At 47.9% G+C, this 140,404-nt stretch overlaps 4 protein-coding genes and 2 long non-coding RNA genes across 12 annotated transcripts in view; 5 read left to right on the forward strand and 1 right to left on the reverse strand.

The window, feature by feature from the left end:
• Tamalin (trafficking regulator and scaffold protein tamalin) overlaps window position 1 on the forward strand; it is an 8,522-nt gene extending 8,521 nt beyond the window's left edge. Inside the window, exon 8 of the mRNA XM_090355867.1 lies at window position 1. This exon is cut by the window's left edge and continues 991 nt beyond it. The gene's annotated coding sequence lies outside the window, so the exon portion shown is untranslated.
• A 21,182-nt stretch (window positions 2-21,183) lies between these two features.
• Window positions 21,184-45,232, forward strand: Nr4a1 (nuclear receptor subfamily 4 group A member 1). 3 transcript variants are annotated; one of them, XM_090326017.1, is made up of 8 exons: window positions 21,184-21,296; window positions 26,115-26,235; window positions 38,958-39,829; window positions 40,611-40,740; window positions 41,023-41,174; window positions 41,473-41,675; window positions 41,769-41,947; window positions 44,413-45,232. In XM_090326017.1, exons 3-8 carry the CDS (start codon window positions 38,960-38,962, stop codon window positions 44,667-44,669), a joined length of 1,791 nt encoding a protein of 596 aa, XP_090182143.1. In that variant the 5' UTR covers window positions 21,184-21,296; window positions 26,115-26,235; window positions 38,958-38,959; the 3' UTR covers window positions 44,670-45,232. The 3 variants fall into 3 exon arrangements, with proteins under 3 accessions (XP_090182143.1, XP_090182151.1, XP_090182137.1); XM_090326025.1 differs by lacking the exons at window positions 21,184-21,296; window positions 26,115-26,235 and adding an exon at window positions 29,093-29,193; XM_090326011.1 differs by lacking the exons at window positions 21,184-21,296; window positions 26,115-26,235 and adding an exon at window positions 36,129-36,263.
• A 10,796-nt stretch (window positions 45,233-56,028) lies between these two features.
• Atg101 (autophagy related 101) lies at window positions 56,029-65,197 on the forward strand. 2 transcript variants are annotated; one of them, XM_090326036.1, is made up of 3 exons: window positions 56,029-56,321; window positions 60,779-61,104; window positions 64,493-65,197. In XM_090326036.1, the coding sequence occupies exons 2-3, from the start codon at window positions 60,853-60,855 to the stop codon at window positions 64,895-64,897; spliced, it is 657 nt and encodes a 218-aa protein (XP_090182162.1). In that variant the 5' UTR covers window positions 56,029-56,321; window positions 60,779-60,852; the 3' UTR covers window positions 64,898-65,197. The 2 variants fall into 2 exon arrangements, with proteins under 2 accessions (XP_090182162.1, XP_090182168.1); XM_090326042.1 differs by having other exon boundaries at window positions 56,242-56,431.
• A 2,942-nt stretch (window positions 65,198-68,139) lies between these two features.
• Smim41 (small integral membrane protein 41) lies at window positions 68,140-71,796 on the forward strand. The gene is made up of 2 exons (XM_090355880.1): window positions 68,140-68,409; window positions 71,027-71,796. Exons 1-2 carry the CDS (start codon window positions 68,148-68,150, stop codon window positions 71,164-71,166), a joined length of 402 nt encoding a protein of 133 aa, XP_090212006.1. The 5' UTR covers window positions 68,140-68,147; the 3' UTR covers window positions 71,167-71,796.
• A 7,045-nt stretch (window positions 71,797-78,841) lies between these two features.
• On the reverse strand, window positions 78,842-118,501 carry LOC150066856 (uncharacterized). Its single transcript, XR_016539308.1, has 3 exons — window positions 118,345-118,501; window positions 108,271-108,428; window positions 78,842-78,916 (listed from the first exon to the last, which is right to left on the reverse strand). It is a non-coding gene; the product is annotated as an uncharacterized LOC150066856 (long non-coding RNA).
• Window positions 95,047-121,503, forward strand: LOC150066857 (uncharacterized). Of its 4 annotated transcripts, none has more exons than XR_016539305.1 (6): window positions 95,047-95,117; window positions 102,736-102,811; window positions 117,917-118,003; window positions 118,321-118,474; window positions 120,418-120,549; window positions 121,420-121,503. It is a non-coding gene; the product is annotated as an uncharacterized LOC150066857 (long non-coding RNA). The 4 variants fall into 4 exon arrangements; XR_016539303.1 differs by lacking the exon at window positions 95,047-95,117 and adding an exon at window positions 96,038-96,258; XR_016539304.1 differs by lacking the exon at window positions 95,047-95,117 and adding an exon at window positions 96,038-96,258 and having other exon boundaries at window positions 120,418-120,524.
• Window positions 121,504-140,404: the final 18,901 nt, after the last annotated feature.

Raw genomic sequence — 140,404 nt, forward strand, 5'->3', positions numbered from 1 at the left:
ACACACACACACACACACACACACACACACACACACACACACACACACACACACACACACACACACATTGGGTGCCAGCAGGCCCGGATGGGACAAGGTGCTGGTCCTCCTCCCTCTGGCCTTGACCTGTAAGGGCTTGGCCCCCTCCCAAGGGCCTGTAATTTATGTGGGGTCCTGCCAGGCAGGGGTCCTGGGTTCTGTGACCCCTTGGGGAAAGGGCCAGGCATGTTCAAGTGGGATGGGCCAGCACAAACTGTTCCACTATTTTGCCTATGTTGCTTCTGAACCACAAAGTGTATAAAATTGAAGGTTGTTTTTTCTTTTTCTTTTTCTTTTTTTTCTTTTTTTTTTTTGCAACTGTGTCAGTGTGGTTACTGCCTGTGGGGAGGACTGGGCTCGGGCAAGCTATGACTCCACACACACCCCCCCCAAACACACACATCCCCTCCAAACACACACACACACTATATTTTACTTTTTTTTCTTCTTTTCTCACAGCCTGAGGTCAGGGAAATTGTCTGGGAGATTTTCAGGGGCATGAACAGGCCTGAACGAAGGCCCCACACCCTCTTAGAACTTGGGCCTTTTGTCTGAAGATGCATCTTTAGCTTTAGCTTTCCACCACAAGTACCCACAATGCCTGGTGGGGGCCATGTCTGAGTCCTTAACCATGTTTCTACAGATGCTTGGCACCTCTGTCTTGCCAATATCTAAGGGCTGCATCCAGGCCAGAAGCCAGATCTACCTGGGACTCGGCCACTGTTCCCCTACTTGGTAGACCTCCATCACCTGACTTTTTCCCACTACTCTTGGGATTCTGCCTGCCTTCTTTTCCGTACTGGTTCCTCCCAAAGGAGTTGTTGTTTGGTGCTGGGATTTGAACTTAGAGCCTGGGAGCTATTCCTTATGTTTTTTACTCAAGGCCACATCATGAGCCATAGCTCCACTCTGGCTTTTTGCTGATTTAACTGGAGCTAAGAATCTCATATTCATTTCTTTCCAAGCTGGTCTGGAACCATAATCCTCAGATCTCAGCCTCTAGAGTGGTTAGGATTGCCACCCAGATGAACGTCCCATCGTGTCCCATCTGTCACAGCCCTGCTTAACTTCCACCTCAAATGCATCGCTATCTGAAATTGCCTCCACTTTTCTGGGTTTGGGTTTTTGTCTGCCTTCCTCCTCCCAGCCTCCTCACAGAAGGCCTTAAGGTCCCTTTCCATCTCATTCAAGGCTTTATTCTTACTCCCTGGAGGTGGCCCAACAAATGACCCAGGCCCACGCAGCAAGTGAGCAGAGCTGGGCCTGGAGCTTAAGTGTCCTGCTCCAATATGCCTCACCCCTTCCTGGTCAGGCCACCACCTTGCCCACTGTATTTGCCTCTTGGGTGACACTCCTGCATTCCCTTTCTCCTTAGCCATTTTCTATTCAGCTGTCAGGCTGATCTTCTCAAAAAGGGCCCTGAACCAGGTACGTGGCTCATTCCTGTAATCTAAGCTACTCAGGAGGCTGAGATCTGAAGATCACAGTTCAAAGCCAGCCTGGGCAGGAAAGTCGGTGAGACTCTAATCTCCAATTAACTACCAGAAAACCAGAAGTGGTGATGTGACTCAACAGAGTAGAGCACTAGCCTTGAGCTGAAGAACTCAGGGACAAAGCTTGGACCCAGAGTTCAAGGCCCACTACTGACATGTCCTTCTGAGCATGAATTACCAAAAGATACCCTCCCCCATTCTCGGGGCCCAACAGCCACCCCACTGCTCCTTTGTTCAGTGCCCAACTCCTGTGACTACTGGAGGGCCCTGCATGAGCTTCTCTCAGGCCTTTCTGCCTTTCCCTAGGTCTAACTGTTTCCATGTCCCATATTTAAGCCACACTCACTCATTCTGTTCCTACTTCGCTCTGCCAGCTCTTCTGCTTTTCCCTCTGCCTAGATTACTCTTCCAGCCTGATTTCCCATCAGGCTTCACATCACCGAGAGTTTCCTTGAACTGAGCAGGCCTCTGTCCCCACCCTTCTTACTCTTGACGACAAGTTTTGCTTGTGTTTTCTTCACAGTACATTTTCTCCCTTTGGTCATTCTGCAGTCTTTCAGCCTGTCTGCCTTTTGTCATTGGGAGAGCAGGGAGCTTCAGCCTTGTTTAAAGTTGCATCTCAGGGCTGGGGTGGAGAACCAAGTGGGGTGAGGGCCTTGCTTCAATTTCCAGTACTGGCAACATTAAATAAGTAAATACACAAAAGCCAACATGTGAATCATCAAGAGAGCTTCAGCCCTGGAGGGGCCAAATGCGGAACCCGCCCACAGCAGGTGCTTCATTAAGCCCTGCTGAATTGGGAATATCCCTTCCCTTTGGGCCACCCCTGCTTGGTGGGGGGGGAGAGGGGAGCCACTGCAGCCCCGCCCACTACACCTGTGGGATTGGGGGGGGGGCAATACCCCCTCCTCTGCTCCATCTGCACCTGGCATCTGTGGGCTCTTTTGGGGAAGTCCCTGTGGGGCCGGTGGCAGCTGCAATCCTAGGACCTGCACCAGCCCAGTCTTTACTCCCTGCTCTGGAAAAGGGATATTTGGTAAAGATATCCCAAGATGGGTGTTTGAACAGCTGCTCTGCAGTGAGGACAAACACAGGCGGGGAGGGAGGGTGCTGGCGGGTTTGGGGTAGGGCCTCACACCTTGGTTCCCAAAGCCCAGGGCTGCCAGGTGACCAGCAGCCTGGGCACCGCTCAGCAGGGCAGGGGGAAGGGCTCTGGCCTTCTCCTCTCCAGTAGATTCTCGGTCAATCTCTCCACAGCCTGCCCCCATCCCCTCGCCTGGGGATGGTTTGGGGAGTGGTGTCTTACTCCTCACCAAAGTGGATGGGGGCTTCTGGCTCAGAGTCCGTGTACGCTGCGGGGGGGGGGGAGGAGGAGGGGTCCAGGGAGGGGCTGGATCCCACCTCTCAGCTGATGGATGACGGCATCAGCAGCCTCCTGCCGTGTAGGTGGGTGACAGGGAGTGACTAATGTGTGAGCTGCGATGCTAAAAATTAACCCAGGGATCGTGTTTGGTGGAGGGGGTGGGGGGTGGATGGGGGAAAGGAGCTGGGATGGATTTTGTGTGGTCGGTATTCCCTGCCTCCCTCCTGCCTCCCTCTGTCCTTCCCCTCCCACCAGCCTTCTGTGCTTCCCCAGCCTCAGGCCAAAGGGGCCCTCAGCAACTCCAGGCAGGGGTGTGGACTCTACTGTAGGGTAGGGACCCAGGCCCCCACAGAACCCTGCACTGGCCCTCATCTCCCCCACCCCTTGATGTTGGCTTCTTTGCCCAGGCCAAGGGCAATGAGAGAAGCAGAGGCAGCCAGAGCACAGTAACAAACGCAGGCTGTCATCAGCAAACTGGATTTGGGGGGCAGCTGGATTCACGGGTACCTGCTCAGAACACTCCTGAACACCTCCATGCACTCCATATTATGCTAACATCTTCCACATCCCTCCCCCCCGGCCTCACAACAGATATGACTCGTGTATCACAGTACTATTTCGCAGATGAGGAAACACAGCACAAGAGTTGACATAGCTGCCGGTCCCTGGAAGAGCTGGGAGTCTCTCAGCTTGGTCTCTATAGCCTGTGGTGGGGAGAAGTGGAGGAAAAGGGGAATGACAACAGGGTCAAGGAGATGTCAAGGAATAGATTGAGGCTGTACAGCTACTATAAGACTTACTTGTGGAAGCAGAGTGGAGCGGCAAAGGTTTATGAAAGACGGGACTCTAAAACGCAGGATCTGAGATGTGCTAGTTCTCAAAAGGAGGAGATCAGGTCCAGAGAGATCAAGATGCTCTCTCCTGGTATGAGAGCTGATGGGGCTGGGAATATGGCATAGTGATAGAGTGCTTACCTAGCATGCATGAAGGAAGCCTTCGATTTCATTCCTCAGCACCACATATACAGAACAGGCATGAAGTGGCACTGGTATTCAAGTGGTAGAGCGCTATCCTTGAGCACAGAGAGGCTCAGGATAGAGCCCAGGCCCTGAGTTCAAGCCCTACAACTGGAGAAGGAGGAAAGGAGGAAGGGAGGGATGGAGGGAGAGAGGGGGGGGAGAGCACGCAGGCATTCCCATTAAAGCAGGGAAGCGAGGAGGGCTCTTTCAAGTTGACTCCTAAGAGTCACAGAAGGAGCTTGGCTTAGGAAAGGGCTTTGTTGGCACATGTATGAAAGCCTGGTAGAAATGACCTCATGGTTACTCTCCATTTCCCTCCAGACCAGACCACAGAACCTGACTGAACTGAATGACAGCCGGAGGAGAAGAGATGAGACAATAGAAGCGCTTTCTGCTCACCAGACAATGATACCTGAAGCTGGGGAAGGGAGGGAGGTTGTGGGATTTTCCTAGGCCAGGACAGACGTCAGGCTGTCTGGTTTGGGAGGTCACCTGGGCCTGCATGATGGATGAAATTATCTTAAGGAGGAAATGACTTGCTCAGAGAAGAGAGACAGGAAGGCACATGATGTTGGGGACAGGGGACCAAGGAAGGTTCCTCTACAGAAATAAGGGAGAGGGAAATGTGCAGCGTAGAGTAAGGGTGCTGCCCCCTCCTGGTGACCCGAGGACATTGAACCTTTGGTCCTGACCACACTGGGTTTGGTCCCAAATTGCCTTCCCTTCCCCAAGGAAGGGAACAAAATATGTGACCTGAGCTGGCCCTGGGCCTGGCCTGCGTGATGCTTCAGTGATTGAAGGTCAGGTTTATATCCTTATGAAGGAATGAACTATAATCTCAGAATACTGAACTTCAGCCGGGCCCTAGTAACTCAGGTCTATAATCCTAGCTACTCAGGAGGCTGAGGTCTGAGGATCATGGTTCAAAGCCAGCCTGGGGAAGAAAAATTCATGAGACTCTTATCCTCCTATCTCCAGTTAAACACACACACACTCACAGAGAGAGAGAGAGAGAGAGAGAGAGAGAGAGAGAGAGAGAGAGAGAGAGAGAGAGAGAGAGAGAGAGAGAGAGAGAGAGAGAAAGCGCAAGTTGGCAGTGGAACTATGGCTCCAAGTGGTGGAACACTAGCCTTCAGCAAAAGAGCTCAAGGACAGCACCAAGGCCCTGAGTTCAAGTGCTAGTGCTTGCACAAAAACAAGCAAAAAACCCTCAAGTTTGATTTCAACCAACAGACACTCTTCTGTAGACTGGGGTGGGCAGGGGGAGGAAGCCCCTTCTCTTGCTCAACTGCTAGACCCTAAGATTTCCACTGAGGGAGACCTAAACCTCAGCCAACCTTTCCTTTCCAGAAACTAGCCTTTCAGGAGGGAACATGAAAGTGTATACAAAAGGTAAACACCATGCAAATACTTGCCTGTGGCCCTCTGCTCCCCTCCACAATCATTCTTGTTCCTTATAGCTGCTCTCACCTGTGCAGCAACGTGCCCCCCCCCCAATTACGGTCCCCCTAAGTCTCAGCACACAGCACCTTCTGCAATCGCTGATTTCTCTGGGTGAATAAATGCAATCTTTTTTTTTTTTTTTTTGCCAGTCCTGGGCTTGAGCTCAGGGCCTGAACACTGTCCTTGGACTTTCTCAAGGCTAGAGCTCTACCACTTGAGCCTCAGCACCACTTCCGACTTTTTTCTATGTATGTGGTACCGAGGAATCGAACCCGGGTCTTCATGCATGCTAGGCAAGCACTTTAACCACTAGGCCAAACTCCTGGCCCCAATAAATCAATCTTGATGGTTAAACTATAGCAGCAAATGGTCTGGGGAATATTTAACAGCACTGGGACTTTAAGAGTATGATCCAGGAGCTCTGGGTGTAGGCTAGGGCATTACTATTTTTTTTTAAGCTCTCTAAAACTGGGTACTGTGGAGTGTGCCTGTAGTCCCAGCTGCCAAGGGGCAGAGAGTTGCTGGAGTTCAGAGAGTTTAAGGCTAGCTTGAGTAATATAATGAGATCCCATTAAAAAAAAAAAAAAAAAAAAAACCAAACAGCCAGCCAGGCATGATGATACCTGTAGAGGTGGTGGGAGTGGAGAGAGGCTGGAAGGAGGATTTGGAGTGAGGCCAGCCTGGGCTACAAAGGGAGACTCTATTGGGAAAACAAAATAATACAAAAAGACTGGGGATGGTGTGGGGGGGGGGAGGCTCAACACTTGCTTAGCATTTGAAGGTCCTGGGGTGGGGGGAGAAGAGAGAGAAAGAAAGGAGAGGGAGAGGGAGGAGAAGGGGAAGAGGGAGGGGGAGGGAGGGAGAGGCACAGGACTTGAGTGGCTGTCGGCTGGTGATGATTCTAGGACCTTTCCCCACCCACACCTGAGGACTCCATACATACACGGACAGAACTAGACCCCCAGCAGAGGTGTCTCCCTCCGTTCCAGCGCAGGCTCCCACCAGGCAGCCCCCTCCCCCAGCCCCGCAGCTCTAGGAGGCCGGGACGTGATGACACATCGGGGAGGCGGGACCCAGCCTGACTTGGAGGCCTAGCGGCTGTCGGGGTGCTCAGGGGTGGGTGGAGGGGGAGGAGGGGGCTGAGGTCCACAGTACGTCAGGGCTTGCCCACACGGGTGCCATGGGGCGGGAGCCTCGGAAGGCGCCCCACGACCCGCCCTAGTGGCTCGGGGCTCAACTTCGCGCGGGGGAGGGGGCCACGCTCGTGGGGGGCGATGGGCACCGCTCCCCCCCCCCCACGCCGGCAGCAGCAAATGCTTCCTCCCCAGGACGTGCCGGGGTGGGGGGAGGGGCGTGGGCCTCCGCAGCACCTGCGAACCCCCATCCCGCTCGCCGAGTCGGCTCCGGCTCCCCACCCACCCCGGGGCGGCCCGGGGGCGTGGCCAGGGGCGTGGCCAGGGGCGGCTCGCCGAGCGGCGGGGACGAGTCGCCCTCTGCTGGCCAACTCGGGAACTGCTCCGCCCGTACCCGGGCCCCTGGCTGCTGGCCTCCAAGCCTCCCTTGACCTCGCGCTCAGCCGCCGCCACTTCTCTTCTTTCCTTGACCAGATTCTCAAAGGACTCTGAATCGGTGGGCGTGGGCCCTGGTCTCTGAGAGGCTACGGCTGTCTGGGGGAGGGTAATGACCGTCGTAAAATCCAAAGGTAGAGTTCATGGAAACTTTTGTTTGCTTGCTTGCCAGTCCTGGGGCTTGAACTCAGGGCCTGGGCCCCGTTCCTGAGCTCGTCAGCGCAGCCACTTGAGCCACAGCGCCACGGCCGGTTTTCTGGTGGTTAACCGGAGAATCTCACGAACTTTTCTTCCCGGGCTGGCTTTGAACCCTGATTCTCAGATCTCAGCCTCCTGAGTAGCTAGGATGATGGGCGTGAGCCTGGGCACTGTTGTTGAGCTTTCTCAAGGCTCTACCACTTGAGGCACAACACTACCTCTGGCTTCTTCTCCTCCCCCCCCCACCTCCTCCTTCCTCTCCCCTCCCTCTCTCTCTTTCCTTCCTTCCTTCTCCTCCGCCTCTTTCTTTCTTCTTTCTTTCCTTCCTTCCTTCCTTCCTTCTTTCTTTTCTTGGGGTTTGAACTCAGAGTCTGGGCACTGGGCTTTCTCAAGGCTAGCACTCTACCACTTGAGCCACAGCACCTCTTCTGGCTTCTTGTGCATATAGTATCAAGGAATCGAACCTAGGGTATTGTGCATGCTAGGCAAGTATGCTACCGTTAGGCCACAGTCAGGGCCCCACTTCTGGCTTTTTCTGTGTATGTGGTAGCGAGGAATTGAATCCAAACCTAAGGCTTCATGTATGCTAGGCAACAATGGAGACTTTATAAACCAAAAACTACTGTCAAGAGATATGGATAAAGCTGTTAAGTAGGGGCCAGGAGTTTGACCTAGTGGTAGAGTGCTTGTCTAGCATGCACAAACACTAGGTTTGTATTCCTCAGTACCACACATAGTAGAGCACTAGCCTTAAAGAAAGCCCAAGGACAGTGCTCAGGCCCTGACTTCAGTTGCCTTGGAGAGGTGTGTGTGTGTGTGTGTGTGTGTGTGTGTGTGTGTGTGTGTGTGTGTGTGTGTGTGTGTATGTGTATACACGCACACACCCAGGACCAATTTTCTTCCTGCCTCTGGATGACAATGAAAGATGAAACATACTTGATCCCAGGACAAATATTTTGCCCTCCATCTATTTTCTCTTTCTTTCTTTCTTTCTTTCTTTCTTTCTTTCTTTCTTTCTTTCTTCCTTTCTTTCTTTCTTTTTTTGTGGGTCTTGAACACAGCCTAGGTGCTTTTCCTGAGCTGTTCAGCTCAAGGCTACTGCCCTACCCTTGAACCACAGCCTCACTTCTGGTTTTCTAGAGGTTAATTGGGGATAAGAGTCTCAGGTCCTTTTGTGCCCAGGCTGGCTTTAACCTCCATCCTCAGATCTCAGCCTCCTGAGTAGCTAGGATTACAGGCATGTGCCACTGTGCCTGGCCTCAATCTATTTTCTAAGCATATGAATATTTCTACTCTCTCTTTTCTCCCCACCTTCTCTATTTGGTGGTTTTTATGCCTGTACTGGGGCTAGAACTCAGGGCCTCATACTCTCCTTTAGCTTTTGCCTCTCAAGGCTGGTACTCTACCACTGGAGCTACAGCTTCACTTTTTGGCTTTTTAGTGATTAGTTGTAGATAAACCTGCCTGAGCTAGCTTCGAACTGCATTTCTTAGTTCTCAGTCTCCAGAATAGCTAGGATTACCTATGTGAGCCACCAGCACTCAGATGAGCATTTCTATTTTAATATAAGAATAGTTCTAGCTGCACACTAGTGGCTCACACCTGTAATCCTAGCTATCAGAAGGCTGAAATCTGAGGATCGAGGTTTAAAACCAGCCTGGCCATGAAAGTCTGTGCGACTTCTCTCCAATTAACCACCAGAAAACCAGAAGTGGCACTGTGTCTCAAAGTGGTAGAATTCTCGCCTTGAGCTACAGAGCTCAGGAACAGAGAGCCCAGGTCCAGAGTTTAAGCCTTACAACTTTCCCAGAGAGAGATTTATTTTATTTTTATTTTGCCAGTTCTGAGTCTTGAACTCAGAACCTGAACACTGTCCTTGGGTTTTCTCAAGGCTAAAGCTCTATCACTTGAGCACAGCACCACTTCTGGCTTTTTTTTTAATGTATGTGGTACTGAGGAATAAAGCCCAGGTCTTCGTGCATGCTAGGCAAGCACTCTACCACTAAGCCCAACTCCCGGCCCTGAGATTGATTTATTTATTGTCAACTGTGGAGCTGTCCATGAGCTCTTTTGCTCTACCACTTGAGCCACAGCTCCATTTCCACTTTTCTGAGTAGTTTATTGAAATTAACAGTCTCATGGACTTTCCTGCCTGGGTTGGCTTTGAACTGTGATTCTCAGATCTCTCCCTCCTGAGTAGCTAGGGCTACAGGTGTGAGCCACCAATGCCAGAATTATTTCTATTTTAATATAAGGGTAATCAGTTGTCTTAAATGCTTTTTTGTGCCCCACATTTTCTTTTTCTCTTCAAGTACATAATTTAGGGTTAAAAGCCTGGGTCTTGGAATCTGGCAAACTTGGGTTCAAGTTCTTACATCCTGGCTTTGTATTTTTTAACTTTATTTTATTTTATTTTATTGCTGCACTGGTGGTTTGAATTTGAAGCTTTGCTCTTGAACCAAGAGCCTTGCTTTTTTGCTAGTTATTTTGGAGATGGAGTCTCAGATTTTTTTTTGATCAGGCTAAGCTTCAATCATAATCTTCCAGATCTCAGCTTCCAAGTAGCCAGGACTAAGTAGTTGCTCTGAGTAGTCACTGTCTAGCACTCAGCTATCTTTGCATCCTTGAGCAGACCTCATGCCCTCTGCCTCCTTCAGCTGCCCAGTGGTGGTCATGCACAAATACCCACTTCACAAGCTGAGGTGAAAGCCTGGGCACTGTGGGGTATAGGCCAGCCCACATTATTGCTTTGAGCAGGACTTGTACCCAGCTGTGTGATCCTTGGAGCCTGTGTGTGTGCAGTAAGAAAGGAGTTGGAAGTTGCAGCCACTTTGACTTTGTTTTCCAGCACGGCCTTGAACACACAGGCCTAGTTATATGATATTCTCTCATATATGTTTCCATCTGTGGTTTCCTCTTAGAAGGCACTGAGACTTTGGAGATTTTTTGTTTTAACGGCCATGGTTCCTAGATATGGGTCTAGTCTATAGCAAGTCCTTTCTAGAGGTCCCTTCCTAGAGCCAGCAATACCACTTACACACAGCAGAGGGCACCCGCACATAGTGGTTTGGAGCTCTGTGGGCAGGAGCTATTCATTAAACCCATATGCTGAGGTTTCCCAAGGCTGGACTAGAAGCTGACCCCACCTCCACTCCCCCACCCCCCACCCCCCCAACCCCCTCACCCCTCCACCCCCTGCTCTGCACTAATCTTCCTTGGCAGCCTGTAGCCGGCGTGCCCTGGCTGCATCACCAGGCTGGCACTGGTGCCCGAAGTCAGAATACCCTGCCTGATGGCTTGGTCACACCCTTTAGCAGCTGATGCTTCTAGACAGATCACACCCTGTCCCTGGCTCTACAGAAAGAGGCAATGACATAAGTGCATTGCACACTCATGGGTTTGCGCTGAGGTTCAAACAGAAGTGCATGGGAAAGGTTTTGTGAATGTAAACACTAAAGAAATACAATATATATATACACCCTTATTGAACTGATAACCAAAGTGGAGAGATCAGGGTACTTAATCAGAGTTACAAGATTAAATAAGGTGATTGGAGTTTTTGTTTTTGTTGTTGTTGTTTCGTTTTTGGTCATGAGGATTGAACTCAGGTCCCATACACTGTCTCTGAGATTTTTTTGCCCAAAGCTAGTGCTCTACAGCTTTGAGCCACAGTACCACTTCTGGTTTTCTGGTGATTAATTGGAGATGAGATCTCAGGCCTTTCCTGCTTGGGCTGGCTTTGAACTGCAATCCTCAGATCTCTGCCTCCTGAGTAGCTAAGATTACAGGCAGGAGCTTCCAACACCCATATGAGGTGGGTTTATGGAAAGGATTAAGGAAGGGAGGGAGAAGGAAGTTAAAAATAACAAGAACCTTTCACCAAGAGCTTATTATTAGGAGCCAGGACTGAGAAAAGTGATCTGCAAACATTGTCTAATTATAGCCAACACTTATGGGGTGCTGAACTGGGGCCAGGAGCCGTTTAAATGCTCTGTGCATACAGACTTTTCAGTCCTCACAAGACACAAAGTGGAAAGCAGTGCTATGAACACATGAAATTGAGGCATGCAGGACTGAAGAGCTTGTGTGCCACCATATTGACACAGCTGGACAGGCATGGGGTTCAGACCTGAGCTATTTCCCTCTTAGAAGCTATTTCCCTCTTGATCCTTTGTTTAGAGACAGGGCCTTCCTATGTAGGCCAGGCTGGCCTTGAACTCATGATCCTCCCATCTCAGCCTCCTAAAACCTCAGATTACAGATGTGGGCTACTAGGTCTGGCTGAAAGGAATGTTTAAGTCTTAATGGTCACAACCAGGCTGTCTAGGAGATATTCCTCATTTCTGGAGCAGAGACTGAAGCTCAACAAACTTTCAAAGCCCATCAAAAGCTGCATTATGGCTGGGTACCAGTGATTCATATCTGTAATCCTAGCTACTCAGAAGCTGAGATCTGAGGGTCACAGTTCAAAGCCAGCCCAGGTAGGAAAATCTGTGAGGCATTTATGTCGTTAATTACCATAAAAGCCAGAAGTAAAGCTGTGATAAAGTGCCAGCTTTGAGCGTAAACGTTAAGGGACAGCACCCTGGCCTTGGGTTCAAAGCCCTAACACTGGCCTGAACTCACACACAAAGCCATAGCATGAGCTGTGAGTATATCTGAGCATAGCTTGCTTATCCATTAAGCTATTCTTTCCCAGGCCCACCAGAGCAGGGAAGGGAATAGGGAATAGGCACCAGATACCCCCAGAGGAACAATGGCTCTCAACTTCTGATTGGTAGGGACAGAGTTGGGGCAGGGCTGAGGTGTTGAAGAAGATTCTGTCCATTGGAGGTCTGACTCAGGCAAGGGAGGCCAGAGCCATCTTTGGGCTAGGAACTAGCAGGCCTGCTAAGAGGGGGTGTGGCTGTCCACGGTAACCCCATCCAGGGCTATGGGCTCCCTCCCTGCACCTCCTCCTGTCAGGACAGGGGGACGTAGCAGCAGCCCCATCCTTGCTGTAGGCACCCCTTACTCCAGCCCCTGGCTCCCAGTCTGTTACATAAGCTCCTCCTTACTTGGGACTGGAAATAGCTGAGGCTGAGCTGGCCTAGACTGAGAGCATGATGATGAATGGTTCCCAAGAGCATCAGCTGACCACCTGTGCTCCCAAAGTGACCCAAGGGCCAGCCGTAGCTCAGGTTACCCGGGCTTCTCCAGGAGCTTGCCTTCCTGGTAAGGGTTGTTCCAAAGTGGCCGCATGTGGCCATTTATGGCGTGAGTGCCCGAGGCATGGTCCCACTCACAGGTCTGTGTGGCTAAGGTGGCTCACAGCTGTCCTGTACCCAGTGGCTGCCTCCTTCCAGGGAACAAATGCTTTATGATCTTTGCATCCAGCACCTCAGAACCTGGAGCTCTGTTCCTCTGGATCCTTTGCAGCCATCTCCCAAAATGGAGAGGAAACAGAGCCTGAGAAACTGGCTTCCATGCTTGCCTTCTTTCAGCCCTCTTGGTGGCTGTGCTTTTGCTCAAGGCTAGCACTCCACTGCTTGAACCACCATGCCATTTCCGGCTTTTTCTGTTTACGTGGTACTGAGGAATCAAACCCAGAGCTTGATGCAAGCACTCTACCACTAAGCCACATTCCAGCCCTTAGCCAGACTTTGGTAGAGCACTCAGGGTGCAGGAAGGTGAAGGTGTGCAGGAGAGAAGGGTAGGTACATGTCCAGAGTTCCTATTATGGAGTAGCAAACACAGGAAAAGGGAAAGAAGATAAGGCTTTTCATGACCTAGTCATTTCATAATTAGCGAAATGGTCTAATGCATCTCCAACAATTCCTTCAGTGGATGACGACTGGTGAGCAGAGTCCATGGCCCTGGGACCCTGGGACAAGTAGCCTACAACTGGGCAAAGGTGGGACATTGGTTTTTGTGCCAGTCCGGAGGCTTGAACTCGGCCTGGATGCTGTGCCTGAGCTTAAGTCTAGCCCTCTACCACGTGGTCTTGAGCTCTACTTTCACCATGTTTGGTGGTTTATTGGAACTAAAAGTTTCACAGATTTTTCCCTGTCCGGGCTGGCTTTGAATTGTGGTCCTAGATCTGAGCTTCCTGAGTAGCTAGGGTTACAGGTGTGAGCATTAGTACCCAGCTAGTATGGGACATTTTCTAGAAGAACAATGTTTATTATTATTTTTTGCCAGTCCTAGGGCTTGAACTTAGAGCCTGGGCACTGTCTTTGGGCTTTCTCAAGACTAGTACTCTACCGCTTGAGCCACAGCACCACTTCCAGCTTTTTCTATGCATGTGGCACCAAGGAATTGAACCCAGGTCTTCATGCATGCTAGGCAAGCACTCTACCACTAGGCCAAACTCCCACCCCTAGAAGAACAATGTTAAGTGCGTGGGTGACCCTACCTTCCTACCTTCTTGGCCACACCAGTCCTCATGTACTGCTGAGTGAAAACACACACACACACACACACACACACACAAACACACGTGCGTGCACACGCACACCTGCTCTGCTCCCTCTCTATGTTTAGCAGAGGGCAGAACCCCTTCTCTAGCTTTTGTAGCAGCACTCACCATAAGTTCTGTCCATACCCAGGTCTCCACACCCTCCTTGCCTGCCTTGCCCATGGGTCTTGGGGTTCTGAATATAGGGCCGAGGCATATGGGACACAGGTCACAGTGAGCCGAGGAACCACTCACTGCTAGAGATGAAGAAGGACTTGGCCTTCTCTGGCGCCATCCTGCTGTCTGCATGACTCTCCAGGCTCTGTCCTTTGGGAGTTGTCATTGGTAACCAGAGCTGGCTGCTCTGGCAAGAGCAGGAGAAGCAGAGTTTCTTGGCAACAGGGACAGCTGATCTGGCTACACTGCAGCCAGCCAGGCCCCCAAGGCCACCAGGGCAGCCCCTGCTGGCCAATCACCTCTTTCAATCCCAACAAGCCCTAAGATCTAGGATTTAAGGAGGACTTCTGATTTCCTCCATTCTGGTCCTTTCTTCCTTCCCATTTAAATTATTTGCCTCCCCCACCCCTTTTTTGCAAGGGATCAAGCTCTTCACGAGACATATGTTCTACCATTGGTTTACACTCTCCCCACTTCCTGTCTCCCTTCACAGTATGATGGCATGTATGGGGTAAAAATATTCATAAAACTGTTGGAAGAACCAGGTACTGGTGGCTCCCACCTATAATCCTAGCTACTCATTAGGCTGAAATCTGAGGATCGCAGCTCAAAGCCAGCCTGGGCAGGAAAATCTGTGAGACTTTTATCTCCAATTAACTATCAGAAAAGTAGAGCTGTGCCTCACAGTGATTGAGTGCTAGCCTTGAACAAAAGAGCTCAGGGACAGCATTTAGTCCCTGATCCCTGAATTCAAGTCCCACCACCGAGCCACAGCTCCACTATCAGTTTTCTAGTGGTTAATTGGAGATAAGAATATCATGGTCGGGGGCTGGGAGTTTGGCCTAGTGGTTAAAGTGCTTGCCTAGCACGCATGAAGACCTGGGTTCGATTCCTCGGTACCACATACATAGAAAAAAGCCGGAAGTGGTGCTGAGGCTCAAGGGGTAGAGCTCTAGCCTTGAGAAAGTACAAGGACAGTGCTCAGGCCCTGAGCTCAAGCCCAGGACTGGGAAAAAAACTCCAAAACCTCTTCTACATCAGACTTCCTGACTCGGTGGTAACGACCGCCATTGGCTTCGTTCTTTGTTGTGTTTTCCTGGAAAGCGTTGACTAGGTGTTCCCCGGAGCGCGCTCCAGCTTTCCGCACCTCTATCTCTAATTCCTTATTTCTTACTTCTCCTGCATCCAACTGGTCTTCCTTTTTGCACCACTATTTGTTTAGGTCTAGCAAATCTCTAAGCAGCAGGGCTCTAACTGGACGACATCCTAAAACTCGAAGGCAGTCGCCTTTTCATGACTTCATTCTCCGGGAATGATGGAGCAGACCTTCTTGGCCCGTTTCCCCAGCCAGTTCCTTACAACTTCCGGACCCCTGTGGTCCCCTCGTCTGCACCCGCGCAGTGACGTCTATTTGCATACACAGGACCCAAAGGAAGCGTTGGCTCAACAACCGATTTGCATATTCTCTTGCTATTGGTTGGGTGGGAAGCGCGGTAGCCAATGGTTCGCAGCGGTGTTTACTGGGAGCCGCGGCTCCGCGCCCTGGGTGATGTAATGGAATCCTGGCTGGCCCTGCGGGCTCCCTGCGGACCGCCTAGTGACGTAGCGGCTTCCCCGTCCGCACCCCGCTCAGCCCGGCCCGGCGGGGGCAGCTCGGTCCCCTGCAGCGGAGCGCAGCCTAGGCCAGCGCACGCCGCGTTCCTTCCGGCATGGGGAGCCGGTGGCGGGGCCTTTCCGGGAGGGTCTTGGTCCAGATTCAAGCTCCCTCGGTGGGAGAAAAATCTGGAAACAGACACCGGAGAACGACCCAACGCGTACTCCCCTGGGAGTAGGATTACAGATTTCCCACGCAATTCGGGAACGTTTGCATTTGTTTACAACGAGCATTCTTGATTTTACAACAAATTCTTGAGCATTCTTGATTTTGTAACTTTTTTCCTTTTCCCCCTCCCTCCCTCCCTTCCTCCCTCCCTTTCTTCTTCCTTCCCTCCATCCCTCCTTTCCTTCCTTCCTTCCTTCCTTCCTTCCTTCCCTCCTTCCCTCCTTCCTTCCTTCCTTCCCTCCTTCCTTCCTTCCTTCCTTCCCTCCTTCCTTCCTTTCCCCCTTCCTTCCTTCCTTTCCTCCTTCCTTCCTTCCTTTCCTCCTTCCTTCCTTCCTTCCTTCCCTCCTTCCTTCCTTCCTTCCTTCCCTCCTTCCTTCCTTCCCTCCTTCCTTCCTTCCTTCCTTCCTTCCTTCCTTCCTTCCTTCCTTCCCTCTTTCCTTCCTTCCTTCCTTCCCTCCCTCCCTCCCTCCCTCCCTCCCTCCCTCCTTCCTTCCTTCCTTCCTTCCTTCCTTCCTTCCTTCCTTCCTTCTTTTTGTTTGTTTTTCTTTTTGCCAGTCCCAGGGCTTGCACTCAGGGCCTGGGCTCTGTCCCTGAGCTGTTTTTGTTCAAGGCTAGTGTTCTACTACTTGAGCCACCACACCACTTCTGGCTTTTTCTGGTACTGAGGAATGGAACCCAGGGCTTCATGAATGCTTGGCACTCTACCACTAAGCCACATTCCCAGCCCCTCCTTTGTTTTTTGTTTTGTTTTGTGTTTGCCAGTCCTGGGCTTGAGCTCAGGGCCTGAGCACTGTCCTTGGGCTTTCTCAAGGCTAGAGCTCTACCACTTGAGTCAGAGCACCATATCCCGCTTTTTCTATGTGTGTGGTACCAAGGAATTGAACCTGGGTCTTTCTGCATGCTAAGCAAGTACTCAACCACTAGGCCAAACTCCTGGATTCCTTTTTTTTTAAATAGACTCCTGACGTTGATTTAGAGAATTTATCTATTAAAAAAATTTTTTGTGTGTATGAGTTCTTGGCCTTAAACTTAGGGCCTGGGCTCTGTCCCTGAGCTTTTGTGCTCAAGGCTAGCGTGCTACCACTTCAGCCACAGCTCCACTTTCCGCCATTTGTTGGCTAATTGGAAATGTGTCTCATGGACTTTCCTGACCAGTTTGGCTTTAAATGGTGTTCCTCAGGTCTCAGCCTCCTGAGTACCTAGATTACAGGTATGAATCACTGACACCAGCTGTAGAGGAAAATTTAAAAATTCTCATTCTGCGGTTTCTGGCTGGATGACCTTCGTCATTTTCTCATGCTGACCCTGATGGCCTTTCCATGGCAACCAGGGACAGGAAATGCAGAGGCGCTTGGAAAGGGGCCAAGTGGAGCCTCATCTTATGTAATTCTGAGCGTGCAGCTCTCACGGTGGCCTTGGACAGCCCACGTCCCTGGGACAGCTCCATGAAAGCTCTTTGTGACACCACTTTTTTTCTTCTTCTTCTCTTTGACTCTTAGTTTGCTCTTAAACCTAAGAAGATATGGAGGACCTTGGCATGATCTTCACCATGAGAAATAGAACCACGAAGGGAATCCCCTCCACAGTCCCTCTGCTTATGCTGGGCCCCACCTTCGCAGGAGAGCCCCTTCTCCACCGAACAGGCTTAGGGAACCCCCTGGTACTCCCTGTGTGGGCAGTGGAATGGATGGATCCCTGACAGGGTGGAGCTGCAAGGAGGCTGTATGTGTGCAGGTTGGTAGGCTGATACAGGGGCTTGAACTCAAGAACTTGAATCCCTGCTTGGGTTTTTCTGCTCAAGGCTTGCACTCTACCGCTTGAGCCACAGCTCCACTTTCAGCTTTTTGGTGGTTAACTGGAGAAAAGAGTCTCATCACTGGGCACCAGTGGTTCATGCCTGTAATCCTAACTACTCAGGAGACTGAGATCTGAGGATTGCAGTTTGAAGCCAACCTGGGCAGAAAAGTCCTCGTAACACTCTTATCTCTAAGTAACCACTAAAAAACTGGAAGTGAGGACTGGGAGTTTTACCTCGTGGCAGAGTGCTTGCCTAATATTCATGAAGACTCAAGTTCGATTCCTCAGTATCACATACACAGAAAAAGCTGGAAGTGGTACTATGGCTGAAGTGGTAGAACTCTAGCCTTGAGGAGAGCCCAAGGACAGTGTTCAGGCCCTGAGTTCAAGCCCCAAGACTGGACAAAACAAACAAAAACATGGAAGTGTAGCTGTGGCACAAGTGATAGAACACTAGCTTTGAGCACAAAGAGGTTCAGGGACAGCACCCAGGCTCTCAGTTCAAGCCCCACAACCTCCTAGAAAAAAAGAGTCTCACCAATTTTCCCGCCAAGGCTGGATTCAGACTGCAATCCTCAGATTTTAGCCTCCTGAGTAGCTAGGATTGCAGGCATGAGCCACCAGCACCCGGCTGCATGCATGGAGGCCTTCTGCTACTGCATGCTGGAGGACATGTGAGGAAGGCCAATAAGTCTGCTTGGTCCCCCTGGGGCCTGTGACTTACCTTGGTTAACTGCTTCCCATCCTCAGTCAGTACCTCAACTCCTCCAGTGGCCCATACCTAATGGACTTTGGGGGACAGCCTCTCAACTCCATGAAATATCCTCCTTCTCTCTCCCTAACTGGTCTTAGCTCTTCTTTCACATCTGCCTTACATTCTCTTCCTCCAGAGGGGCCTCTGGGATAAGCTCTCTTCATTGCACCCCGTGACCAGCTGGAGGCCACTTGGAAATTCTGGCACCAATCCAAATTTGATTCTCTGACCTGCCTCCTCAACCACACCACAAGCAACCAGCTTTCTATTGAGGACCTTGGTCTCCTCTTATAGGAGTTTTCTAGATTATGAATTAGCATCAGCCAGAGGGAGTCTCATTTATTCCTAGACCCCAAGCCATTTGACAGAGCAGTGAGCCTTCTGTCTGCTTAGCTTTCCTATTTGCCCTAGTTGCCACGAGTGTTTCCTAGGACTTTTGTAAAAAGGAATGCTGTCCTTCATCTCCTGGCTGTCAGATCAGAGCTCAGACACTATTTGGCCACTGACTAGTGAAGGGACCTAAAGCAAGGGGGCCAACCTACTCTGGAGGCTGAGATCTGAGGAGCCCAGTTCAAAGTAAGCCTACGCAGCAAAGTCTGTGAGACTTCAAGCTCCAGTGAACCTGCAACGCAAATCAGAAGTGGAGGTATGGCTCAGGGGGAAGAGTGCCCTCCTTGAGAGAAAAAGCCAAAGGAGAATACAGGGCCCTGAGTTCAAGCCCCAATGCTGGAACCTCCCCAACCTCTCCACACACAACAAAACGAAAGGACCTAACAGTAATAGATTATCTGTAGAAATGACACTAAAGTGGTGACATCAACCTTCACCTGTCCTCCCCGCCTCCACCAACTAAACATGCCAGCTGGCCAAAGGTGTAGAATAGACCCTTTGTTTATATAGCTCTAACACAAGGACCCAGGCCCTGGCTCTCTCTAAGTCCTGCTGTGTGGACATGGCAGATCTATTACTCTGTGCAGTATTACTTGCTGCATGCAGTCAATCTGCTATTAAAGACGCACAGTTCATGACAACCCTGCAAGACTATCAACTTCCTATTTTTGATGGGGAAACCAGTCCCCAGAGATGGCAAGTAACTCCCCTGAGGTCACACAGCTGTTGAGAGTCAGAACCTTGTGGGCTGAGGAAAAGCAAGAACTGAATTTGTGTGCCTGCTGTGTGCAAGGCACCTCCAATGCTGTTCAGTCCTGCGCTAAGCAGTGCCAACCCCATGCCTCTTGGGCCTGTACTCCCTCAACAGCCTCAACTGCCTTGAGCCACACAAGTATGTCTCTTAACTTCATACAAATGAATATCTCTTATTTTCATTATAAGTTAGTATATAATGAAAGCAAGTTCTACTAGGAGTATTTATAGAAAGGAGAGAGACCTCTGTGGGCTGGAAGCTTCCATGGAAAAACTGGTAACTGAGACTTTTTTTTTCCTCCTTCCTGTCTAAATAAATGCATTTCTCCTACACAGGCAAATATTTTAAAATGTATTTCCAAAAAGGTTTCTGGAAAAATAAAGAAGAGGGGGGTGAGGCAGCTGCTTCCTTCTGAGGCCCATTTGGAAGGCATTGCTGGGGCAGGAAGAAGGGGAGATTGGAGGGGAGGGATAACTAAGGAGAAGCCTGTCCCAAGACCCCTGACCCCTGACCCCTGACCTCTGACCCCTGGCCACTGTGAATGGATCTCAGGCTGTCATCTGAGAGAGAATGTCCATCCAGGTGATTTTGAGACAAATCACAGATTCCTGGGATTGGTGGGAAGAACTAGAGAAAGGGGCTTCTCTTCTGCGCTGCCCAAGCAGAGTAGATAAGCAGATCTAGAATAGGATTTCCAGGGATAGGTGTGAGGAGGAAGAGCAATGTGGCCTTCTGGGACCAGGGCTGGTGGGGAGGACTCTTTGGGGGGAGGGTTCTGAATGCAGAAAGGGTTCTTGGGCTGGTATTGGCAGCTGTACAGCTTGCCAGTGTGGCAGAGTATGATGCCATGCCCTCCTGGACAGGTGTTCCTTGGCTGCCCCTGACTTGCAGGACAAGAGCACAACCCGGCTCCATACAGCACCCTGGGCCAGCCCCCCAGTTTCCTTCACTCACAAGGCCATCTGAGTGGGTGGGCTTGCTCAGGATAGAATGGTTCTGTTCTGGAGGCTCCAGTGAGGTGGGAGAAAGCACTAAGTGCCTTCTGTGTACAAGGCTTCTCAGCTCATCAAGACAGGAACGTGGAGTGGATAAGATTGTCATCCTCACTTTACAGAAGAGGTAGCTGAGGCTCCAGGTCACACAGGACTATGGAAGAAGTCACATCATTGATTCCATGTGACCCTGCCTCTGGATGTGCTTCTCTTCAGGAGAAATTCCACCTTCCCAGGAAGTCTTCTTTCTCTGTAATCTTTCATCATCCGTTTAGGCCATGTGCCCTGTCTGCTGGGTTCCTGGCCCTTGCGGTGTCACACACGCCCACAGGTTTGTGCCACCTTGGGGTGCTCACAGGCTTGGAGCCGTGCGCCCTTCACCAGCCTATGTGCTGTGTGACTTTGAGTGGCCGCGGAGCCTCTCTGGGCCTCACTTTTTCCACCTGCAGCTCAGGGGGAAGCCCCAGGCAAATATATCTCCAAGCCGGGGGTGGGGTGGCCGGGCCTTCGGGTGGTGGTGTTAGCAAAGGCCTCACCACCCTCACCTGCCAAAAACCCGGGTCTGGGCGAGGCGCGTTATGTAAGCGGGGACGCGGCTGCCCGCCCCGGCTGGGGGGGGCGCGGGGCGGGGCGCTCGGGGCTATTCTGGGCGCCTCTATTTTTAGCTCCATTGATGAGGTTGCGTCGGCCGCCGCCGCCGCCGCCGGGATTCCGGAGACGTCAATGGGCGCGCGCGTCACGATCCCCGCCCGCCCGCCCTCCGGGGGAGGCGCGCCGGGGCCCGGAGGCCGCGCGGGCGGGCGGGCGGGGGGCGCGGGCGCGGCCGGAACCGCGGGGCGGGGGGCTTCCCGGAGCGGCGGGGGGCGGGGGGCGGGCCGCGCCGGGCGGCTGCGGGAGCGCGAGGCGGCGCCGCCAGCCCGGGACCCTCGTGGTGCCCCGGCCCCAGGCCCGGGCATGGCCTCCCCGGGGCTGCCGAGCAGCTGCCCGCCGCCGGCCTGGGCGCGAACCTGGAGAGCGGGGGTGGAGAGGCGAGTGGAGCCCACCGGGCCAGGTGAGGCGGGACCGAGGTCCCGGGAGAGGCGGAGCTGTGCCCGGGTCGGTGGGGGTGGGGGGGTCGGGAGCCCCTCTTGGAATCGCGATCGCTAGGGGAGCCGGGGATGGGCTGGGGGTTGAGGCTCGATCCCCAGCCGGGATCCGCTGGCCGCGATCAGCTCCGGGGACGACGGCCAGCTCCCTCTCCCCAGCCGGCCAAGGGTGGGGTTTGGCCCTGGAGGGGCGCTGGATGTGGCCAGGCCGGAGGAATTCCTTCCATTTCCCCGCCGGCTGTGGGAACGGGTTCCAGGAGCTCCAGAGCCCGGCTGCCAGCAGACCCAGTCCGCGGGGACCTGCCTGGCGCGGCAGCCCTTCGTGGACTAGGGGAGCATCCTAACCTGGACAGGCTGGCAGGGAGCCCTCGCTGCTGGGATGCCACGCAGACCTCGTCTCTGAGGCGGTGGTCTTCCGAGTGTGTGTGTGTGTGTGTGTGTGTGTGTGTGTGTGTGTGTGTGTGTGTGTGTGTGTGTGTGTTGGGCAGGGCTCAGTTCCTTGGTCTGGACCCTAACCCTTTTTGCACCTTAGGGTCTGATAGGTGGCCCGGGTGAAAGGGAAAGATGCTACACACAGGTAGCTTAAGTGAAGTTTTGGTTCAGGTGGGGCCAAATACTAGGGAAAACGCAAATTAGCTTCGGTAGGCAGCTTCCCAATAGATGGACTCAAAGGGTGCTGAGGTACCAGGGATTGGTCTTGTCTGCTGCTGATGTTCTAGTGGTGACTCCAAGGCTTGATCCTAAACCTTCTCCAAGTGGACCTTAGCTCAGTGACTTAGATGAAGACACAAAAATGAAGGTAGCAGCTAATAGCTCATGCCTGTAATCCTGTCCACTCAGGAGGCTGAGACCTGATGATGGAAGTTCAAAGCCAGGAGGCAAGTCTGTGACTTTTTTTTTTTTTGTGCCAGTCCTGGGGTGTGAATTCAGGGCCTGAGCTCTGTCCTTAGGCTTCCTCAAGGCTAACACTCTACCACTTGAGCCACAGCACCACTTCCGGCTTTTTCTGTATATGTGGTCCCCAGGAATTGAACCCAGGCCTTTGAGCAAGCCCTCTACCACTAGGCCAAATTCTCAGCCCCTGTGAGACTCCTAACTCCAGTTTACAAGCAAAAAGTCAGAAGTAGAGGTATGACTCAAATGGTTAGAGTGCCCAACCTTGAGTGGAAAAAGCTAAGGGATAGCACTTAGGCCCTCAGTTCAAGATCAGTCCTGGCATGAAAGAGAGAAAGAGAGAGGGAGAGAGAGAAAGGAAGGAAGAAAAGAGCAAAAAAGGAGCCAGCTGGCTTGACTCTGCAATGCCCCAGAATTGGGGGAATGACTGTGTACAGAAAAGATAAAATCAAGGCTGCAGATGATAGTTTTAGAGCAGAAGAAACACACTAGATAAATGTGATGGAAAGAAATGTTGGAATCTATGCTGGAGGTAGGACTATCACCTCAGAGTTCAGCTACTGGGCCTGGATTAAAAGCCTTTACCAACCTACGCCCTCAGATTCTACTGACTTCTCAAGCAGGCCTCCATCTGATTGTTCTGTGCAGTCAGGCCTAGCCCATTACACAGGTCAAGGTTGGGGCAGGAGAGTGGCCTGGTCCAGAACTCCCTGGTTGGATGCCTAAGTTCTAATCCCAGCATTGTCAAATTTTCTACTTGTGTGAGTGACCACACTTCTTAACATTATATGATTAAGCTTTATAATATACCCATTTCTGGCTGTTGGGAGGGAAGGCATTGGCCAAGGTAGAACTATCCCCAACAGGCCACTAAATCTACGGAAAGTCTGTTGTCCATGTCTTGTTATAAAGGGGACTTTAGATGTTTCACAGGAAGGACCAGACAGAGATTTCTGCTGGGTTCATGCAAGGGCCTTGAAGGTTTCCTTTTGGAGTCAAGGTTGTGACTCCAGAACAGAACCTCTGTTGGATTGCTCCATAGTAGAAAAGGGACATCTCCCTAGGGCAGTGTTCTTACGGAGCTGAGTCTCCTTCCTGTTGTAATGCAGGTGTGTGGGGGTGGGGGAGGGGTTCTCCCCTCCCTCATCCTCTTCCACTTTCTAGTGGTGAGCTGAATTTGAGACAGGAGGCTGCAATGCTGAGACAGACAGAGGACAGATAACATCCTTGCTTTCTAGTTGGGTAGATAGTGATAAGCTTTCAAAAGAACTGCAGTTCTATGCTGCTAATGTGGGGGTGGGATGGAGGCACTTTGAGGAGATGAGATAGGAAACCTGATGGGTGGAGAGAAGTCAGACAGAGGGACTGGGACCGGGACTTCCCCAGCAAAGGGAGCAGCCAAGGCCAAGGCCATGGGTGGGGACTAACGGGCTTTGTGACTGATTACTGCATTGAAGGGGAGGAGAGGGGAAGTAGAGCCAGGCTCTGAAGAGTTGGCTTGATACCCCATCCCTTTGGGGGCAGCTTTCTCCTCTGAGACTCCAATTAGACCCTGCCTCAGCCCAGGGTTTAGCCCCTGCACAGTGCTGATTAGGACTGAGCTTGCTTATCTCCTTGTATCTGGGCTCCAAGATCTTAGTTTGCCCAGTCCTGTGCTGTTTGTGACAGTATATTCTCAAGAAATGCTGGCCGAGTGATTGTTGGGAGGGAATTTTGATTTGGGACAGAAACCAGGATCAGATACCTATTCCAACGCATCGTGACTCACCTTCTGGGTACCAGCTGGGTGGCAGGCTCTGGCCCTGTTCATGGCCCCAAGTGGGGAAGATCTGGATGAGCTTAACAATGAGGGGGTATTTGGCCCTCCCTGCTTGAAAGGGAGGTTGCAGGATCTCTAGGCCTGTTTTCTGGTGTATGGGAGGATGGTACAGTCACTCTGGGAAGCAGGTGGTGCATAGGCTGTGACAGGCTTTGTCTCCTGCTTTCTGTTTGGGGTTGGAGGTGGTACAGCTGTCCCAGCCACCTTCCCCTTCCTCCTCTTCTGCTGTGGCCCTCACTTCCTGCCCCTTAACCTCCACAGCCTCCCCACCACTCTCCCAAGGCCCATGGATGGGCCATGTGGAGTGCTGGTAGAGCCTGGCTATCATGTACTAGAGGAACTTCCCTTTGCCAAGGGACCTGGGGCAGAGGTCAGGGAGCCAGAGGAAGCCTATGACCTGCCCTTCATGTCTTCCTCTTGGCTGCTCTTTCCACAACCCACCACAGAAACACTGACTTCTCTTTTCCCACACCCCCTCTCAGCCTGAAGCACAGTCCAATAGTAGTCAAGGTCGGTCCAACTCACATCCCCGGCCAGGAGAGGAGACACCCCTGAATGAAGTTGGAGAAGGGAGGGCAGATGTGGGGTACCCTGGCTGAAGGCGTCTTTGGAGAGGCAGGACTGGGGGAAAGAGCTGAGGAGGTGGGGTGTATAGTTGGCTTCTATTCTAAAAAGACAAGCCAGGTGTCCAGAATGGTTTGTAAAGAAACCAGGGTCTGGGACCGGGAGTTTGGCCTAGTTGTAGAGTGCTTGCCTAGCATACACGAAGACACAGGTTCGATTCCTCGGTACCACATACATAGAAAAAAGCTGAAAGTGATGCTTAGGCTCAAGTGGTAGAACTCTAGCCTTGAGAAAGTCCAAGGACAGTGCTCAGGCCCTGAGCTCAATCCCAGGACTGGCAAAAAAGAAAGAAAGAAAGAAACAAACAAACCAGGGTCTGAGTGTTGCTGAGTGGTAGTATGCTTGCCTAGCATGCTCAAAGCCCTGGGTTTGATTCCTTGGTACCACATACACAGAGAAAGCCATAGTCCACTAGTTTTGAGAAAGCTCAAGGGCAGTGCCCAGGCCCTGAGTTCAAGCCTCAGAAACCAAGAGCTGTAGCTTTTTTTTTTTTTTTTTTAATTTGTGCCAGTCCTGGGGCTGAATTCAGGGCCTAGATGCTGCCTCTGAGCTTTGTTGCTCAAGGCTAATGCTCTAGCACTTGAGCCACAGATCTACTTCCAGCCTTTTTGATGCTTAATTGGTATAAGAGTTTCAGGGACTTTCCTGCCTAGGCTGGCTTTGAATTGTGATCCTCAGATCTCAGCCTCCTAAATAGCTAGAATTACAGGTGTGAGCTACTGGGACCTGGCTGGGGTTATCTTTTATATGTCTCATCTGGGCCTCTTCCAAGTATTCACACACTTTAGCTCATTTTAAGTCTCATGATAACCTAGTGGGTGCTAGTTTTTGAGATGTTACTTACAGAATGCCATTTTTTTTTTGTAAATAGGAAACTAGAGGCAGGAGGGATTATGTAATCTACCCAGGGATAAGTGTTAGAGCTAGTATTCAAATCCAGATGGTCTAGTGCTTCCCTCCTCTCTCACCGATGTTCTTTAAGCCCTGAACTCCAGGTCTTCCTCTTTTGGAAAAAGGTTCCTCAGCATCTCTCCTGTTCAGGTTCTCCTTAGAGAGCCTGGCCTTACTTCAGACAGGGTCTGATGCCTTCCCCTCTGGGACACTGAAATATTGGGAGCTGGGTCAGAGCTGATGAGGCCATTCTGCACCTCTTCGTATTAGCTGCCTTTTCTTTGCTGATCAAATGCCTTGTGTGCCCACAGGCTGCAAGCAGGACTGGGATAGGAGACAAATGTTGACATGCTTCTTTGTGCTGAGGTGCCCAGGTGCCACCCAAAGCTCCTGGCCACCTCACACTTCTCATTGCTGGGACATGGACTCCTAGGGAAGGCCTGAGACTGGCTTATCCCCTTGTGGCCCAGTTGCCACTCCTGTTTCCTGGCTGCAATGTCTCCTTGACATGGCCCTGGCCGATTTCTTGTCATTCACACTGACTCTCTCTCCACAGGGCATGGAGGATAGAGGCCAGCCCCTGCTTCTCCCTGGTGTATCCTGGCTTTTCTGCTGAACCCTGAAACTGGAGGGCGTGATATGAGTGTTGATCGAGGCCTGTTGGTTCATCTAAAGTGGTAAGTCCCTGCTGCTGTTCTGTGTGCACCCCAGGGCTTGCAGCATGTGGGGTTGGGGGGCAGAGGTGGGCGTGGAGCTTCAGGAAGTGGATGTGGTTTGGGGGACCAGGGGGGAAGCCCTGCAGAGGTGGCAAGCAGGGTTCTCAGGAGGTCCTCAGCGTGGGAAGACCTGACTTCTAAAAGGGTGCGGGGGTGGGGACGGGGAAGCCTTATTTCCTTAGCAGATTGGGCTGGAGGTGCTGGGCCCTGGTGTCATGGGTAACGCAGCTAGGAAACTGGAGGGGGGTGGGGAAGGGAGGTAGCTGAGGTCTGGGCGTGAGATAGGGTCATAGAGACATGGGAGGAGGGGATTGTTTCTAGGGTGGATACTGCACTTGAAGAGTGCATCTCTTGTCACCATGGCAAATGTGTAGGTCCTGAGGAGTCTGTAGTGTGAAGTGGCCTTTAGGAATGGGAGGCAGGACCAGCTCCTCACTTCATTCAGAATCTCTCTCTTTTTTTGGCCAATCTTGGGGCTTGTACTCAGGGCCTAAGCACTGTCCTTGAGCTTTCTCAAGGCTAGTGCTCTACCACTTGAGCCACAGCTCTACTTCTAGCTTTTTCTGTGTGTGTGGTACTGAGGAATTGAACCCAGGGCTTTATGCATGCTAGGCAAGCATTCTACCACTATGTCAAACTTCTGCCCCACCTTTCTTGAATTCAGGGCCTGAGCACTGTCCTTGGGCATTCTCAAGGCTAGAACTCTACCACTTGAGCCACAGCACCATTTCTGGCTTTTTCTATATATATGGTACCGAGGAATCAAGCCTGGGTCTTTGTGCATGCCAGGCAAGCACTCTTCCACTAGGTGAAACTCCCAGCCCCTGAACACAGGATATCACTTAGCACTTTTTTTTTTTTTGCCCAAGGCTGGTGCTCTGCCACTTGAGTCACACCTTCACTTCTGACTTTCGTAGGTGGCTAACTAGAACTCAGAGTCTCAACAGACTTTTCTGCTCAAGCTGCCTTCAAACCTTGATTCTCAGATTTCAGCTTCCTGAATGGCTAGGATTACAGGATGTACCACTGGTTTCCTGTTCATTCAGGATTTTTTTTCCTTCTTTCTTTCCTTCTTTCTTTCTTTTTGCCAGTCCTAGACCTTAAACTCTGGGCCTGGGCACTGTCCCTAAGCTCCTTTTGTTAAAGGCTAACACTCTACTACTTGAGCCACAGCACTGCTTCTGGCTATTTCTGTGATGAATTGTAGATCAGAGTATCCTGGAATTTACTGCCCAGGCTGGCTTTGAACCACAATCCTCAGATTTCAGCCTCCTGAGTAGCTAGGATTACAGGTGTGAGTCACTGGCACCCAGCTTCATTAAGGATCTTTGAGAAGAAAATCTCAATCTGTGGTCATGGCTAGAGAGGCCCTTGGCCAGCTAGCTTTCCTCAAGGAGAAACCCAGGTACAGAGGGAGAAATGACTTGTGATGGTCCTACCACACAGCACAGAGCCAAGCCTAAAGATGTGGGTTGTGTTGCTGGCAAACCCAGAGGCCAGATGATGTCGGGAGGGTGGTCCGAGGAGGAGACTTATTTTAGGAAGCTTCTAGAAAAATTTACAAGCTGATCTGTGGATGAGTGGAGAGTATTTCCACCAGCCCTTTCCCTGGAGACTTTTTTTTTTTGCCAGTCCTAGGGCTTAAACTCAGGGCCTGAGCACTGTCCTTGGGCTTTCTCAAGGCTAGAGCTCTACCACTTGAGCCATAGCAACACTTCTGTTTTTCTATGTATGTGATACCGAGAAATTGAACCTGGGTCTTTGTACAGGCTAGGCAAGCATTCTACCACTAGACAAAACTCCTGGCCCTTTCCCTGGAGACTTGAGATACTTGGACAGGCCTAAGGGCACCATAGAACTGATTACCATGCTTGAAGGAACTGAACTTGAACTTCTATGTCTTGGACAGGGGCTCTGGGATTCCTTTTCTCTGTTCCTGGGACAGAGCCATCTCTCAGTCACAGCCCCCAGTCTTGGGAGATCACAGCTGAAGTAGAATAGCTGAGTGTCTCTGCTCCACCCCTCCCTCTCCCCTGCCCCCAACTCCTCACTCCCAATCCTGTTACTGTGTGTGGAGCCGGTAAGCAGAGTGCAAAGTCCCTGGGTGGGGAGAGGCTGGGGTTTCCAAGGAGGGGAAGCCATGGGAAGCAGGGCTCCTGGGAGCTGGGCTGAGCATGCATCTGACTTCCTGTTGGCCACAAGCCCCTGCCACTAACCTTGGGCTGGGGACAGGGGAGGAATTACTGTAAATGGAAGGGGCAGGTGTCCCTGGTCAGCTGGAGATCTGGACTTGGTAAGCACGTGAGTCAAGATGACAGCAGTGGTCAGGTGTCTCTTTCTCACTCAGTCCCCACTCCTATCCACAACTCTGACCTGGCTTTCCAAGCACCCAGCCTTGCCTCTGAGTACACAGCAGCATGGTGGCAGAACCCCTCATGTTTACCCCTGTTGTCTGGGTGATGGCTGCAATGGGGTGGAACTCCCATGCCGCACATTTTGCCAAAGCCATCCTGAGGGGCTGCCAGCCGGGGCCCCCGTGAGTGCTAGAGCTGCTGGTCTTGTGACGTGGGCACCTGTCTGCCAGGTCCGGGCATGGGCCCAGGGTCACGCTCATTCCGTCCGGGGCTCCCGTCAGCTGACTATTTCGGGCTCTTGCTGACCTGGGCCAAAGTCAGGCTCTAGCCAAGAGAGCCCTGAGGGCAGCTCCCCCTGTCCCCAGAGGCCAGCTCTGGTTTCTGCTATATAAACAGAGAAGGACATGCTGGCTTGGAGACAGTTCCACATCCAGAGCCTGCTCAGCCGGTGAGGACAGGCTGACTGGGCAGTCACGTCTCCCTGCTGGGCTCCTTGAGGCTGTAGCAGTGCTCTACCAACCCTGGATTCTCTCTTGGTTGAGGAGAATCTGAAGGAGGAGAGCTGGTAAGTCTTGACAATGGGGACACTGAGGCACTGGGGCTGGGCTGTTTGGATTTTTTTTTGTTTAACCCTCTGTGACCATTGTGTCAAATCCTTTGGCTCTGAGAAAAGGGGGCAGAAAAGGAAGCAGAATGGTTAATGACCCTGAGGAATAGTGTAACTTGGTTGGAACTGAGTGATGGAGGTTGGCTTTGGAACATTCTGGAACTGAGAATGGGGAGGCGTGGAAACAGACAGGTGATAGTTCCCTTCTTCCTCAGGGACTGTCCACAGGGTCTTAGCCTCTCTGATCCTCCTGGCCCAGAGGAGGACCTAGTTTGCTTAAGCAGGAGAGGGACTGTGTCCAGGGAATATCTCATGACTGCTCCTTGAATAGAGTCTCAAGCCTCCATAGCTGGCTGAGTCTAAGTGTCTAGGTCAGGGGCTTGACCCCACTGTCCTGAGGTCTCTAGCTTCTCCTTGCCTGGTGCCTTCCCAGCTGGTTTTGGTGCGTAAGAGACAGGGCTGGCCACAAACATGCTGCTTAGGATGTAGGCCAGGGATTTGGGGCCAGACGGAATCAGCAGCAGCCTCTCATGTGGGAGGCTCTGGGCTCTCCTCCTTCTCAGCTCTTAAAAAAAATAAAAGTTTCCCTTTTCAGAACGTGAGTCTCTAAATGAATCCAGAGCTTACACTAAAAATACTTTAACAATAGGAAAGTGAATCAGGCTTTCCGGCTGGGACTTATCAGAGATTTTTGTTTTTTTAATTTTGGAATTTGAAGTTTTGCCCAGGGAAGCTGGGTGGAGATCTTGAACTTAGGGAGATCTTGAATTTAGGGAGTGGGAATGTTTTGCAAGGTGGTGGGGGACCCTCCAAAGGTGGGCAAGGAGGAAGCTGGCTAGGAGTGGAAGAGACTGAGGGGCACCGAGGCAGCTTAAGGAGGGTGCTAATGAGGAACAGGGCAACCTTTCCCAGAGGAACTCTGCGATCTTCTCTGTGCTTTCCAGTTCTGACTGTTTTTCTTGAAGTCTGACCTTACTCTTTTACATTGCATGTTCATTTCTTGTGGTCTGCCAGGGTAGTTAAGGATTGAAGAGTGACTGGACTAGAGTGAGCCTCTGTGTCTCTAGTCTGACCTCCTGAACAAACCAGCTTTCTCCAGAGTGTGAATTGAGCACTTGCTGCATACAGAGTGGAATTTTCCCATGCTAGGAAGAGCCTCACCCCTGCGTATGCTTGTCTTTTCTCTCACTGCCTTGGCGGGGGAGAAGAGGGGATGAGGCTACTGTTTAGTTCTTGGAGAGAGAGAGCTATTAGCTCCCTAGTCTCTGTGACTGTGTGCGTGTGTGTGTGTGTGTGTGTGTGTGTGTGTGTGTGTTGGTGTGTACATCCCCATCTGTCCCCTGTTTGCCTCAGGATTCTGCTTCAGTTTCCTGGAAACCAGGCCCCAGACCATACTCTGTTTCAGTGTTAATTTCTTCTTTCCTTAGTGAACGTAATTCTTGTACCCAGCAGGATTGACGATGTTGGCTGCTTTGGGCAGATGGAGAAACTGTCTTAGAGAAGCTCAGATGTTGGCCACATAACAAGCAGGCTTGTTGGCCACTGGTACAATATACCTCTGATGCCTTTTCCATCTTTAGTCCATGCTGAAGACTGGAAATTGGGACATGCTTAACCTGCCTCATCCTGTGACCTATTTCTAAGGAAACATGTTTGTGGCAAAGTCTGGATGAGGGCCAGAAGATAAGAGTCGGAGGTCTGGGCCTGACCCCTCACTCCTGGCTCCCAGAGCTGTCATGGGAAGCCCCTGGGGCAGCAGGTAGCACTTCCTTGTCCACAGTACAAATCCCCCTGCCCACTGCCAGCCCAGGAAGAGGAAGTGGCTGGGTCAGTCCTGGCAGGAGGTCCTGGGGCTGAGAAGGGGAAGCTCCCTGGGAGGAAGCAAAGCTGGTCAGGTCCCTCTATCTGCCCGCCTGGGGAGAGCATGGAGGCTGTGGGTGGGGATGGGTTTGGTGAAAGTGGGGCAGGTTCCTGCCCTCTGCATAGTAGGGAGGAGCCTAGCCCAGTGGGCCCTTCCCACTCTCTAGCAGAATGGGAGTAGTCACCCAACTCATGTCTACCCACTAGACTGGGGATGATGGCGGACATTGCTCTCAACAAGTTAGGGCTGTTGAGGCACAGAAGATCTTACTGCAGAGGGGCAGAATTTTGCTTTTTTGCTTATTTGTTTGGTCAGTCCCGGGACTTGAACTCAGGGCCTGAGCACTGTCCTTGGGCTTTCTCAAGGCTAACGCTATACCACTTGAGCCACAGCCCCACTTCTGGCTTTTTCTATGTATGTGCTATGAAGGAATTGAATCCAGGTCTTTCTGCATGCTAGACAAACACTCTACCACTAGGCCAAGCTCCCAGCCCCTTTGTTTTTTGATATTGGAGTTTGAACTCAGTGCACTGAGCTTGCTTGCTAGACTGGTGCTCTACTGTTTGAGCCGTACCTCCAGCTCTGCTTTAAAATGCTAGTTGTTTTGGAGATAGAGTCACAGATTTTCCTGCCTTAGTTGGCTTTGAACCTTGATCCTCCAGATCTCAGCTTCCAAAGTAGCCAGGATTACAGGAATGAGCCATTAGAGATTTTTTTTGGCCAGTCCTGGGACTTGAACTCAGGGCCTGGGCTCTGTCCATGGGCTTTTTCTCTACCACTTGGGCCACAGCACCATTTCTTGGCTTCTTCTGTGTATACAGTATGCTGGCAGGGGAGTAAGGGGCCAGGTCTGAGCATGAGCCCCTGGGTCTCAAACACCCTGTATTGACATTGTAGGTACACCTTCCAAATGTCAACTTTGCAGCTGCTCCTGACTCTGTTTTGAGTATTTATCGATAGAACATATGCAAAATGAGAAAGGGCCTCTTTGATTTCCAAAACGTGAATGAATTTGAACTCAGGCAATTCCAGCTACATCTGTGTTCATTTAAATAAATATGACTCCTATTAGACATGGCTGTTTGGAGAATATGCTTTTTTGGGGGGGAAGGGCAGAGGAGTATAACACATACAGAGAAAAGTACACACAACATAGGTAATCTTAGGAGTTTGATGACTTATTGTGATGTAAATAAGTCATCCACCATGAGAACTTGAGTGCTTCTAGTTCCTTCACAGAGCCCCTTGCAGGCACTTTCTATAAGCTTACAAGAATCAAGCTTATGAGGCCAGTAGCCAGTGCCTCTGGAGTTTAGAGTCAAGGCAGTGGGTTGATATGAACTTGGTTTAGAGGACCTGGAATGAACTTGCCTCTGAGCTTCTGTTCCTTTCAAGTTTTAAATGGAAAAAGGTGTATGAGGTGTTCTGGTCCCAGGTCTCACCCTGATTGGCACCCCTTCTCCCCACCAGGGAGAAGTGTTTAGGAAGAATTGGGCTGGTCCAGAAGGGTGGTTTAGGAGCCAAAGACTTGAAGGATTGGCAGGAGTGAGCAGGGAGAAGGAAGAAGGAAGGATTAACTCTAGGACTGTATAGAGGGCTGGGTGATAAAGTTGATTGGCCTATGGCCCGGGGCCTCACTGGGTGGAGCTGGTGTATGCCTGAGACATGACATCTCTTCCTGTCCTTCCTGCATCTCTCCATAACCTGGACTTACTTTCAGGTCCTCATCTCTAGTTTTAGATACTTTTAAAAAATCCTTACCTCTCCTTTTGAGCTGTAAATTTTATTGTTGTTGATGGTGGTGATGTTGTTTGCTTTTTGGTATTGGTCTTAGGGCTTCAACTCAAAGCCTGGTGCTGTTGCTGAACTTTTTTGCTCAAGGCTAGCAATGTACCACTTGAGCCACACCTCCACTTCCAGGTTGTTAGAGGCTAATTGTAAATAAGAATGTCTGAAACTTCCCTGCTGAAGCTGGCTTCAAACCAAGATCCACAGATCTCAGCCTCCTGAGTTGCTACGACTATTGTCATGAGCAGCTGGTGCTCATGTTTGTTGTTTGCTTTTAATATGGTATTGGGGCTCGAACTCAAAACCTGGGTGTTGTCTTTCACTCTATCGCTTGAGCCATACCTCAATTTCTGGTCATCTAATATTTAATTGAACATAAGAGTCTCACAGAGCCCGGTGCGGTGGCTCACGCCTGTAATCCTAGCCACTGAAGAGGTCGAGATCTGATTCAAAGCCAGCGCTGGCACTAAAGATGGTGAGATTCTTTTCTCCAATTAACCACTAGAAAACTGGAAGTGGTGCTGTGGCTCAAAGGGTAGGGCAGTACCCTTGAGTTGAAGAGCTCAGGGACAGGGCCCAGGCCCAGAGTTCAAGCCCCACAACCAACAGAAAAAACAAACAAACAAACAAAAAACCAGTCTCACAGATGTTTTAGCCCCAGCTGGCTTTGAATCAGGATCCTTAGCTCTCAACCTTCTGGGTAGCTAGACATGAACCACCAGCCAAAAACAAAACAAAGCAAAGATTGGTGGCTTTTTCTACAAAAGGATTCCACAAAACTCTAAGCAAATTCTTGTGTTAAAAACCCAAGAAAAGGGCTGGGACTGTGGCCTAGGGGTAGAGTGCTTGCCTAGCATGCACGAAGCCCTGGGTTTGTTTCCTTAGTACCACCTACACAGAGAAAGCCAGAAGTGGTGCTGTGGCTCAATTGGTAGAGCGTTAGCTTTGAGAAAGCCCAAGAAGAGTGCTTAGGCCCTGAGTCCAAGCCCCAGGACTGGGAAGGAAAAACAAACAAACAACAACAACAAAATAAGAGAAAAAGGTCTTTCAGCTGAAATGGGGGTCCTGGATGGGTTCAATTGTCCTTGGCCTAGCTGAACTTCAACTTCATGCAATGACCTTAAGGGCTTTGACAGATGGTTCAGAGAACTGAGTGCTCTTGGACTCATCCATATTACATTGCATGCTGGCTGGGGGAGCCGTGGCAGGTTCTGCCTGTATGACTGGATGAGATCAGTATCATATGAAGGCTGTACCACTTGGGGTGGACAGTAAGGAATTAAAGAGGGGACAGGCTGGTTAAGGATGTTTTCTTTTCTTGTCCTTCTTTCCTTTTCTTAGTACTGGGGCTAGATTACAAGGCTGCAAATACGAGAACTACTCATCTCTGAGCTATTCCCCAGGCCTCAAAGGTGTGACTTTTTCTTTTTGGAGACAGTGTTTTTCTATATGGTATAGGCCAGTCTCTTGCTCAGAATCTTCCTGCCTTAACTTCCCAAGTGTTGGCACTAGAGGCATGTGCCACCATGCCTGCCTCAAGAGAGCTTTCCTCATATACGTGTGTATGGGGGGGCTATCATTGGGTTCACCCATTGAGTGGAGCAGACTTGCTCCACTCAAGAGATGTTCCAAGAGAATTTCAGAAAAAGAAAGGAAAAATTATGTGTGGGTATCTGGACTTGAGATGGGATGGCCAGCCAGGGGATCCAGAGATGATCAGTGTGGTTGGGAACAGATGATGTTTGAGGTGCTTGTGGGGAGTTAGAGACAAGGTGTGGGTAGCTTATGAAGGGAGGTGACAGTGGAGGTGCCACCTGCAGTGCTCAGAGGGAGAAGGAAGTGCCATGAGGTGACCAGATGCGGGGAGAGCTGGCCCAGGAGAAGTAGAAGCTCGATTGTCATTGTCTTGCAGAAGAAAAGCGGAATGGGTGTGGGGGGGTCCCTCTCCTGGCCAGTTAAGCCCTTCTTTCTCCCTTACCTTGCCAGTTAGGTTCTTTAAGAATAGGTCGGGTGGAGGGGTGATAGCTGGACCAGAGAAGTCTACAGGTGGCTGCAGCCTGTTCTGTACCCTGATACAAACCTGGAAGGCCTTTCCCTGTGGTACCCAGCAAGTGGTACTCCTTGATGATGGGCACGACCCAGAGTTTTGGTAGAGTCCCTGGGCATGCAGTGTGGGTGGATTTTGGTTCTACCCCATCACATTTGGTGCCATCACATTACTGTGTGACCTTGAGCAAGTGTCACTGTTTCTCTGAACCTCTTTATGAAATGAGGAAGAGTTGGCACAAAGTTGAAAAGATTTCTCAGGCCCCACCCTGTTCTGAAAGTCGGTAATTTCCCAACTAGAGCACATCCACCCTGTAAGGGGCTCAGGACTAGGACTGGTGAGAAACCAAAAATCAGCACGTGATGCAGCACCCACTGGCCTAGCGGGGAGCTGGCAAACCCCTGCCCTAGGGAAAAGGACTTCGAAGGCCAGGTGCCTATTGCTCACCAAGGCTCTAGCTGATGTTCCCCAGGGTAAGGCCTCAGCCTGTGACTGTACTGGAGAAGGCATGGCGTGACAAGCGCATAGGCAGTGCCTAGGGCTTGGGTTGGGGTGCAGACTCCCCAGGGTGTGCCCTGCCCCATTCCTGCAGCAGAGGACGACACCCAAAAAACCTTCTGGGTGAACTGGGACGGGGCCGAGGAAGGGCGGGGCTGGGGTGGGGGGACCCCTAGGGACCGGGCGAGGGTGGCTCCTGAGACCTGTCACAGTGCGCTGGGATCCAGGTCCGGGGAAAGCCCTGCGGACGCGGCTCTGGAGCGCCCCCATCTTGGGCTCCGGCCTTCCAGGCCAGTTATTTCGGGTGTTGGGGGGTCCCCTCCTCCCCACACCGTGGGTCCCGCGTGGGGAGCCCTTAGTGGAGCTGCTATTTTTAGTCGGCGCTGCGGGGCGCGCGAGGAGCCTATTTATAGATCAAACGCTCCGCGCTCCCTGCGTCAATGGAACCCCGCGTGCGTCACGCGCGCAGACATTCCAGGCCCCCCTCGCCCCGCCCCCTGCGCGCCCCGCCTCCTCGGGCTCTCCGTCCCCGCGCCTCCCTCCCTGGCCGCCTCCCGCCGGAACCGCGCCGCCCCCCGCGCCCTTGTATGGCCAAAGCTCGCCGGGGCCCGCGTGCGTCAGTGGCGCCCCCGCCCCTCCCCGTGCGTCACGGAGTCCTTAAGAGGAGGGTCCGGCTCGCCCCGGGGAGCCCCAGTGGCGGAGGCTGCGAAAGTTGCATTGGGTGCATGAAAAGGAGTGTGCGCGGAGAAGGAGGATCGCCGCGGAGCGCACGCACGCGGGGCCGGATTGCCACTCGGGTGCTGGTCCCGGGTGGGAGAAACGGGAGCTAGCCGGGTAGGTGTCTCCTTTGGGAAAAGTGTGTGTGCAGCTGCATTTTTTTTTAAATTAAAAAAAAAAAAAGGATGTGCACGCGGGAAGAAAGATGTGGTTGTGGTAGGATCAGTTTGCGGGAGGGGTGTGTGTGTGTGTGTGTGTGTGTGTGTGTGTGTGCGTGCGCGCGCGCGCGCAGTTCTGAAGGCTGAGGTGAGGACCCCTGTCAGGACGTGTATGTGGGTCCCCCGGAGCGTTGGAGGGAAGTTAGCTGCAAGGTGGGAAGGTTGGGGTGGTATCCAGAGTGCGTGTGGGCCGGTTCAACAGATGGCTGGCTCTAGCTACCGTCTCTTGAGGCGCCCAAGTGAGGAGATACACCTTGCTGTGTGGATTTGGGTGCTGATGGGGGTGGGGGGCTCAGCACACCGTGGGAGATAGAACCAGTTTCATCTCCCGCGCGGAGCCATCCGACTCCCAACTGGGATTGGACTTCCACAAGGCTCTCCTTCCCAGGCTCCTCAAGCCCCCGTTATTTATGGAGTGGAGCTTTGTTTTTTAGGGATTTCTACCTCCCCCCACTTCTCTGCCTGAACTCTATGGGGACACCTGGAGATTCCTGAAGGAAATGGCTGGGCAGAGGTTTAAAAGTGGAAAGCTAGCTGCTTTACTGTGTGTTAGAGTAAGTTTTCTTAGGGTCAGGGTATCTGGAAGCACAGGGAAGATTGTTTTAACTGTGGCTTGGATCCTGTGTGTGTGTGTGTGCATATTTGTGTAAACCCCCATCCTCTTTCTTGGGAACTCTCCATGGAAGTTGTCCTGTTGGGAGTCTTCTTGCTCCTGTGGTGTTCCTTGGGGAACCCATCCACTATCCCAGAGGCCCCTTCCCACCTCTGTACCCCTTGTGGTCCCCAGTGGATCTTTCAGGTAGGGTGCACCCTGAGGCTTGTTCAAGCCTAACAGGTGCAAACCACATTGTTGCCAGGACCTGCCTGAAGCCGGATTCTCCTACTCCCTCTTTCAACCCCGCCTCTTCCTCCTCCCTGTGGGACCTCCCCCTCCCCCCTATGTAGGTTCATATCTTGTGTTGCCTGTGTACCTGCATGAAGGGAGGGAGGAGGTGGGGAAGGGTTGATCCGGATGTAGGACGTTCAAGTGGAGAAACAGGATTTGAATAAAGCTGGAATGAATGCCCAGTACTGCGTGGCTGCCACCTTTCTTCCTCCACCCCCAACCCATTGCTGTCCAAGTATGTCTGACTGCCGGAAGACTTGGCCCTTTAGATCTCCTGAGAGGGCTTTGTGCCTCTAGGCAGTGCCACTGGGCAGGTGGAGTCAGGGGCTCTATTTGAACGTGTGTCAGGTCAAGGGTGGGGCTTCCCTGTCCAGGATCCCTGGGGATGGGAAATAGCTTCCTTGACTCTTGGCTAGGAGGTGGTGACAGCTTTTGGCCTTGGATTCCTGGTACACACTGCTCCAGCTTTTTTTTTTTTTCTTACGTAGATAGACTGCCTAACTAGGGAGGCTAGAACTGTGCAGACGCCCAGACCTGGAGAGTAGGAGGGAGAGACTGGATCCTGGAGCCTCCTCTGGGAGATTTTTTTTAAACAATCTGTGAATTGAGGGTCTACCTTTGATGCTGTATCTCTGCCTTTTCAGGTGCCTCAGAATTGGGTGTGTGTGACCCCCACTATCAGAGTTCCCTGAATGCTTCGGGGTACAGATGCTACTTTAGAGGAAGAACCAGGCAGGGGCAGGTTGTCTTCTTTGCACCCTCCAGCAGGCTTCTCTGCCCAGCACAATCACTTTTATGTCTTCTGCTACACTCTGAGCATTCTCATGATAACCAGGGGTGGCAGAGGAATTCCTCTTAGGGACTGCCCCTGGCCTTCTTTCAGCATATGGCATTTAAAGGCCTGGAGCCAAGTTACCCAATTGCCCGGGTAACTAGGGACACCAAGGAGGCCTGAGTTCCCTTCTGTTTTGTTTCTGGAAGCATCCTAGGCAGTACAGAGTGGGCGTTCCCCAGATGGCAGGACTAGGGTGCACGTGGGCTCTGTTACCTTTTGCTCAGCATGCGGTGTGGGGGTGGGGACAGGGGATACGTTCCAGACACTTCATTGCTACTCAGGCCACTTCTTGGGCAGCTGGGCCTTCACTCCCAGTCCCTCTTCCATTTCCAGGATGTGTGTCTCCCTGCACACTGTGGGGGGAGATGGAGAAGGGGTATGCAGAAGCTGGGGTGTGCCTGGGAATATTCCCAGGAAGTGCTTGGTTGGAGAAACAAGGAATCTACTCCCGGGGGCTGGGCTTGAGGCTCTGCAGTCTGCTTGCCTCTCCCACCCACCCCCTCCAGTCCCACCCTTGCCTTCTCTGGTGGGGAGGGCAGGGCTGGAGGAACACAGCTTCCCCCTGTTCTAATGGAGAGATGCTGGCTGGCTGCCTTTCCTGGGGTTCCCAGGCCCACTGGGGTGTGGCTGGCTTTCTGACTGAGCCCACTCAGACTGGGTCTCTGCCCATGGGCTTTGTAGCACATAAGACTGAGATAGGGCTTGGGCCAGAGGTCAAGATTCTTGAGTTAGGGGAAGGGTGGAGGGCCCTGGTATCTCTGTCCTGTCTCTGAGCCTACTCTTGCCTGCCCCAGGCCTGTGCTTTGAGGGTGGGCCTCAGGCTTTTCTCATTGACTCCTCTCTCCCTTCCTTTGGATCTCTTCCCTCTCCAGAGATGCCCTGTATCCAAGCCCAATATGGGACACCAGCCCCGAGTCCAGGACCACGAGACCATCTGGCCAGTGACTCCGTGACTCCTGAGCTCAGCAAGCCCACGATGGACCTTGCCAGCCCGGAGGCAGCTCCCACTGCGCCCACTGCCCTGCCCAGCTTCAGCACCTTCATGGACGGCTACACTGGAGAGTTTGACACCTTCCTCTACCAGCTGCCGGGGACAGCCCAGCCATGCTCTTCCACCTCCTCTGCCTCCTCCACATCCTCATCCTCAGCCACCTCGCCCGCCTCTGCTTCCTTCAAGTTGGAGGACTTCCAGGTGTATGGCTGCTACCCTGGCACCTTGACCGGCCCACTCGATGAGACCCTGTCCTCCAGTGGCTCTGACTACTACGGCAGCCCCTGCTCAGCTCCGTCTCCTTCCACCCCCAGCTTCCAGCCACCCCAGCTCTCTCCCTGGGATGGCTCATTTGGCCACTTCTCCTCTAATCAGACTTACGAAGGCCTGCGGGCATGGACAGAGCAGCTGCCCAAAGCTGCTGGGCCCCCACAGCCGGCCTTCTTTTCCTTCAGTCCTCCCACTGGTCCCAGTCCTAGCCTGGCTCAAAGTTCCCTGAAGTTGTTCCCGTCCCAGGCTTCTCACCAGCTGGGAGAAGGGGAGAGCTATTCCATGCCAGCTGCTTTCCCAGGCTTGGTACCCACTTCCCCGCACCTCGACAGCTCTGGGTTGCTGGATGCACCCATGACCTCAGCCAAGGCCCGGAGCGGGGCTCCAGGTGGAAGCGAGGGCCGCTGTGCTGTATGTGGGGACAATGCTTCGTGCCAGCATTACGGGGTCCGCACCTGTGAGGGCTGCAAGGGCTTCTTCAAGGTATCAGGCTCCCTGGGGCACAGCACTGGGCTCTGAGTGGGGACAGCGTGGTCTCATAGCTAGTCCCGTCATACAGGAAGGACATAGGCCTGCCAGGTGGGCTACCTTCCAGGGACTTACAGTCACAGGGGCTGGGACCTTGCATTCACCAGAGCAGGCACCACCTTTCATACCCGAGAGCTGGAGGGAGGCTGAGCTAGGGGCAGAGGTGCAGGCTACAGTGAGAGGTGGGTACCCTCTGGTTCTCTGTCCTGAACCAAGGTCCTGGTGGGAAGGGGCCCCAGGCACTCGTGTTCCTGGCACAAGATGAAAGGATCCAGGCAGGGATTTGGTTCTTGAGGACTGGGGGTGGATTCGGGAACAGGCTGTGTTTGTGTCCCTGTGCTGGGTGCCTGCTTTGCTTCCCGCTCCACCCCCAGCCCCTCAGCCCTCTCTCCTGTCCGCCCCAGGGAGAGGGCAGACAGGTAGTTAAGAAATACAGGTGCTGGGACAGTTGGGTAATCCCTAGACCCTAGTCTTGGGCCATGGGGGGGTCTTTTTCCTGAGGCAGAAATTGCCCTTGGTGTCTTCAAGTGTTTTGTTTTGTTTTGTTTTTTTCTCCCTCCACCCTCCTATCTCTCCCTCCCCTGTCACCCAAATGTTAGAAAAATAGCGATGAACAGAGAGCACTTTTGTCTGCGTCCGAAGCAGGATCTGGACAGTCCCCTCCCCTGGGCTTCCCCCTCCCCACCCCACCCCTCTGACAGCCTGTTCCGTGTCTCCCCCCCTCTCTCCCCCCCAGCGCACAGTACAGAAAAGCGCCAAGTACATCTGCCTGGCGAACAAGGACTGCCCTGTGGACAAGAGGCGGCGGAACCGCTGCCAGTTCTGCCGCTTCCAGAAGTGCCTGGCTGTGGGCATGGTGAAAGAAGGTGGGTGGCAGGCTGGGGCCCAGTGGGGGCAGAAGCAGCCTGTTGGGTCAGGCAGGGTCCCCGGAGAGGGGCATGTTTGCTCCTTGTTTCTATTCCCACCTTGGAGCCCTGAACCCAAGGGCTGGATGCATCTTTCACCTGCTGATACGTTGAAGGGAGGGTGTAGGGAGGACCTTGTAGGGTGCCTGGCTTCTTGGCACTCTGGGCCCTGTGGAGAGTGGGGTGGACAGCATGATTCTCTTCAGATCCCTTCCTTCCTCACCCCTGCTCATCTCTCTGCAGTTGTCCGGACAGACAGCCTGAAAGGGCGGCGGGGCCGGCTACCTTCCAAACCCAAACAGCCCCCAGATACCTCCCCTGTCAATCTACTCACTTCCCTTGTCCGGGCACACCTGGACTCAGGGCCCAGCACTGCCAAACTGGACTACTCCAAGGTGAGGGCCCTCCTCCCTGTTACACCTCTGCCCAACCCTGCCCCTGCTCCAGGAGGGTGCTGTGAGTGTACACAGTGTCTTTGTGCACCATAGGAAAGGCAAGCCCTCTAGGGCAACTGATCAGAAAGAAGAGGGAGTCCCCTTTGGGTTGGTCAGGTGGAGAAAAGCACCTCTAGCCACAGCCCTGGGTGTTGTGGGAATTGACAGGCAAGCCACACGCCCAGTCTCATTTGCACTCCTGGATCTGGCATCCAAGTTGTTGTCCTAATTGTGATGCTCACCTCTGGACTGCTACCAGTTCCAGGAGCTGTTGCTGCCCCGCTTTGGGAAAGAGGATGCTGGTGATGTGCAGCAGTTCTATGACCTGCTTTCAAGTTCCCTGGATGTGATCCGAAAGTGGGCAGAGAAGATCCCAGGCTTTACTGAACTGTCCCCAGGTGACCAGGACTTGCTGCTGGAGTCAGCCTTCTTGGAGCTCTTCATCCTCCGTTTGGCCTACCGGTGAGCTGCCAGCCACTCTCCTCAGCCCTTCCTTGCTGTCCCTGCTTGTAAGCCACCCTGAGTCCTGAATACTGTCTCTATCCCTCCCTGTAGGTCTAAGCCAGGGGAAGGGAAGCTTATCTTCTGCTCTGGCCTGGTGCTGCACCGGCTGCAGTGCGCCCGGGGCTTTGGAGACTGGATTGACAACATCCTAGCCTTCTCACGGTCACTGCACAGCCTGGTTATTGATGTCCCTGCCTTCTCTTGCCTCTCTGCTCTTGTCCTCATCACTGGTGAGTGTCTGTTACCAAGGAATAGGTGTCATGGAACGAAGAATGGTCTTTAGGCTGGATGCTGGCAGCTCATACCTGTAATCTTAGCATCTCAGGAGGCTGAGATCTGAAGATCCAGGTTAAAAGTCGGTGCATGAGACTCTTATCTCCAATTAATCACCAGAAATGTCAGAAATGGAGTTGTGGCTCAAATGCTGGCCTTGAGCAAAAGAAGCTTGAGGATAGTGCCCAGGCCTTGAGTTTAAGCCTGATGACCAGCACAACACACACAGACACAGCCACAGATACATAAGCGTGCGCGCGCGCGCGCGCGCGCGCGCACACACACACACACACACACACACACACACAAAATTCTTAGGGGCACTGCCCTAGGGTGGATGAATTGGCACTTAATACTTCTGAGTTTCTGCCTTGTCCTGTGATTATACCCAGCTGCAAAGTTGGGGGTGACAGGAATTCAGAGGGGTTCAGCTACATCTTTCCTTTTTTCTTTCTTTCTTCCTTTTTTTTTTTGGCCAGTCCTGGGCTTGAGCACTGTCCTTGGACTTTCTCAAGGCTAGAGCTCTACCACTTGAGCCACACACCACTTCCGGCTTTTTTCTATGTATGTGGTACGGAGTCTTCATGCATTCTGGGCAAGCACTCTACCACTAGACCAAACTCCTGGCCTCTTTTTTTCTTTCTTTTGTATGCTGTACTGAGTTTTAACTCAGGCCCCTTGATTTTCTCACTCACAGTTGATGCTCTATAACTTCAGCTGCACCTTTACTTCTGTCTTTTTGTCAGTTAATTAGAGATAATGTTCTCACATTTATCTGCCTGGGCTGGCCTTGAACTTCTGTCATCTGATCTCAGCCTCCTGAGTAGCTAAAATGACAGGCATGAGCCACCAGATCTCAACTTCAAGCCAGCCTTTGAGTGACCCCAAAATGTCTAAGAAATAATCGTAGGTGCTGGTATCAGGCCTGGAGTTTTGGAGTTTGTTTTAAAAAATCTCCTCGACAGTTACGCAGCATGAAGAGAAGTGTACACATGCTCCATCTACACAAATGGGACTGGTGTAACCTGTACCTTGGCTGTGAGCAGCAGCATGACATGTACCACTCAGGCCACCTTACGTTGCCTCCAGTCATTCTTCATTGGAGGCAGCCACCACTGGCTTCTCCTAGTGCAGACTGGACTTTATATGTTAGGCAGGATGTGGTGTGGTATTAAGTGGAGATATTTTCAGATATCTTTGGTTATTTTGCAAAGTTTCAGGATCTGTCCTATCCCTTTTCTCATTTACATTTTACAAAAGATCCACCTATATAGTGAAATCAAAAGAAGCTGTGGCTCAAGAGAGGGCGGGGAAGTCTAAGGCTAGCCCTCATCTGGAGGCAGTCCTAAGACCCTCCTGTTGAACCCAAAGGCTTCTCAGAATAGTCTGGACAAAGCCCTGCCTCCACCACAAAAGCTAGGATAGGGCTTTTATCTATCTATCTATCTATCTATCTATCTATCTATCTATCTATCTATCTATCGCCAGTCCTGGGGCTTGAACTCAGGACCTGGGCACTGTCTTGGACACTTTTTAGTCCAGGCTAGTGCTTTGCCACTTGAGCCACTGAACCACTTCCAGCTTTTTCTGTATATGTGGTACTGAAGAATCTAACCCAGGGCTTTGTGAATGCTAGGCGAGCACTCTACCACTAAGCCATACTCCTAGCCCCTGGGCTAGGGTTTGATTTCACTTTTTCCCCCCCAGTCCTGAGGCTTGAACTCAGGGCCTGAACATTGTCCCTGAACTTTCTCAAGGCTAGAACTCTGCCGCTTGAGCCACAGCACCACTTCCAGCTTTTTCTACGTGTGTGGTACTAAGGAATCAAACCTGGGTCTTCGTGCATGCTAGGCAAGCACTCTACCACTAGGCCAAACTCCCGACCCTTGATTTCACTTTTGCAACTTGGGCAAATCATACAAACCCTCTGGGCCCCCCCATCTGCCCCTCCCTTGGCATATGAGGCCTAAAGCGGATAGTTCTGTGTGCCGGACATTGGTAGCTTACTCCTACGATCTTAGCAGCTCAGGAGACTGAGATTTGAAGATCACATTTAGAAGTCAGCCCAGGCAGAAAAGTTGGTGAGACTTATCTCTAGTTAATCAACAGAAAATAAAAAATGGAACTATGGCTCAAGTGGTAGAACACTTACCTGGAGAGAGCATGAAGTCCTGAATTCAAGTCCCAGTACACACACACACACACACACACACACACACACACACACACACACACACACACAGAGAGACAGACTCACTCACACACACACACACGGACACTCACACGGGCTTCTATGGAAGTGGTACTTTTGCTAAGTGTCAAAGGAATTGAAAAACAGCTGAAGGTGTTGAGGCTGGAGAAGGCTGGGTCCTCTGGGAATCTAGTCTTCAGCTGGGAGGCTAATCCTACATCCTCCCTACAGATCGGCACGGGCTGCAGGAGCCTAGGCGGGTGGAGGAACTACAGAACCGCATTGCCAGCTGCCTGAAGGAGCACATGGCAGCTGTGGTGGGTGAGCCCCAGCCGCCCAGCTGTTTGTCACGTCTGCTGGGTAAACTGCCTGAGCTGCGGACTCTGTGCACCCAGGGTCTGCAGCGCATCTTCTACCTCAAGCTGGAGGACTTGGTGCCCCCTCCACCAATCGTCGACAAGATCTTTATGGACACACTGCCCTTCTGACCCGAGCCCCGAATGTGTGTGCACACATATCCTTACACTCTTCACCACCCCATGTGCCTTGAGCCCACGGACCCCAGAGCATCTCCTAGCCTGGACTGAGCTGCAGACTGTCCCACCTCATCTACTTCAGGAGGTTGGCAGGGAGCTCAAGTTCTGGGGGAGGGGATGCATTCATAGGGGTGACCCCACAATCTGTCTTATTCCCTAGCCCAGTCCTGGCCTTCATGGTTTTTTGTTTATTTGTTTTTTTGTAAGATAAATCGTTTTTACCACATGCCACCCTGCTGTAAATAAGCCAAATGCTGCTGTAAATACGGGAAGGAAGAGGTTGAGGTCGGGTTTGGGAGGAAGGGACGGGGCTCCACCAGCCTGGGCAAGCCTTTCTAGCTTCCTTCCACTCGCTCTCTTCCCAGTCTCCTTCCACTGTACATAGACTGTCACTCAAGGAGGAAGACAAATGACAGATTCTGACATTTATATTTGTGTATTTTTCCTGAATTTATAGTATGTGACTTTTCTGATTAATATATTTAATATATTGAATAAAAAATAGACATGTAGCAGGAATTGGGATGTTTTTTCTCAGACAGTTACCACACACCCTGCTACAGCATTATGTATGAGACAAGAGGACTCTGGATGAATCTTACAAGTTAGTAATATGAGGTGGCCTCAGTTTACTCATTTGTAGAGGAATATCATAATGGCACTTTCTTTACAGAGTTGTTAAACAAAGCAATGGGATTGCCTTTTTTTTTTTTTTTTTTTTGGCCCCTTTCTCTTTCTGGCCCTGCTCGCTCCGGCCCGGCCAGCTCTCGCTTGCTCCTGGCTCTGCTCGCTCCGGCCCCTTCTCGCTCCCGCACGCTCCGGCCCTGCTCGCTCCGGCCACCACTCGGTTGGGCTCTGTTCACTTCAGCTCAGCTTCTTTCGCTCTCTGTCGCCGTCGCAGTCTCGTCTCTGCCACTTTTCCGGTTTGGTTGTGTCTCGTCTCTGCCACTTCCGGCTTGGTTGTGTATGTGGGATACCGAGGAATCGAACCCGGGTCTTTGTGCATGCTAGTCAAGCACTTTAACCGCTAGGCCAAACTCCCGGGCCCCTGCCTTTTTTTTTTTTAAACAGTTTTTGATTATATAGTTCCAGCCAGTTTCACAACCAGCTCTGGTACTAGTTTCTAACACGAGGGGAAGCACCAATCCTGGTTTATGAAGCCCCCAGGGAATGGCACCTGAGATAGAGAGCAGCACTGTGTGGGTAAACCTGGCTTCATGTCTCAGAACTGTCTCTTCCTAACCTGGGAATTCCACCTGGGGGTGAAATTTGCAAGGCCTTTAACATGTGTTTTGCAAATGCAAATGCTGTGCTGTGGATCTATCTGATCTTGCTTTCCACTTTTTCTTTTCTTTCCATCCCTGGGGCTTGAACTCAGGGCCTGAGCACTATCCTTGAGCTTTCTCAAGGCTAGTGCTCTACCACTTGAGCCACAACACCACTTCTGGCTTTTCTGTGTATGTGATACCAAGGAACCAAACTCAGGGCTTCATGCATGCTGGGCAAGTACCACTAGGCCGCCTCCAGCCACTCCACTTTTTTTTTCTTTTTGTGGGTCTTGGATGCTGTCCATGAGCAATTCGGCTCAAGACTACTGCCCTACCCTTGAGCCAAGCCCCGCTTCCTATTTTCTAAAGGTTAATTGGAGATAAGAGTCTCCAGTCCTTTAGTGCCCTGGCTGGCTTTGAACCTTGATCCTCAGATCTCAGCCTCCTGAGTAACTAGGATTCCAGGTGTGAGCCACAGCGCCTGTGGTTGGCCAGGGCTTCTCATTCTTGCTTGCCTTTTTCACTAGCACTCTACCACTTGAGCCATATCTCTATCCTGGCTTTTTGCTGGTTAATTGGAGATAAGAGTCTCATAGACTATTTTTTTTAAGATTTTTATTAACATTGATTTTTTTGCATCATATTTCAAATGTCAAGTTTAACAAATAAGTATTCAAGAATGGGGTCTCTATATGCAATCACTAGGACATAAATTTAAAAACAAAATTAAAATTAAGCTGAGAGTGTATATGTCATAGACTATTTTTGCCAGGGCTAATTTCAAACTAGGATCCTCAGATCTCACCCTACTTAGTAGCTGGGATTACAGGAGTAAGCCATCAGCATCCATCTGCTTTTTTGTAGAACAGGAAGAGAGAAATCAATCTAAGTGAGTTTTAGGATTAGAGCTGTGTACTGGTGTGATGCTTAGCATTGGACTGGGTGTAGTCGAGCCTACCACAGTAGTGCAGATGTTACTCAGTGTCAACCATCCCAAACACAGGAGCTACACAGCTGGAGCCCTGCCTTATTGACAAAAAGGTTCTGAGATTCTTACTGTGCCCAAGTTCCCCACATGCCTTCTCCAACCCCACAGCTCATGGACTGCTTCCTTTACTACCTTAAAATGCACATGTCCAAGTTGGGAGGGTGTAGTTCAGTGGTATGGGGATTGCCTAACATGTGTGAGATCTGGATTCCATCTAGCACCACTAAATAAATAAATAAGTAGATAAAACAGGGCCAGAAGTTTGGCCTAGTGTTAAGAGTGCTTGCCTAGTATGCATTGAGGCCCGGGTTCAATTTCTTGGTTACCACATATACAGAAAAAGCTGGGAGTGGTTCTATGGCTCAAGTGGTAGAGCTCTATCCTTGAGAAAGCCTAAGGACAGTGCTCAGGCCCTGAATTCAAGCCTGGGGACTGGCAATTAAATAAATAAATAAATAAATAAATAAATAAATAAATAAAACAAAAACCCCAGCCATACTCAGTGGGGCAGGCCTGTCATCCCAAGCTACGTGGGAAGCACAAACACAAGTCCAGGTCATTCCAGGCATAAAGTAGAATTCTATCTCAAAAATAACCCAAGCCAGCAGAATGGCTCAAGTGGTTGAGCACCTACCTAGCAAGTTCAAATATCTGAGTTCAAATCTCAGTATTGTCAGAAAGCCAGATATGCCGATGGGTGATTTATAAATCTGTAGTTTACACCGTTACTTGCACTGTGATGCTGGTGGCCTGGAGCACCCTTACAAGAAGCATGTCACTCCCTTTCTGGATTGGCAGTACCTAAAGTCCAAGGCAGGTAGTCACTTGGCAGTGCCCAGCTCTTCCATACTGCTCAGTGCCTGTTGGGCCTAGTAGGAGCCCAGTCTTAGCGGGATCTCATCTGTTCATCACCATCTTTGATCTAGGACCTGAGTCTCCATGGTCCCTTGGAAACATAGCTGCATGAGGCAGTGTCCGAATCGATGGGGCTGACAAAATCATCTCTAGCTCCATACCCTTGCTCAGGTGCATAGTACACCCTCAGGCCTCCTGAAGAGTCCAGTGGCTGGACGGAAGGGTCAATCCTTACTGGTAGCTACCCCTCCCCACCTCAGTACTATGGACTTCCAAACATGCACCCTGGCATGCTCAGCAGGTCCCAAGTGAGCCACTGCAGAAGCACCAGCAGCCGGCAGGGACAGGCAGGAGGTAGCTCCGCAGACTCCACCATGTTGCTCTGCTGTGGGAAAAGCTCCCTTCCTTACTGAGCCCCTCACTGAGCCCTAGTTTCCCCAAGCTCAGAGTAGGAGCAGAACTTGCTGGGAAAACCTCCCCAGCTGTGATTAGACTCTGGGTCTCTCTCTTCCATGAGCCCCTTAGCACAGACAGGTGGGGGACTGGGAAGCCCCTAAGAAAAGCAAAATGCTTGGAGAGAGGGGTGGTGGCACAGGAATATCTCAGTCTGAGATGATGATAACTGTCATGCCCACCACAGCCAGGTTGTTTTCATTCACTATGTGTTGTTTGTAGCCCTTGCTACCACCCAGTGAGGAAAGTATGGTTTTACTCACAGGTGGAAGCAGAGTAGGATGGAAAAAGAAAAGACGTCTGAAGCCAGACTACTGGGATATAAGTCTTGGCTCTAGAGCTGGGGAGTAAGCATTTGCTCAGCATGAATGAGACCCTAGATTTCATGAGGGAATACACATAAATGTTTCAAAATAGTGTCTGGCACATAGTGAACACTCAATACATATTAGCTATTATTTTTCCAGTGGAGGAGCCTCTACTTCAGAGGAAGGAAATGACTCTCCCAAGGTCACTTGGCTTGTAAGTAGCTGACTGGGTGTGTCCAACTAGTTGACCACTCAGCTTCCCAATCTAAAGCCTCCCAAATAAAAGGCCCACTGATAGCAGTTCCTTCCAAGATGTCTGCACTTGGGGTACAGGGTGGGGAGCTGATCCTCCAGTTCTGCCCTGCCCAGTCCATCCCACTCAAGGCTGAAGCCTGGAGGCCAGCTCTTTCCACTCAGCTACTGGAAGAATTGGCCTCCAAGTCTTGCTAGGGGCTGAGAGGGCTAACAAGGGGGGCATTGAGCCTCATGGGGCCTCACAATGGCCACTCTGTCCCTACTGGCCGGGGGCTGGGCCTGTTTCCGAAGGGGACAATAGTCAAAAGGCAGTGACGCCGGCAGGGCCTGGAATCCCGGGCGGGATTTTCCAAGGCCTCAAAGCCTGTTGTTTGTCCTTGCAGGAGACCCAGGAAGCCTGCCTCCCTGTCCCTCTCTCTTCACCCACGCTGGGCCCAGTGCCCAGATGCCCTGGCCCCTTCTCCAGCCCTGAGCTGCCCCTGTAACTGGGAAGGGTGGTCTGACGTCTCAGTTCTGAGGGGGACAGTAACATTCCTGGGACAATGCCTGGTGGCCCTTTCCTAAGGCCTGGGGTGGACAGGGCAGTGCTTGGAAAGGGAGATGGTGAAGGTCAGCCTTTAGGAGGCAAGAAGCTTCTGAAGGCCACAGACAACCACATTACAGGTGCCCAGTGCACTCAGTCATGTGGCAATAGCTCTGGGGAAGTTGAAGTCTGAGAGAGCCAGTGAGGTGGGGGGCGGCGGCGTGGTCCTGGATGGTGAGCAGAGGTGGTCTTTCATGACCACGAGGCAGCTGTGTTAGGCAGGCCAGCATTATGTTCTGGCCAAGGGCAGTGCTGTGAGCTGTCTTCACATGAGACCTTGGTCAGGGACTGCAGGGAGTTTTGGCTTAGAGACCTGGGTGAATCGCAGCCCTTAAAAGGGATGAACTTCCTGCTATACCTCTCTTCCAGTCCTTTCCAGGGCTGGACTGGCATCCCCACGGCTTAATAGGTAGCTGTCCTGTCCCCCCATGAGCAGCCAGCACTGAGTCTCAGATTGAACTCTTCCTCCACTCCTGGCTCCAGTCTACAGTTCCCAGGCTAGGGGTTGCCTGATGAAGGCCTCAGCTGGATAATGGGATTTTGCAACCTCAAGCACCCTGTAGTAAGTGTAGGATGAAGGTAATACAAGATGCAGAAAAGGCCTCTCTACTCCTCAAGTGTTTCCTGTACCTTCTGAGGGTAGGGGCCTATTTCAGTGTCTCCAGCTGAGCTTAAAGGTAGACAGAGGGCCATGGGGTCCTGAAGGCTCTGGCTTTGGCTGTGTTCTTCTGCTTGAACCCCCTAAGCCTTTGCTCTGGCTCACCTTCCTGACCTCAGGGCTCCTGCTGGGCCCTGAGTTAGTCAGGCTGAGGGGGCCACTTGAGGTCTGGTCAAGGTCTGACCCAGACACTGGCACTATCCAGCCTCAACTCAGGACTGTAAATCAGGCTCAGTGTGGCTACGGGGGTTGGGGGTGGCAGCAGAGCCAGGGAGGGGAGCATGGGGGGGGAACCCATCTTGGTACATGCTGTGTTAGCAGGGAGCAGTGCCCAGCTGCAAGCCTGGCGGGCGGGTAAAGACCAGTGCTGCTTTCTTAGTCTGGGTCCCCACTGGGGAAGGCTGGCCTTGAGGTGCCCAGGTAAGGGACCGGGGCCTCATCCCAGGTCCTACATAGTGGGATATCATATGATTAGATAGAGAGATGGCCCTGCCCACACAAAACTAGAGGTCAGAAATGATCCCTCAGTATCACACAGACCTCCCTACCACAACAGATAAAACAGCTCTTCCTTTATCCAGGATGGCAAACAAAAAAATTTCCCCATGAATGACAGTCACATGGCTCACAAAGGAAAAACTACACAGTGGTCACAGGAGGGGAGACAATCCCTCATCCCTAGGGGCAGGGGCACAGAAATAAAGCCCCAGCCCAACTTGGCCAATTCTATAAACCTTCCCAGAGAACTAGACATACAACCCTATCCTCCCGAAGGGAAAATGCCACAATTCAGAATGGGACAGCAGGCATGCACCCCAGCAAAGTTCAGGTCCATGGTGGCCTGAGGAGGTTGGTAGGTTGGGACTAGGAGGTGCATTTTTCTCATGCTTTCTTGCCACTTTCTTCTTGTCCAGCCATTTCCTCTGCATGGAGGGAGAGGGGGTGGGAAGTGACATCCTAGTAAGGGTGGGAGGCGGAGGAAGGAGATTTTGCTTAGGATCCCAGGGGAGAGCTGTCAGAATGGGGCAGCTGGTCCTCTTTGCTCCCATGGCCTGGCCCCCTCTGAGGGGTCAGCAGTCAGGAGCTGGCCATTTAGCCAGGCTGGCCGCCGTCAAGAGCTCCAGGCTTGACGTCAGTTCTGCTCATTGTTGTTGCTGGGGCTTGAGTCACTCCCTGTGACACCACTGGGGTCAGCTCTGGAGCGGCTGGGGTGGCCTTCAGGGCTCATCTCTCCCCTTGGGCACACCCCAGGATGAGGTAGGGCCATCCGAGGTCATGTTCAGCAGGCAATGCCAGCTGCCTACTCCCAAGGTCCTGGGTTGGTCTTCAAGGTCCCGCCATGGGCCCCTGCTGCAGACACGACTGAGAGAACCCTGCTCACTGGCCTGGCTGCCTGGCTACTGGAGCTCTGAATGAGGTGTCGTATACCTCTATCCCCCTATTTTAGCATCCTATTTCCACTCTTATCCCTAAGCAAGAAAAGATCTCTCCCCAGTCTTATTTTTTTCTTCTTTCTTCTCCAGAAACTCTGCCCAAAATAAAGCCTTGGTGGCTCCACTCTTCTCTTTCCTGCTCATCTCTTTAGGTGGTTGTCCAGGGTCCCCTGTGGCCATCAGTTACTGCAAAGTAGGGCTTAGGACTCTTCTTCCCTCTGAACATGTCACTTACTGTTCCTGGCCACTCACCATTCTGGGATGACAGAGGTAGCCTCCACTCTAGCCGCTTAATGTCCCCATAGAACCTGCTGCCATTTCTGTCATCTCAATTATTTGGGTTTCCTAACCAAGTATGTCTCTCCTGGCTCATTTTGCCTGTAATACTCAGAGCTTCTAGGTGGCTAGAACGGTGGTTCACTTGTTATCACATGGGATCTTATATGTAGACAGTTATGTGTGTGGTACAAATGAGTGAATGAATGAATGACCAAATTTTGATTTTTGGGGTAAGGGCATCAGATACGAGCATTTATCCAACATAGCTCCACTTTTTTGGGTCAAGACAGTCTCCCTGACAAAACTGACTACTCAGATAGGGGTGGCACTACATGTCTAAGTTGTAATAAGAACTGCCCCACTTTGGAGAGAGCCAGGTGCCAGTGACTCATGAGACTGGGATCTGAGGATTGAAGTTTGGAGCCAGCCTGGGCAGACAAACTCTAGAAACTCTTGTCTATAGCTGGGAATGGTGGCTCTCACCTGTAATCCTAGCTACTCAGGAGGCTGAGAGCTGAGGATCGCAGTTCAAAGCCAGCCCAGGCTCTAAAGAATGTGAGACTCTTATTTCCAATTAACCACTAGAAAACCAGAAGTGGGGTTGCGGCTCAAGGGGTAGGGTGATAGCCTTGAGCTGAAGAGCTCAGGGACAACGCCAAGGCCCAAAGTTCAAGCTCCAGGACCAATAGGGGGGAAAAAAAAAGGAAAGAAAAAAAAGAAAAGAAACATCTCCAATTACCCAGAAAAAATCCAGAATTGAAAGCATGGCTCAGTGGTAGAGCACTATCTGTGAATGGAAAAGCAGAACAGTAGAATGAGAGTACTGGTCCCCGTTCAAGCCCCAATACTAAAACCAAACTAACCAGGCCTCAAAACTTAGGAAGAAAAGGAGACAAATGACCTAGTCCTAAGATAGGCAAACAGGAGGCCCCTTTACTAACAAGAAGAGCTGGGCTTTTTGTCTTCACCTGATTGGATGAAGCCCATCCATACCGGAGAGGACCATCTGCTTTACTCAGTCTACCTATTTCAAATGTTAATCTGTGCTTCACTGGAAACACAGACAGACCCAGAATAATGCTAAACCAAATGTCTCGGTGCTCTGTGTCCCAAGTTGAAGTTGACACATAAAAACTGATCATCACAGCGAGTGTGGTGGCTCCAGGCTGTAATCCTAGTTACTTGGAAGGCAGAGATCAGGGGATCTTTGAAGTCAGATCAGGGGATCTTTGAAGTCAGATCAGGGGAAAAAAAAAGAGAGAGAGAAAAAAGTCAACCAATTGCTAGATTAGCAGTAGTGAACAAGTGAACACAAGTTATCTCAGCTACAAAGGAAGCTACAGTGGCTGGATGAAGTAGTAGTGTCATCTCCAGTGACAAAGGGAAGGACAAGTATGAGGATCACAATCCAGGCTGGCCTGGGTAGAAAAAACAAGATGCTGTAGCTACTTAGGAGGCTGAGACCTAAAGGACTATGGCTCAAAGCCAGCAGAGACAGAAGAATCTAGGAAATGCCAGGTCCAATTAATCAGAAAAATGCTGGACTAGGGGCATGGTTTAGGTGGTAAGAGTGCCAGCCATGAGCAGAAAGCTGTATAAGAATGTAAGAACCTAAGTTCAAGCCCCAATACTGACAAGAAACCCAAACAAACAAAAGCAACAAGACATTACCTGGAAAATAACCAATGGAAAAAGGGGCTGGAGTGGTAGAGTGCTTGCCTAGTAAGTGGAAGACCCTGAACTCAAGCTCCAATACTAGAAGAAAAACAAAATCAATTACCACAGCAAACCTTTGCATGTCATGAAGCTCTAGTTTTATTATCTGTAAACAAACTGGGGCTGTGAAAGTTGGATTATATCTGCCTTGAAAAGTACCGTGGTGAATTTGGCACACTAATGTCTTTTTAATGCTGACATAGTGACCGCTAAAGTTCAATATCATCAGGATAGTGGTAACAAAGGGCTTGACCCTGAAGTGGTGTGTGTGTGTCGGGGGGGGGGGGGGGGGTTGGAAGCCAGTCACTCCTTAAATGCTTGAAAGTACTAGGAAGCTCTGGGGGTCAGGCCCTGGTTCCTTTTACACACCAGGATTGACTGATTCCCAGTTACCCTGGAGTATCCCCCACCCTTTCAGGTTCTCACCAGCCATTCCATCTCCAGTATTTTCTCCTAATGACCTGTTGGTAGCAGGCCCCAGAGGAGTTGTCTGCAGGGCAGACAGCCACCTATACCTGGTAGAAAGGAAGAATCATGGGGAGGAAGGAAGGAGACAGAGAGTAAGAAGATGATGGGGTCAAGGCCAGTCAGCAAAGGCTGTTTTGTAGCTGGGTTTGAAAGAACAGGTGGGGGGGGGAGGGAAATGGGTACCAAGACATGTGAAAGGGTATCAATGTATGTGAATTAATGCACCTTCTATCTGGCAAATATCATGTAACCCTTTTACTAATTACAATAAAAAAAAAAGAAAGAACCGGTGGGAGTTTGGCCTAATAGGTGTGGGAGTTGAAAGTGGTCTTCTGGATCCTGGCTCTGGCACTCAGTAGCCCATTGTATCTGATGATCAAAATGTTATCCCTTTGAGATTCCAGGATAGCCCTGGCAGAAAATTGTACGAGACTCCATTTCTAATTAGCCACAGAAGAGTCAAGCTAGAGGTCTGGCCGTAGCAGTAGAGTGCTAGCTGTGAGCAAGCTAGCTGAGCAAGAGCAAGGCACTGAGTTCAAACCATTTTTCGGTCAACAAAACAAAACAAGAACCCATCCTTCATTCTAGACTGATTTCAGTAATAATCTGTAGCTTGAATTGGCATGGTAGAAAATCGGCTACAAAATGAACTGCTGGTGGATGAGGTTGCTAGAGAAGTCAGTCAGGAAACTTCTGATCCAGAACTTCAAATCGAGACTACTGGATTTGAATCCCAGGTATTTGCCACTTAATTGAGTGATCTTGAGCACGTTATTCCTCCAAGAATAAATTTCTTTCTTTCTCTTTCTTTCTCTCTCTCTCCTTTCTTTCTTTCTCTCTCTCTCTGTCTCTCTTTCCTTTCTTTCTTTCTTTTTTTTTTTTTGCCAGTCCTGAGCTTGAGCTCAGGTCCTGAGCACTGTCCTTGGACTTTCTCAAGGCTAGAGCTCTACCACTTGAGCCTCAGCACCACTTCCGGCTCTTTTCTATATGTGGTACCAAGGAATCGAACCTGGGTCTTCATGCATGCTAGGCAAGCACTTTAACCACTAGGCCAAACTCCCGGCCCTCTTTTTTTTCTTTCTTTCTCTCTTTCTTTCCTCTGGGCCTGGGCGTTTTCCCTGAGCTCTTCAGCTCAAGGCTACAGCCCTCCCCCTGAGCCACAGCCCCATTTCCCATTTTCTAGTGATTAATTGGAGATAAGTGTCTCACATTCTTTGTTCTTTAGTGCCCCGGCTGGCTTTGACCCTTGATCCTCAGATCTCAGCTTCCTGAGTAGCTAGGATTACAGAGGTGGGCACTGCGCCCGACTAAGCATAAGTTTCTTATCCATCTTGTAGGATAGCTACTTATGCCTTACTGTTTGGGGAAAAGGAGCAACTTAATCCTCAACTAAGCAACTCAAGAGTGCCCCCTGTAGGACGAGGACACCTTCCAGGCTCTACCCCGCGGGGCCCGAGCTTACAAAACACGTAGAGAAAACAAACACGATCCAGAGAGTCACACAGCCGTGGAACAAAAGTCTTTTCATGCATTATCCTCGTGGCCCCCAAAGCAGCTCCCTGCTTGTTTATAAAGGAAATCGGAAACGATGAGTGATGTCAGCAAAGGAACGACAGACTTACACACGTGACAAGACTTGTCACGGGACGGGTCACGGTAGCTCCTCAGTTAAGTGCTGCTGCACGAAGATAAGCCTCGGAAGGACGAAGCCCCTTTCCCAGCCTTTCTGTATGGGTTGAGGGCCAGGGGTCCTTTCTTCGCAGGCTGCGCCGTCCGCCTGGAGTCAGCAGCACGCGGGCATGCCCCCATCGTGTGGGGATCGGTGCCTCCGGGACTCTCCGTCCCGCCCCGGGGTGGGGGAGCCCAGTCGGCTGGGCCGGCGCAGGCGGGCGGTGGAGGAGTCCATTCCGCCACAGGAGGCAGCCTAGAGCCGTGCAGCCCTTCCAGCCCTGCGGTCTCTATGGCGGAAGTGAACGGTGCCAACCGAAACGACAACATGCCGACGTGGTGGGCGTGGAGGGGTTGTCCAAATGGGGGGGGGTGCTTCTTACCATCAAATGTTACCTCTCGAGAGATAAAGAGGGGAAACGGAGAATCGGAGCTCCAGGGCAGCACGTGGGTATGTGAGTGTGTTCCAGAGAACGTGCAGAAATTGTGAGTAGCTGTCGTGCCGTCCAGGGCTCCACTGAACCGGGTAGCCCCCCCCACCCAGCCGCACTTGGTATCGTCCAGCCCAAGGCCGTAGGCGCTTCCGGTCTCCGAGACCCAGCAGCTCCGGCGGTGCAGGGTCTGGCGCCCGCCGGGACCGCGTCTTCGGATCCGGGACGGGAGCTCGAGGGGGTAAGCGGCCATCCTGACCGTCTCCGCTTTCCGGGGCGAGTGTAGACGCTCATCGGAGCGCGGGCAAAACTCCGGAGTTCGGCGAGGTCCTTGTTGGTCCGGCCGCGGAGGTTCGTGGGTGGCAGCGGCGGGGAACGCGGCCCTGGGTGGGCGTGCACCGTGTCCGGCCCACGGAGCCCAGCGGCGTTCGTGTGTGTGTGTGCGTGCGTGTGCGTGTGTGTGCGTGTGTGTGTGTCAGAGACAGAGACAGAGAGAGCGCGCCTGAGCTTGGGGCCTAGATATGATCAGGTCCGGGATGAAGGTTCTGGGTGTGGAGGGGTGAAGATTAGAGGGTGAGGTGGAAGAAAGAACCGGATTAGAACCGAACCGAGTCTCCAGGGGAAATAGGAGGCAGAAATTGACAAGAGAACCCATTTCTTCCTCTACAAGACAAACGAATCCAGCAGCCCCCGGGACGACCTGAGCTTTCGTTGTCCGGGTACACATTATATTGGTGACTAGCGTTCCTGCCCCCATGGAAATGTCTGCCCACTGCTGCCTGGAGAGACAGGAATAACTCCTGGTTAGGACAAGTGGGCAGAGCTAGCCTGATTTGTGAGCAGCCTGTGTCCAGGGTTGACTTGTTTAAGCAAGGTAGTGGGGTGGGGGGCAGGAGGGAGGTGAAATAAATTTAGAAGAGAGCCAAGCCACCAGGACTACGAAGAGATGTGAGTGTGCGTGTTTGTGGAGACTGAGGACGTTTCTATTTGTAGAAAGGATCAGCAGATTACTCAGTGACAGGAACTGCATCTGAAAAGCTCACTTGTGGAAGAGAGATGAGACTTATTTTTGTGGGTTGTAGGGCTTGAACTCTGGGCCAGGGTGCTATCCCTGAGCTCTTCAGCTGAAGGCTGGCATTCTACCACTTTGAGCCACACTACCACTTCCGGTTTTCTAGTGGTTAATTGGAAATAAGAGTCACAAGGACTTTTGTGCCCCAGGCTGGCTTTGAACTGAGATCCTCAGATCTCAACCTCCTGAGAAGGTAGGATTACAGCATGAGCTACTGGCATCTGGTGCGAGACTTGTTTTATGTGGCTTCAGTTATTAGAATTAATTTCAAGCAAGGTATCACACCTGTCAGCCTAGCCACACAGAAGGTTGAGAGCTAAGGGTCCTCCTAAGTTTCAAGCCAGTAAGGTCAGGAAAGTCCTTGAGATGCTTATCTTCTCCAATAACCACCAGAAAAGGGGGAAATGGAGGTATGGTGCTAATGGTAGAGCTCCAGCCTTGAACAAAAAAAAGCTAATGGACAACATCTAGGCTCCAAATCCATGCCTCATTACCCATGCAGGGAGAAAAACAAAAACAAAAAACAGCCGGGCACGTATGTGGCTCAGGCCTGTAATCCTAGCTGCTCAGGAGGCTGAGATCTGAGGATCAAGGTTCAAAGCCAACTCGGGCAGTGAAGTCTGTGAGACTTACCTCCAATTAACTACCAGAAAACCGGAAGTGGCACTGTGGCTCAAGGGGTAAGGCAGTAGCCTTGAGCTGAAGAGTTTAGGGACAACGCCCAGGCCCAGAGTTCAAGTCCCACAATACAACTGACCCCCCCCCCCCAAAAAAAAGAAAAAGTTAAAATCAGTGGTTTGAAGCATGAGATAGAGATTCCTTATAGATGGGAACACAGAATAGCTGTTACAGGAGAAATGGCAGAACTAGGATTGCAATCCAGATTGCCCTGCTTTTAAGTTGGTGTTCTTGAGCAGTATATAGTATTACACGCACTCCCATGACTAATCCTTACTACACTCTCAAGTCATAGGTTCAGAGCAGGTAAATGATTTGCTTCTTGAGTCAGCTTTCTATTGCTGTGACAAAATACCTGAGAAAAAACATTTATAAATAGGAATGATTTATTTTGGCTCCCAGTTTCAACCCATGGTGAGCTAACTCTGGTCCTTTTGGGCCTGTGTTATGACAACATCATGGCTGAGAGCTGGTAGGACAAAATTTTACCTTATGGTATCTTGGAAAGCAAAAAGAGAAGAAAAAGGACCCTGATCCCAATGTCACCTGTGAGATGACCTGACTTCCTTCTACTAGGCCCCACTTGTTAAGAATTCTGCCATCTCGGGACTGGGAGTTTGGCCTAGTGGTAGAGTGCTTGCCTAGCATGCACAAAGACCCGGGTTCAATTCCTCAGTACCAGATACATAGAAAAAAGCCGGAAGTGGTGCTGAAGCTCAAGTGGTAGAGCTCTAGCTTTGAGAAAATCCAAGGACAGTGCTCAGGCCCTGAGCTCAAGCCCAGGACTAGCCAAAAAAAAAAAAAAAATCTGCCATCTCAGCAGAATACAACATATGATCTTTGAAGGCTATGTAAGATCCAAACATAGCACAGAGCAGGATGTAGGAGAGCCAAGTGAACCTGTAGTCCCAGCCACTCAAGATGCTCAGACAGGAGGATAGCTTGAGTCCAGGAATTGAGTAACAGTTTGGGACCCTGTCTCTAAAGCAGTCATCCAAACAAAACATCTAAAATGTCGTATAGCTGGGATTCATAGGCAGAATTGTTGACAGAAACCCTTCTCTTCACTGCCCTGCACCTAATGCATAATTTCTGTAACTACCACTGCTGTGCTTGCCTCTGGCTGATCTGCAGCTGGCCTCCCTCCCGTCTGTCTGTCCACTTGTCTGAGTGGACTTGGAAATAGGAGATTCTGTGCAGATGAGTCTTTGGTGTGTCGCTCAAGTTTTAAAACCTATTTCCTGCATAGCTTCTGTTGGCTTTTAAAAGTACTCTGTGAGCTCCCAAATAGAGTAATTCTTTGTTCTTCACCTAGAGCTAAAGAACAAGAATTTTGCATCATGCTAGGGTTTGAACTTAGGGCCTTGTGCTTGTTATGCAGGGGTTCTATCATTGAGCCATTCTTCTATGTCCCTGTGTGCGTGTGCGTGTGCGTGTGTGTGTGTGTGTGTGAGATGGGGCTTGAATTCTGGACCTGGGCACTGTCCCTGAGCTCTTCAGCTCAAGACTACTGACCTACCCCTTGTGCCACAGTACCACTTCCAGTTTTCTAGTGGTTAATTGGAGATAAGAGTCTCATGGACTTTAGTGCCTGGGCTGGCTTGGAACCTTGATCCTCAGATCTCAACCTCTTGAGTAGCTAGGATTACAGGTGTGAGTCACTGCACCCGGCTTTACCTCCTTTTTTGAACTGGTCATTTTTTTTGAGGGGGAGTGGGCTGGGCGCTGTCCCTGAGCTCTTCAACTCAAGGCCCCTACCCTACCCCTGGGCCTGGGCATTGTCTCTGAGCTCTTCAGCTTGAGACTACTTACCTACCCTTGAGCCAAGCCCCACTTCCAGTTTTATAGAGGTTAATTGGAAAGAAGAGTCTCAGATCCTTTTGTGCCGGGCTGGCTTTGAACCTTGATCCTCAGATCTCAGCCTCCTGAGTAGCTAGGATTACAGACATGAGCCACTGCCCTTGGCTGAACTGGTCATTTTTAATGCAGTTTTGCTTCTTGTATGAATGTGGATCTGGGCCACGGCTCCACCTATTTTAGGTGTGCTACCATATTCAGTTCTTCTTCAAGAAGGGGGCATGAAAACTTTTCTGCCTGGGCTAACTTTGAATTACAGTCCTCTCATTCTCAGCTTCCCAAGTGGCATGAACCACCAAAAGCCCAGCTCACACTTCAGTGTGTTTTTTTTTGTTGTTGTTGTTGTTGTTATTTTTGTTTTTTGTTTTTTTTGTTGGTTGTGGGGCTCAAACTCGGAGCCTGAGCACTGTCTCTGAGCTTGCTCTTCAGCTCAAGGCTAGCATTCTACCATTTTGAGCCACAGCACCACTTCCAGATTTCTGGTGGTTAATTGGAGATGAGGGTCTCACAGACTTTAGTGCCCAGGCTGGCTTTGAACCGGGATCCTCAGATCTCAGCTTCCTGAGTAGCTAGGATTAGAGGTATGAGCTACCATGCCTGGTTAAACTTAAGTTTTTTTATGTGCACATTTGCCCGGCTAAACTTGTTTTTTATATACACATTTGATCATGATACAGGGATCTGTTGACACTTCACAGCCCTCTGAACAGACTCCTAGTGCCTTAACCAGTCTCCAGTTTTTCCTTTTCTTCTATCTTGTGCTCTTGCCACTTCAGGAACAGTAACTTGCTTGTATCCCACATTCCCTCAGCTCAAGGGTAGGCCTGCCATTGCGTTTGCAAGTCCAGTGCCCCCATAGGTGTTGCACAAAGAGCTTTTGCTGTGCTAAATGAAAGCCTTGGACAGGTCTTTGGACGGGTAATCTTGAAGCCCTGCCCCTTTCTGATCCTGAGAGTCTGGTTCTCAGGTGGAATGTGATTCCAGGACAGAAAAGGGCCAGTGAGGCAGAGGCTGAGTTGAACCTGCCAGGCAGTTACTATAGACCAGATATTTGAAAGAGGTTATCATTCTGACCCAATCTTGTTTTGCAGGGTATCCTCTGGGTGGGGTGAAGCACCCTGCCTTCTTCCATGTCCCTGGTCCTGGTGTGGTTGGCAGCTACAGAATGAACTGTCGCTCAGAAGTGCTGGAGGTGTCAGTGGAGGGGCGACAGGTGGAGGAGGCCATGCTGGCCGTGCTGCACACAGTGCTTCTGCATCGCAGCACAGGCAAGTTCCACTACAAGAAGGAGGGTACCTACTCCATTGGTACTGTGGGCACTCAGGATGTTGATTGTGACTTCATCGACTTCACTTATGTTCGTGTATCCTCTGAAGAACTAGACCGAGCCCTGCGCAAAGTTGTCGGGGAGTTTAAGGTAGGTATGTGGCACAGCTAATGGCAGGTGACTGCTGGCTTGGCTTCCTTCCTGAGAGTGAGTCAGGTCCTTTCTGTTACTAAGAGTCAAGCATGTTGAGCGCTCTCATGGGGAGGGCTTGCATGTGTGGGTATAGTTGGGGCCATGTACTCTTACACGTACCCAGGGGAGAAGGAAGAGCAGGAAGCCGTGCTGGCAGGCATGTCCCTTTGGGGCTATGGTCATTGTTCCTGTGCTCTTGACTATCTCTGGCCACACAGCTTTCTCAGTGATCGCCTCTCTACTCTGTGCTCAGTTCTCTTCTCATAAGTTTCAGCCTTTCCCATTTTTGAAACCTTCTGAGAGAGTAAATTTCTTGGCTTGGAGTTGTCACCGATGGTGAAGCGTACCTTTGGTTGGTGCAGCATATGTTTGCCTGTGTGGTCAGGGAGAAGAGTGTGATAGAGCCAGGCCTGGCCAGCTCACCTCAGGTAATGGGAATGGCCGCGTGCACTTGTCTGCATTAACAAGGCACAGTGTTTCTTCTTTATTACTATTTTTTTCTTTTTTTGTGCCTGTCTTGGGTTCTATCTTGGAGCTTCTTTTGCTCAAAGCTACAGCTCTCCTACTAGAGGTATAGTGTCACTTCCAGATTTTTGGCAGTTTATTGGAGATAAGAACGTGATAGACTTTTCTGCCTGTGCTAGCTTCCAACTCTGATCCTTAGATTTTAGCCCCCTGAGTACTGTGAGCCCCCAGAACCCAGCTATTTAATTTTTTTATTCTAGTTTTTTGGTGGTATAGGAGTTTGAATTCAGGTGGCACTGCATCATGTGAGCCAAGCATATTGCCCCTTTTTGCTCATTATTTTTGGAATAGGCTTCACTCCCTGTCCAGGTAGGTACCCGAGGCATGATCTTGTGTGGGATGATAGGTGCACATTACCGCAGCTGCTCCCTCTGTGAAGATGGAGTCTAGTAGAGTTTTCTGTCTGGACAGGGATAGAACTATAGTCTTTCCAATCTAATCTAAGCTTCCCAAGTAGCTAGGTTTACTGTTTCAAAGAGAGAGAGGGGGGAGGAGTGTGTGTGTATGCGTGCGTGCGTGCGTGCGTGTGTGTGTGTGTGTGTGTGTCTGTGTGTCTGTATGTCTGTCTATCCTGGGCCCAAGGTACTGTCTTTAAGCTTTTTTGCTCAAGGCTAGCATTCTACCACTTGACCCATAATTCTACTTCCTGCTTTTTGGTGGTTAATTGGAGATGAGTCTGAGACTTTTCTGCCTGGGCTTCAAACCACAATCCTCAGATCTCAGCCTCCTGAGTAGCTAGGATTACAGTTGTGTAGCACTGGCACCCAGCTAGTAAGTGGTATTTAAGATATCAAAGGGAATTTTTTTTTAAGGCTGTGCCTGATTTCTATTCTACAAATATCTGCAGAGTCCCTCCACTCCTGGGCACTGCACTTACTGGAGTGGGTGGCCTAATGTCAGTTGGACCCCTTGTTAGGCCAACAGCATTTAACCTCTCTATCTCCTTTCCTTTAAGTCCAGAAATGGCAAGTTCAGTAAGCTTTCAATTCACCACTTTGCTCTTAGAGCGGTTAAGAGCATGGACTGTGGAGCCAGCTCCTAATACCTAGCAAGTCTGTGACCCTGGGCAAGTGTCTAAATCTGTGGAATGGTCTGGACTGATAATTGTATCTTCCTCAAAGGGAGTGAGTACTGTAAGGATTAAATGAGACAAATGTGTCCAGTGTATGGAACAGAGCCCAACACACAGCAAACATTGCACAACTGTTAGCTATTGTTACCATCAGTCAGAGTCACAGGGCCTTGGTTTGTCTGTGGAAAAGAGTCTGTTCCCTAATGGGTAGTTTGGAATGTGAGGCATCCTTACCCTCTGGGTTGCCACGACACAGATGGAATAGTGTTTCAGGATCTAGACACAGATGGAATAGTGTTTCAGGATCTAGCTAGGAGGAGAGCTCGGCTGAATAGGCAGAGTGGTTAGCCCAGTTGATCCCTTTAGCTTATCTGAGGAGAAAGGGAGAACCAGTCAGGTCTGGTTGACCTTGAGCTTCTTTTCCTCATTTCCCATTTTTCTAAACAAGGTTCACCAGGTTTTATAGTCCCTTCCTCCTCCTTTTCCTCCCCCTCCCCCTCCTCCTCCTCCTCTTCTTTTTATTGTTGGAATAATGTATAGAGGAGTTACAGTTAAATTTACAATTCCCTCTTCTTGCTTTTCAAAAAGAGTATGTGAAAGCCACATGTTGGTAGCTCATGCCTGTAATCCTAGCTACTCAGGAAGCTGGGATCTGAGGATTGCAGTTCAAAGCCAGTGGGGCACTAAAGTATATGATACTCTTATCTCCATTTAACCAGTAGAAAACCTAAAGTGGCCCTATAGCTCAAGGGGTAGGGCGGTAGCCTTAAGCTGAAGAGCTTAGGGACAAGGGGCAGGCCCAGAGTTCAAGCCCCATAATGGACAAAAAGTATGTGAGTTGGGTGCCAGTGGTTCATACCTTCACACCTATCTTTTTTTTTTGGAGGGTGGGGGTTGGTCATGGGGCTTGAACTCAAGGCCTGGGTGCTGTCTCTGAGCTTTTCTGCTCAAGGCTACTGTCCTACCCCTGGGCCTGGGTTTTATCCCTGAACTCTTCAGCTCAAGGCTACCACCCTATCTCTTGAGCCACAGCACCATATCAGGTTTTCTGGTGGTTAATTGGAGATTAAGAGTCTTTAGTGCCCTGGCTGGCTTTGAACCTCCACCCTCAGATCTCAGCCTCCTGAATAGCTAGGATTACAGGCATGAACCACCACACTGGGCTATTAGGAAATGTTTTGAAGGTTAGGGACTACATTGCAGAAAGAAAAGCCCCTTAATATGAAGGAAAAAACAAAGGATTTTAAAATTGGACCATTTGTTTACTAGACAGGCACTTTAACCAGCTAAGCAACAGAACCAGCTACAAATCAGACCATCTCGATTCAAACCCTTGTGCAGTAGTTTATGGACTACTTTTCTCTTCTGAGCCTCCTTTTACCTTAGTAAATTAGAAGCGATCTATCTTATCTCATGGAGTTGTTGAGAGGAACCAATGTGATTCTTTTTAAAAAATTTCTGGCATAGAGTATCTCTAGACCAGAAGCAGAGTGATTCCTATATCAGTTCTTAAGAAAGCTGAAGCCAGGTTATGAGACAGGTATTGTCAGTTTGTTTGAATCTCTCATTTCAGATGAGAGTTTGCTTTATGACCTTTTTGAATCCTCTGCACTCTTTGGGTTTCATTTCCTGTCATCCCTGAAGAGCTGATTGAATTGGAACAGCCTAATTCTACAGCATACAAGAAGCATTCCTCACTGAACCCTTTCAGAGCCTATGTCTGCTCATCTGTTATACCTTTTTTCCCAGGATGCACTTCGAAATTCAGGTGGTGATGGGCTGGGCCAGATATCCTTGGAGTTCTATCAGAAGAAGAAGTCTCGGTGGCCATTCTCAGATGAGTGCATCCCATGGGAAGTATGGACAGTCAAGGTGCATGTGGTGGCCCTGGCCACAGAGCAGGAGCGGCAGATCTGCCGGGAGAAGGTGGGTGAGAAGCTCTGTGAGAAGATCATCAACATTGTGGAGGTGATGAACCGGCACGAGTATCTGCCCAAGATGCCCACGCAGTCAGAGGTGGACAACGTGTTTGACACGGGCTTGAAGGATGTGCAACCCTACTTGTACAAAATCTCCTTTCAGATCACTGACGCTCTGGGCACCTCAGTCACTACCACTATGCGCAGGCTTATCAAAGATACTCTTGCCCTGTAGCCTTTGCTGGATCCTTGGGAGCTCCTCAACAGCTCTCAGGCACTGGCTTCTGAAGATTGTACTTTCAGGCCCTTTGGGGCTCTGGAACCAACTCTGGGTCATTGGTGAGACTTGGGAAGGTGGCCCCTGGCTTCCTTGCTTTGTGATAGCCAGCCTCTGGTTATCCCTTCAACCTTTGCTGATGGTCAGGTTTTGCCGGTCGTCTTTGGGGAAGTGGAGGGGGGTGGTGGTCCCCTTCTTTTTGCAGTGTGCAGAAGAGCCCCTTGAGGGTGATGAATAAAGTTGAGATGTGAATTTGGATTCAGCTGTCTCTCCTTTGGCCTGTGTCCTGTCCTGATTTATTAACACTTTCTGACATTTATGTGAGGACACAGGTGTGTGTTGACATTTATTCTAAGTGGAGAGAAGGATGTGGATGGGATTAATGATAGAATTGACAGCTTTGTTGGACATTCACAAAAGTGTGTTACCATTTAGATTTGATTGTGGTTATCCCAAGAATATGTGTTCATGAAACACATACAAGTCCTGACTTAAACTAGCTGGGGATAGATTGGCCAGCTTGCATTTGTGGTGTCTGGTGACATGTCTAAGCTGGGCCGTCTCACAGATGGTTAGGACAGTACTTCAGTAGCTTACTAAATTTTATACAAGCATACTCAGAATCTCTATTGTGTACTAGGCCTTTATTGGTTTGCTCCATATTTTGCATTTCTTTCTACATGGGGGGCCACTATTTTTATTTACTTTTAAATTTTGCCAGTCCTGGGGCTTGAAATCAGGGCCTGAGTTCTGTCCTTGTGCTTTCTCATGGCTAGAGCTCTATCTTTGAGCCTGGCTTTTTCTATGTATGTTGTACTAAGGAATTGAAGCCTGGTCTTTGTGCATGCTAGGCAAGCACTCTACCAGTAGGCCAAACTCCTGGCCTGGCACTATTTATTAATTTATTTATATTTGCCAGTCCTGGGGCTTCTACTCTATTACTTGAGCCACAGTACGTCAGGCTTTTTCTGTGTATGTGCTACTAAGGAATCAAACCCAGGGCTTTGTGCTTGCTAGGCAAGTACTCTACCACTAGGCCACACTTCTGGTCCTAGGGGCACTTTTTTTTTTTTGATTGTATGACTTGAACTCTGGGCCTGGATGTTATCTCTGAGCTCTTCAGTTGAAGGCTACTGCCCTACCCCTTGAGCCACAGCACCACTTCTGGTTTTCTGGTGGTTAATTGTAGAGTCTCATGTTTTTTAATGTCTTTAGTGTCAGGCCGGCTTTGAACCACAATCCTCAGATCTCAGCCTCCTGAATAGTTAGGATTACAGGCATGAGCCACCCCGCCTGGCTTGGGGGCACTTTTTTTTTTTTTTTGCCAATCCTGGGCTTGAACTCAGGGCCTGAGCATTGTCTTTGGGCTTTCTCAAGGCTAGAGCTCTACCACTTGAGCCACAGCACAACTTCCAGCCTTTTCTATGTATATAGTACTGAGGAATCTAACCTGGGTCTTTGTGCATGGTAGGAAAGCACTCTTACTACTAGGCCAACTTCCAGCCCATATTGATTTTTTTTTTTTTTTGGTTGGTCATAGGACTTGAACTTTGGGCCTGGGTGTTTGGGGGAACTTTTTTTTTTTTTTTTCCAATCTTGGGGCTTGAACTCAGGGCCTGAACACTGTCCTTGGGCTTTCTCAAGGCTAACACTCTGCCACTTGAGCTACAGCACCATGTCTGGCTTTTTCTATGTGTGTGGTACTGAGGAATCGAACCCCGGTCTTCATGCATGCTAGGCAAGTACTCTATCACTAGGCCAAACTCCAGGCCCTTGGGGGCACTTTTAATTTGACTAAATTAGTTGTATGTAGGGAGGGGTATGAAGGGAGGGAGAGGGGGAGGTATCGTTTATTGTCCTGGAGCAAGTAGGTAGCCAGGATGGCCAGGTAGTGTTTGTGTATATTTTCCCCGGGCCATGGCTGCTCACTATCTGAGGTTCTGTGATGTCCTCCTCATGATTTCTGGACATCCTGGAGCACTCCAGAGGGTTGTTGAGGTGGGAAACAACCACCTTGAGGTCCCAGCAAACGACCTGGCTTGCCTGTTCCTTCTTCTTGCCTTCTGAGGGATAGTTGACAGATGTTTGTCAGAAGTGACTACTTTTGAAAAGAAGATGGAGAGCTTGCTGCAGAATTTTCCTAGAGACCTGAGTGGAAGGTCTTGCCTCTATCCCAGCTTTCTGGGGCTCTCTGCTGGTTTTTGTTGTTTTTTGTTGTTTTTGCATCCAGAGTCCATACTCCCACACCCTGGCTGGGTCATAAAAGTTCCCAGCTGGGCTCTGAGATGCCCTTGGTGGACAGTCTATTCCTTTTAGCATTGTGATTCTCCTGGGGTAGGGATAGGAATGCTGGTAGCTCAGCTCAGATCTGTACTCTGCTATTGGTAAATAGGACCTTCCTTAGCCAGGGAGGCAGGAGAATAGGAGTGGGGGTAAGTCTTGAAGTCTAGGTACCTTGTTTTATCTTTCATCTCTTATGTGCTGGAATCCAGAGGAGGCATGGGTCTGCTTGTCTGCCCCAGTATAAGTGTACATCATCCAGACACTTCAGGCTCCTGGTTTGCTTCATCTCAGTAGGGCCATCTAAGCAGTGGTACTAGTCCTGGAGCTTAAAGTCAGGGCCTTGGTGCTGTTCCCTGAGCTGTTTTTGCTCTTGGCTAGGCTTTTTGGTACATAATTAGAGATAAAAGTCTTGCAGAGTTTCTGCTCAGGTTGGCTTTGAACTATGATCCTCACATCTCAGCTTCCTGGGTAGCTAGGATTATAGGTCTGAGCCTCCAGCACCAGGGTAGAAACTCCTTTTTTTTTTTTTTTTCCTGTCCTGAGGCCTGCCCAGTAGGCCAGCACTTCCAGCCTGTAATTGGGATAGGCTTTGAATAGTCCCGAGGGAGGTGTTAGCTCTTGGCCCTCTTTGCCAAGGGAAGAGAGCCTTGGTGACATAGGATCTGAGTTTGGCTGGCTAGATTGGCCTTGGGAATTAGGAGAAATGCACCAGGCCTAGGAGCTCTGCCTGTTGAGGGAACCAGTCAACACCGGAGGAGCCTTTCTCTAGGAGGCGCTTGAGCTCCATGGAGTGAAGTCGTAGGGCTCCTGAGACCGCCTCCTGAGCCCCAGCTATGTCTGGTTCCGCCCTCTGGCCCACCCACCAGCCTAAGCTCCTGCACATCTGGCTATACCTCCTGCACATCTGGATAGCAGGCGTAGGAGCATGAACAGCTCGCAGGTGGGTGCTGTGGCCCAGGCTTCCTGGCTGAGCTGCTGCAACCAGTCTGGGGAGCTCCTGCAGCCCCCCTCGGGCCCTGGGCCTCGCGCAGTGCAGGTGGCTGTGCTGGGCGTGCTGTCTCTGCTCGTGCTCTGTGGAATTCTGTTCCTGGGCGGCAGCCTCCTGCTCCGAGCCCAGGGGCTCACCGAGCCACTGGCTCTAGAGTGGCGCCCTGCCCTCGGGGCTGAGCCTGGGAGTGCCGGTGAAAGTGATGACTAGGCAGCGTTCCCATCCTATCTGCAGCCTCCTCCTTGCATCCCAAGGGCACTGGGCAGACGACAGCTACTGATGGTGCCCAACAGAGGATCCTTCCTTCAAACTCTTGGGCTTCGTACAGGTGAGAAGCCCTGGGCACAAGTAGATAGGGTAGTAGGGAGGCACAATGGAGCCTTTACCTTTATTAAGGGTACCTCTCTGGGTACCTGTCTTGAGAATCAGCTAGGCTGCTTTCCTGCTGGGCAAGTCCAAGAAGGGGCAGGCACAGCTGCAAGGTGTCTCTTCTGGTCTTCTGCCCAAGCCATCCTGCTCCGCCCCAACTTAAAGAGTCCTGTTCCCCCTTTTTCCTTTTCCTAGGAACAGATGGCCATTGTGAAAAGGGGGAGAGGGCTCAACAGACATCAAAAAGGAGAGAGTCTGAAAGGACCACTGCATGCTTTGGAGACTTTTCTCAGCACCCCATACTCTGTACCTATTCAGCCCCACCAGGCTGTAAGCCCCCACCTAAATTGCCCGGGCCCTGCCCTCAAACAGGAGCCACCACTGGCTTTGGGGTTGAACGCTTCTTCCTGAAGACTACCCAGAAGAGAGTCAGAGAGAAATTCCTCAGATAGCTCCCGCTGAGGAATCCAAGATGTCTGGGTGCCCCCCGGGATCCCTTTCCCAGGTTCCTATAGCCCAGAGTCAGGAGCTTTATGTGGTGTGAGATTGGAAAGGTTCCTGGCAGCCGGGGATCTTCAAGAGCACATTCCACCAGGAAGTGGAGCTGAGGATTTCCAGCTGTGGGGGCTCTCTGTGGGTCTCCTGTCTCCCTCAGTCCAAAGACAGGAACCATCTGGAGAGAAGGGCCTGGGTGGCCCAGAAGACAAGGTAATTCCAGGCCAAGGCCATCCCCTACAGAGTCGTGGGCTGGGTGGGGGAGTGGCAGACCTGTACGGTTCCTCTCCTTGTTCAGCTGTGTAGTTAGGGGATCTTAAGGCTTCTGTGGGTAGTGATATTAGTTGGGGGTGACTCTAGCTATGGATGCCCCTTTCAACCTCTCCCCCTGCTTGCCCTAGGCAGGAACAGGGTCCTAGTTTACCGGCAAGTCTGCAGGATACATGAGGAGAGGCTGGGGAGGGACAGTCAAGGGTGTGGGTAGGAGCAGCTAAGGAAGCTGTGAGGCTCAACATGTGATCCATCCCTGCAGAGCAGTGCAAAGATTGGCACTTATCCTGGGCAGGGCGTCAGGGCCACACTAGCCTTGTGATGTGCCCACTTCTCACTTCTGGGATGCCACCCCCAATCCCTTGTGTGCATGTGAATGATCCTGGCAACAGGACATTTGGTCACTCCCTACCTCACTTTGCTGGGCCTGGAGAAGCAAGTTCCCCAGTCCTCCAAGTTTTCTGCTCCACTCGTGCTACCTTTTCCCCTTTCCACCCTGTGTTTTCCTCTTCTTTCCCCAGTGGGAGGGAGGCTCTCCAGATCTGAAAACCCTTCCCTTTTACAAATGGGAAAGCCCAGAACTTCTGAAAACAGCTCTGGAACTCAGAAACAAATGACATGACCATGTGAAAGGCAGAGCTGGAACTGGACCCTTGGGCTCCAGAGCTGGGACTTAATCTATATTCATGGTGTCCCTCCTGCTCTTATCTTTCTTGCTCTGTCCCTCTTCTCTTGACCTGATGTCTCCCCACCACCCTTTGAGATACCAGTGTAAAATAGCCTCTATCCCAAAGAAAGAGCCTTTACACAAGTATGTGCACATACATGCACACACACACACACACACACACACACACACACGGCATGTAGTTTATTGTCAGGGTTCAAGCTCAAGCTTTTGTATCACTGCTTGTCTTGGCCCTGATTCCCCAGGCACCCTGCAGATAACTTTATTGCCTCTGGAACCATTTTCCTGATGCCAGGTAGCCATTCCCTAGCTAGCTAGACTCAGCTTTCCTGGCCTAAGCCTGAAAAATGGGGAAGGGTTTAGAGATTAGCTGGAATAAACATCCACAAGAAAGATCCAGGTGGTCAGAGCTGAAAAGCTGGCCTTTTATTCAAGTTCCTGTGGTGTGAGGGCTGATTAGAGGGCCGTCTGTGTCCCCAGCAACATCATGTCTGCTCACACCCGTGACAGGGTTGGGGGTAGATGAAGGGGATAGGCAAAGGCTTTCTTCAGCTTCCTGTCTTGGATGCCCTCAGTTTAGTGTTTGGAAAGGAGTGGTACTTGCTGAGGACTGAAGTGTTCCCAGGGGAAGATACTGAGAAGTTTCTTACAGAACTGTGGCCCTAATCAAGGCTGTGGACTGAATGATGTTGAAAGGATTTGGAAAACCTGGAAGTGGGTATTATCACCCCACCTCAGTCTCAAGCTGGGAATGAGGGGAGTTAAGATACAAGTCTGAACTTTTCAAGAGAAGCCAGACATGAGCTCCCAGACAGCTCCACTAGTCAGTGCTATGCATAGGATAGGACTGGGGTCACCTACGGGCTGAAATATTAAGTTCCCTCCAACCCCATCATTCCCCCTGGGCTCTAACAGGCTGCAGAGTTTGGCTCATTTTCTCCTTGGTCTCCAACAGCACAACCTCCCTTACAGTGGGAGAGATCATCTCTTACAGATTCCAGTGCCATGTGTGAGCTGCATCCTGGAGGGCTCTGGACAGCAGCTGCTGTCCTGGTGCTTCCAGGGATGACTGCCAGACCTCTGGACTATGATGATTCTCCGTTCTGGGATCCTGGCACCCACTGTTTCCTCTGAGCTGCTCCCCTCTGCCTCCTGAAGGACTCCTCCTGTGATCCTGAGAAGTCCATGCTAGGTGTTTGGCTGCATACCCTGGGCTTAGAAGTGACCACCTGGGCCCTGGAGTGTGGCCTAGTGATAGAGTGCTTGCCTAGCATGCAGGAAGCCCTGGGTTCCACTCCATGGAACCACATACACAGAAAAAGCCAGAAATGATGCTGTAGCTCAAATAGTAGAGTGCTAGGTTTGATTCGAAAGCTCAATGACAGTGCCCAGGCTCTGAGTTGAAGCCCCAGGAAAGGCAAGGGGGAAAAAAAGTGGCCTCACCTGACTGATATAATACTCAAAGACTTTGTACCCACCAGGCCTTTAAACGAAGCCCTGTTCTGTCCTGGGCAGGGCACCAGTGATCAGACAGCTCTGTGATCTGTCCCTACAGGAGGGCTGTAGGCCGTTGGAAGCCTAGGGTACCCCCAGAAACCAAGCATTGCCTTATCACTTTCTATGATTTGCTATTAAATAAACCATAACTAAATACTTTGGATGTGGACTATTTCTAGCTCTTGACTAGGAATTGGTGGTTTGTTCCCTCACTCTTCCAGTGTGACCTGTTTCTGGTATATGCTGAAATAGATAGTAACCTTAGCCAAGGTTTCCTACATGGATAGGTTCTTCTAGCTTAGCAACAATTTATCCTATCTATTGTAGTATTTATCTGGATAATAGCAGATGAGATAAAAATTAAAGACCTGCGGCCAGGAGTTTAGCCTAGCGGTAGTGAGCATGCACGAAGACCGGGTTCCATTCCTTGTACCACACTCTATAGAAAAAAGCTGAAATGGTGCTAGTGGCCAAGTGGTAGAGCTCTAGCCTTGAGAAATCCCAAGGACAGTGCCCATGCCCTGAGTTCAAGCCCCAGGACTAGCAAAAAAAAAAAGAAAGAAAGAAAGAAAGAAAGAAAGGTGCGGGGAATTTGGCCTAGTGGTAGAGTGCTTGCCTAGTATGCACAAAGTCCTGGGTTCCATTCCTCGGTATCGCACACATAGAAAAAGCTGGAAATGGTGCTATGGCTTGAGTGAGTTCAAGCCCCAGGACTGGCAAAAAGAAAAGGAAATAGATTATGAAGCCAGGTGCAGTGGCTCACACCTGTAATCCTAGCTACTTAGGAGGCTGAGATCTGAGGATCATGCTTCAGAGCCATCCCAGGCACTAAAATGTCTGTGAGACTTTTATCTCCAATTAACCACCAGAAAACTGGAAGTCACACGGTGGCTCAAGGGGTCGAGCACTAGCCTTGAGCTGAAGAGCTTAGGGACAAGCACTCAGGTCCAGAGTTCAAGCCCCACGACTGACCAAAAAGAAAGAGAGAGAGAGAGAGAGAGAGAGAGAGAGAGAGAGAGAGAGAGAGAGAGAGAGAGAGAGAGAGAGAGAGAGAGAGAAACATTTGTTTATTTGAAATAGGAAAGGGAAGCAGAGAAAACAAGATGAGGGCAGGGGGTGGGGAGAGGGAAATGGGGACAAAAACATGAAAAAGTATCAATGTGTGTAAAATAATGCACCTTCTATCTAGTGAATATATCTGTAACCCTTCTATTAATTACAATTTAAAAATATGAAGAAAAAGAAAATGACTCTCATGTGGACACTGTGCTGCCTCCCTGTGGCCACTGTAGGCAATAGCAACACTTCATTCAACCAGCAGTGACTGGGCATCTTGCTGGACTCCATCCTAAGCCCAGTACTAGGGGAGATGAGAGTGGATTTTGTGCACTGAGTACCAGGTCACAAGTTTTTTTGAACCCCACTATCTTCATGAAACAGAAGAAACAATATTGTTGTGAGGATCCAATAAGGTAATGTGCTTCTTCCAATAAAGGCTTTTTGCACAGTAATTATCATGTAGCATTGATTTCCTTAAGTCTGACCATTCCCAGAGGGGACAGTGGCAGGGCAGCCTGGACTGAAGCTGCTGTTTATCTAGGATGGGGTTCATTTGTGAGTGGGAGCAACTGGAAATAAAGTGGAAGCAAGGAGACAGTTGTCAAAAGCAAACCAAAATGGTAGTTACCAAAGCTTGGAATGCAGGCCTTGGTTGTTAGCTGCATGTGAGGGATGAGGATGAGGCAGAAAGGATCACAGCCTGGATCCTGGCCTGGATAAATGAGGGGGTGGTGATGCCCCTCACTGAGGTGATGAGTTATCTTTAGGACTTCCTTAGTCTGAATTTACTGCCTGCATGATTCAGGGTCTAAGCAATGGCAATGGCCTATTCTTCCTTGGCCTGGTTCTGCTTGCCTACATGAGCTTCAGGCAATATAGCCTGGCAATCAAGAGCAAGGATTCTGAAACCACACTGCCTGGATTTGATTTTTTTGTTTTTTTGCAAGTCCTGGGGCTTGAACTCAGGGCCTGGGCACTGTCCTTGGACTCTCTCTACCACAAGGCTGTGTTCCAAGGCCTGGATTTGAATTCTGTGTATTGTGTGGCCTGAGCAGGTACTTAACTACGCTGTGCCTTGATTCCTTCATTTTTTAGACTGGGGCAATAAAATATAGCACATACCATTTTGGATTAGGATGAAAGGCCAATCAGACCAGGCACAGGTGCCTCTCACTTGTAATCCTTACTATTCAGGAGGCTGAGATCTGAGGATCAAGGTTCAAAGCCAGCCCAGGCACAAAAGGACCTGAGATGCTTATCTCCAATTAACCTCTAGAAAACAGGAAGGGTAGGGTGGTAGCCTTAAGCTAAAGAGCTCAGGGACAGTGCCCAAGCAGAGTTCAAGCCTCATGACCCACAAAAAAAAAAAAAAAAAAAAAAAAAAAAGAAAAAGAAAAAATAATTTAAAAAAGAAAGGACAGTCATTGCTTAAGGAGAGTGCTTGTTGAGTAATTGAGCCTCAGCATGAGATAGGATGTTGGCTTTCAATCTATCAGGAAAGAGGAGTCATTCCATTTCACACTGTCAAGAGCTGGGGTCTGCTGTGAATAAAGCTGTTTAACTCTGTGTTGCTTAACCCTAAAGCAGTGCTATCCCAGAATGTTCTAGACCTTAATCACATGCACTACTTGGGTTAGGACTGGAATGCACCCCAAACACAAGATCCAAAGAAAGAGACTGTCTGCTCATCAAACTCAGGCCTATTTAAAGCTGGGCTCTGGTGGCTCACATCTCTAATCCTAACTACTCAAGAGAATGAAATCCGAGGATCATGGTTTGAAATCAGCCCAGGCAGAAAAGCCTGTGAGACCATCTCCAAATAACAAGTAAAAAGCTGTAAACAGAGTTGTGGCTCAAGTCATAGAGCACCAGCCTTGATTGAAAAAGCTGAGGGACAATACCCAGACCCTGCAGAGTTCAAGCTCCTGTACTGGTACATAAAAAATGAAACCATATTGAAACAAAAGAAAAAATAAAAACAACAATGACAAAAACCCTGGATCTGTTTAGTCCTGGGTAAACATGCTGAGTGGTCATAAAACAACCCATGGCTGCTGAAGAGGGGCAGGAGCAGAAGGGTGACTGAGGAATCCAAATCAACCCTGAGGGACCTCAGGAACAGCCTAGGGGAGCTGTCAGGTGGGCAGCTCAACTGGGAAAGTTGTGGGCTGCAATGCTGCTAGAGGTAGAGGATGGAGCTGTGAAATGGGTCAGATTTAGATGGGGGTACAGTCCTCATAGACCATCACTTAAATAAAGAAGGGGCAGGGGCTGGGAGTGTAGCCTAGTGGTAGAGTGCTTGCCAAGCATGCATGAAGCCCTGGGTTCCATTCCTCAGTACCACACATACAGAAAAAGCTGAAAGTGGTGCTGTGACTCAACTGGCAGAGTGCTAGCCTTCAGAAAGCTCAAGGACAGTGCCCAGGCTCTGAGTTCAAGTCCCCAGGACTAACAACAAACAAACAAATAAATATATTAATTAATTAATTAAAGGGGCAGGGAGCAGTGCCAGAAGCTGGGGGAAATCTGCAGATGGTCTCTCAGGAGTGTCATGGAAGAGGAATTTTGGGAGTAGGAGCGTTGGCCAGAAGCATCCAAATCCCTATCCCAGATCTGGGGTGCTGGGAAGGAACTTGCAGCTGGGGATCTGGGAGAGGAAGCAATGGGGAGACTCCAGACTCCCTGCTAGCCCACCACTACCTTTCAGCCTCAAACAAGGAGTTCAAGTAGAAGAAAGTGGCGAGTGACTTTCTCCTGGGCTGCAGAACCTGCTGTATGAGGAGAGTGATGACGTGGTATATATGCACATCTTAAGCACATGTATGTGTTTGCATGCACACACACAATACTTTATGTTGTATGAATGTTTTAATAAGTACGTGTCTCACATGTGAAGCCAAAAAATTAAAAATAACTTTTTCTTTCAGGTCTGAGACTATGACTTGACCTGCATACCTGCCACTTTTGGTCATTTTTCAGCACTCTACCTCCTAAACCATGTCTCCAACCCCCCAAACAACACTTTCCTTTTCTTTCTTTCTTTTCTCTTTTCTTCCTTTCTTTTCTTTTCTTTTTTTTTGTGCCTGTCCTCGGGTTTGAACTCAGGACCTGAACACTGTCCTTGGGTTTTTCTCAAGGCTAGAATTCTACCACTTGAGCCACAGGACTACTTCTGGCTTTTCTATGTAGTAGTGAGGAATTGAGCCCGGTCTTTGTGCATGCTAGGAAAGCAATCTACCACTAGGCTGACCTCCCAGCCCCAGAAACAACACTTTTGCCAGGTGCTAATGGCTTATACCTGTAATCCTAGCTACTCAGGAGGCTGAGACCTGCGTATCATAGGTTGAAGCTAGCTTGGACAGAAAAATCAGTGTGACTTTTATCTCCACCAGAAAACTAGAAGTGGTGCTGTGACTCAAAGAACACTAGCTTTGAGCAAAAAAGCTCAGGGACAGTGCCTAAGCCCTGTGTTCAAATCCCCTGACAGATAAAGGAGAGGCTGGAAGTAGAGAGGTGACTCAAGTGGTGGAGCACTAAACCTTTCTCCTCCAGGGCTGGAGCCTCCTCTTGTGGCCACAGAATTCGAGGACTGAGGCTTCAACTATGTATTTCATATGGAGGTTCTTACTCAGAATCCCTGTATTTTTTTTTTTTTTTTTTTTTTGCTCATTCTGGGTCAAGGTCTGGGCACTATCTTTGGACACTTTTTGCTCAAGGCTAATGCTCTGCCACTTAAGTCATAGCACCACTTCCAGCTTTTTTCTGGGTATGTGGCATCAAGGAATGGAATCCAGGGTGTGGTGCATGCCAGCTGAGCACTCTACCACTAAGCTGTACTCCGGCCCTTGAGCTCACTCTTGTCCTTGGTTTGTTCCCATGGGCATGTTTACTAAGGTCCCTCATTTCATTGCCTCTCCCTTAGACCCTTCAGTTTAGATTCAGTTAGACAGTTACCCACAGTCACTATCATTTGCCTTTACTTTGTTCCTTCCATGGAACAGTCCAGGAAAAGCCTAAATAAACATCATGCCTAAAAATAAAATCACACATCTATCTGGATAGACTATGGCACAAAGAATGGGTGTTGGGAGCCAGAGTGGAATCAAACTGTACCTTGATTTGCATCAGACAATGGCTTTATTGTCTTATTGTTTTCTGGCCTTATTCTGTTTAAATGACCTGAGATTTACCATATGAATGTAACACCTGGAAGTTCCCTGGGTCTCAAGGAGGGAAGAAGCTGGAGTGAAAAATAAACGAGGCAGTCTTTATCTGGACTGCGGACATCCCTGACCCGGTGTGTCTGTCTCTCTTCTATTTCTTCCTAGTCCTTGCCCCCTATTTCAGGAACCCCAATCTGCGAACCCTGGTTTGCTGCCGGTTGGCCCCGGCAAATGGGTACTAGTCACACCCCTTCCCCATCTCAGTGTGGTCACGACTCCAGCTAGCCATCTCCTTCAAGCCTTTCCCAGTCTCAGACCCCGAGTCTCCTCAAGATCCTCATTGCCTGCGTTCTCCTAGACAGAGAATCCATCTGGGGGCTTGCCCTCTGGCCCCTCTATGTTCCTGCTCTGCCTCAGCCTGTACTGCCAGCATCCTCCTGGCTTCCTCTGTTGGTTCCAACATCACAACACACTCAAGTTTCTTTTACCTTAAAATAGCCTTCTTGTCCCCACCGCCTCCTCCAGTTTCTGTCCTATAGCCAAGTTCTCCAAGGAGCTGCCTCATGCAGCACCCTATTTTTCTAGCCTTCCGCTCTCCTTTCAGATCTCCTCAGCCTGGCCTCTACCCTTTCCTCCCAGTCACCAAACTGTAGGTTGTTCCATAAAAGGCAAGTGTTCAGTTCTTACCTCCATGTGCTCCTGGCTGTTTCCATGGCTGCTGAGTCCTCACTGGGCTCCAGAACACCAGAGTCCAACCCTGGTCCAGCTTCCTTTACCACAGAGCCTAAATTGTCCCCTTCATTAAGAAAGTGAGATGGGCTGGATGCAAGCTTGTAATCTTAGCTACTCAGGAGGCTGAGATCTGAGGATCATGGTTCAAAGCCAGCCCAGGCCAGAAAGTCGACGAGACTCTGATCTCCAATTAATTAGCTGGCAACAGAGCTGTGGCTCAAGTGGTAGAGTGCTAGCCTTGAGCAACAGAGCTCAGGGACAGCATTTAGGCCCTGAGTTCAAGCCCCAGGAGAGGCATAAAAAAGAATGGAAGAGGTCAGGAGCATGGCCAGGTGGTAGAATGCTTGCCTAGCATGCATGAAGCCCTAGGCCCAATTTCCTTGCATCACATAAACAGAAAAAGCTGGAAGTGGTGCTGTGGCTCAAGTGGTAGAGCTCTAGCTCTGAGAAAGCCCAAGGACAATGCCCAGGCCCTGAGTTCAAGCCCCAGAACTGGAAAGAAGAGGAAGAAGAAAAAGAAGAAGAAGAAGAAGAAGAAGAAGAAGAAGAAGAAGAAGAAGAGGAGGAGGAGGAGGAGGAGGAGGAGGAGGAGGAGGAAGAGGAGGAGCAGGAGGAGGAGGAGGAGGAGCAGGAGGAGGAGGAGGAGGAGCAGGAGGAGGAGGAGGAGGGGGAGGGGAGGGGGAGGGGAGGGGGAGGGGGAGGAGAAAGAAAGAAAATCTGATGGCTTGGTGAGATTCATGACTAAACCTGGCTTCTGGCATGCCTGTCTGGGCTTCTTCAGCACCCTCACCCCTCCTTATTTGGGCCCTGGGGAGCCTTGATTTTCTTCCTTTACGACAGGCCAGATAAGCATCTCTTGGTCTCTTCTAGCACCTTGTGGCCAGGTCTCCAGGGTACTGTCCTGGGCCTTCCTCCTAGCCAGCCCCCTTCCTTTCCCAGCCATACTGAAGATAGGGAGCTGGTTTTCTGGCCATTGGAGAATAGAATTTCCTGTTCTACAGAGCCCTGCGTTCTGTTGCTAGGGGATGGTCTGTGAGCCTGCAAACACAGGGGTAACTGCAGATACTTATGGTGGTCAGAGAAAGGCTCCCCAGGGAGATGACATTTGAGTTGAGATCTGACCCATCAGGAAGATTCAGCCAGGGACGAGTTGGGCCATGGTGTTCCTGCCAGAGAGACAGCAGGTGGAAAGGTCCATGATAGGAATGGTTTTCTCATGTCTGAGAAAAGGAAGAGGGCTGGTATGCTAAGGTTTGCGAGTAAGGGGAATGGGAGTCACAGGATGCTGTTGTTGTAAGGTGAGAATACAGAGAAGCCACGTCTTGAGGGTTCAAATCTTAGAGTCTTTATTAGAAGGCCAGTGACTGCATGGTGAATTCCTGTCTCAAAGACCAGCAGCCAGAAAATACACTTAATACAGCTGGGAAACAGACCTGAAAAGAAAGAAACAACAAGCCAATTCAGCTCTGATGGAGAGTTGAATTGGGATGCTACAGTGACTGGAAACATCCAGGAGACAGGACACAGGACACAAACATGGAGCTATGTGGCATGGTATAATGGTGCTGAAATGGGTCTAGACCTAAACAGGGTCAGGGGAGGTGGCAGGGTCACAAGAAACTCCCCATCCCAGTCACTGGACCAACAAGTCCAGTAACCTGTCAGTCAGGTGTCCACCCCTGACTTCAGGGGTTAGACAAGATGTCAGCTTTTCATTCTCTCTCTCTATGCTAAGCTTTCCTAAGGCTATGCTATCTGCATTTCTTTGAAGCAGAGCCCTCATCTTCATTCAATGAATAGCCTCTGTCTCCTCTAGGCTTTTCAGCATGGGGGGAGGCTCAGTCTCCTTACTTCACTGTAGGGAGGAAGGACTGCCAGAGCAGGGTTCAAGGAACTTTACTTCAAAACACATCTTTTCTCTTCTCCATGTTATCCCTAGCAGCTGTCCTTGGGTCCCTCCCTTGCTCCTCCCCATCTTTGCAGCCAGTCCATCTCCCCAAATGGTTCATTCTACCTCTTATAAAGCTTTGATCCTTGGCCAGGAGTTTGGCCTAGTGATAGAGTGCTTGCTTAGCATGCACGAAGCCCTGGGTTTTATTCCTTGGTATACAGAAAATGCTGCTGTGTCGTTAGTGGTTAGCATGCTAGCAGAGAGGGGGGAGGTGGGGAAGAAAGAAGGAAGAAAGCTGAGGAAGGAAGGAAAGCAAGCAAGCAAACAAGCAAGAAAGAGGGGCCAGAAGTTTGGCCTAGTGGTCGAGTGCTTGCCTAGCATACATGAAGACCTCGGTTTGATTCCTCGATACCACATACATAGAAAAAGCCGGAAGTGGTGCTGTGGCTCAAGTAGAGCTCTAGCCTTGAGGAAAGCCCAAGGACAGTGCTCAGGCCCTGACCTCAAGCCCCAGGACTGGCAAGAAAGAAAGAAAAAAAGAAAGAGAGAGAGAGAGAGAGAGAGAGAGAGAGAGAGAGAGAGAGAGAGAGAGAGAGAGAGAGAGAGAGAAAGCTTTGACCCAAGCTGAGTGCTGGTGACTTACACCTACAATCTCAGTTACTCAAGAAGCCTCTGAGGTTTGAAGTTCAAAACTAGTGCAGGCAGACAAATCTGTGACACTCTTATTTCCAGTTAGTCAACAAAAAGCCAGAAATGGAGACCTGACTCTAGTGCCAGTTTTGAGTGAAAAATCTAAGAGTACGAGGCCCATTGAGCTCCACCTGTAACCCTAGCTATTCATAAGGCTGGAGATCTGAGGGGAACAGTTCAAAGCCATCTCAAGTAGAAAAGTATGTAGAGACTTATCTTAATTAACCCCCTGCCCCACCCCACAAACCGGAAGCAGCTCAAATAGGAGAGCACTAGCCTTGAACACATTAGCTCAGGGCTAGTACCTAGGCATGGAACTCTGAAGCTGCACTGTGAGCTCTGAAGGCTATCTCAACATCATTCGGAAGACTTAAGAGCTTGGGCCCCGGAAGATCAAATGGTCAAGGCAAGACAGAGGTTCAAGAGCCATTTGAGCACCAAAAGTTTAAGACCTTTGAGATAAGATGAAAGTGCTTCCCTCCACTTCCTAAGGTAAGGGAGTCAGTTATGCAAACTCTGTCTCATGGTGATGATTTTAACTTAAAAGATGGATTGATACTTCGTCTCTCTAATACATGTACTCATCTCCCCTGTATTGAACTACATAAATAAGCTTGTTAACAGGGTGGATGCTGGACTCAGTGGTGCCCCTCTCCTACCCACTCTCTCTCTCTCTCTCTCTCTCTCTCTCTCTCTCAGTTCTTTGGCCCCGGGGATCCTGGGGATCCTGTTTTGTGCTGCTCTTGGTTGTGGTTAGTAACATTCAAGCCCTAGGATTGGGGCTGGGGGAGGAAGGGGGAATGTGAAACCCTGAGTTCAAGCCTCAGTACCAGCATGTTTATGCACAAAAAAGCTTGACTTGGGGCTTAAAATGTGGCTTAATATAGTGCTTGCCTAGCATGCATGAAGCCCTGAGTTTGATTCCTCAGTACCACATACAAAGAAAAAGCTGGAAGTGGCATTGTGGCTCACGTGCTAGAGTGCTAGCCTTGAGCAAAAGAAGCTCAGGGACAATGCCCAGGCCCTGAGTTCAAGCCCCAGGACTGGCAAAAAGAAAAAAAAATGACTTAGCCAGCTCACTCTTATCTGCCACACCAGTCCCAAGGTTCTCTCTTTACTGTTGGTCCTTCTGTACTGGTTTCCTCAGACTTCACATCTTATGCAAATCTGTTACCCAGGCTTCAGGTAGCCCTCATGCACAGGTCCTTATCCCAGGTTATTTCCACAAGAGTTGCTCCTGGTGTGTGTGTGTGTGTGTGTGTGTGTGTGTGTGTGTGTGTGTGTGTGTGTGTGTATTGGGGGGTTCAGTTCTGCTCAGTGTTTTTCTCTCTCCTTCTGATCATCACAGACCTCACTCCTTTCCAAGAGCCACTCCTCATTTGAAGTTGGTAGCCTACACGAACCTTCACATTTTCATGACTTTAATTCCATGCCTTGCAAAACAACCTGACTCAAAATGCATGTACTTCCTTCTTGGACTAGCTTTCATGATCATACATTATTAGCTGAAAACTTCTCTTCCTGAGCCATCTGCTCAAATGCCAGCTCTATTAAGAGAGATTTTTGCTGTTTTGCTCAGTACACATTGAAGGCTGTATGTATGTCTGTAAATATATATATGTATATATATATGTATGCATACATATATACATACACACAATAATGTATGTGTATGCATGTGCATGTGTATTGGTATTTGGGCCTGAATTCAGGATCTGGCTACTGCCCCTTAGAATTTTCTTTTTCCTCTCTCTCTCTCTCTCTCTCTCTCTCTCTCTCTCTCTCTCTCTCTCATTAGTTGTGATATTTGAACTCTGGGCCTGAGCATTGTCCCTGAGCTCTTCAGCTCAAGGCTACCACCCTACCCCTTGAACCACAGTGCCACTTCTGGTTTTCTGGTAATTAATTGGAGATAAGAGTCTTACAGACTTTTTTAGTGCCGGGGCTGGCTTTGAACCACAATCCTCAGATCTCAACCTGCTGAGTAGCTAGGAATGCAGGCATGAGTGACCTCACATGGCTTCTCTCTCTCTCTCTCTCCCTCCCTCTCTCTCTCCCTCTCTCTCTCCCTCCTTCCCTTCCTCCCTCCCTACCCCCTCTCTCTCCAGTCCTGTGACTTGAACTCAGGGCCTGGGCACTGCCCTTGGACAGTTTTTGCACAAGGCTAGTGCTCTGCCACGTGAGCCACAGCACCATTTCTGGCTTTTCCTGTGTATGTGATACCAAGGAATGGAAACCAGGGCTTTGTGCATGCTAGGCAAGCCCTCTACCACTAAGCCACATTCCCAGCCCATGTCTCTTAGAATTTTTAGTTTAGACTGGCATTGTACCACTTGACCACGTAAGCCACAGCTCTACTTACAGCTTTAAAAAAAAATTGTTATGGGGCCGGGAGTTTGGCCTAGTGGTTAAAGTGCTTGCCTAGCATGCATGAAGACCCAGGTTCGATTCCTCGGTGCCACATACATAGAAAAAAGCCAGAAGTGGTGCTGAGGCTCAAGTGGTAGAGCTCTAGCCTTGAGAAAGTCCAAAGACAGTGTTCAGGCCCTGAGCTCAAGCCCAGGACTGTCAAAAAAAAAAAAATTGTTATTAGGGCCGGGAGTTTGGCCTAGTGGTAGAGTGCTTGCCTAGCATGCACGAAGACCCGGGTTTGATTCCTCGGTACCACATACATAGCAAAAAGCCGGAAGTGGTGCTGAGGCTCAAGTGGTAGAGCTCTAGCCTTGAGAAAGTCCAAGGACATTGCTCAGGCCCTGAGCTCAAGCCCAGGACTGGCAAAAAAATATATAAATAAATAAATTGTTATTAAAGAATTTATTAACATTGATTTTTACATCGTATTTCAAATGTCATGTTTAACAAACAAAGTATTCAAGAAGGGAAGCTCTATATGCAATCACTGGCACTTAGATTTTAGAACATAATTAAAATTAAGCTGAGGGTTTGTATGTCATAGATATATATTAATATATGTAATAAAACATTATGTCTATAGAGTATATAGCCCATCATTGAGTTTTTTGTCTATGTAGTTATGTTTATATCTCCAAGACTGTGTTTATAACTTGGGTATGCAAATATTGATGATATTAAGGATACCATGTGGCTTTATTTTTTTTTTTTGCTGGTTCAGGAGGCTGAACTTGGGGTCTGGGTATTGTTCCTGAGCTTTTTGCTCAAGCCTAGTACTCTACCACTTGACCATAGCTCCTGAAATAAGGTGGCTGAGTCTAAGTAAGGAAACTGAGTCACAGCCATGCTAACACCTACCCAGGTGCTGGGGTCTGGGGGCTGCTCAGACATCCTGGCGCCTCTTGGCTGGAGGAGGGAATTCTCCACTCTGTCCTGGAAAGCCTAGTGCTGAAAAGAGGCTATTCATTAAATGCAGATGCCTAGCCTCAAGGTGAGCAGGAAGGCTCTGCCTTGTGAGAAAACAAAGCCTTACAAAAGGGGATTTGGGGTCTGGCTCTTGTCCTAGTTGGGGAGGGAAAGACCCCTTCCCCAGGTGTTGGGTGGTGCCTGCAGCCTTGGAGACAGGGGTAGGCACTTGGCTGGTAGGTTACTAGGCCCTTTAGTCCAGTACCTGGGACTGGAGCTTCCTGTGACCCTGTCCCCTGCTCTGAGTCTATTTAAGTCTGAATCAGCATAGGAGCCAGGACGCCATTACCACGGGTCTCCATGTTCTCCTATCAGCGAATTGGCTTACTGGTATTGTATCTGTTGTTTCTGTCACTTCATCTCTGGCCTCCTTCCTGACTGCATTGAGTGTGTTTTCTGGCTGCTGGCCTTTGAGATGGGAGTCCCCCAGGCAGTCACTGACTGGCCTTTTTGTTTTTAATGGGTCATGGGACTTGAACTCTGGGCCTGGGCTCTGTCCCTGAGCTCTTCAGCTCAAGGCTATGCTGTATCCCTTGAGCTACAACACCATTTCCCGGTTTCTGGTCGCTAATTGGAGATAGGAGTTTCAAGGACTTTCCTGTCCAGGCTGGCTTCGAACTGTGTATGAGTCTCAGATCTTAGCCTCCTGAGTAGCTAAGATGACAGGTGTGAGCCACTGTGTCCGGCTTAAATTTTTATTTTTTTGCCAGTCCTGGGGCTTGAACTCAGGGTTTTCCTCATGGCTAGCACTCTACCACTTGAGCCATAGCACCTCTTTGGCTTTTTCTGTGTATATGGTACTGAGGGATCAAATTCAGGGCTTTGTCCTTGCTAGGCAAGCACTCTATCACTAGGACACACTCCCGACCCTCCAATCTGGCTTTTTTTTTGGGGGGGGTGCTTAATTGGAGAGGAGAGTTTCCTTTGATTACAGATTGAAGAATAGGGGGAGCTGTAAATGTCATAGTTCCTTTGTTTTCTCATGACAAGAAAAAATAAGTATCACCTCCTAGAATGTGCTAGAACCCAAGCGAGGCACATTGGATTTGATCACATGATCTGCTGCTTGAATGACTTAGAGAAATGTCCCAGCAGAGTTTAAGGGGAACAGCTGGTGGACTTGCAGAAACTGTTGAAGAGCTAAAAAAAGCGCCCCCATTCTGAAGCAGCAACTGTCTTGTTTTTTATCTAAACTGTGAGTGACCCAAAAGTGCACCCAAATTAAAGAAACAGAATTGTGGTGCCATTAAGTCCCAGGAACTGACCTGTCTGTGTTAAAATTAACCAGAACTCTGTGTAAATTCAAGGGATGGCATTTGTTTTCCAAAGCAGAACTCGCACGTAAATTCAAGGGATGGCATTTGTTTTCTAAAACCATAAAACTACCCTTAGACAGCTAATTAGGACTCTACTGGTATAGGAATCCCCCTTAGCTCCAACCGCCCTGAACTGTCCCTAACCCCTACCTTATCTCATTCCAATAGCTGATTGCTGTGTTGATGTAAATCTGTAGTCTGCCTTTAAAAGCCCTGTAGAAAAGCTGTTCAGGGCTTCCTCCTGGGCTCCCGCTGTATGGGAGTGTAGGACGGAGCCCGGAGCTAGCCCGCCTGAATAAAGCCTTGCTTTTGCATTTCGGAACGTCTGACTCTCGGTGGTCTCTTGGTGGTCGTCCTGAGACTTGGGCATAACAGTTGGGGGCTCGTCCGGGATACCCCCAAAGACCCCCGAGACCCTAGACCCCGAAGGTAAGGAAACAGCGCTGTTGATTTGTCTTGTCTTGTCATCTGTCTGTCTGTCTCACTCGCTTGAGGACGGCCGCTCCAACTCGTATTTCTCGAAGGGATTGCCGAAGCGGACGCGCTTGTACGGCAACCCAGGAGGGACTGGGAGACGTCCCAGACCCTCCACTCGTAGAAGGGGATCCCTGGAACCCCTTCCTAGTAAATTGGTACTCGTAGGGCGTAAGTCAGTCTGGTTTTTGACCAGCACTGACCGGGAAGGTCTCCTAACCGAGACTAAATTGGCCCACCTTGATCTTGGGTCTGCTCCTTCTGTTTCTCCACAGGAGTCAGCAGACCAGCGTGGGAGATCTCCATCTAGTAAGTCTTGTAAATCTCAGGCCTGTGTGTTTTGTGTCTTCTTGATATTTGTCTTGCATATTGTTATTTTGTGGACTGAACGACTGACGAGACTGAAAACCCTGGGTGATACTCCATCTAGCCCTTGGACTTGACGCTAGCTCACTGGAAAGAAGTTAAGGAAACAGATCAAAACCAAAATGTAACTATTAAGAAAGGAAAAAGAAAAGTTATACCCGCCCGTCCTCCAGGGAGGGAACGCAGAGGACGAGACATTTCCCCCTTCCTACTCCCCACCCCAGTTAACTCCACCTAAGGCGCTGAAGGAGAACTTTGAAAATGAAAAGGCTCCAGCTGTGCCCTCCGCTCCAGCGGGTCCCGCCCAGTCAACTCGCCAGAGCCTAGGAGTTACACCTCCTCCTAATTCTGCTGCTCTTCCCCTTCGCCCTTTAGGTCCTGAGGATGCAGATGGTCAGCAACAGTTCCATTACTGGCCTTTACAATTGGCATACTCAGAACACCCCTTTCTGAGAAACCCCAGGATTTAATTCATTTGCTTCAAACTGTTCTCTTTACCCACTAGCCAACCTGGGATGACTGTCAGCAGCTCCCGGGAGTTCTGTTCACCACCAAGGAAAGGAACAGAATCCTAGAAAACATCAAGAAACTTGTCCCGTGCCCCACGGGAGACCCCAACACAGACCCTACCCAGAGCCTTCCCTTCTGAACACCCCAACTGGGACTACTATGAAGCAGGAGGTAAGGAGCGGCTCCAGGTCTATCGCCAGGCTCTGTTGGCAGGTCTCAAGGCTGCAGCTCGCAAGCCTACTAATATGACCAAAGTTTAGGATGTTAAGTAGGGTGCTACTGAAAGTCCAGCAGCTTATCTAGAGAGAGTCATGGCAACCTTCAAGCAGTACATCCCTTATAATCCTGCGCTGGAAGAGAGCAGACAAGCAGTTATTTTAGCCTTTATTAACCAGGCAGCACCAGACATCAAGAAGAAATTGCAGTTCTTGGAATGACTAGGCGATAAAGGACTAAGAGAACTAGTAGCTGTGGCACAGAAAGTATATAAGAGAAAGAGATTTTCTTCCACCAATGCATCCCTTTGTAGCAATCAGGCAAGGTGTGTCTTTACAAGAGAGACAGGAGACAGGAAAGACAGATAAAGAAGAATTTAGATAGACAGCAAAGCAAATGGAGCAGGTGCTCCTAGCCACCATTGGCAAGCCAGAGGATAAAAATAGAAGACTGAAATTAGGGAAAAACCAATGTGACCAATGTGCTTATTGCAAGAAAGAAGGGCACTGGGCCAAAGAATGCCCCAAGAATAGAAGGAAGGACTTTCAACCTTTGTCTCAAAAGTAAGTCAGGGAATAGCCTCTGCCCTGGGGTCAGATTGGAAGTTGCATTGTGCTTACTGACCCCAGAGTTCAGGACAGGTAGAAACAATGAATCGGACCCTGAAAGAGACTTTAACCAAATTGGCCTTAGAGACTGGCGTGGACTGTGTGTCACTTCTTCCTTTTGCTCTATTTAGAGTAAGGAATTCTCCCTATCATCTAGGCTTTAATCCTCTTGAAATAATGTATGGACACCGCACACACACCCATGGTTCCTAGTCTCCAGACTGATCTATTAACTGACCTGGATGATGTTGAATTTTTGCCTACGTTTGATTATCTACAGCTCGTGTACAAGAGAGTGTGGCCCCAACTCAAAGCCCTTTATGATTCTGCCTCTGTCCCTACCTTTCCATTTGTTAAATTCCTTATGTAATTAAGTTGTCTTGTAAAAAAAAAGAGTTTTGTTTCAAACCGGGTTCTCACCTGCAAGGGAAAAATTGGCATAAAACTGCCCCTCAATTCTAGGGGCCACAGTTGAAAATCATATGACCGTGTATGGATGGAGCAGCAGCCTATTGGCAGAAAAACAATTGGAGCTATTAAAATTAGTATAGAAACAGCTTCAAAATTCCCTATTTCTGTTACCAAAAGGGCCAGGAAAATACAGGTTTATGCAGCCAGGCCAGGGCTCCCAAGTCTTTCATCAATTCCTGATAATTTGTATGCTATTGAGATAAAGGATTGTTTTTGTTCCTTTTTTTTCCCCATTCCTCTTAACAAATTTTTTTTTGGGGGGGAAAGATGCCCAGGGGAAAAGCAAAGGCCTCCAGAGGTAAGTAGAAATCGGCCGACCTCCTGTATGTCTGTGTTTTGTTTTGTTTTGTTTTGAAAGTGCACTGTGGGCCTAAAACAGAGAGGAAAAAGTTGGATGCAGCAAGCTCTCTAAGGCCTGGGTGGTCAAGGGAAACCTTAACCCCACTTCTGGGTTTCTTGTTGGTAACAGAGCTTGTCTGAGAGTCCCACCAGCAAGATAAATCTGAATCTAAGTAAGCTGTTTGGTGAGAACATTCTTCTGAGTTCATGTTTTTGTGTTAAGTGTATCTGATGGAGTCCAATTTTCTTGTTATAAGTCAATGTCTGGTTTTGTTTGAGAGCCTTTTGTAGGTAGGTTAGGATGGCCCCTGCCTGCGGGGTACCAGGGAATGGAAATCTCTGTAGGAGAGGCGCCTTCTGAGTTCAGGGCACCATGGTCTTTCCAGGCATGTCATCAGAAGTTTAGGAGTTACTTAAAAGCCTCTGCTTCTCTGTCTTGTTCTGGTTTTTCCTTGGGTATTTTTCCTTGTGCAGTTTTGTCTTTGAAATTGTACCAGTTCTAAATATGTGGTTTTTTTGTGTGTGTGCTCACGCACACATCTTTGTTATCTATTTGAATATTTCTAGGAAGTAAAAGTTTTGGCCCCACCGGGGGTAGGTCTAGGGCCTGGTATGGCCCCTCCCCCTTGCTGCAGTTGACGTGAGCCAAAGTCAGACAAAGCAGCTGCAGACTTAGTCCAGTTACCTTTTTCCCAACAACCTGCTGAAGTGACAGTCTGGAGGCAGTTAGTGGCAGGACACAGACTGCAGTCTTAGTTCTCCTAGGTTTAAGACTCCCACCCAACTTTCATCTGCAAAAAGTAATATGTCTGATATCAGAAACAAACTCTGGAAGAATAAATTTCAGCTAAGTTGCCTTGTTAAAAAGCTTTGTTTTAAAACCTGGTTGTCACCTCTAAGAATAAGATTGGAAAAAAAAGAAAAAAAAATCCTCATGATACTAGAATTTCCGGAAAATGAACGGCCGATATTAATTTTGCGCGCTTTAAGATCTTTGAGTATGAATGTGTGTGCGAATGGGTGTGAGTGAACAAGTTCAAGGTTAAATTGTCAGCATGCTGTGTAAAACAATGGATGAGCTCATATTTGAAACACTAAGGCAATTGAGTAAATCTAAGTGTAAACTTCAAGAAAAAGTATTAGCTTTCAATGTTCTACAGTGTCTCAAAGGATTATTGCATTATTTTAAAGAGAAACTGGTTAATAGGATTTTTCTAAAGATTCTGAAATCTGAATTAAAAAAAAATCTGTTATTGTAATGCATTGAACTGTTTACATTGTAAACATTGTAACTGTTTAGCACAGAGGTATTAGGGAATTTGGAATTTATTACCTTGAGGTCCAATTTGGAGATAAGTGTCAGAATTTGTTTATCATTGTCAGAGGTGATGTGATTAGTGTTTCTTAACTGCCCCCTAAAATGTATTAAATTGGGAAAAGAGTTTTTAAAGGAATGTTTAAAAGTTTATCTTTGTATGATTTGGTTTTATGCCACCGGATTGCAATTGAACGTATTTTAGAAAAAGAAGAAAACTAAGTCCAGACTTAGACTTTTGGTGTACTGAGGATGTTTGTAGTTCTTGCATTAAGGAAAACTTATTTGAGTTTAAACTGTCGTTGGAGTTCTAGGCAGTAATCTAGACTGCAGAAAAAAAAGAGAGAGAGAGAGAAAGACTCTTCTAAAAGGAAGCCTGAAGGCAAAGGGGGGTTTCTTGGGCCCTTAAAGATTTTTCAAATGCAAATAAAGGCTAAAGTGTTAATTGTTCAAGCAAACATCAGTAAAAGTTTTAAAGAACATTGGAAATGGGTTTCTGAACAAAATTTGAAAGTGAAGTTGTCCTAAATGCTTGTTTCAAGAAAAAAAAAGGGAAAATTAAGACTACCAAAATGATTGCTTAATTGCTATTTAGCCTGCTCTTGCAAGTCTTCTTACAGCAGTTTCCAGCTGGCCCATGGAGAAGGACAGCAATCCTTATTCAGATGTAACTTTGGCTCTTACCAAGTTCCAGGTAAGCTCATGCTTAGAGACTATTTCTATGTTGACCACTTGTTGCCTTAGTTGGAGTAAAGTGGCCTCTTGTAAGACTCATTGATTTGAAAGCTGCAGTTTCAAGCCAGCCCGGGCAAAGCAAAGTCCCTGTGAGACTGTGGTGTCTAATCTGCCAGCAGAATACTGGGGCAGAGTTGCTTTGGAGCTCAAAGTGGCAGAGTGCTAGCCTTGAGCTGGAGAGTTGAGGGACAGTACCCAGGCCCCGAGTTCAAGTTCAGCAACCAACAAAGTGAAATGCCAATGGGATGTTTATCCCTGCATGGAGAGACACTACTGGGACAAAAGCCTCCAGGTGTAGAAAGCCTCTACTTGGATGGCAGAGATGGTGTCAGATCCTAGAGTCACTCGTGTTTGGCCATTCAAAATTAATCAGAGCCGGGAGGTCATAGAATAGTTTGTAAGCATGCCTTACTAATGCCCGTGCCTTTCATAACTGGGCAGGAACTTGTTAATCATCTGTGATAGTGGGTAGTTTAAAGTCCTAACTGAGCGAATTTTGATTTGACACCAGCCACAAATTCAGGAAAGTTTGTGGATGTGAGGCTTGTGTCCTTATTATCTGTTTAGATCTGGCAACTGAAGCATAGATAGAGTCGCAGGGGTTAAGTTCCCCAGACAATCAGGAAAATGCCTTTGCAAATGGGTGCTAAGTAAGCTACACTGTTGTAGCCAAAGAGAAAAAGTTTGTGCAGTTGTTAAATGCTTTACATGACCTCCAATTTGAAGTAAAATATCCCTCCTGATATGTAATCTTGGCAACCTCTTGGTAAAATAGGCTAAGTTTTTAGGGTCCCTGGCTAGGTATAGAGACAACGCCCCTGAGTCAGCCTGAAGAAGTTATAGAAGACGGATCGTCGCCCATCAATCCTCTTTAGATAAAGGGACCAAAGAGTTGTGGTTGTTGTTGTTGTGGTTGTTGTTTTAAAGAAAAAAATTTTTTTAGACAGCATAAGTTAAAGGCATGGAGAAAAATAGTAATAGATGTGCAAGAGTAGAGACTGCACTTGTGGGGAATGGCTACAGTTTCAAGTCTTCTGTGCCTGTCTAGAGAATCCTAGCCTTGTTTAATCTAGTTACTAAAAGTTGTCACCCTGGTATTACTTTAGATTCTCAACCCTATACGGTCTTAAAAACCAATGGGGTGCCAGCCTGCAAAAATGAGTGTGCTCAGGTAAAGCAAATAGGAAAGCATTGGGAGAATTCACCAGAGTCAGGCCTTAGGTTAAACTTCTTTAGAAATTTGCAGGCGACCCAGCAGGAGGTGTGACATTCCATTGGAGCTGCTGTGCTGCCTGATTCCAAAACCACCTCGAAGTTGTTTCCTGAGAGGACTGGAACTAAACTCTTGGTGATGGGACATTCTGTACTAAATTCAAAGTCCCCTAGGTTTTTGCAGCCATTATGATGACTGGATGGGTGAAGGGAATTTTCCATCCAGTGCTGAACAGCCTAGGTGTGAGAGGTGCTAAATGTGAATGAGGGCTATAGTCAGGTAAAGAAGAGAGAAAACGTTTAGTAAATAAAACCTTTGGAAAGGAATTGCGAAAACAGAAGAATAGTTTATGGATAAGGGGGATCTGGAAAGAATTGTCTTATGTTTGTTCTACAAAAAGGGAGAAAGAAAAATCCTAGAGAATTCCTGTATGTAGTAGACGGTATGAGCATGTCTTAAGAATGGAGCTTGCAATAAAATTGGCATGTAATTGAGTTAGCCATAATACAAACCGGGTTAGGATTGGTATACTGATGTGGAACTATTCTTTGTGCCCACCTGAGGAGTTGCTATGCTTGGATGTATATTTCCTAGTTGTGAGGGCTTTCTTAGGTGCAAAACTGGGAGGATATGCTCTATGCCCCTCCAAACCAGAGAATGCCGTCTGCCCAAGTATAACAATTGTTAGCCCCCCCAGCCATATGTTATCTTGGCTGGCACTGTTAACCATGATTCAATCCAGTCCTTACAGGCCTTACAAGATGATCTGCAGACATGTTCCAGTACCCTGGCACTCAAGTGAACCTGCACTGTGATTCCCCACACTCCAACCATTGAGAAGGTGGCAGGAAAGAGCTACTGGGTTCATCACTCCAAGGTGAAGACGGCGTGTGAGAATCCTGGACTTTCAGACTCCCAGAGGAATGGACTTTTGACATTTTTGGGTCCCAAACAGATGCTGACCTGAGATGTATGTCTAAGTCAATTGACAAGCTCACTAACTCACTGAGGTCCTTAGCTAAAGTTGTCCTCCAGAACAGAAGAGGACTAGATATATTGTTCTTAGAGGTTTGAGTGTCACCATGGGAGAAGAATGTTGCTTTTGAGCAAACTACACTGGGGTAATAAAAGACAGCCTGGCAGCTATAAAGAAGAGACTAGATGATCGAGAAAGGGAGAGACAGGGGTCCCAAGGATGAGATGAGAGGCTGTACAACTGGTCCCCCTGGGCAACTTCCCTAATCCTCAGCCATTATTGGACCTCTGGTGGTTATTTTAATGTTATGTGTAATTACTGAGGTAAATAGTCAAAGATTTGACTAGTCTAAAAGAAAAGGGGAGAATGAAGAGCTAAAAAAAGCGCCCCCATTCTGAAGCAGCAACTGTCTTGTTTTTTATCTAAACTGTGAGTGACCCAAAAGTGCACCCAAATTAAAGAAACAGAATTGTGGTGCCATTAAGTCCCAGGAACTGACCTGTCTGTGTTAAAATTAACCAGAACTCTGTGTAAATTCAAGGGATGGCATTTGTTTTCCAAAGCAGAACTCGCACGTAAATTCAAGGGATGGCATTTGTTTTCTAAAACCATAAAACTACCCTTAGACAGCTAATTAGGACTCTACTGGTATAGGAATCCCCCTTAGCTCCAACCGCCCTGAACTGTCCCTAACCCCTACCTTATCTCATTCCAATAGCTGATTGCTGTGTTGATGTAAATCTGTAGTCTGCCTTTAAAAGCCCTGTAGAAAAGCTGTTCAGGGCTTCCTCCTGGGCTCCCGCTGTATGGGAGTGTAGGACGGAGCCCGGAGCTAGCCCGCCTGAATAAAGCCTTGCTTTTGCATTTCGGAACGTCTGACTCTCGGTGGTCTCTTGGTGGTCGTCCTGAGACTTGGGCATAACACTGTCACACTCATGTCAAGATTTAGCAATAACAAAGTTTTGTGAGGAAATCAAGAAGTCCAAACTGTACCAAAAACTGCCAGTTCTTTAACTACCACTTAACCCTCCCCACTCCTGTGCAGGCAGGGTGGAGCGGCATGCAGCCTTGTGATTGGATGGAAATGTGAACAGCTTGCTCTGCTACCTGGAGGACTTCCCACAGGTGACAGAAACATTGGGAGTACAATCAACCACTTCAAAGGCACAGGTGGCTGGCAAATGGAACTGCGTGCTGCCTGTTGGTTCCCAATTTTGAATGTATCTTTTTTTTGTTGTTTAAAATGTCTTTATCATATACCAAATGGTTACAGGAATTGTAGGGGAAGTGAACTAAAAGTAGAAATGATAATTCATCATTTGTCATTCGAGAGAAATGATGAATATTTCAAAACCATTTGGCAGGAAGTAAGAGATTATGTCCCGCCTCCCCCGCCCCCCCCCCCTCCCCCCGGGAGCTAATGCACTGTTTGTTCCAGGTAGTGCCAAGCTCCATTAGCCCCAAGCACTTTTAGTGGATGTCATGGAAAGAAGGGATCCATACTCTAATGAACTGGGGACTGGTGGGTTAAGCCTAGTTAGATGAGGTCACTTATTAGTTTTTTCAAGGGAAATTTTTATGCTGCTATTATACTGTATCTAACAGTGAATAGGAGGCTGAGGCAGGAGTTTAAGACCAGCTTAGGCAACATAAGGAAACCCTCATATCATTTTTTTATTTAAAGAATTTATTAACATTGATTTTTATATCATATTTCAAATGATGTGTTTAACAAACAAGTATTCAAGAAGGGAATCTCTATATACAATCACGGGCATTTAGATTTTAGAACATAAGAAACGCCCATATCTTAAAAAAATAAAAATAGGGCTGGGAGTTTGACCTAGTGGTAGAGTGCTTGCCTGGCATGCACAAAGTCCCGGGTTCAATTCCTCAGTACCACATACATGGAAAAAAGCTGGAAATGGTGCTGAGGCTCAAGTGGCAGAGCTCTAGCCTTGAGCAAAAAAAGTGTCCAAGAACAATGCCTAGGCCTTGAGTTCAAGCCCCAGGACAGGCAGAAAGAAAGAAAGAGAGAGAGAGAAAGAGAGACAGAGACAGAGAGAGAGGGACACAGAAAGAGAGACAGAGACAGAGCCAGAGAGAGCCAGAGACACAGAGAGAGAGACAGAGAGGGACAGAGAGAGACAGAGAGAGAGACAGAGACAGAGAGAAAATTTCCAAGTAGATTAGATCAAATAATTCTTTTTTCTCTTTACTCCTTCCCATTCCTTTTTCCTTCCCTCTCTCCCTCCTTCCCTCCCTCCCATCCTTTCCTTCCCTCCCATCCTTTCCTTCCTTCCTTCCTTCCTTCCTTCCTTCCTTCCTTCCTTCCTTTCTTCCTTCCTTCCTTCCTTCCTTCCCTCCTTCCTTGTCTCCTATCCTTGCTCCCTCTCTCCTTTCTTCCCTCTCACCCTCCTTCTCCCTCTCTTCTCTCTCCGCCTCCCTCCCTCCCCTCCCCACCTAGGGATTTAACAAGGGAGGAAGATTTGTGAGTGTGTGGGTGATAAACACATCATCAAGGTATACCCCAGCCCATGTTCCCTTTTTTATTTCTTGAATAATTGTCTTAGCAGACTTGTCATTCATACATATTTGCTTTGAGAAACATCAAACTAAAACCTTCCCTTTGGAAGAGAAGAAAAATTAGATCATGCCGTTTCAGAAAGTGCATTTCCTTCCTTTGTCAGAACAACAGTATAAAACTTGTATTATTTCCAAAGATTGTAATGCCACAGCACTAAATTTAAGCTCGGCTTTTTTTCAACAAGTAATTAAAGGAAAAAAAACCATATTTTTGAATGTTGACTTGTGGGAAACAAACTTCCATGTGGAAGCAAAGTCCAAATATGTTAAAAAATGTTATGCAGAATGCAAATGTGGTCCTGGAATCTCATTTTGCTACAACTATTTTATTCAAAGTTCCTTCTTCTCTGGTTCTAACTGCTCAATAGATCTTGGCAAGGATTCCATCAGCCCAGTGTCACAAGGTGGCATTGTGGCCTAAAATGACCTGACCCAGAGCAGAGGGCCAGTGATCTGAGCTATTGGCTTAGACGCAAGCACTGGGGCCAAGCAGAGGGAACCGAAAGGCTGGACTTGTCTTTGGGAAAGTTGGCTGTATTGCTTGAGACTGGTAATATTTTACTAAATCAATCTGGGCTTATCTTGCTGGGTCTTATCACCTACTTTCTTAACTTCAGTTTCTGAGTTGTGACACTGGCTCATGCTGGCCTCTGGTTATGACTGAGGTTGTCATAATGAGTCTGTAGCTGGATGAATAGAATTGGAAATGAACAGATTCTTCATGACATTATTTCATTAAAATTTTTTTAGAAGCTTGGTGCTAGTGACTCATAGCTGTCATCTTAGTGACTCTGGAGAATGAGACTTGAGGACCAAGGTTGAAAGCCAGCTTGGCCAGGAAAGGTCTAAGAGACTCCAAGTAATCACCAAAAAGCTAGAAGTGGAGACATGGCTAAAATGGTAGAGTGTCAGTCTTGAACAAATAAAGCTAAGTTTAAGCCCCAGTACTGGTAACTGGACATACACATACACAAAGAATCCACAGCTTTTTTGTCCCCCTCGTTCTCTTTCTTTTCTTGTTAAGGCCTTTGTAACCCTTGGAATGTTGGCTATGTGTGGCTCTAAGGTCCACTGACATTGACCATGTCTACTGTTTGCCCACCTGCCTTTTTGTCTGTCAATGTGAATGATCTGGTATAGGGTATCATCTCGTCTCCCAGAGCTGGGACACTTGCCTTGAACACAAAACACTCCAGTCTATTTCATCACAATATTTGAAAATGAAAGATGATCACCAAAACCTTCAGAGAGTGAATGAATATCAAAACTGTGGATAAGGATGGAGTGAGCTAGCTTGTCACTTTCAGGACGTGCTTTTCTTGTTTCACCCTGAGCCAGCCCTCTCTCTGGAGAACCTGTATCCATCTCAAGACCTCAACTCCTATTATTTCAGACTTCTACTGTTGCATAACAAATCACTGCAGAACCCAGTTATGACAACCCATTGTTGATGAGCTGCAGATGCTGGACAGGGCAGAGGGTGTGGGGCAGCCACAGTAGGAGCCAAGGTGCTTCAGTTCTCACATTGGTGCCTCTACTAAGGGAATGGAGAAGCTGGAACTGTGAGTGCCATCCCAGAAAACCACATGGACACAAGTCACATAGAAGAAAGCAAGATTTCATGTTTACCAAAGTGGACAGGCTGATCTTCCTCGGGATAGAGAAGAACAAATTGCTCTCAGGCAGGGGAGGTAATTATAGGGTGCCAGGGGCTGGACACCAGAGAAGGGGCAGCTGGGACCCTGGCCAGGGCCATATATCCTTATAGCTGGCTTATGCAGGGAAAACATCCTGCATCTCAGCTATGTAGCTGAGACAATACATTCTATAGCCAGGGCCAAAGATTCTATAGCTGGCTTATTGCCAGAAAACATTCTATGCTGGGGCACATAGTCTAGTCTAGGCACCTTGCATCTGGACACTAAGAGATAGTGCGTGACCAGGAATGGGCAACGGGACTTAGATTGCTTCCTCAGCTGTGCTCTACCACTTGAGCCACATCTTCAGCCCAGTTTTTTTTTTTCTCTTCCTCCTTTCTCTCTTCCTTTTCTTTTTAGTCAATCACTGAGTTGAACTCAGTGCCTGGGCCCTGTCCCTGAGCTTCTTTTGCTCAAGGCTGGCACTCTACCACATGAGCTACAGTGCTACTTCTGGTATTTCTTGTTTATATGGTACCAAGGAATAGAGCCCAGAACTTCATGCATGCCAGGCAAGCACTCTACCACTAAGCCACATTCCCAGCTCCTTTAATAACCAGTAGTGGGGTTGTAACTCAGGATCTATATACTGTCCATTTTTTTAGCTTTTTTTACTCAAGGCTGATACTTTACCCTTTGAGCCATAGCTCCACTCAGCCCAGCCTATGGCTTTGAATTTCTGTTTTCCAGATTCCCACCTCTTGAGTGGGTAGGATTACATGCATGAGTTATCTTCTGCTGCAATAAATTGGTCATTGCCAAGCTGGGAGCTAGCCACACTCACTGGAGGGAACCTAGATTCATCTTTAAAAAAAAAATTCACTATTGTTATTCTGCCCTGAACAGCAAGCTCGCCAGTGTATGAGATGTGGAGGTTTGTTGTGAGTTGTTTTTTTTTTTTGGCCAGTCCTGGGGCTTGCACTCAGGGCCTGAGCACTATCCTTGTGCTTTCTCAAGGCTAGAGCTCTCTACCATTTGAGCCATAGCACCATTTCTGGCTTTTTTTTTTCTATGTATGTGGTACTGAGGAATTGAACCCAGGTCTTCCTGTATGCTAGGCAAGCACTCTACCACGAGGCCAAACTCCCACTCTAGTGCTCTACCTCTTGCGCCACTTCTCTATTTTTTCCTTTCCTTAAAAGACTGGAGATGAGTCTCACAGATATTTTTTTTTTTCCTGCCTGGGCTGGCTTTGAACTGCAATTCTCAGATCTCAGCCTCCTGAGAAGCTAGAATTCTGGTGCCTACCCTAGCTCCAGCCATTATCCACTCTTCTTTTCTTTTTCTTTTTCTTTTTTGGTGGGTCCTGGGGTTTGAACTTTGCCTGGGCACTGTCCCTGAGCTCTGCAGCTCAAGGCTACCGTACTACCCTTGAGCCAAGCCCCATTTCCCGCTTTGTAGAGGTTAATTGGAGGTAAGAGTCTCAGGTCCTTTTGTGCCCGGGCTAGCTTTGAACCTTGATCCTTAGATCTCAGCCTCCTGAGTAGTTAGGATTCCAGGCTTGAGCCACCGCTAGGCTATAGTCTCTTTTGAAACAACCTACCATCACTCCCAAATATACCTGGGTAATTCATAGAGTAGCCACAATGGAACTCTGCTGGTTGAGTGTCTGCTGTGTTGCTATTATTTTGTTCAAATCTTAGGTTGAGGAGCTGGGAGCATAGCATAGTTGTTTGAGTGCTCGCCTAGCAAGCACTAAGCCCTGGCTTCAATTCCTCAGTACCACATACACAGAAAAAGCCCAAAGTGGCGCTGTGGCTCAAGTGGCAGAGTGCTAGCCTTGAGCAAAATGTGTCCAAGGACAGTGTCCAGGCCTTGAGTTCAAGTCCCAGAACTGGCAAAAGAAAAAAAAAAGAAACAATTCTTCTTCTCCTTTTTTTATTTTTCTTTTTGGTAGCCTTGCTAAGTAGCCTAGGCTGTTATTGAACTCACTATGTAGACCCAGCTGGCCTCAAACTTGTGATCCATTTATCTGTTTCTCTAGTACTGGGATTATAGGTATATGTATGCCTAGCTCTCAGGTTGAAATTTAAATCCCACAATGATGGTACATCAAAGAGTACAGTCAAAGAGTCTCCACTCACAAGAGTGGCTTATAGTCGGTTGCTGTGGCTCACGCCTGTAATCTTAGCTACTCAGGAGGCTGAGATCTGAGGATCAAGGTTCAAAGCTAGCCTGGGCACTAAAGACTGTAAGACTCTTATCTCTAATTAACTACTAGAAAACGGGAAGTGGTGCTTTGGCTCAAGGGCAGTAGCTTTGAGCTGAAGAGCTAAGGGACAACATCCAGGCCCAGGGGTAGGGTGGTAGCCTTGAGCTGAATTGCTCAAGGACAGCCTCCAGGCCCAGAGTTCAAGTCCCACAACCAGAAAAAAAAAGAAAAGAAAAGAAAAGGAAGAAAAAAAGAGTGGATTATGGCTGGAGCTGGGAACTCATGTATGTAATCTCAGGAGGCTGAGATCTGAGGATCTTGGTACAAAGTTAGCCTGTGCATAAAGTCTTTTTTTTTTTCCAGTCCTGGAGACTGAACTCAGGGCCTAAGCACTGTTCTTGGCCTTCCTCAAGGCTAGTGCTCTACCACTTGAGCTACAGCACCACTTCCAGCTTTTCTTTTCTATGTATGTGGTACAGAGGCATTGAATTCCGGTCTTTGTACCTACTAGGCAAGCACTCTGCCACCAAGCCACACTCTTGGCCCCATAGAAGTCTATCTTCAATTAGTCAACGGAATGTCATATTGAGGTGTGGCTCAAGATGTAGAGCTGTAGCCTTGAGCAAAAAAGCCAAGGGACAGGGCCCAGGCCCAGAATTCAAGTCCCACAACCGACCAAAAAAAAAAAAAAAAGAAAGAAAGAAGGAAAGAAAGAAAGAAAATGGACTAAATATATATGCTTAAGTAACTCTCTTAGGTTAGGTCTGTGGCCTAGTGGTAGAGTGCTTGCTTAGCATGCACAAAGCTCTGGGTTCAATTCCTGAATACCACATACACAGAAAAAGCCAGAAATGGTGCTGTGGCTGAAGTGGTAGAGCGCTACTAGCCTTGAGAAAACTCAAGGACAGTGCTCAGGCCCTGAGTTCAAGCCCCAGGACTGGCCAAAAAAAAAAGAAAAAAGAAAAAAGAAAAGAAAAGCAAGCAAGCAAGCAGAAAGTGAACTCAACAGACAAGATCAACATTAATGGAAAGTTGAAGAGGGATGCCATGGTACCCTGAGGAAAGCCAGGAGATGAGAGGCATAATGGGGACTTAAGTAGAATAATAGGTGGGGACAAGATCTCAGATAACTGGAGGGTTCAAAGAGTTTATAATGCAGTTATGACACAGTCTGAGCAAATCTCAAACTGAGGATGGGAGAATGGGCTTTCATATTTAGATCAAGATTCTGGGCTGGAAACTGGGCCTACTAACTGTAGGCCTAGTTATGGAGCAATATTGAGTTATATAGAAAAAACAGATTCTTATTATTAGTGTTACCAGATCTACTGAAGAGGGAAATCTAGTTTATGGGTTTTTTTTTTTTCTAGTTTTTTCTTCCCAGTCTTGGGGCTTGAACTCAGGGTATGCGCACTGTCCTTGGCTTTCTCAAGGCTAACGCTCTACCACTTGAGCCATAGCACCACTTCTTTTTCTACGTATGTGGTACTGATGAATTGAATTTGGGTCTTTGTGCATGGTAGGCAAGCACTCTACCACTAGGCCAAACTCCTGGCCCTCCTTGAACTTCTTTTTTTTTTTTTCTTTTTTTGCCAGTCCTGGGCTCGAGCTCAGGGTCTGAGCCCTGTCCTTGGACTTTCTCAAGGCTAGAGCTCTACCACTTGAGCCTCAGCACCATTTCCGGCTTTTTTCTATGTATGTGGTACCGAGGAATCGAACCCGGGTCTTCGTGCATGCTAGGCAAGCACTTTAACCACTAGGCCAAACTCCCGGCCCCAAACTCCTTGAACTTCTTTTGCTGAAGGCTAGCACTCTTCCAGTTTAGTCACAGCCCCAGATCTGTTTTTTTTCTATGTATGTGGTACTGAAGAATCGAGCTCTGGGCTTCATGCATGGTAGGCAAGCACACTACCACTAAGTCACATTCCAGACCTAGGTTTTTTTGTTTTTTATTTTTTCTTTGTGGGTCATGGGGCTTGAACTTGTCCTGGGCGCTGTCCCTGAGCTCTTCAGCTCAAGGCTACGGCCCTATGCCTGGGCGTTGTCCCTGAGCCCCACTTCCTGTTTTCTAGAGGTTAATTGGAGATAAGAGTCTCAGGTCCTTTTTTGCCCAGGTTGGCTTTGAACCTTGATCCTCAGATCTCAGCCTTCTGAGTAGCTAGGATTATAGGTGTAAGCCACTGCACCTAGCTAGTTTTTTTTTCCCCCTTTAAACATACATTTTACTAATTTGAAAATGTGGACTCCAATAAGAACAAAAGTCATGTGAGCCAACCCAAATTTCCATCTGTGACCTGAAGCTGCCCCCTGGGTAGTCAGTTTGTGACCTCTTGTGACTGACAAGTCTGTCTCCAGGCTTCAGTTCCTGCTGGGCATTAGTGCCAGGTACAAAATGGCCTTCCAGAGGCATCTCAGCTTGCACACATCCAAAATTGTCCATTTGTTTCTTTCTCTAAGCCATTCTGGTTCTTATTCTTAGTGATGAGCCAGCAAGTAACTCATAGTCATGGCTGACATCTGGGGTCTGCCCTGCTCTTCATTGCTCTTCAGCATGTACTGGCTGTAGTTATTGGCAATGCCAGCACCCACATCTCTACACCACTTACTTCAGCCACCTGAGGGCATTTTCTTTTTCTTTCTTTCTTCCTTATCTCTCTCTCTCTCTCTCTCTCTCTCTCTCTCTCTCTCTCTCTCTCTCTCTCTCTCTCTCTCTCTCTCTCTCTCTCTCTCCCCCTCTCTCTCCCCCTCTCTCTCCCTCTTTTCCTTTCTTTGTTTCTTTCTTCCTTCTTTCTTCCTTTTTGGCAGTCATGGGGCTTGAACTCAGGGCCTGGGTACTGTCCTTGAGCTTTCTCAAGGCTAGTGCTCTAAGGCCATTTGAGCCACAGTACCACTTCCAGCCTTTTCTGTGTATGTGATACCCAGGAATCTAACGCTGGGTTTTGTGCAAGCTAGGCAAGCACTCCACCCCTAGACTATGCTCTGGGCCCTGAGTATTTTCTTTTGGTCAGGGAATGAGTGATGAGATTTAAACTCAGGCAGATGCTTTACCATTTTATTGCAGAACTACATCTCCAGCCCTGTTTTTCTTCCTTTCTTCCTTTCCTCTCTTTTTCCTTCTCCTTCCCTTTTCCCTCTCCTCCCTCTGTTCATCTGTCCTGGGGCTTGATTCAGGGCCTGGGTGCTGACCCTGAGCTTTTTTTTGTTGAAAGTGAGTGCTCTACTACTGGAGCTACTGCAGCTTCCCTTCTGACCTTTTGGTGGTTAATTGGAGATAGGAGTCTCATTGACTGAGCTGGCATGGTACCAAGATCCTCAGATCTCAGCCTTTTGAGTAACTTGGATTATAAGCATGAGCTATTAGCACCCAGCTCTGAAATTAGGGTTTTTGTTGTGGCTGTGAGGTAACTGAGTCACAGTCACCTTGGTGACAGGCCAGGTAGGGGAGAGGGGCTTCACAAACATCCTGGTGTCTAGCCAGGAGGTGGGGGTTGTCCACCCAGTTCCAAGGCCTGGAGGTGAGATGTCATCCTTTGAATTGCTGATACCTGACTCAGTGTGGGATAGCTAGAAGGACTCTGCTTTGGGGAATATGTAGATACATTGTGTTGTTTAGTCCCAGGAGCCCTGTACCTTGTGCTGTGTTTATGCATAATGCTTTGTGGAGGCTTGGTCTCCACCCACATGTGGCCTTTGTCTTTAAAGTTTGGTGTAAACTTTTTTTGGGGGGGTGGGGGTGGGGAGGGTTGCAGGTTTTTGTAATTGGCCAGCTGGAGGCTACTAGCAGTCAAATATTAAGACTACAAAATTCAACCTCTCAGAATTGGCTTCTCTGTTTTCTCCTGACTGGATTTATATTCGATTTAAGGTACAATTTACCTTAAAACAATTGCTGCTGGGGCCGGGAGTTTGGCCTAGTGGTAGAGTGTTTGCCTAGCATGTACGAAGGCTCGGGTTCCATTCCTTGGTACCACATCCTTAGAAAAATGCCAGAAGTGGTGCTCAGGCTCAAGTGGTAGAGCTCTAGCCTTGAGAAAAATCCAAGGACAGTGCTCAGGCCCTGAGCTTAGCCCAGGACTGGCAAAAAAAAAAAAAAAAAAAAAAAAAAAAAAAAAAAAAAATTGCTGCTGGGGCTTGCATTCAGAGCTTGGGCTTTATCCCTGAGCTCTTTTCACTCAAGGCTAGCACTTTTACCACCTTGAGCAACAGCTCCACTCTGAACTGTGATCCTCAGATCTCAGCCTCCTGAGTAGCTACGATTATAGGCTTGAGCCACAGTGCATGCTCAAATAATGACTTTTCTTGCCCTGATTTGATTTCAGCCAGCCCAAGGGACTAGGAAGAAATAAAGAACTGTGAACAAGGTGATGGGGACTTGTGGAGCAAGGTGGGAGCCTGGTAAGTGTGAAAATATTCTTTCCTGCATCTTATTCATGTTAACTTCTGGCCTGTGAGCGATGCTCTGCTAGCTAGGCTACAGCAGCCTGCAAAAGAGCTGGTGGGTCGGTAGCACCCTCTAGTGGGAATCCTGAAAGAGAACCAAATTCCTGGATTTCTTTTCTGTTGTAACTGGGGGACTACAAGACATGCCTTCCAAGTTTTGCTCCCCTGGTCCTTCCACTACTGAAGGTATTGTAGCAAGATGTTGCTTCTACTTCTTTTGCCCCCACTGGGATCTGGAATGTTCTTTAGGGTTGTAGGATTGAGGCATGTTATTTAGGAAAATAAAGAAATGATGCTTGGAGCAAGAAAGCTTCCTGAAAGAAGGAGGGCTCTGTGGGCTGGGAATGTGGCTTAGTGGTAGAGTGCTTGCTTACCATGCATGAAGCCCTGGGTTCCATTCCACAGTGCCACATATACAGAAAAAGCCAGAAATGTTGCTGAGGCTCAAGTGGAAGAGCACTAGCCTTGAGCTAAAGAAGCTCAGGGATAGTGCCAGGTCTTGAGTTCAAGCCCCAGGAATGGCAAAAAAAAAAGGAAGGCTGGAGGGATAGTAAAAGAAGCTCAGGGACAAAATTCAGGCCCAGAGTTCAAGCCTCAGGAGAGATTGGCAAAAAAAAAAAAAAAAAAGGTGGGCTGGATGGATAGGCAATGCCAGGCCTGGTAGGATTTGAGGGAAGGTGAGCAGAGAAAAGAAGCAAATTGTGTGCAGAGAGTCTTTAGAAAGGTCCCAATTTTAGGTTGTGTGTGTACATACGTGTGTGTGTGTGTGTGTGTGTGTGTGTGTATGCATGCATGCATGCGTGCATGCACATGCAATAATTTGAGAGGGGGGCTGGGAGTTTGGCCTAGTGGTAGATTGCTTTCCTAGCACTCACAAAGACTGGAGTTCAATTCCTGGGTACCACATACATATTAAAAAATCAGAAGTGGTGCTGTAGCTCAAGTGGTAGAGCGCTAGCCTTGAGAAAGCTCAAGGACAGTGCCCAGACCCTGAGTTCAAGCCCCAGGACTGGGGAAAAAAAGAATTTAAGAGGGAAATCTAAGAATGTTGGGATTCTTCTCAGAGGGGGTAATTCTTTTTTCAAAGTTGTATAAGGCTGAGCCCTGGTGGCTCATGCCTAGAATCCTAGCTACTCAGGAGACTGAGATTTGAGGGTGATGGTTCAAAATCAACCAGGAAGGGAAAGTCTGTGAGACTCTTATCTACAATTAACCACCAGAAAACCAGAAGTGGCACTGTGGCTCAAGGGGATAGAGCTCTAGCCTTTGAGCTGAAGAGCTCAGGGACAGTGCCAAGGCCCAGAGTTCAAGCCCCATGACTGACAAAAAAAAAAAAAAAAGAAAGAAAAAAAGAAAGAAAGAAAAGAAAAATTGGCAGAAGTGGCCAACATGTCATTGGAGACATTTAAAAGTTGTGGTGGCAAAAGGGAACCCTTGTCACTTCATCTCTCCTTTCTGGTAGAGAGAACATCTGCTTATGGAGAGGGCAAGAGGCTTATGGGGGATAATTGGCAGATCTAGAGCTGGCAAAGTAATAGCAGGGGAAATAAAGCAGAGAATTGTAGTCTATTCTCTCCCTGTCACTGCCCCCATGGAGAAGGGGCCTAATCCAGGGCACTGTCTTGCTCATCTGGGCTGCATACAGGTGTGGACTTGGTATCACTCCCTTCTCTGTGCTGCCTCTCTGTGCTGCCAGACCCAAAATCGAAATGCCACATCTCTCCAGCCCCTTCCATTCAGAGTATGTTAGGTTCCACCAGACAGATGAGCTCATACAGTGCCGGGGCCAACCGGCAGCAAACCAGGGTTCGCAGATTGGGGTTCCTGAAATCGAGGGCAAGGACTAGGAAGAAATAGAAGAGAGACAGACACACCGGGTCCGGGATGTCCGCAGTCCAGGTAAAGACTGCCGTGTTTCTTTTTCACTCCAGCTTCTTCCCTCCTCCAGACCCAGGGAATCTCCAGGTGTTACATTCATATGGTAATTCTCAGGTCATTTACATAGACTAGGGCCAGAAAACAATAAGACAATAAAGCCATCGTCTGATGCAAGTCAAGGTACAGTTTGATTCCACTCTGGCTCCCAACAATACAGGCTGGTACTGTGGTTGCCATCTTTATGCTACTCTTTCTGATGGCCCAGAACACCTGGTGGATAGTGGCCTGGACTCTGTTCCAGACTCTGGTCATTAGTTGTCCTGGACATAGGCTGACAATCCTGGTGGTGGTGGCAGTTCAGTATGCAAGTCAACATGGTATGGTGCCTTTTTTTTTTTTTTTTTTTTTTGCAAGTCATGGGCTTGAGCTCAGGGCCTGAGCACTGTCCTTGGACTTTTTCAAGGCTAGAGCTCTACCACTTGAGCCTCCGCACTACTTTCGGCTTTTTTTCCATGTATGTGGTACTGAGGAATTGAACCATAGGCAAGCACTCTACCACTAGGCCAAACTCCCGTCCTTCCAGTTTATTTCTATGTATGTGGTGCTGAGGAATCAAACCTGGGTCTTTGTGCATGCTAGGCAAGCAGTCTACCACTAGGCCAGATCCCCAGCCCTGGTAGGGTGCCTTTTTATGAACTCAAAGTTGCCCTGGAAGAGAACTTACTGCCTCTGGCTTCCTCCACTCTCATGGGGTTTTTGTTGTTGTTTTTCCTCTCCCCCCTCCCTCATTCCTGGGGCTTGAACACAGGGCCTTGGTACTTGGACATTTTTTGCTCAAGGATTGTGCTCTGTCAATTAAGGCACAGCACCATGTCCAGCTTTTTCTGTGTATGTGGTGCTGAGAAATCAAACCTAGGGCTTCATGCATGCTCGGTGAGCACTGTACCACTAGGCTATGCAACTGGCCCATCCACTCATGTTTCTAGAAGCACCCAAGTCCTTGTGTGGAATCTCCTTTTACCTAAAACTGTCTGTTTATGTCAGTGCTGGTTCAGAGGGCATCCTGAATGGATGGAACAGAATGTGGAATTATGCTTTGGAGCCAGTGGCTTTAGCAGGGTGGGAGTGGGGGTGGGGTGGGGATGGTTACACTAAATTAGGAGTAGGAGAATGCTCAAAGACACAGGGCTGGATAGAATCTTAGCTGGCCAACACTAGCACAACTGGGCAGGGGAGTTCAAGTGGGGTGAGCCAGAAGCTCAAGGAGGAAGCAGCCTCTACCTGGTTAAATAGTACCGTTGGCCAAGATAACTTGAAGATATTAGACTCCTTTTGTTTTCCTTCTTTGTTCCATGGCACCAGCTCTGCAGGGACTTTTGGTAACACACAAAGGCCCTTGTACTGCCTCTTGTGTCAGCAGCTGCTGCTCTCCGGAAAGGCCTGAGGGGTCCAGGGAATTTGCTGTTTAAGAGGGCTCAAGCCCCAGAAACAGTTCCAAGAAGGTGGGGAAAAGGATTGGAGTTGTTTTAGAATAAAAGTCCTCTAAGGACTTCCTCTCCTTGGGAGTTGAAGGGAGTTCCATCCCTTCTCCTCACCTTCTTCCAGCCCTAGGGCTTAAACTCAGGGACTGAGTGACATCCCTGGGCATTTTTGCTCAAGGCAAATGCGCTACCACTTGAGCCACTACTCTACCTCTGGCTTTTTGGTGGTTAATTGAAGAGTCTGGAGAACTTTCCTGCTCTGATTACATGCATGAATAACCTATTTTTTTTTTTTTGAGGTTGGAGCACTCTAAAATCATATTACAAACTAGCTCAGGTGACATTACATGAGTGTCCCTCTAGCAGTGTGGGGAGTAGCTGTTTAAGACTAGAGGCCAGGCTGGGTGCCAATGGTTCATGTCTGTAATCCTAGTTACTCTGGAGACTGAGATCTGAGGATCACAGTTCAAAGCAAACCTGGGCAGGAAAACCTGTGAGACTCTTAGCTCCAGTTAGCCACCAGAAAATCAGAACTGGTGCTGTGGATCAGAGGTGGAGTGCTAGCCTTGAGCTGAAGGACTCAAGGACAGAACCCAGGCCCAGAATTCAAGCCCTGAGATGGAGGATGGGTTGGGGGTGAGGGGGGGGGCGGAGATAATAGGCCAAGTTCTTTGACACTCCTCTTCAGGGGAATTGCCGTGTGTGTGTGTGTGTGTGTGTGTGTGTGTGTGTGTGTGTGTGTGTGTATTTGTGTCCCCTTCCCTTGCAATTAGGCAGGCTTTTCATGGCTGTTACCACTGGAGTAAAGCAGAAGCCAGGCCAGGTGACTTATATGGTTAGGTGGCAAAAGCCAGGCAGCTTTGCTGAGTCTGTTGAATACTTGTGTAGTCACTTTAGGGCACAGCTGTGGAGGGGTGAGCAGCCACAGAATGAGCTTCTCTGGGGCCAGCCAAGCCATTGTCCCTCTCAGATGTGTGTGAAGCTGGAGTGCTGACACAGCCTACACTGTGCCATTCCCACCCAGTGTCCTCTCATCTGGGGCTCATCCCCAATCCTGGAACCCCCACCTACCTGAGCCTAACCTGAATATAACAGAGTAAGTGGCTTGGAAGCATGCCACACGGGGCCACTGTCCACACCAAGGCCCTTCTGCAGATCACTGCTGCTAACTCTGACACTCAGTGAGTGGTGGTGGGCACAATGTTGTTTTAAGAGTCACAAATCTTAGCCAGGAGCAGTTGGCTCACACGTGAAATCCTAGCTACTGAGGAGGCTCAGATCTGAGGATCAAGGTTCAAAGCCAGCCTGGGCACTAAAGTCCCTAAGAGTCTTAGCTCCAAATTAACCACTAGAAAAGGGGAAGTGGGGCTATGGCTCAAGGGGTAGGGCAGGAGCCTTGAGCTTAAGAGCTCAGGGACAGTGCTCAGGCCAGAGTTCAAGTCCCATGACAAAAAGAGATACAAATAAAAAAAGACACAAATCTCAGTGTGCACTTTTTTTTTTTGCCAGTCCTGGGCTTAAGCTCAGGGCTTGAGCACTGTCCTTGGATTTTTCTCAAGGCTAGAACTCTACCACTTGAGCCTCAGCACCATTTCTGGCCTTTTCTAAGTATGTAGTACTAAGGAATCGAACCCAGGTCTTCGTGCATGCTAGGCAAACACTCTACCACTAGGCCAAACTCCCAGCCCTGTCGTATGCACTTTTGTGAGACCTGCTGATTGCTTGCCAATGATGCCAGGTCATGGTGACATGCAGGCTTAGACTGTCCCCTCTGCCTGGTGTGCCCTCCCTATATGGCAATGGGGGGGGGTGCTTGTCATAGCATTCAATGTCTTCACCTGTGTGTGTTTACTTGTAGCCCAAGGACTCCCACTGTATTGGGATTTCAGTGAGAGCTCTTGCTCTCACTTCCCAAATCCTCTCCTGTGGCCCTTTGTCAAATCTTTTCCCTGCCATGCCCAGTGTTGCTCCCCTGTGGTGTCAGAGCAGAAGAACTACCATCTGAGCTGCAGGCTCTGCATGTCTCTCAGTCCTTGAGGCATGGCCTTCCCTTACCTGTGAAGGTGGATGTGGATAGGAACTGTTATTTCTCTCAGGGTGAGATAGGGCAGGGACTCTGACCTCAGTTTCCACATCTATAAACAGAGACAATGTTAAGTCCTCCTCAGTGCCCTGTGTCAGTCTGGTAGCTCCTGAGAGGAAGGGCGATCCTTCTGTGGTGAGGGAGGAAAGGAGTATTAGCGTGTAGGTCTGCCGGTTACATTAGGCTAAAATTATCAGTGATTTAAATTTTTTGGTTAGACTGGAACAAAACCCATAGAACCAGGGAGAGTCTTGTGGCTGGGAATGTAGCTTAGTGGTAGAGTGTTTGCCTAACATGCATGAAGCCCTGGGTTCCATTCCTGAATACCATATAAACAGAAAAAATTGGAAGTAGCACTGTGGTTCAAGTGATAGAGTGCTAGCCTTGAGCAAAAGTAGCTCAGGGACAGTGCCCAGGCCTCCGAATTCAAGTCCCAGGACTAGAAAAAAAAAATCAGGGTCTCAAGTTGGTTCTATTTTGCCTCACAGGCTGATTGTCATGTATAAGGCAAACTAGCCAGCCACCACCACCACCTCTGTGTCCCAGTCAGGCAGGCATAAGACACTTTATCACTTGCATCCAGCACTCAGCCATGTGACTGTGCCAGCTGCCAGGGATGCTGGGAAACACCATGGGGTAGCCGTCCTACTTTACAAAGTAGGATTCATTACTTCTATAGATACTAGGGGCAAAAGAAGAGCCTGTCACACCACGCAAGCTCTAATCAGGCTGGTTGTTTGGCTCAGGCTTTGAAGGGCTGAGCTGTCTTGCCAATCTCTGGGTACTCTGAGTCCTTGCTTTGACTGGCTCATTCTGCCCTGGGAGATTGTCTTTGGATTATGTGGGCCTCTTTTCTGGAGAACTCTGTGTCCCTGGGTATTGCTGGTGCCGTGTCCTTAGCACATAACCGTCCCATGAAATATGTCTTCCTTTTGCTGCAAAAATGTTTTCTTTAGGACATAGCCAATCAGTTGCACCACACCGTGTTCCTCGTATCAAGGGTCATGCAAGCGTTTTTATTAGAGCAAACAGCTCTGTCCCCATAGAGCAAACAGCTTGCTTCCTGTAGATAGTAAGAGATCAGATTTCTTCTTCCATCCTGGCTGCCTGGAGGCTTAATCACAGCATCTGTGCTTTATAGGTCACTTTTTCTATTATGTTTTCTGGAGCTTGGCATTTTCCTTCTACATGGTACTTACAACTTGAAGCATGCCACCTCCCACAATGTCTTTGGGAAGAGGCAGGTTATCATTAATGATAAAATAGAAAATAACAGCCCAATAATTGGGAAGAAAACAATAGCAGTGGCCAAGAGAGGTGGTACCATAGCTTGCTTCATTTGAGTATCAGGACTGAATTGAGTTTCTCAGCTGCCATAGCAGAAAGGAAGGAGTTAGGAGATTGTCTCAGAAAGAAGGAAACTAAACACTATAGTGAGAGATGAGAACAGCAAGCCAAGACCTGGCAGGAGACACCCTAGCAGCAGTTCAGGGTGCAGGCCATGGTTACCCTTGGCCCAGTTCTATCACTCAGAAGTTGTATGACCCTGTGTGACTCAGCTTCTCTGTCTATCAGTCTAGTCATAGTAACTGGCACATGGGTTGTTGGGAGGGTTGATGCTTTTTTCTTCTTTCTTTTTCTGTCTTCCTTTTTATTTTTTTGGTGGGTCATGGGGCTTGAACTCTGGGCCTGGGCACTGTCCCTGAGCTCTTAAGTTCAAAACTAGTGCTCTACCACTTTGAGCCACAGCACCATTTCCAGTTTTCTGATGGTTAATTGGAGATGAGTCTTACTAACTTTCCTGCCTGAGCTGGCTTTGAACCATGATCCTTAGATCTTAGCTTCCTGAGTAGCTAGGATCACCAATATCTCTGTCTGTCTGTCTGTCTGTCTGTCTGTCTGTCTGTCTGTCTGTCTGTCTGTGTCTCTCTTCTCCCCGCCCCCATCCACACTCTTTCTTTCTTTTTCTTTTTTCTTTTTTGTTCCGGTCCTGGGGCTTTATCTCAGGGCCTAGGCACTGTCCCTGAGCTTTTTTTGCTCAAGGCTAGTGCTCTACCACTTGAGTCACAGCAACTTTTCTGGCTTTTTCTGTGTGTGTGGTACCCATGAATCCAATTCAGAGCTTCATATGTGCTAAGCAAGCACTCTACCTCTAGGCCACACTCCTGGCCTTTTTCCTACTTTAACTAATTAAAAAAATTGTTCCAGCAGTAGGGCTTGAACTCAGGGAACTGTCCCTTAGCCTTTTCTGTTCAAGGATGGTGCTTTATCACTTTAGCCGACAACTCTACTTCTGGCTTTTTGGTGGATAATTGGAGATAAAAGAATCTCATTGCCAAGTGGAGTGCAGTGGCTCATGCCTACAATCCTAGACTCATACACTTTCCTGCCTGGGCTGACTTTCAACTGTAATCCTCAGATCTCATCCTCTTGAGTACATAGGATTAAAGGTGTGAACCAGAGACACCTAGCTAAATGTTTAAATTAATAAGTACCAAGAGTAAAGCAGAGCCTGAAATTTCCTAAGTAGTCTTGTATTGTGCTGGTTTTTCTGGAGAGAAGATGAGATAGGGAGGAGAAGAGAGCTGGGAGGCCTCTTGGTAAGAGTGGAGCTCATAGGGTTGTGGAGGCTGAGTGCCTCAGGCTTGAGCCCTGTTGGAAAGGTGTAGTCACATGCTGCTTCTCTGCAGGTGGAGACTGGGATTCATAGAGATGAGGCCAGGTGGATTGCAGCTACTCTGCATAGATGTGTTCAAGACTTCTCTCAGCAAGGAGCATGGAGAGATGTTTCTTGGTTTCCTCCATGACTCCTTTTGAGGCAGTACTGGGCTCAGGATGTTGGGTATATGCTGATTTTCTGACCTTGAAAGCCTTGGCTGACCCTGATGAGGCTGGATCCAGGTCTGAAAGAGGATGGCCTGGCCCTCTGGGGATGAGGACAGGCTGGGAAGAGAATGGAATGTGCTTTCAGGAACTCCCAGAGTGGTCTTGGCAAAGGCCAGACCTTCTGTGAACCATATGTGACCATTGGACTGTTATTATTGGGATGTGAGTTGCAGGATGGAGATGAAGATGGAAACTATGACCTTTAGGGCTGAGAGGGGAGGCCATTTGCTGGTGGCTCATGCCTATAATCCTAGGTACATTCCCAACAGAACATCCTAACAATATCTCCAACAGAATATCCAACAGAAATAGCATCTTTGAGCATCAAGAGACACCATCAGGAATGTGACTTTATTTGGAATGTTATGCCCATCACCAGATTTATAAATAAGTCATAGTGTATACAGGCAATGTAGTATTATACAGCAATGAACTATATAGGTCCATTTAACAAGTAACAAGTGACAGAAACCAAACACAAAGGGGAGTAACACTGTATGGTCTTAGTTAGATTAAAAAAAAATCTGGCTGGGAGCATAGCCTAGAGGTAGAGTGCTCACTTAGCATGCACAAAGCCCTGGGTTCAATTCCTCAGTACCACATACATAAAAAAAGCCAGAAGTGGGGCTGTGGCTCAAGTGGCAGAGCATTAGCCTTGAGCAAAAAGTGTGCAAGGACAGTGCCCAGGCCCCGAGTTGAAGCCCCAGAACTGGTAAAAAAAAAAAAAAGTAGGAAAAGAAAGAAAAGAGGAAAACTGTGAAGTAATTTATAGATCCTCTACCACTAAACCACATTTCCAGCCTTAGTTTTGATTTTCTTTTTTAATCTAACTAGGACCTTACAGCGTTACTCCCTTTTGTGTTTGGTTTCTGTCACTTGTTACTTGTTAAATGGACCTATATAGTTCTGGTGATGGGCATTCCAAATTAAAAAAAAAATATGGGTGTGCTTTCTCGTGTCTGTAGTCCTTCCTTCTTGGGAGGTGGAGATTGGAGATTGGTGGGTCAATGTTTGAGGCCAGTTTGGAAAAAAAAACAAGTTCATGAGACTTCATTTCATTCAATGGCGAGGTGCAGTGGTAAGCATCATTTTTTTTTCCCTTTGGTCTGTGGTGTGACTTGAACCCTGGGCCTGGGCATTATGCCTGAGCTCTTCAGCTCAAGGCTACCACTCTACTCCTTGAGCCACAGCGCCACTTCTGGCTTTCTGATGCTTAACTGGAAATAAGAGTCTCACGGACTTCAGTGCCCAGGCTGGCTTTGAACTGCTAGCCTCAGATCTCAGCCTCTTGAGTAGCTAGGATTACAGGTGTGAGCCACTGAGTCCAGCGGTAAGTATCTTTTATCCCAGCAAGTTGGAGAAGCACAAATGGAAGGATTGCAGTCCACTTTAGTATGGGCATAAAATCAGTCTCTATCTCAAAATTTGGCCAACAGGAAGAAAAGGCTGGCTGAGAGGCTCGAGTGGTAGAACATCTGCTTTTTGTTTTGGTTTGTTTTGCTAGTCCTGGGGCTTGAACTCAGGGCATGGGCACTACCCTTGGGCTTTCTCAAGGCTACCACGCTACCACTCTACCACTTTAGCCACAGTACCACTTTTGGGTTTTTCAGTGTATATGGTATCAAGGAATCAAATCCATGGTCTTGTACATGCTAGGCAAGTATTCTACCACTAGGTCACACTTCTGGCCCCAACATTTGCATAATAGTGTGGAATCCTGAGGTCAAATCTCAATAACACCCTTACTAAAATGTTAAATATAATTATCTTTCAGACCTAGATCCAGCCTCATCAGGGTCAGCCACGGCTTTCAAGGTCAGAAAATCAGCATATACCTAACAATCTGAGCCCAATACTGCCTCAAAAGGAGTTATGGAGGAAGCTAAGAAACATCTCTCTGTGCTCCTTGCAGGGAGAAGTTTTGAACACATCTATGCAAAGTAGCTGTAATCCCCCTGGCCTCTGAGATTGAGTTTCCATGTTGGTCATAGGAAGGGGGGACAGGGTGGAATCTAGTTCTAGATTCATCTCAGAGCTCTCAGTTGACCACCCTATCACCCCACTTTGTCCCTCCCAGCTATCGTAGTGAGTTTCAGGTGGCCCTGTGAAGGTGTCTCTTCCCAGCCTCTATATGATCAGCCCTGAAAGGCCACTGCAATGTGGGATTAGGAAGGATCAACATAGAAGCAGGCTCCTGCCCTGCTTGCTTCCACTTTGCTGACTGACTTAGCCGTGGCCTCTGCCCATCTTGGCCAGTACTCTTGTTCTGTTGTTGGTTAGTTGATTCATTCATTCCTTCAACAACCTTCTTTTGCTGGACACAGTAACTCATGTCTGTAATCCTAATTACTTTGACGGTAGAAATTGGGAGGATCATAGATGAAGAACAATCTGGGTAAAAAGTGAGCTAGACCTTCATTTAAACCAATAAACTAAGGTGGTGCTTGTCTGTCATTCTGGCTATGAGGAAGGCAGAATAGGATGAGTGTGGTCCCAGGTGCTCTGGCAAAAAAATGAGACCCTATCTCAAAAATTACTAAAGCAGAAAAGGCTAGCAGAGTGGGTGGTTAAGTGACAGAGAACCTGTCTAGCAAGCAAAAAATCCTGAATTTAAACCCCAGTACTGGGGCTGGGAATATGGCTTAGTAGTACAATGCTTGTCTCATATGCATGAAGCCCTGGGTTCTATTCCTCAGTACCACATAAACAAAAAAAAGCCATGGCATTGTGGCTCAAGTGGTAGAGTGATAGCCTTGAGCAAAAGAAGCTCAGGGACCCAGTGCCCAGGCTCTGCAGTTTAAGCCCCAGTACTGGCCAAAAAGAAAGAAAGAAAAACAAACAAAAAACCCAGCCTCCTCCCAAAATTGCCCAAATCTCAAATGTTGAAAAGTTACAACCCGTATCCCAAAGGAGAAGTGGGTATTTGGGAAGGATGGATATAGGGTTGGGTCTGTGTGGACATGACATAGGGCTTTAGAGTCATCAACTGATGTGTTCATTGGGGATGAAGGCACTTTCTAAGTTGAGTGCCCTGGTGAGGACTGTGGAAATGGTATAAACTTGTGGCTAGGCTGGATCCTGGAGGTAGAGGTATCCTGCTAGGCCAGGGTAGCAGAGGCATGAAGGCTGTGCAGGGGCCTGTTGGGGTGGCTATCCCGTGTAAGGTTAGATGAACACTCAAATAATGATGTCTGATCTCAGAGAAGCAGAGAAAATGCCATTTGGAAACTAAGGGAAGAAGGATGGGACAGGCACAGAGTCCTAACCATACTGGGGAGGATCCCCTTGCAGGTCAGTCTGATGGCAAAAGTGGCTCTAGAGAGGACAGCATGGGAGAAAGATGATGAACAGAGGCTGGTGATGCTAGCTGACAGAAAGTGGGAGGACATAATGGTGATAAGGAGGTTGGATTGCAGGAAGGGGGCTTGACCTGCAGAATGGGAAATGCCTCATAAATCACAGTGTCCTGGGAGCCAGCAGAGAGGAACCAGTCTGTCAGTTGTTCAGTTTGTACCAGTTGAACCCTAAGATGGTGGTCAAGGGATTGGGCAATTCAGATCCTTTGCCAACTTCTAAAGTAGAAGCAGAGGAGAATGAAGGAGGTAGTGTTGTATGTGTTTGTGAGAGAAGAACCTGTAGCACAGTCCACACTAACAGTCATGGCATGCCAAAGAGATTGCTCACCATTTTCTTGGACAGCTATATCCTGTGAAAAGGAAGAGACCCATGCATCCCAGTCCTGTTGTACATGGAGCCTGAGATTGATATCTCTGATTGACATCTGGGATCCAGAGCATTGTATGTCACCTGCTGGTACATGGTAGTTCCCTGATAGGTCTCCTTTCAAGAAAAGGGGTGCTTCAGGGCACCCCCTGTCAGTGTGAGTTACATGTGGGGACTCTCTTCCAAAGCACAGGTTTCGGGTGAACTGAGGGGAAGGAATCACTTCTAAGGTTGGATGATTGGCTGGTATACTTCCTATAAAGGACTGGAGGTAAAATTTGTGGTGGTGTAAATCATTCAGTCTCTGTTGTGGCTGTTCAACGGTGTGCTGTGTGTTAAATCTGGAATCTTCAGTAGGTGTGTGGGGTGTGAAAAAATTCACCAAGACCAGCCAGACCCCAAGTGCCTCATTCCTGTAATCCTAGCTTCTCTGGAGGCTGAGATTTGAGGACTGTGGTTGGAAAGTTCTTGAGACTCTGCCCTACCCCCTCATGTGACTTGAACTCAGATCCTAGGCATCGAACCCATGGCTTTCTGTATGCAAGGCAAGCACTCTACCACTAGGCAACTCTCTCCTCATGAGACTCAGATCTAATTAAGCACCCCCAAGAAAACAAAAAAACCCAGTCAGAAGTGGAGCTATGATTCAAGCAGCAGAGCAGCAGAGCACTAGCATTTTTTTTTTCTTTCCGCAGTCGTGGAGCTTGAACTCAGGGCATGAGCACTGTCCTAGGACTTTCTCAAGGTTAATGCTCGACTACTTGAGCCACAGCACGACTTCTGGTCTTTTCTGTGTATGTGGTACTGAGGAATTGAACCCAGGGCTTCATACATGCTGGGCAAGCACTCTAATACTGGGCCATATTCCCTGCCCCTGAGCACTAGTTTTGAGCAAAAGAGCTCAGAGACAGTGCCTAGTCCCTGAGTTCACACCAACTCACCAAAACTGAAGCAAGAAAGCAAACGTTTATTTTCTTTCCAGAAGAGGAAAGAAACAGACCCTATACATAGGGAGTCTCAGCACTGAATGGGGCTGGGACTGGAGTTTCTTTTTTATTATTTTTTTATGCCAGTCCTGGGGTTTGAACTCACGGTCTGGGGACTGTCCTTGGACACTTTGCTTGAGGCTAGCTCTCTGCCACTTGAACCATAGTGTCACTTCCGGCTTTTTCCTGTGGTACAGAGGAATTGAACCAAGGGCTTTGTGCATGCTAGATCAGCATTCTACCACTAGGCTACGCTCCTGCCCCTGGGACTGGGTTTTCTAAGCATGTTTAGATGAAGGAAGAGTGTAGTTTTACTTAATAGCTGTTAGCTTACACAGTTCTTTCCAGAAAATACCGTCAAAGCAGGACACTGGTAGAAGACTTCTGCTTGTGTTAAAAAAAAGGTTCTACAGAACAAAGCAAACAAAGTAAAACAGACTTCCTGCCAAACAACAGGGTGACATTACAAAATGGAGGAGGTAGGCTAACTTCATTTGGGCTTTACAGTGCAGTGTGAAGGATGTCAGCAACTTCACCTTGACTGTGGCTTCAGGAGATCTAGAGCTAGAACCAGCCAATTGCTCTGCTCTCAGATTCTTCTTCTTCTTTTTTTTTTTTTTTGGGTGGATCATGGGGCTTGAACTTGGTGGGGCACTGTCTCTGAGCTCTTCAGCTCAAGGTTACTGCCCTACCCTTGGGCCTGGGCATTGTCCCTGAGCTCTTCAGCTCAAGGCTACCCCCCTACCCTTGAGCCAAGCCCCACTTCCCATTTTCTAGAGATTAATTGGAGATAAAAATCTCAGGTCCTTTTGTGCCCGGGCTGGCTTTGAGCCTCGATCCTCAGATCTCAGCCTCATGAATAGGTAGGATTACAGGCGTGGGGTTGGCTTTGAACCTTGATCCTCAGATTTCAGCCTCCTGAATAGCTAGGATTACAGGCGTGAGCCACGGAGCCCAGCTTTGCTTTCAGATTCTTGCTGTGCAAACTTGGAGAATAATTGTTTACTGCTGCAGGCTAAGTTTTGGGTAACTGGTTAACGTGAGGGGAATATATGGGGCACAAGTGAATCACAGTGTCCTTGCCACCATGTAGCTTAAAGTGGCTTATAATTTAGTGTTTAATCTCTAGTGTTCATTCCTTGATCCCCAAAAGTACATTGACAGTGTGCAACCCAATGTGGGGTCTTTAGTACAGGGATAGGGCTCTTAAGAGTGAGAAAGGCCAAATGGAAATCCTCCCCATTGCCCCTTAGTCCAAACAGTAGTTTGAAAATAACATTTCAGGGGTTGGAGACATGGCTCATGTGGTAGAGCACCAGCCAATGAGCAAAAACATCAGAGACTGAGTTCAAGTCCCCATCTTGAATGAGAGAGAGAGAAAGAGAGAGGAGAGAGAGAGAGAGAAAGAGAGAGAAAGCCTTGCATTGGTGGCTCACTCCTCTAATCCTAGCTTCTCAGGAGGCTGAGATCTGAGGATTGAGGTTCAAAGCTAACCTGGACACAAAAGTCACAAAATTCTTATTTGCAATTAAGCACCAGAAAACCAGAAACACTGTGGCTTAAGCGGCAGAGAGCTAGTCTTGAACTGAAGAACTCAGGGACAGTGTCCAGACCCAGAATTCAAGCCCCACAACTAAAAAAAAAAACCACAAAAAAGTAAATAATGCAGGAGCAGTGGTCCCCATCAGGTCTCTAATCCATCAGCCTGGTCGTAAAAGCAGATTGAAGTTGGTGTATGAACAAAGCACATTCAGAGGGAATGTGGCTTAGTGGTAGAGTGCTTGCCTAGCATGAGTGAAGCCCTGGGTTCAATTCCTCAGTACCACATAAACAGAAAAAGCTAGAAGTGGTGCTGTGGCTCAAGTGGTAGAGAGCTAACCTTGAGCAAAAGAAGCTTGGGGAAGCCAGGCGCTCCTCGATCATGCCTGTAATCTTACCTACTCAAGATGCTAAGATCTGAGAATTGTTCAAACCAGCCTGGGCATGAAAATGTGTGTGACTCTTATTTCTAATTAACCTCTAGATAATCGGAAGTGGAGCTGTGGCTACTTCAGGCTCTAAGGTCAAGTCCTAGGACTGACCAGAAAAAAAAAAGCAGATTCATGACCAAGTGAGTTACAATCTCATGCTAGAGAAGATGGACTGGTTTCAAATTCTTAGCATTCAATACGAGGGAGGGCCATGTTCATCTTGTTCAGCATTATCCCTGCAATAGGACTAGGCTGGACAAAATGCTCCCACATGTATTGAAATAATCATAATGTAGTGGCTGGTTACAAAACCAGAGTGGGTAAGGGTTGAATCAATTTATCCTTTTTTTTTTGTCAGTGGTTAGGCTTGAACTCAGGGCCTGGGTGCTGTCCCTGGGCTCTTCAGCTCAAGGTTACCATCCTACCCTTTAAACCACCGCCACTTCTGGTTTTCTAGTGGTTAATTGGAGAAGAGTCTCACCGACTTCAGTGCCCCGCTGGCTTCGAACCGCCATTCTCAGGAGCTCTGCCTCTTACCCACAGAGGGCCGAAAACCTGACTCTTCTCGCCTTTTTTCCAGCACCCAGAACGGATGGAGAAGAACCGGCCAGGTGGGAGCACGTGTCCCTCAGCGGAAGAGGTGGAGGCCTCTAGGCGAGGGGGCGGGGCTCAGGCTGGGCGGGAAATGTCACGTGTGAGAGGAGCCTCCTCAACTACCTTTGCTCTGCGCGCGCGCGAGTTCCGCTCACAGTATTGGAGAGCATTCGAAGGAGAAGGCGGAGCTACGCGGAGGAGGGGCGGGGCCACGCGTAGGGGGCGGAGCCGTTCGTCAGCTTCGCGCCCAGAGCACTGTTGCGTGGTAGTTGAGGACCGAGGAGCGGAGCGTGAGGGAGCAGCCGTTTGGTCGGTCCAGGGCTGAGGAGAGGTGAGCGTGAGGGAGAAGGGAGGACGCTCCAGCCGGGAGGGGAAGGTTGTCCGCAGTGGACCCGAACTCGACCCTCAGTCGTGAAGCCCCCTCTTGTCCTTGAGGTAAGTCCGACAAACTAGTCCCTTGGGCAGTTTCTGTCCCGCTGCTCCTACATGGCCCCGGACCCCTCGGAATTACCCCTCAGCCGTACCTCAGCAGTCCTTCGGCCTCCCCCATCCGTCTCTCCTGAGGTGTTTTCCTCACAAGCCCAAGTCCACTTTTATTCACACTCATGGCGTCCAAGCCATCAGCAAATCCTCAGCCTCCACAAACACTAGGGCTTTCCAGAAAGCCTGTGGCTGTAGCCGGCCCTCCAGCCACCCGGTACGTATTCCGTCCCAACACAGGCGTTCTGGCCGGGACTGGAATTGTTTACACACATAGGTGATTTGCGTGGCTGCTCCCAATCCTCTCTTCACTCAGCGGCCCAAGTTACTCTGTGTGTGTGTGTGTGCGCGCGCGCGCACGCGTTTATTGGGGTTTGAATTCAGGTCCTGGGCCCAGTGCCTTAATATTTTTCACTCAAGGCTGACACTCCTTCACTTGAGCCTTTTTTTTATTTGGCCAATCCTGGGGCTTGAACTCAGGGCCTAGGCACTGCCCTTGGACACTTTTTGCTCAAGGCTAGCACTCTGCCACTTGAGCCACAGCACCACTTCAAGCTTTTTCTTGTGGTCTGGGAAATTTAACCTAGGGCTTCGGGGATGCCAGGCAAGCACGCTACCACTAGGCCACCCCCCTGGCCTAATGGAAGATATGAGAGTCTCAGGGAGGATCAGGAGTTCAGCCTAGAGGTAGAGTACTCACCTAGTGTGCAGGAAGCCCTGGGTTGGATTTGTCGGTTACCACATACACAGAAAAAGCCAGAAGTGTTGTGGTTCAAGTGTAGAGCACTAGCCTTGAGCAAAAGTGCTCAAGTACAGTTTCCATACCCTGAGTTCAAGCCCCAGTACTGGCAGAACAAACAACAAACAAGTCTCAAGGAGGCTGGGATTGTGGCTTAGTGGTAGAGGGCTTGCCTAGCATCATAAAGCCCTGGATTCCATTCCCCAGTACCACATAAACACTGTAGCCCAAGTAGTAGAGTGCTAGCCTTGACCAAAACAAGCTCACAGACAGTGCCTAGGCCCTGAGTTCAAGCCCCAAGACTGGCAAAGAGTGAGAGAGAGAGAGAGAAAGGTGGGAGAGAGAGAGAGAGGTGGGAGAGAGAGAGGTGGGAGAGAGAAAGAGAGCTCTTTAGCTCAAGGCAAGCCTTCTACTGCTTGAGCCACAGCACCACTTTTAGTTTTCTGTTGGTAAATTGGAGATAAGAGTCTCTTGAACTTTTGTGCCAGGGCTGGCTTTAAATTAAGATCCTCAGATCTCAAACTACTGAGTAGCTAGGATTACAGACATGAGCCACCAGAGCCCAGCTCTGCTATTTTCTTATAGCAGCTCTGGTGGACCGAAACTGTTGATGTGGATAAGGTTCCCTGAAGGCCCATGTATTAACCTTTAAGAGGTAGGGCCTATTGGGAAGTCTTGTGGTCAGAGGGAGGTGTGCCTGAGAAAATACTCCACACTTTTCTTTCCCATTTTGCTTTTCAGCAATCAGGAGGTAAACAGCTTTGTTCTGCCACACCCTTCTCACCAAAATGTGCTGCATAAGCCCAAACAGCAGCGCCAGCTGACCATGGACAGAATCCTCCAAAACCGTGAGCAACAATCAACACTTCTAAGGTTGTTTATAGCAGATATTTGTTTTCCCCTTTACTTCCCCCTTCCTCTTTTCCCTCTCCCTTCCTTTCTCCTTCCCCTACACATGCCCTTTTCCATCCCCCTTTCTCCTACCCATCCTTCTCCTCGTCTTTCTCCTTCTGTCCATTTTGAGGCTTGGACTGAGGGCCTGGACACTGTCCTTGAGCTCTTTTACAAGGGATAGCACTTTACAACTTTGAGCTACACCTCCACTTCCATTTTTGAGTGGTTTATTGGAGATAATAGTCTCACAGGAACTTTTCTGTCTGGGCTACCTTCAAACCACAATTCTCAGATCTCAGCTTCCTGAGTATTTGGGATTAGAGGCAGGAGTCACCAATGTCTAGCTACCATAGATATTTGTTACAATGATGCAAATATGAGTAACAGGGAGGAGCCGGTGGGAGTGTCTATGGGAAGTTATTTAATGTTAGTGTTACTTGACAGCCATTACACTAGGTCTAGCATATGGCAGTGAATCAAGGAAGTGGTCACATTCTGGGAGCTATATAAGCAATGAAGCTATATCAAATATGTTCATAAGTCAGCATTCTATATTATATGAAACTTCACATTAAAATTATACTTAGGGATTGTAAAGGTGGCTTAATTGTAGAGTGCTTGCCTAGCATGCATGAAGCCCTGGATTTGATTCCTTACTACCATATAAATAGAAAAAACCTGATATGACACTGTGGATCAAGTGGTGGAGTGCTAGCCTTGAGCAAAAGCGACTCAGGGACAGTGTCCAGGACTTGAATTCATCCTCCAGGACTGGCAAAATAAATAAATAAATAATAATCAAAGCAAATAAGACCAATTAATCATAACTGAAAGCTTTTGCTATTCTAGGAGCTGTGTTGGTGGGCTTCCCCCTTAATGGCTCTGCCTTCCTACCTGGTCCACCAAGCAGACTAGAGCAGAAGAGGATGGCCTGTAAGTTTAAGTGTGAGCTACTTGAGGGAGGGGCTTTATACATTGCTGCTTGTTACAGGGCCTAGTGGGTACAATGTGCTCAGCAGAGGTTTGTGGGAAACACAAATGACTGAATAATGTTGAGAAGTGAATGGGAATACAGATTGGTAGGTACTGTAATTTGGATCTGAAGTGTTCCCTAAAGGCTCATGTTTAGAGACGTTTCTTCCTACTCCCTTACCACTTCAGCTCAAAGTATAGATGTGAGGTAGTAGAACATTTTTTCCATATGTTTTTATTGTAATTACTAGAAGGATTACATTATGTTTACCAGATAGAGGGTGCATTACTTCACACACATTGATACCCTTTCTCATGTCTTGGTCCCCATTTCCCTACCCCTATCCCCGGTAGTAGAACATTTAAGAAGTGAGCCCAAGCACGGTGCGGTGGCTCATGCCCGTAATCTTAGCTATTCAGGAAGCTGAGATCTGAGGATTGTGGTTCAAAGCCAGCCTGGGCAATAAAAAGTTTGTGAGACTTTTTTTTTTAAAGTAGAGTAGATATTATTTATTACCCATTTCCAACAATTATCAAAGTTTGTGAGACGCTTATCTCCAATTAACCACCAGAAAACCAGAAGTGGCACTGGGGCTCAAGTGGTAGAGTGCTAGCCTTGAGCTGGAGAGCTCAGGGACAATGCCTAGGCCCAGAGTTCATGTCCCATGACAGGCAAAAAAAAAGTGAGCCTAGTTAGAGGTCATTGGGATCCTGCTCACAGGGTATTAGAGGACTTTGGTTTTTCCCTTTTTGTTTCCTGGCCAAGTGGTAAGTGGTTTATTCTGCCACACATTCCTTCCATGATGTATTGTGTCACCACAGACCTAGAAGTGATGTTTTGGTCCTTTTTTTTTATAACTGCTTTTTAAAATTTATTTGAAGAATTTATTAACATTGATTTTTTTACATCATATTTCAAATGTCATGTTTAACAAACAAGTATTCAAGAAGGGGCTCTCTATATACAATTACTGGCACTTAGATTGTAGAACATAATTAAAATTAGGATGAGGGTTTGTATATCATAGATACACATTGATCTATGTAATAAAACATGTCTATAGAGTCATAAATTTTTATGTCTGTGTATTTGTATTTCCATGACCATAGCATTGGGTACGCAAATACTGAGTCATCACTCTTGTACTGTTTGCATCTAATAGCCACATATTAAGGATACCATGCGCCTTTTATTCCTTTGGTCCTGACTTATCTCACTCAACATGATTCGCTTTAGATTCATCCACTTCCCAGTGAATGCCATTATTTTATCTTGTCTGTTGGCTATGTAGAATTCCATTGTGTATATTATATATATATATATATATTTCACGTTTTTTGTATCCATTTATCTGCAGGAGGGCATCTGGGTTGTTTCCATCACTTGGCTATTGTTAATAGTGCAGAGATGAACATGGCTGAGCAGGTGTCCTTTTCATGTCCTGGGTTATGATGTTCAGGATAGATGCCCAGGAGTGGGATGGCCAGATTGTAGGGAAGGCCTATTTTCAATTCTTTAAGAAACCTCCACACTTCTTTCCAGAGTGGCTGAACTTGTTTACATTCCCACCAGCAGTACAGTAGGGTTCCTTTTTCTCCACAACCCCACTAGCATCTGTCATTGAGTTCAGAATCCTGGCCATTTTTTTTTTACCAGTCCTGGGCTTAAGCTCAGGGCCTGAGCACTGTCCTTGGATTTTTCTTAAGGCTAGAGCTCTACCACTTGAGCCTCAGCACCACTTCTGGCTTTTTCTAAGTATGTGGTACCAAGGAATCGAACCCGGGTCTTCGTGCATGCTAGGCAAGCACTCTACCACTGGGCCAAACTCCTGGCCCCAAATCTTGGCCATTTTAATTGGGGTAAGATGGTATCTTAGAGTTGTTTTTATTTGTATTTCCTTTATGACCATGGATGATGAGCATTTTCTCATGTTTTTCTGCCATTTTAACCTCTTCTTTTGATAAGTCTCTCTTTAATTCCTTTGCCCATTTAATGATTGGTTTTTTGGGTTTGGGGGGATTAGTTTCTTGAGTTCCCTGTAGATACTGGATATTATGTATTTTCTGATATATTATTGGTAAATATTTTTTCCAAGTTGGTTGGCTGTCTTTCTACTTTAGTAGCTATGCTTTTATCTGTGCAGAAACTTTTTATTTTTAGGTAGTCCCATTTATTGAGTCTCTCTCCAATCTGTTATGACCCTGGGTAGGTTTTGCCTGTGCCTCTGGGTTCTAGTGTATCTACTTTTATCATGTAGCAGTTTCAAGGTTTCCGATCTGATATTGAGGTTTTTGATCCATTTTGAGTTGATGCTTGTGCATGGCGAAAGGCTAGGATCAATTTTTAATTTCTGCATGCGGCTGCCCAGTTTTACCAGCACCAATAATTGAATAGACTGTGTTTTCTCCACTGTATATCTTTGGCTTCTTTGTCAAATACAAGTTGACTATAGGTATGTGGTTGTTTTTTTCTGGATCTTCTATTTCATTGATCTTCTGGTCTATTTTTGTGCCAATACCATGCTGTTTTTGTTATTATGGCTCTATAGTAGAGTTTGAAGTCTGGTATTGTAATATCACCTGCATTGCTCTTTTAAATTAAATTTTTTTGTAAAGATGATGTACCTGACACAAGTCAAGTAATAAGTATATTTGTTTTTGAATAGCGTTATCCCTCCCTAATTTTTTTCCACTTTCCCCTCCTCCCTTGTTTATTCTTGATGATGGCCATTCTGAGGTGAGATGCACTCTTTTTTTTTTTTTGCCAGTCCTGGGCTTGAGCTCAGGGCCTGAGCAATATCCTTGGACTTTCTCAAGGCTAGAGCTCTACCACTTGAGCCTCAGCACCACTTCCGGCTTTTTTCTATGTATGTGGTACCAAGGAATCGAACCTGGGTCTTCATGCATGCTAGGCAAGCACTTTAACCACTAGGCCAAACTCCTGGCCCAAGATGCACTCTTGCTACTGTTTATGTTTGCATTTTGTTTATGGCCTGAGATGTCAAACATTTCATGTGTTTGTTGGCTACTTTTACTTCTGAGATGTCTCTATTTAGCTCCTTTATCCATTTATTAATAGGGTTATTGGTTCTTTGAGATTCTTTAAGTTATTAGTTTCTTGTGCTCCTTGTATATTCTGTATGTTAGGTGATAAAGATAGGTGATAAAGATCTTCTGTCATCTGTATGGATGTCTTTTAGTTTAATAACTGTGCCTGTAATTTGTCCTTCTTTATTTAGCTTGGTATAGTCCCACTTGTCAATTCTATTTTCTGACTCCCTGGAATTCTACTCAGGAAATTCCTGCTTATATCAATAAATAGTAATGTTTCTCTTACTCCTTCCTGTAGTATTTACATTGAGATCTTTGATACATTTTGTGGTGATATTAGTACACAATAACAGAAAAACAGAAAGGGATCTACTTTGTCTTCTGCCTATTCAGTTTTTCCAATACCATAGTTGAAGAGGCTTCCTTTTTTTTTTTTTTAAATGGACCCTGCAAGCTATTCTCATGGACATGATCTACTCATGATGCTCTTCTAGGCAGGGAATGCATTAGCAAGGGTCTGCATGGACACCTTATGCCTTGACAAAGAATGTGTCTTCTATAGCTCTTTACAGAAAAGTGTTTATGAACCTCAGCTATGCAAAGCAAGGTGTCTACTTTAGTTCTCTAGGCTATAGAGTGTGCCTTCTGCTCAGCTCAGCAAGGAATTTATTTGCGCCAATTTTCCTTAACATGGAAGGCACATAGTATTCTGTACTATGTGCATGGAATCTACATTCTTCACTGGATCCATCAAGGCTAGTGCCACTTGAGCCATGGCACCACTTCCATCTTTTTTGTGAATGTGGTACTGAGGAATCAAACTCAGTGCTTTATGCATGTTAGTCAAGCACTCTACCACTAGGCTATGCTCCCAGTCCCAACCAAGGGAAGTTTTGACTTGAGCTCTACTCTACATGATAAATTTATTCAAATTCTCCAGAGAAAGTGACTCTCTCCATAGCCATTTCAGATATGGACTTCATCTCCTTCTGTGTACCTTAGCATGGAATATACCTTCTGTAGCACTCAGCCTGGAATGTGTTCTTGAGCTTGGATTGTCTCACCTCTTAGCAAAGATTCCTTTTTTCTCCAAGCTCTTCTAAGCAGGGTGAGGACCTAGAGCATTGGTCAATATCCTACTAACCACTTGAGAATGGAATTTTTCTAAAATTCTATTACATGTTGAAGGTATCAATAACGACTCCACTTCTTGGTGTTATGTGTATTCTGTGTCTCATAGGCTTGGGGTTCACCACTTAGTGCTCTTATGAGAGATGTAAATGTTTACAGTGGGATGCTTTATCACGGATTCATTAATTTGCTGTATTACCAGTATGGCAATAAAACTTTGCTAATTTTTCCTCAGCATGTAAATCAGCTGCTCAGACTGAGATCTGTATTTTTTTTGTCTTTTCTTTTTTCTTACTGGAGATTAAACTCAGGACGTTGCACTTGCTAGGCAAGCGCTTTGTCACTGAGCTACATCCTAGTCCAAATTTTTATTTTTTTTGATGTTGCTGTCCTCAGTCTGGAAAGTGTTTACTTGGTTGTCCTCAGCTGGATGTCTTCCAGCTCTCCTCAGAGTGGATTTATTTCTTCTACATTTGAGGAAGGTCAGTGTCAAGACTAGGCCCATACTGCCTGGAATCTCTCTCTCTTTTTTCAAGTCAGCAAAGTATGCATCTAGTGTAACTCTCCTTTGCATGGAATGGCATTGTTGTCCTTACCAGTTGAACATGATCCTCCTGTCCTGTTGTCTGCCTCTTTTGAGCTCATTTGGGAATGGATGATAATACAACTAATCTGCAGTCCAGGTACAGTGTGCTCTGATAACATTCTGTCTGGAGAGACTCAGTAGGAAATCCTTGATCCTCCAACATCTAGCCTGATGTACTTTCTCCCTTCATGTCCTTCTTCCAGATGAAATTCCACATCATCTATGTCTTTGCTATGTCTTCCTCAAGAAAAGCAACATCTTCATCATCTTAGAAAGCTTGGAACATTACCACCATGAACATCAGTTCTCAGTTTCCACAATGGTTTTCCTTCCCCAAGTTAACTGTTTAGTTGAATCAGCTATATAATGAGCAGGGACTGACTAATTCTCCCTAGCCATTCATCCCTTTTGACTTTTAATTCCATATCCTCAATTACCTGTACAATTAATCACCTTGCAGGTTCCTTTCTATTAAACTTTTAATTTTTTTTGCCAGTCCTGGGCTGTCCTTGGGCTTTCTCAAGGCTAGAGTTCTACCACTTGAGCCACAGCACCACTTTTGGCTTTTTTTATATATGTGTACTGAGGCATTAAACCTGGGTCTTTGTGCATGCTAGGAAAGCACTCTACCTCTAGGCCAAACTTCCAAAGTCTATTAAATTTTTAAGAATAAAACATGATTATATGAGTCACACTGTATCAACAATAACAAACTTGTGTTTGAAATATGTTCCTATCTTTTCTGTTTCTTTAGGTTTTGGACCTTGAATATTACTTGCTCGTGTGTGTGTGTGTGTGTGTGTGTGTGTGTGTGTGTGTGTGTGTGTGTTGGGACATGAACTCAGGGCCTCACACTGCGGTTGAGTTTTCCCCCTCAAGTTATTCCTTTTACTAATTGAATCATACCTCCCCTTCTGTCGTTTTGCTAGTTAAATTGAAATAAGTGCCTATCAGATTTGTCTGTGTTCTTGGGATGGTTTCCAATATCCCTCTTCAGATCTCAGCCTTGTGGCTGAGATTATAGATCGAAATACGTCTGTTTTAATTTTTTTTAGGCTCTTTAATACTTTTCCACATGACCTACAATATACTTTGTTTCCTCCTTTGTGCCTCTTTGCCAAGCTCATTCCTTATGGAATCATCCTGTCCTGCAGTCCTCAACATGGAATCCATGTACAACTGCTGTGATCAGAATGAAATCCATTTATTCCAGATCTTCTCAGGAAGATGAGTATTATTTTGATGTCTCTCTAGCATGAAATCATATTTTCCCTCTTGATTGTCCTTTTGATATTTCCAGCCTCTTTCCAATAAAGGATCCATCCACTTGAGCTCCTTCACATGGTATAAGCCTTCTGTACTTCAACTCCATATGGAACCTGTTTACTGCATATCCGTTCAGCATAGCATGGGTCTTACTGAGTCTTGAGAGAGAGAGAGAGAGAGAGAGAGAGAGAGAGAGAGAGAGAGAGACAGACAGACAGAGAGACAGAGAGAGAGAGAGGAGAGAGAGAGAGAGAAATGTTTTGTGTTAATGGAATACTCTCTTTAGAGTATTTGTGTTCTCAGAGAGATAAGTGTCAGCTTATGTGTGTCTATATCATGAACTCAGTATTTTTTCCCCTTCCCAGGATGAAACTAATCTTTGCCATCTTTCCTCAGGTTGGAATCCATGTTCTCAGGTTGTTATCAGAAGGTCTTGACTCCAAATCATCCAATGCTGAGCAGTTATTAGGATTTAATTATTGACCAAATCTGGAAGTGAAGCTGGGATTCTCAAATAGTAGAGTGAGGCTAGCCTTGAGCAAGAAAACTTAGGGATAGTGCTCAGGCCCTAAATTCAAGCCCAGGATCTATAAAAAAAAAACAACAAACCAACCAAAACAATACTAAGAATGGAGTGACACCTAATCCCTTGTCTTCTTCCAGTGCCAGTGCTCTACTCTTATGTGAAGATGTCTAATTTAGCTTGTCTCAGCACCAAATGTGTCAATACTTTTACTCAGGATAGGTGGGTTTCTTCTTTCTCCCTCCTGTATGAGAGGCTTTGCCTCTATGTTTCCTCTGCATGTAATCATTCCTTTCTAGTGCTGCTATGTAGGACCCTATGGCATGGAGGCAATGGATTTTCCCCTTCTCAGTCAGAAATGCTACTAATTGTGGAGGGCTTTGTCTCCTGCTGTTTTAAGCCAGTAATCTAAGTCCTGCACTTGCCCTGTGCACAGAGATAATGTTAGCATGGAATACACCTCCTCTAGTAAGTATAGACAGGGATTTCTTTGTCTCCATCAATCATTACTCTGGTATGTGGTTACTCAGGATAACTTCCCATGAAATGTATATCTAAGTCTCCCTGATGATGGAATATCTCAGGTCCAGTTTTTGTGACTTTGGCAGATGTTCCGTCCTGTTACTGTCCTCAGAATGGACATCATCATCCTGAGCATGGAAGGCATGTGTTGCTAGATATTTAACAATAGAATGGAGGTCTTCCAATTTTGGTCAAGTGACAAGTGCTCATTCTGTCTTCCCTGAGCAAGGGACAGATTTTCTTTAGCTACCATCAACCTGAAAAGTGTTTATTCCAGTTGTTCTCAGCATGAAGTGCATATCTTCCACTTGTCTTCAGAGTGGATAAGAGGAGGGTAAATGTCAAGTGTAGGCTTATACTGCCCTGAATCCATCTCATTTTGCTCACTTCAGTGCAAGGTGTCCACCTAGTGTAATTCTCTTTAGCACAGAATCCATATACATCTCTCTATGGAATACAAATGCATATGTTCCAATTCTCTTTAGTGTTGGACTCATCTATTCCAGCTTTCCAGCTCTCTTTAAGAACAATGCATATGTTCCAATTCTCTTTAGTGTTGGACTCATCTATTCCAGCTCTCTTTAAAAAGGTAAGTTTCATTGTGTTGTCTCTTTTGGATGAAGTCATATTTGTTTCCTCTGTCCTTTTGTTGATGTTGGTCCTTTCTTTTTTCTCCTCAGAGCATGGAAGTGATTTCTTCAGTGTCTCTTCATCATGGGATATATTCTCTCAAGCTCCTTCATGATATCCCCTTGATCTACTTCATGTCTTCTCAAGATGTACTTTGCAAGGATTTCATTTGTATAAATCTACTTAGAATAGCATGGGTCAATTGAATTGTTCTTCAGAATAGAATCAATATTCCTGTTCCTCAGGGATATTCTACAATATGAAATGGCTCTCATTACTCTTTTCAGTGAGGAATGTGTTCAATGAGCAGGAAATAATGTCATGTTATTTGCACTTTCCCCAGAGAGGTAAGTGTCAACTTTGTGTCTCTATACCATGAAGTCATCACGTTTTTCCCTTCCCAGGATGAAACTAATCTTTTCCATCTGTCCTCAGGTTGGCATCCATCTGCTCAAGTTGAGATGAGAGGATCCTGTTTCCAAGCCAGCGTGTTAGAGAAGTTAGTGAGAGAAGTGTTAGAGAAGTTAGTAAAACTTACCTGTAGTTACCCACTAAAGGTGGATGTGTAGCTGTGGGAGAAGTGGTGGAGCATTAGTCTCAAAGAAAATAACTCAAGGAAAACCCACAGGCCTTGAATTCAAGCCCAGGACCTATACAATATATAATGTGTGTCTTGTGGCTCTCTTGAGGATTGACAGTACTCCCTCCTCAACAGCATGAAAGGTATGATGCCAAGTGTTTTACCAAGGAGTAAATCTCTTTCATTCTTGCTTATGTGGAAAGTGCCTTTCCTCTCTCTCCTGAGGAAGGAATGGATTTTCTTTGTCCTCAGCCAGGAAAGTGTACTCTAATTCTTCTGTGCCTGAAATGCATGTCTTTCAGTTGTCCTCAGGGTGGATCTGTTTCTTCTGGTCTGAGGATGATAAATATGAGGTTGAGGCCCATATTGGGAAGAATCACCCTCCTGCTCACCCTAGCAAATCAGGCATCTAGTATAATTCTCCTTAGCACAAATGCATCTACTCCTACTCTCTAGGGAATGCAATGCATGTATTCCAGTTCTCCTCATAGTTTCTGGTCAACAAGGGACTGTGTAGTTCAGGTGCCTTTGTCAGGAATCAACCTGTACCTTCTGCTCAGTATTGAATATATATGCATCTGGCTTCCTAGGCATGGAATCGATCAATTCCAGCTCTTCTCAGGAAGGTGAGTGTCATATTGTTATCTGCTTAGCATGTTTCCAGTGTTGCCCTTTTGACATTTTTCTTTTCTTCTTTCTTTTAGGGCATTGAAGTGATTTCTTCAGACTGTTGTTTCCATGGCATTTATCCCCTTGAGCTCCTTCACAGGGTTTATGTCTTTCCCAGCCAACTCGAAATGAAATCCACCTGCAGCATACCTATAGGCATAGCATGGGTCTAATGTAGTCTTCTTCAATGTCGAAGAGGTTTCCCTAAGGACGCCTAAGTATGAAATAAATCTAAAATTAGTGTTCATCTTGGGGAGGGAGGTGTTTAGTTAACGTGAAGTACTCTGAGAAGCTGTGATCTGCTCAGCTTTCATTCTCAGAAAGGTAAGTAACTGCTTGAGCACTCTTTAGTGTGGAATTTGTGTACCATTTCACCTTGGCTTTCAGTGCATTTGCTTCAGCATTTCTCAGCAAGAAATGAGTCAAGCAATGTACCTACTATAGCTTACCTAGCTGTGATCCTTATTTTCATGACCTGTGTTTGAAGGCAGTTTCTGGTTGGCAAGGTGTATGTCTCCTTATTTAATACAGAGACCGGTTGGTAGAGTGCTACTTGTCATGGAATAGGTATACTATAGCATAGAATGGATGTGTCCACTCCAACTGTGTCATCATGGTCTCCACACAGGTTGTGTGTTAGTGTGTCTTCTCTCAGCATGAAATGCAAGCATAGGTGTTCAGTCAGTTGTAAAGGAGTACTTTCTAGCTTCACCAAGCGTGGAATGCATCTCCTGCAGTACACTTGAGAATGGAGTAAGGATATCAGGTACCAGTTGTTCCTCCCTTTAATTAATCCTACTTAGGAGTCTGAGACCTGATCTGGGTTCAGAGGCAGTTCCTGTAGGAATTCCTGAGAAAGTTTTTTTTTTTTTTTTTGCCAGTCCTGGGCTTGAGCTCAGGGCCTGAGCACTGTCCTTGGATTTTCTCAAGGGTAGAGCTCTACCACTTGAGCCTCAGCACCATTTCTGGCTTTTTTCTATGTATGTGGTACCGAGGAATCGAACCCGGGTCTTCATGCATGCTAGGCAAGCACTTTAACCACTAGGCCAAACTCCCGGCCCCTGAGAAAGTTTTATCTGTATATTACTCATGACAAAGCTGGATATGAAACTGTCTCTCAAGAAAAAAAGACAGTTACCTTCCTAGGGAGAGCTGTACTAGATGACTTCCATAATAAGGATGATTAGAATACACACCATTTCCTATGAATACCATACTAAAGAGAATAACACTGGATGTGCTTCTTGCAACTAATTCTGCTATACCTCAGGCATAGCACACAAACTGTGAGTTGATGCGGCAGGATCAGCATAAAACCCACAAAATCAAAGCCAAACATTGAATGGAGTGTGCCTTTAATGCCCCTATTGAGGCTGTTCAGTCCTTCTCAGAAGAGATGGGTCTCTTCTGTTTCCCTGTTGTATCAAATGTAATCTTTGCTGTTCTTCTGTCCATGCCAGCTCTGGTAATCAGGATAGGTTTGAAGGCAAATGGCTTCTGCCATTGTCAACAATGAATATCTCTAAAATTTGTGCTCACTGTGGAAGACTTTGACTCAAGTCCTGCTGGGCATTGATTCCAAGCCTTCTACTTCTTCTGTAGGGGGAATGGGAGGATGCATGGAGTACATCTTGTTCAGTGGCTGTTCATAGTGGGTTCTTTTTTTAACTTCAGTCAACATGGAATCAGTCAGGTCCAGCTTTTGTGAGCATGAAAGGTGTAATCCCCCAATTTGGGCCAAGATCTTATGTGTCTGATGGAGCTCTCCTCAGAATGCAAAGTGCCTCCTCCATCTTCCTAAGCATGGTAGGTTTGTGGTGCTGGTCATCTCCTAATGGAATAGAGTACTACCACTCTTGTTCATGTGGGTAGTGCCTGTTCTGCCACTCTGCTAAGATATTTTTCCTGTTGTCTTGTCCACACAGATATTGTCTTGTCCAGTTGTCATCCTGGTATACATATCTTCTAGTTCTCCTCAGGGGGTGGTAATCTGTTTCTTCCAGATCTGTATTGCCTGGAATCCAGTTTCTACTCACCTCAGCAAAATGTGTGCCTAGTATAATTCTCCCTGGCACAGAATATATCTACTCCAGATTGCTTTTTTCTTTCTTACTTTTTTGGGTCAATCCTGGGCTTGAACTCAGGGCGAGCATTGTCCTTAGGCTTTTCTCAAAGCTAGAGTTCTACCACTTGAACCACAATACCACTTCTGTTTTTTTTCTATGTATGTGGTATCAAGGAATCAAACCCTGGTCTTCATGCAGGCTAGGTATGCACTCTACCACTAGGCCATGCTCCTATCTCCAAGAATAGCATTGCTTTTTTTCCTGTCAGTTTTGGGCTTGAATTCTGGGCCTGGGCATTGTCCCTGAGCTCTTCAGCTCAAGACTAGAGCTCTACTTCTTGAGCCACAGTGCCACTTCCTCCAGACAGATTTCTTAGGAAGACATGTATCCAGTTCATCTGTCTTCATCAAACAGTGTACCTACTTAAGGTATGTTAGCTAGGATCCCTATCCTCATGATCCTCCATGACTTTGTGTTAAAGACAGTTCTTTTTGGTAAGGTATGTGTCAACTGTAGCCTTTTCAGCATGAATTCTGGCTAGTTCAGTGCTCCTTCTCATGGTATATGACAACTGCACCTCTGATTAAGCCCAGGACAGAATGAAATGTATCATCTCCAACTCTTGTCATGGAATATATCTACCCATTTACTAAAGGTCTCCCTAGTCTGAGATGTACCTTACAATTCCTTTTCTCAGCATGCATCTACAGGTGCTCACTCCAGCTGTACAAAGAATGGAATGCATGTCCTGCATGTTCTTTCTGTGTCTCTGTTTCTGTCTCTCTGTCTCTCTGCCTTTGTCTGTCTGTCGTCTGTCTGGCGCTCTCTCTCTCTCTCTCTCTCTCTCTCTCTCTCTCTCGTATAACGTCGCTTTCCTTCTCTGGGAATGTGCATCAATGTGTACTCCACATGGAATGGGTCTCTTCCAGTTATTTGTATTAAATGCATTTTTTGTGGCAAGCTCCAGCCCAGAGTTCATGTAATCCAGCAGTCTTCACCAGGGTTTAGGTCTTGTTTAGTTCTCTTACCAGGGAAATTTGTCTCCTTCAGTATTTCTCAACATTAAGTCCTTTCTCTGAGGCAGTTATTAGAACAGGAAACATATATTCAGCACTAATAAGCAATACAGTTCTCAACTGAAGGATTGTCCTGCATGGAGTGTGGGCTTCTATAGTCCTTATATGGAATGAAATATCTTCAGTTCTTAGTAAGGTAAGTATCTACCTCAGCAACTTGTTGCATGAATTTTGTGTACCATATTTTTTTTCATTTCTTTTCACCATGGAATCCATTGAGTGGTTCTTTTGTGCTTGGAATTTCTCTACTCAGGCTATTAGTATGGCCTGTCTTTAAAGCAGTTCTTGTCAGCCAGTAAGTTTCAAGGGTGTCCTTACTGTGTACACAGTAAGGGTAGTACTATTCTACATGGCCTGGGTAGATCAACTAGTTTTCCTATGCATGGAATGCAAGTTCTTTAGCCTGTCTCAGCATGAAATCAGTTCATTCCTATTCTTGTCATCTTCAATCCTTGTACTCAATGTTATCAATCCTCCTCTGAGTGTGATTTCTGCAGCACTACTCGGCATGAATTGTTACCACTAGAGCTGCTTTCCAACTGTAGAATGTCTACAATGCATCTCCTGTAGCCCATGAGATAGAATGAGATTGTCCACATTTGGGAAACAGTATAATTGAATTCTCCTCAGCAGAGAACAGCTCTTATTTGAATACTCAGTCTGATGTATGTGTATTACAGAATCAGCAAAAAATGAAATGTGTTGCTTTGGTTTTGTGCCACAAAGGATGTGTTTCTCTGACTCTCCTAAATGTGGAATATCGCACTTTTATTTTCTCAGCCTAGAATATATATCCCCCAGTTTGGGGAATGTGTGAAGTATAGCCTCCAATTACTGTGATGTTGACTCCATTTCCATGGAAGTTGTCTCCTGCAGTTTGATGCATGTGTAGTATGTCTATTCATGTTTTAGAAGGTGGACTCTGCTTCCTCCTGTATTGTGCATGTGGAAGATACTGGCTCCTGTTTGAATTATATAGACTATAGTTCCTCTACTTCAAGCAGGAAGAAAAATATACTACAAGTTCAAGCATGAATATCAATATCAGGCACATACAGTATGTTTTCTCTAGTTCTGGGCATGTGGAATCTGTCTCATTGAAATTTTGGACTGTAAAATACCTCCAGTTTAGGGTATGTTGAAGATATGCTGTGTAGTGTTCACTTCAAAAATGCCCTACAATTGTGGGTATGTTGTAGATGTCCTCTCCAATTTTGAGCCAGTAGAACTTATATCACCAAATGCTTGAATGTGAAAGATGTCTCAGGAATTTTTGTGCCTGTGGAGTATAACTCTTCCAGTTTTGGCATGTGGAATATATATGTTTCAGTTTGGGCCTTTGGAATATTTCTCCTTCACTTTGTGCATGTGGAAGAGACACCTGTCTCCTATAATTTGGAGCTTGTGGAATCCATCTCCTCCTGTTTTGGGTATGTGTAAGTTTTCTCCATTTTGGGCATGTGTAAAATATTCAAGATTTGGCATGTGGAATATGCCTTGCCCAGTATTGGACATGTGGAAGATATTGGTTCCTGTTTGAGATATGTGAAATATATGTCTTCTATTTTCATATGTGTGGAAGATATCTCTTCCATGTTTGGGCATATGGAATCTATGTCTTCCAGTGACATGGAGAGTAGTACCTTAAGTAATGGACATGTGGAATTTCGGATGTCTTCTGAACGTTTGGGCATGTTGAAGATGTCTCCTGCAGTTTTAGATCTGCGGATTATGTCTCCCACTATGTGGCCACATGGAAGATGATTCACCTAGGAAGGAACATGAGGAATATATCTACTCAAGTTTTTGGCACGTGGAATATATCTGCTTAATTTTGGGGCCTAAGGAATACGTCTCTTACAATTTTGTGAAGAGGAGATGTCTCCTCCAATTATATCAGTGTGGAAGCTGTATCCTCAAAATTCTGGAGTGTGGAAACTACCTACTACTGTGTCAGGGCATGTAAAAGATTTGTGGGCATCCCAGACTGGTGGCTCAGGGCTGTAATCATAGCTACTCAGGAGGTTGAGATCTCGGGATCACAATTAAAAGTCACAATCAGCACTAAACACAAGAGACACTTATCTCCAATTAAACTCTAGAAAACTAGAAGAACGCCATGGCTCAATAAGGAGGGCGGAATCCTTCAGGTGCAGTTTCAGAGAGAGCAACCATGCTCCCAGTCCAATGGCATGAACCATATAAAAAACACAAAAAGATTTCCAGCACAGAGTGAATCTTGTGAAAAATACCTCGTCAAATTTTAGGAATGTTGAAGTTATCCTGTTTTAAGCATGTAAAGTGTGTCTCCTCCAGTTTGGGCATGTGCAAGATATCCATGTTGGTATCTTGCAGGTTTTGGTATAAGGATTATGTGCTTCAGTTTTGTGCTTGTGGAATATGTTTCTTCAGGTTTTCTGCACATTGAAGATATATCCTAAAATTTGGGATATGTGGGATACATTTACTCCTGAGTGTGTATGTGGAAGATATGTCACCCAGTGTGCATCTGTGGAATATAAATGTATTTTAAGTTTTTTGCACGTGGAATATCTGTGATTCAGTTTGGGAACTGTGCCTAATGTTTCCACAGGCTTTGTGGATGTGGAAGATATGTTCTATAATTTTGGTGATGTAGATTTGTCCCCTGGAAATTTTGTAGGTTTTGGCATGTTGAAGATGAGTCCCGCAGTTTGGGGCTTGTGGTGTCTGTCTGCCTCCATAAGGCCACGTGCAAGATGTCTCCCCCAGGTTTGAACATGTGGAATATACTGCTTCTAGTTCTGGGCATGTGGAATATGTCTGCTTTCCCTTTGGCACGTGGAATATATTTGTCCTCATTAGTGCATGTGAAAGATATCAGCTCCCTTTTTGGGCATGTACATGCTGTATCCTCCAAATTTTGGATCCTACCGCCTCCTGTGTTGGTTTTTGCTGAAGATATCCTGTCCTCCTGTGTTGGTTTTTGCTGAAGATATCCTGTCCAGTGTTGTTCATGGGGAAAGTATCTTCTGAAACGTTGGGAATGTTGAAGATTTCTTCTGCGGTTTGAGCATGTAGAGTACGTTTCCTCCAATTTGGGCATGTGGAAGATATCTCACCCACAGTTGTACTTGCGGAATATATCTCATACAGGTTTTAGCATAACGATCATGTACTTCAGTTTTGGTCCCATGGAATGTGTTTCTTCAGGTTTTCTGCACGGGGAAGTTATCTCCTCCAATTTTGGACATGTGGGATCCATCTCTTCCTGGTTTGGCACATGGAAGATAATTCATCCAGGTTCACACGCATGGAAGAGGAATGCGTATTCCAGTTTTCTGCATGTGGAATATCTATGCTTGAGTTGGGGCCTGTGGAATACATTTCTTCAGGATTTGTGCATGTGGAAGATGTCCTGTCCAATTTTGGTCATGTGTAAACAATTATCCACTGGAAAAATTTTGATGTGTGGAATATTTCCTCGGGATCTGGCACGTGGAGGACAGCTGGTCTAGTGTTGTTGATGCATAAAATATTTCCTGCAATTTGTGCATGTTGAAGTCGCAGGTTTGGGCCCGTGGAATATTTCTCCTTCAATGTGGGCATATGGGAGAGACACCTGGTCTCCTCTAATTTGGAGTTTGTGGGATCCATCACATCCTGCTTGGGGCATGTGGAAGTTGACTCCTCCATTTTGGGCATGTGAAATGTATCTATATTCCAGTTTTGGCATATGGAAATTTCCTTGTGCAGTATAGGGCATGTGGGCACGGTAAAGACATTGGCTTCTGGTTGTGGCATGTGGAACATTTTTCTTGTCTGCTTATACACTTGGAACCTATGTCCTACCCGTTTGAGAATGTGGAATATATGAGTTTCAGGTTCTGACATGGGCAATATCATCTCTTCAATATTTGGCACGTGATGTGTCAGACATCTTCTGCAGGTTTTGGCATGTTGAAGATGAGACCTGCAGTTGGGGGCCTGTGGTGTCTGTCTGCCTCCATGAGGCCATGAGGAAGATGTCTCACCCAAGTTTCAACGTGTGGAATATACTGCTTCTAGTTCTGGGCATGTGGAATATGTCTGCTTTCCTTTTGGGCCCGTGAAATATGTTAGTCCTCACTGGTGCATGTGAAAGGTGTCTGCTCCAATTTTGGGCATGTGGAAGCTGTATCCTCCAGTTTTTGGATCCTACCGCCCTCTGTGTTGGTTTTTGCTGAAGATATCACATCCAGTGTTGTTCATGTGGAAAGTACCTCCTGAAACGTTGGGAATGTTGAAGATTGCTCCTGCGGTTTGAACATGTGGAGTACATCTCCTCCAATTTGGGCATGTGGAAGATATCTCACCCACAGTTGGAATATATCTCATACAGGTTTTGGCATAAGGATTATGTGCTTCAGTTTTGGTCCCGTGGAATGTGTTTCTTCAGATTTTCTGCACAGGGAAGGTATCTGCTCCAATTTGGGACATGTGGGATCCATCTCTTCCTGGTTTGGCTCATGGAAGTTAAATCATCCAGGTTCACAAGCATGGAAGAAGAATGTGTATTTCAGTTTTCTGCATGTGGAATATCTATGCTTGAGTTGGGGGCTGGGGAATACATTTCTTCAGGATTTGTGCATGTGGAAGATGTCCTGTCCCATTTTGGTCATGTGTAAGCAATTATCCCCTGGAAAAATTTTGTTGTGTGGAATATCTCCTCGCTATTTGACGTGTGGAGAACAGCCGGGCTAGTGTTGTTGATGCATAAAATATTTCCTGCAATTTGTGCATGTTGAAGCTTCTCATCCAGGTTTGGGCCCGTGGAATATTTCTCCTTCAATGTGGGCATATGGGAGAGACACCTGGTCTCCTCTAATTTGGAGTTTGTGGGATCCATCACATCCTGCTTGGGGCATGTGGAAGTTGACTGCTCCATTTTACGCATGTGCGATATATCTATTCCAGTTTTGGCATGAGGAAACTTCCTGGTCCTTGGTTCCTGATGAGGCATGTGGAGTATCGTTCTTGTACTTTTACACATATGGCTGTTACCTCCTGTACTTTTGAACATGTGGAATATCTGACTTCCATTTCCTGACATGGGAAATATTGTCCCTTCAATATTGGAATATTTGGCACATGAAGTGTCAGTCATCTTCTGCGGGTTTTGGCTCGTTGAAGATGTCTGCCACAGTTTGGTGTCTGTGGAATCTGTCTAGTATCATGTGTCCACGTGGAAGCTGTCCCACCCCGCTTTGAAGATGTGGAAGATAGCGCTTCCAGTTGTTTTCATGTGGAATATTTCTGCTTCACTTTTGGGGCTGTTGTATATAAATCTCACCATTTTTTGCCCATGGAAGATGTCTCCTCCAAAATGTGGATCCTTCTGCTTGCCGTGTTGGGTTTGGCGAAGATCTGCAGTACAGCGTTGTTTATGTAAAAAATACCTCCTCAATCCTGAGGAAGGTTGAAGATTTGTCCTCCGGTTTTGAGCAGGGTTTGATGTCTCCTCCAGTTTTGGCATATGGGCACCCATATTTGTAGCTGTGGGAATATATCTTGTCGAGGTTTTGGTATAAGAATTAGGTGGTTCTGTTTTGGGTGTGTGGAATATGCTTCTTCAGATTTCCTGCACGTGGAATATATCTCCTTCAATTTGGGACATGTGGGATCCATCTCCTCCAGGTTTGGCACATGGAAGGTATCTCATCCAGGCTTGCTTCTGTGGAATACCAACTCATGTTCCGGTTTTCTGCACGTGGAATATCTTTGCTTCAGTTTGGTGCCTGTGCAATACGTTTCTTCAGGCTTCGTGCAGGTGGAAGATGTCTTCTCCAGTTTTGGTGATGTGTATTTGTCCCTTGGAAATTTTGCTGTGTGGGAGAAATTATCCCTTCCTAATTTGGGCCTGTGGGAGAGAGCCAGTCTAGTGTAGTTCGTGTGGAAAATATTTCCTGCAATTTGTGAATATAGAAGCTTCTCATCCAGGTTTGTGCCCGTGGACTATTTCTCCTTCAATCTGTGCATGTGGAAGACACACCTGGTCTCCTCTAATTTGGAGCTTGTGGGATCCATCGCATCGTGTTTGGCGAATGTGGAAGTTGCCTGCTCCAGTTTGGGCATGTGCCATATATGTATATTCCGGTTTCTTCATGTGGAAATCGCCTCGTGCAGTATTGTGGATGTGGGCACGGTGTAGACACTGACTTCTGGTTGTGGCATGTGGAACATTATTCTCGTCTGCTTCCAAACCTGGAACCGATTTCCTACCCGTTTGAGCATGTGGAATATATGAATTTCAGTTTATAATATGGGGAACTTCATCCCTTCTATATTGATCATATGATGTGTCAGACATCTTCTGCAGGTTTTGGCATGTTGAAGATGAGACCCGCATTTTGGGGCCTGTGGTGTCTGTCTGCCTCCATGAGGCCAGGAGGAAGATGTCTCATCGAAGTTTGAACATGTGGAATATACTGCTTCTAGTTCTGGACATATTCCAATATGTCTGCTTTCCTTATGGGCCTGTGGAATATATTTGTCTCATTGGTGCACGTTAAAAGTGTGTGCTCCAATTCTGGGCATGTGGAAGCTGTATCCTTCAATTTTTGGATCCTATCTCCTCTTGTGTTTTTTTTTTTTTTTTTTTTTTTGCGGAAGCTATCCCGTCCAGTGTTGTACAGGTGGAAAATACCTCCTGAAACGTTGGGAATGTTGAAGATTTCTCCTGCGGTTTGAGCATGTGGAAGATATCTCACCCACAGTTGTACTTTTGGAATATATCTCATCCAG

This window comes from Megascapheus bottae, chromosome 2, assembly GCF_031878675.1.
Source record: "Megascapheus bottae isolate mThoBot1 chromosome 2, mThoBot2.hap1, whole genome shotgun sequence".
NCBI classification, from domain to species: Eukaryota; Metazoa; Chordata; class Mammalia; order Rodentia; family Geomyidae; genus Megascapheus; species Megascapheus bottae.

Bases quoted from the DNA above. Each gene is read 5' to 3' on its own strand.
- Nr4a1 (XM_090326017.1), top strand. From the start codon at position 38,960: ATGCCCTGTATCCAAGCCCAATATGGGACACCAGCCCCGAGTCCAGGA. The intron at 39,830-40,610 runs GTATCAGGCTCC...TCTCCCCCCCAG, and splicing joins GCTGCAAGGGCTTCTTCAAG to CGCACAGTACAGAAAAGCGC. The intron at 41,175-41,472 runs GTGAGGGCCCTC...GACTGCTACCAG, and splicing joins CCAAACTGGACTACTCCAAG to TTCCAGGAGCTGTTGCTGCC.
- Smim41 (XM_090355880.1), top strand. From the start codon at position 68,148: ATGAACAGCTCGCAGGTGGGTGCTGTGGCCCAGGCTTCCTGGCTGAGC. The intron at 68,410-71,026 runs GTGATGACTAGG...CATCTCTTACAG, and splicing joins GCCTGGGAGTGCCGGTGAAA to ATTCCAGTGCCATGTGTGAG.
- Atg101 (XM_090326036.1), top strand. From the start codon at position 60,853: ATGAACTGTCGCTCAGAAGTGCTGGAGGTGTCAGTGGAGGGGCGACAG. The intron at 61,105-64,492 runs GTAGGTATGTGG...CTTTTTTCCCAG, and splicing joins AAGTTGTCGGGGAGTTTAAG to GATGCACTTCGAAATTCAGG.